The sequence below is a fragment of the Lepidochelys kempii genome, chromosome 3, assembly GCF_965140285.1.
Source record: "Lepidochelys kempii isolate rLepKem1 chromosome 3, rLepKem1.hap1, whole genome shotgun sequence".
Classification (NCBI taxonomy): Eukaryota; Metazoa; Chordata; order Testudines; family Cheloniidae; genus Lepidochelys; species Lepidochelys kempii.
The window spans coordinates 98,214,956-98,359,134 of NC_136382.1; the positions used below are offsets into that span (position 1 = coordinate 98,214,956).

The window sequence follows — 144,179 nt, forward strand, 5'->3', positions numbered from 1 at the left end:
GCCTTTGGGCCACAATCCTGCGACTCTGAAGCATGTGCTTCACTTTATGCAAGCGAGCTGTCCCATTGGCACCAATGGAACTATTCACCTGTGTAAAGTTAACCATGATCTTAAGTACTTGCGGGATCAGGGCCATGGTATGTAACTATAATCATTAACTTTCAAATTTTAAAAAAAGTGTATAGTTACTTTGCAAGTTGTGCTGCACATCACAATATCGGCCGATGAATGCTATTTCCCCTCACTGAATTTGTTAATTAAAGAGTAAGATATAACATACGGCGCAGCACTGCTGATTAATGCATGCCTCGGGTGCATAGCAAAATCCTATAATCTCAGAGGCAGTAACACCGTGAAGTTCATTATTCTGCACTATAGAGGAGTACCATCTGGAGTGACTCATTATGATTAGAAAATGGACATCAAAGCAGATAATGGCATATATTTTTAATTTTCAAAATTGTTCTTCTGTTAAGTATCTTGTACAATATAGTCCTTAAGGAATGCATTCATAAAAATTACAATTATAATATTTTAAATTGAGTTATGGAAGATTCTTTCAGGTTTTGTGAGGCCAACCCTGTCTTCCCTCCATACCCTGTGGGGAAAACACCAGAGAAGAAGTTAAAATGTATTTTTTTCCTCACTGACTTAAATTATTTTGCCTCACTGGTTTATGTATTTTATGATACACATGAGATTAAAATCTACTACTGCATGGCAGTGCTAATTATTGCATAGTTGTTAAATGCACTAAACCAATGGTCTGATGCAGCATTCCATGCACTCTGCAAAGTCTTCTGAACATAAAAACATCTGACCAATGGTCCATCTAGCCCAGTATCCTGTCTTCTGACAGTGGCCAATGCCAGGTGCTTCAGAGGGAATGAACAGAACAGGCAATCATAGAGTGATCCATCCCCTGTTGTCTACTCCCAGCTTCTGGCAACCAGGGGCTTGGGACTCCCAGAGCATGGTTGCATCCTTTATAAGCTTGGCTAATAGCCATTGATGAATCTAGCCTTCATGAACTCATCTAATTCTTTTTTGAACCCTGTTATTGTTTTGGCCTTCACAACATCCCCTGGCAACGAGTTCCACAGGTTGACCGTGCATTGTGTGAAGTATTTCCTTTTGTTTGTTTTAAACCTGCTGCCTATTAATTTCCTTGGGTGACCCCTGGTTCTTGTGTTATGTGCGGGGGTAAATAACGCTTCCTTATTCACTTTCTCCACACCAGTCATGATTTTATAGACCTCTATCATATCCCTCCTTAGTCGTCTCTTTTCCAAGCTGGAAAAGTCCCAGTCTTTTTAATCTCTTCTGATATGGAAGCTGTTCCACATCACTAATAATTTTTGTTGCCCTTTTCTGTACATTTTCCAATTCTAATGTATATTTTTTTGAGATGGGGTGACCACATCTACACACAGTATTCAAGGTGTGGGCATACAATGGATGTATGTAGTGGTATTATGATATTTCCTGTCATATTATCTATCCCTTTTCTAATAGTTCCTAACATTTTGTTAGCTTTTTAGACTGTCGCTGCACATTGAGTAGATGGTTTCAGCTGTCATGGATGTACCAGTGGGGAATTTGAGTGCACAAAGAATGAGGGACTAGACTCCAAGCTGGAGCATTTTTCTCTGGCCCAGCTCTCTTCTAAAACCCATGTGTTTGTTCCTCTTTCAAGGGACTCTGTCAGGTTACAAGCTATATATATTTTTAAGAAACAAATTTCCTCCACGTGTTACTAATTTTAAAACTGAAAGAATTTAAATAAAAACTCTGACATGTATTTATTTATTTTGCTCTTCACTGGGCTGTTCAATGGTTAAATCCCAAGGAGGGAGTACAGGCCTCTTACTCCCACGCAGGGGAGTGCCAATGTAGAGGTGATACAAAGTAGCTCTTCAGTCACTGTACAGTCTAGACCCAGGGAACCCAGCTCCCTGACCCCTGCAGCAGACTTCCGTGGGTCAGGCCCCTCTGTCTCAGGGACCACCTTTGAGTTGCAATAATCTGCGCAGAGCAAGCAGTGAAGGAGACACAGAAAGGTCTAGGGACTGAAGGAATTTACTCTGAACCTCCCTCAAACTGATGCTTGTGGACGGAGGGGAGGATTGATTTTCAATTTATCTTTTCCTTGCCATATGAGGACACTCTAATACAGTGTGTGTCCAAGTGTGCTCTCAATTACATGAATATTAAAGGTCTGATTCTATTTTCAGAATCCAGTGTAAATGTGAAGAAACTCCAGAGAAGTAAATAGAGCCCCAGTTTTACAAAACCAATGCAAGAGTAGACTTGATTCCCATATGTCTAACGAGGGAAATAATCTAGTGGTTGAGGCAAGAAACAGTGAGTTAGGAGACATGGGATTTATTCCTCACTCTGCCAGTGACCATGTGACATTAAGCAAATCACTCAATCTCTCTGTTCCTTAGTCCCCCCTTTCCTGTAAAATGGGGGTGCTGCCTTTGTAAGGGGTGTTGAGATCATCGGAAGAAAGGCACTATTTTAGTGCGAAGTATTATTATTTTATGACAAGAGATATTGGGCTAAATCCAGTGGTGTAAATAAACTGCACAGCATGTAACATCAGGAGTGGATGTGCAAAAGTTGCTTATAGCTCATTGTTACAATTGCCCGATTCTGGTGCAGTTCTTCATGAGTCTGATCTGCCTACACAGAGTTAAAGGAGGTTGAAGGCAGAGGGCTGCTCTAACTTACCCAAATACAATAGCCAGAGGGGCCAAAAATGCAGCCTCGGATGATGTGCAAATAGAGGCATCCCAGCAACGTCTCCTGTCCTCTGTCCTCACCTTATTTTTCCCTATTGTGTTTGCAGGGGATTGGGCCAGAGTGGCCTATTAGTCTCTACAGTGGCATTATACCACTGGAGCACCACCCTTGTACTGAAGGCATCATCCCTATGACTGTACACACACATAACCAAAAGATAGTCTTTGTCTCAATGAGTTTAGAATCTACGTACAAGACAAGAGACAAATGGATACAGCAAACAGATGGGGGAACACAAGGTAACAGTGAGCTAATTATGATTGGTACACTAAACAGCACTCACAAGGTACAGAGTATGGACTTGCATCTTCAATCCTTATTCATCTGAGTGGTCCTAGTGAAGCCAATGGAGCTGCTCACCTGAGTAAAGGCTGTAGGAATGAATAATCTGTGAGAACATGTGAACCATCCACAGATGTTTTAATCTTTAATTAAAACCTTTAAACTGAAACAACCTCATTATCATGGCTACATGCAGCACTATCATTAAAAAAAAGAGCCGTTTGAATGTTCAGCAAATGGAGCAGTGTGAAAATGTCCATAAATGCTTTATAAAATAACAACAAAACCATTTGACTCGTAAAACAAGAAGTTCAGAGGCTTCTCAGCTGGTTTGTTCTTTACCAAAGCACTTCTATGTCGGAAGGTTTTAATTTCACTTGTGTGGTGTTAACAAGAGCTCAGGAGAACAAGATTTTCTGGCACTCCCGGGTAGCCTTTTAAGAATTACTGTTTTTTAGAAACAAGATTGTTTTCCTTTTTTCTCAGTTGCTAGTCTGGTCTTAATTTCAGGATGGAAACATAGATTTTTTTTTAAAGCTTATTCGGTTCATTTCTTCTTTCTTTTTGTATGTTCCTCTCACTCTTTCTGCTTTTCATCTTCTCATTTTCCTTCCTAAAGTCATTGCATGGAGCTGCTACTGCAGTGATAGTGCAATAGCAGTGCTCAGAAATAACGTATCCTGGTAGTGTAAATACAAACAATGTGCATGGAAAGTAATATGGCTTTCACCCAGAACTGGTTAGAACACTAGGGCTATATTTCCACTACTGTCTCGTTAAGATCCAGAACTCTGTGGAAAGGTCACCAGCACACAGCTCTGGTGAGTGTGGTCTGATAGAAACCGTTTGAGCTCCTTGCAAACACCTCAGCAGTTAACTGTGTAGCTGGATTCTTACAGAAGTTTCAGTACCTTGTTCCAGTCTTAAATGGTCTGGAAGACTAAAATGCTGATCTGTATTTTCCTGGAAAATGCTAAAATGATGACGTAGATACGCCCTGTGAGTTCTAGGAGCAAAGCCTGGCTCCACAGAAGTTAAATGGGAGTTTTGCCATTAACTACAGTGGGGCTAGGGTGTCAACCTGAGGGTATGTCTACACTACGAAATTAGGTCAATTTTATAGAAGTTGATTTTTAGAAATCGATTTTAAACAGTTGATTGTGTGTGTCCCCACTAAGTGCATTAAGTTGGTGGAGTACATCCTCACTACCGTGGCTAGTATCGACTCAAGGAGCGGTGCACTGTGGGAAGCTATCCCACAGTTCCTGCAGTCTCCGCTGCCCATTGGGTTAAGCTCCCAATGCCTGATGGGGCAAAAACATTGTCGCGGGTGGTTTTGGGTACATGTCATCAGTCTCCACTCCCTCCGTGAAAGCAACTGCAGACAATCATTTCGCACCTTTTTTCCTGGGTTACCTGTGCAGACGCCATAGCACGGCAAGCATGGAGCCTGCTCAGCTCACCGCTGCTGTTGCGAGCATTGTAAACACCTCACACATTATACTGCAGTATGTGCAGAACTTGGCTAAGAGACGGCAGCACGAGGACAATTGTGATGAGGACATGGACACACACATTCCTGAAAGCATGGGCTGTGGCAATTGGGACATCATGGCAGAAGTGGGGCTGGTTGATACAGTTGAACACCAATTCCGGGCCCAGCAAACAAGCACAGACTGCTGGGATCGCATAGTCTTGCAAGTATGGGATGATTCCCAGTGGCTGCGAAACTTTCGCATGCATAAGGCCACTTTCCTGGAACTCTGTGAGTTGCTTTCCCCCCCCCTGAAGCGCAGGAATACCAGGATGAGAGCTGCCCTGACAGTTGAGAAGTGAGTGGCGATAACCCTGTGGAAGCTTGCAATGCCTGACTGCTACCGGTCAGTTGGGAATCAATTTGGAGTGGGCAAATATACTGTGGGGACTGATGTGATGCAAGTAGCCAATGCAATCACTGACGTTCTGCTATCAAGGGTAGTGACTCTGGGAAATGGGCAGGTCATAGTGGATGGCTTTGCTGCAGTGGATTTCCCTAACAGTGGTGGGGTGATAAACGCAACATATATCCCTATCTTGGCACCGGACCACCTTGCCAACCAGTACATAAACCACAAGGGGTACTTTTCAATGGTGCTGCAAGCACTGTGGATCACAAGGGACGTTTCACCGACATCAATGTGGGATGGCCGGGAAAGGTGCATGACGCTCGCATCTTTATGAACTCTAGGCTGTTTGAGCAGCTGCAAGAAGGGACTTACTTACCAGACCAGAAAATTATTGTTGGGGATGTTGAAATGCCAATAATTATCCTTGGAGACCCAGCCTTCCCCTTGCTCCCATGGCTCATGAAGCCATACACAGGCAGCCTAGACAGCAGTAAGGAGCAGTTCAACTATAAGCTGAGCAAGTGCAGAATGGTGGTAGAATGTGCCTTTGCACATTTAAAAGCTTGCTGGCACTGTTTGCTGACTAGGTTAGACCTCAGCGCAACCAATATTCCCACTGTTATTACTGCTTGCAGTGTGCTCCATAAGATCTGTGAGAGTAAGCGGGAGACATTTATGGTGGGGTGGGAGGTTGAGGCAAATCGCCCAGCTGCCAATTTTGAACAGCCAGACACCAGGGCGATTAGAAGAGCAAAGGTAGGTGCGCTGCGCATCAGAGAGGCTTTGAAAACCAGTTTCATGACTGGCAGGGCTACGGTTTGACAGATGTGTGTGTTTCTCCTTGATGCAAACCTGGCCCCTTTGTTGATTTTAATTCTCTGTAAGCCAACCACCCTCCCCCCTTTGATCACAACTGGCAAAGGAAATAAAGTCACTATGGTTTTGAAACTATGCGTTCTTTCTTTATTAATTAAAAAAAAAAGGGAGATAACTGATAAGGTAGCCCAGGTCGGGGAGGAGGGAAGGACAAGGGCACATTTCTTATTGTAGCCACACTACAAATCAAAACTGTTTGAATGCCAGCCTTCTGTTGCTTGGGCCATCCTCTGGAGTAGAGTGGCTGGGTGCCCGGAACCTCCCCCCCGCGTGTTCTTGGGCGTCTGGGAGAGGAGGGCAGGTGGTTGTACAGTGGATGCAGTGGCGGTCTGTGCTCTTGTTGGCTTTCCTGCAGCTCCACCAGACGCCTGAGCATGTCCGTTTGATTCCCCCATTAACCTCAGCATTGCATCCTGCCTCTTCTCATCGCACTCACTTAATGCTTTCCTGGACTCTGCCACTGAATGCTTCCCTGCATTCAACTGTGCCCTATCAGTGCAAGAGGACTGCATGAGCTCGGAAAACATGTCATTGCGAGTGCATTTTTTTCGCCTTCTAATCTGTGATAACCTCAGAGACGGAGATGATAGGGGGAGCATAGAAACATTTGCACCTGCAGGGGGATAAAAAGGGAGAGTAAAATTTAAGATGATACATTTCTGAGAACAAAAGGGAGACTCTTTCATAGTGAATCAAGCAATTCACAGCAGACAGCACATGTGCTTTAGGTACAAGGTCGCATTTTGCCTTTTATATTGAGCGCCTGCCGGTATGGTGACACATCACACACAGCTGGGCAACAGAATTCAGTTTCCAGGCAGCCATGGTAAACCAAAGGGTACGTGGGTTTGGCTTCTAACGCCTTCATAACATGTGGGGATGTTTTCAAACTGTAGGATCCTCCTTTCCCATAGCAAGCAATGCTGGTTAGGTTGCCATTTAAAAAGAGGGGCTGCGGTTTTTGGGTGGATGTGCAGCACACCTCTCCCTATACCTCTCCGCGTGGCTATTTGGGATGATCCCTTCACCGCTCCCCGTGCCACGTGGCTATGGGATGATCCCTTTTAGCCAAGCGCAAATAGCCCAGCATGAACGGGGTCCTTTCACTGTTCCCTTACAAAAATTCCCCTATTTCAACCAGGTGACCATGAATGATATCACTCTCCTGAGGCTAACACAGAAAGATAAAGACCGAATGTTGCTTGAATGCGACCAAAACCCAGGAACATTTGCTGCCATGCTTTGTACTGCAATGATTCCAGACTACTTGCTACTTGCTTGGCGTGGTAAAGTGTCCTACTGTGGAGATGAAATAAGGCAGCCCTCCCCAGAACCCTTCTGCAAAGGCTTTCAGAGTACCTCCACGAGAGCTTCATGGAGATGTTCCTGGAGGACTCCCGCTCCATCCCCAGACACATTAACAGACTTTTCCAGTAGCTGTACTTGCCGCGAATGCATCCGAAGTCTTCAGGGAAAAATCAAACATTAAACACAATTGCTTTTAAACCCTGTACTGTAGTTACAAATGTGCACTCACCAGAGGTGCCTTCTCCGCCTTCAGGGTCTGGGATCCTGCCTTGGGAGGGTGTTGGCTCCAGGGTGATGAAAAGGTCCTGGCTGCCGGAGAGAACGGATTCACCGCTTGCCTGCTGCGCATTCTCCTCCTCCTCCTCTTCCTCATACACAAAATCCTCCTCCATGTTGCGTGAGACTCCCCCTTTTCAGGTGTCCATGGACAGTGGTGGAATAGTGGTAGGGTTCCCCCCCCCCCGAGAATGCCATGCAGCTGATCATAGAAGCGGCATGTATGGGGCTCTGACCCAGAGCAACCGTTTGCCTCCTTTGTCTTTTGGTAGGCTTGCCTGAGCTTCTTGACTTTCACGCAGCACTGCTGTGTGTCCCTGTTGTAGCCTCTGTCCATCATGCCCTGTGCGATTTTGGCATATATATTAGCATTTCTTCTTTTTGATCGGAGTGCTGCCTGCAGAGATTCTTCTCCCCATACAGCAGTCAGATCCAGTGTCTCCTGTTCGCTACATGCTGGAGCTTGTTTGCGATTCTGGGGGGACTGCATGGTCACCTGTGCTGCTGAGCTCGCTACGCTGACCAAACAGGAAATTAAATTCAGAAGTTCCCGGGGCTTTTCCTGTGTACCTGATGTACCTAGTGCATCAGGGTTGAAAGTGCTGTCCAGAGAGATCACATTGGAGCACTCTGGGATAGCTCCCGGAGGCCAATAACGTTGATTTGCATCCGCACTACCCCAAATTCAACCCAGCAAGGTCGATTTTAGCGCTACTCTCCTCACCGGGGAGGAGTACAGAAATTGATCTTAAGAGCCTTTTAGGTCGACGGAACGAGGTTGCTTACGTAGCCGCATTAGTTATAAAATCGACCTAACGGGACTAAATTCGACCTAACCCTGTAGCGTAGACCAGGGCTGAGTCACTTCTAGTGGTAATTGTCAGGAACAATTTTGGATGGATTTCCTTTGCAGTTAAACACAAGTTAGGTGTGTCTGATCCAGGGCAATAAAGACAGATACTGTAGCATTGCCTAAATTCTAACTAGAGCTTCCTTGACAGCTCAGGTTCCTTACAGTGAGCTCATATACCATCTAGTGATCCAGCAAGGAACTGCAACTTGTAATGTTTGTGACACATGAAAATAAGAACAAACTAATTTTGATAATTTAGTGCCAATTCTTACTAAAATAAAGTGTAACCTCTGCTTTAATTTTAATATTGGATGTGTCCTCTGTCTGGGGACTAAAGAGTCACCAACTCTTATGATTTTATCATGAGCCTTGTGATATTTGGTGATTGTTTTCAGAGTCCCAGCTCCTGGAAACATGTGATTGAATTACAATCTCAGCTATTATTCAAATAAAAAAGTAAGTTAAATCACATTATCCTTCTCAATAAAAGTTGGCATCTCATTAGTGCTTGATCCAGGTCTTTTCCACTGCTGAGGGTTACAAGTGGTTTATGGTCTGTTATCAGTGTAAATGAATCCAATCCACACAGATATTTGTAAAAGTTCTCACAAGGGAAAGGGATGTGGTAAGTGATAAGCAACACGGGTTCATAAAACAAATATGTCAGATATACAATAAAATATAGCTTTGGGGCTAGCAAAAAACAACCAAGGATTCCCCCCCGATGCAGGGGAAACCTTGAGTGGTGCGTAGCCAGCTATACATCTCTTGCTCCCCCTCACTTCCATGTAGGGAGCATGTTGAAGGTGGCGAGGTATGGCCAAGAAGGAGTGGGGCAGAGTGCACAGTACTCACCCAATCTTGGGCAGGCACAGCATCTGGCTGCCGCTAGCGTAATTTAGAATAGTCCTTAAAGCAGCCACTTTGACACCCTAGGGGCCACTTTGACACCTAGCTGACCCAGAAACAGGGGAATGGGAAGGTGGCTTAAAGCTATTGCTACCCCTCATCCCACTCCTCAACTGTACCAAGTGTAAACTCAGTGCAGCTGAGGTCTTGCGCCCTGCTGAATAAAATTTTATTGTGTTATCAACAAAGCTTTTGATATAGTATCACATAAAGTTTAAGGAGCTGAAAAAAATGCTCTATGAATAGAAATACCATAATATGGGTTACTAGTTTGCCAACAGATAACTAGCAGCCAGTGATTATTGACAGGGTAGCATTACAAAAATTGGAGGAAGAAATGGTGTCCTTCAAAGATCAACCTGGTGGACTTTTACTTTTCAGTGTACTATACTCATTAATAGTCTGGTGGTAAACTTCAGACTGATAAATTCCTGATTGATTGATTTAAATTTGAGGAAGATACTATGCTAGGAAGACTAGTAAAGATCTGAGAGAATAGATCAGAATTGCAAAACAAGCTGAGAGAGACAGATATAAATGGAGGTGATTTCATATGCAGTAGATAGATGTAAACTAATACACTAGGAAAAAAATATAATCCAAATAGATATACAATGGGAGACTTCTTTTCAGAAGTAGGAATGCAGAAAAAGACATGGAAGATATAATGAACTATGAACACAATATAAGATTATTGGCAAAGGCAGATGCTATTTTAGGATGTATAATCTCTGGTCTTGGTCCTGCAATGAGCATCATGTGGGCACAGAGCACACTGAAGGATTGGGTCTAAATGAAACAATGCTGTTTTACACATTCTCAGCCAGTTTCCAGCTGAGAAGGGACACATGGATTTTAATGCAATGTTGCAGGTAAAAGCACAGGTAAAAGCTTTTTAACTTACATTTAACTGTTTTTACATTTTTGTTCACATCTACAATGTGTAAATGGACCGCTTTTTGATCAAATAAGGTGTTCAGCTTCAATATGAGCTACAATTTATAAAATAAATGAAAACTTAACAGTTAGGTTGTTGGTGTACAGAGACCCCTGCCTTTCATGGTGACAAATACTGTCTCATTGTCTTAAGCATAAGTAAAAATATTCTCCCTGGGGGCTGAGTAAAACCATCAGGCCCTGCTTTCCAGAGGATTGCTGTCTTTACTGCAGCACAGTGCAGAGGGCAGGCTCAGGGGAGGGGACAGCTGGGGAATGAGACTGCCACACACTCACCTGCAGAGGCAGCTTCTGTTCTCTGGGAATGGGCCTGGCTCCCCATTCTGGCCTATTGGCTCTCACCACTTGCATATTTGCTGTAGTGGGCTCCTCTGAATCGGGGGTGGGGGCTGGACGTGTCAGAGCTGAATCCCCAGGCCAGCACTTTGATTGCAGAAGGTGGGGGCCCGCAAGGATTTTAAAAATTAATACTTGCCACACCAGGCTTGTATTAACTCCCAAGGTTACAGCTTTTCTCTGACCTCGGGTTGGTAAACATTGCCACCACTCAAATGCAAAACCCCCCTTGGACTCAGGAAGGTGCACTTGGGAATTCCTCCCTGTGGGGTACCCTCAAGCCCTTTCACCCCCCACTCCAGGGAAGCGCTGAGAAAGAAAACAAAGAAAATTAGCTGTTGCCACCAGCTAGTTAAATAATATATGCACAAACCTCTTAGGGCACCAAAATTCCAATCCTGTTCTTAAAAAAGTTAAACTTAATTAAAAACACAAAGGAAGAAAATACATCTGGAGCTTAGGCTTTTAAAAGAGCAATTCCAAAAATTAAGTACCAAGAATAGCTTTCTTGGAGTCCAGCAAACAACAGCACCTGGGGATTAGCACAGAGGAGATCTACAAGCCTGATCATGTCTATTTAAACATTCCCTGTCCCAATGATTCCTTTTAGGTATGGAAGATAAATGTTCATACATGGTTCAAACCTTACACAGCATTCCTGATCATTGCATTGCTGCTCCATGTCTCCTTCTCTGGAGAACAACAGACAAAGGGAAAGTTTCTTTCCCAATTTTAGAAAGTTCTAGCCTTTCCATTGGCTCTTTTGGTCAGGTGCCTACTTCCTTTTCTTTTCGTGGGGGACTTTTTAACCCTTTACAGGTAAAGCAAGCAGAGAACAGCTACCAAGAGGGATTTTACAGCTAATTGGCTGGCTGGGTGTCCATAAAAGGGAAGTAAAAGCCTTCGTATCACCCCAAGAAGACAAGGAAGAGGAGGGGAGAGAAAAGGGAAAAAGTCACCAGCCCCACAGTAGGAGCTGGGGGCATTTGGGCTGATCTGTAGGGCAGATGGACTTGGGTGTTGAGAACAGGAGAGGGACCTTGGGGGGACCAAGCAGTGGTGGAGCACTGCAGCGGGCAGGGGTGAAGAGGGAGATGGTGTGGGAATTGGGAAAGTTTTAAGAGGTGGGTTACTGGGGGATTGGGCTTGGAGGGATGGTGAGCAGTGGCAGGGGAGGATTAGGGGTTGGGGAGGTGGGCTTTGGGGAGTGGAGGGAGGGTTTTATCAGGGTGTTCAGCTTCACCTGGGGGAGAGTTTATTTCGGGAGATGGGGGTTAGAGTGGCAGGAAGGTGGGGCCTGTGGCAGGAGGAGGTTTTGTGCACTTTGGTTCATTTGGGGAGTTGGGGTGTGTTTATTTGGGGACAGAGTAGCAGGGGGTTGGATAGGTTTAAGCGGTGGTTGGGGAGCTGGGGGCATTAGTTGGGAGTTGGGTGGAGGTGTGGGGATAGGTTATTGGGGGGGGGTCTATGGCATGGGGGGGAGTTGGAGTAGGGGCTGTGGAGGGGCTAGGAACGCAGGGAGCTTGCAGCAGTGCCAGTGGCCACAGGTGGTTGTATATGGCTCCCTCCTTCCCAGCCCATTCCCCGTCTCCTCCCTCTGTCTTGGTTGCTCTCCTCCCTCCCTTGCTGGCTCCAGCTACGGCTGCAGGCACTGGGGAGGGATGGACTTGCTATTGCTGTACCAGGGATGGAGTTCACTTGCTGGGTGCTGGCCACACTCGGCATGGACTCTGTCTGCAGCACCATGCTGAGGCCTTGTGGTTTAGCCTCACCACTGGGTTCCAGGGACTCTCTCTGCTCATCGTGCTGCTGGCCAGCCAAGCAACTCAGCACCGAGCTGGCCCCAGCATTGCCAGAGATGGGTCTTTGCCTGTGGAGCTGGGCTTTGCATGCAGGCAGCGGGATGGTTCAGGCTTGAGAGGGTTGAACCCCATCTAGCCCTAGCAACCCACTGCCTAGCCTCATTGTTTCCTTGTCCTCCCCCATAAATCTATCTGTTGCCTCATCTTAGATTGTAAGGTGTTTGGAGAAGGGACCATCTGCTGTACAGACCTAGCACTATGGGTTCCTGGTCTAGATCCAAGGTGCTGCTGCACTGGAGATAATACTAATAAATAGTGCTCCAACAGGTGAAAAAAAAAAAAGGCATGACCACAACATATGAACCAACCATAAGTGACAAAACACAAAAAAGAATAGCCTCAAGAGTGTATGAAACTGCTTTTTGTGGTGTTGTATAAGACCTATTTTACATCTTATACAAAATAAACAAAATTTGCTATTAGGAAAGTTTGTTGATACACTGGAAAAATCACCTTTCCATTCTCTTTTTCCTGTCTAACTATATATGGGCCTCATAAGGGTTTCTTCAGGTATGTTAGCAACAAGAAGAAAGTCAAGGAAAGTGTGGGCCCCTTACTGAATGAGGGAGGCAACCTAGTGATAGAGGATTGGAAAAAGCTATTGTACTCAATGCTTTTTTTGCCTCTGTCTTCACGAACAAGGTCAGCTCCCAGACTACTGCACTGGTCAGCACAGCATGGGGAGGAGATGACCAGCCCTCTGTGGAGAAAGAAGTGGTTCGGGACTATTTAGAAAAGCTGGACGAGCACAAGTCCATGGGGCCGGATGCGCTGCATCCGAGAGTGCTAAAGGAGTTGGCGGATGTGATTGCAGAGCCATTGGCCATTATCTTTGAAAACTCATGGCGACTGGGGGAAGTCCCAGACGACTGGAAAAAGACTAATGTAGTGCCCATCTTTAAAAAAGGGAAGAAGGAGGATCCTGGGAACTACAGGCCAGTCAGCCTCACCTGGTCCTCAAGGAATCAATTCTGAAGCACTTAGAGGAGAGGAAAGTGATCAGGAACAGTCAGCATGGATTCACCAAGGCCAAGTCATGCCTGACTAAACTAATTGCCTTCTATGATGAGATAACTGGCTCTGTGGATGAGGGGAGCGCAGTGGATATGTTGTTCCTTGACTTTAGCAAAGCTTTTGACACTGTCTCCCACAGTATTCTTGCCAGCAAGTTAAAGAAGGATGGGCTGGATGAATGGACTATAAGGTGGATAGAAAATTGGCAAGATTGTTGGGCTCAACGGGTAGTGATCAATGGCTCCATGTCTAGTTGGCAGCCGGTATCAAGTGGAGTGCCCCAAGGGATGGTCCTTGGGCCGGTTTTGTTCAATATTTTCATAAATGATCTGGAGGATGGTGTGGATTGCACCCTCAGCAAGTTTGCAGATGACACAAAACTGGGAGGAGAGGTAGATACGCTGGAGGGTAGGGATAGGATACAGAGGGCCCTAGACAAATTAGAGGATTGGGCCAAAAGAAATCTAATGAAAAAAGAAAAGGAGGACTTGTGGCACCTTAGAGACTAACCAATTTATAAATTGGTTAGTCTCTAAGGTGCCACAAGTCCTCCTTTTCTTTTTGCGAATACAGACTAACACGGCTGTTACTCTGAAAGAAATCTAATGAGTTTCAACAAGGACAAGTGCAGAGTCCTGCACTTAGGACGGAAGAATCCCATGCACCGCTACAGACTAGGGACCGAATGGCTCGGCAGCAGTTCTGCGGAAAAGGACCTGGGGTTACAGTGGACGAGAAGCTGGATATGAGTCAACAGTGTGCCCTTGTTGCCAAGACGGCCAATGGCATTTTGGGATGTATATGTAGGGGCACTGCCAGCAGATCGAGGGACGTGATCGTTCCCCTCTATTCGACATTGGTGAGGCCTCATCTGGAGTACTGTGTCTAATTTTGGGCCCCACACTACAAGAAGGATGTGGAAAAATTGGAAAGAGTCCAACGGAGGGCAACAAAAATGATTAGGGGATTGGAACACATGACTTATGAGGAGAGGCTGAGGGAACTGGGATTGTTTAGTCTGCGGAAGAGAAGAATGAGGGGGGATTTGATAGCTGCTTTCAACTACCTGAATGGGGGTTTCAAAGAGGATGGATGTAGACTGTTCTCAGTGGTAGCTGATGACAAAACAAGGAGTAATGGTCTCAAGTTGCAGTGGAGGAGGTTTAGGTTGGATATTAGGAAAAACTTCTTCACTAGGAGGGTGGTGAAACACTGGAATGCATTACCTAGGGAGGTGGTGGAATCTCCTTCCTTAGAAGTTTTTAAGGTCAGGCTTGACAAAGCCCTGGCTGGGATGATTTAGTTGGGGATTGGTCCTGCTTGGAGCAGGGGGTTGGACTAGATGACCTCCTGAGGTCCCTTCCAACCCTGATATTCTATGATTCTCATCCCTTTAGTCTATTTCCAGGCCAATGGTCCAGCGTAGTATTTTAGGTATCTAGTTTTGGTATAGTCTGGATATAGCATATAACCACAGGAATGTTTGTTTTGTAGTGGGGGTTGAGGTATATTTTGCATCTCACAGTGAGTCTTAAGGGTAGATCTATAGTGGGCATCGATTGTCATAGCTCCATTGAAGTAAATGGAACTATGATAATTTACACCACCTGAGGATCTTTCCCTTAATTTTCAATTTCAAATTTTCAGGTTTTTTTCCTATGAAGCTGTATGCATTCACAGTAATTTTGCTTTGATTAATTAGGTCCCTTAAGGGTCCAAACCTGCTATCCTTTTTTAGGTCAAAGTCCCATCAAGATCAATGGGAATTTGGCCTCATTACCAACTACAGTATCAGGTTCTGGTTGAACAAAGGATTAAGTCTGTTGTTGCTGAACAAGCCCATTACCAGTAAAAGTATTTATTTGTTTAATTTCCAACTATTATTTGGCTCAGACTGACAGGAAGCACTTTATATAGCAATACAGGCTGCCACATTAACATCTCCTTGGATAGAATTATGTCAAATTTTGTTGAATAGTGCTAACGATATGTACGACTTTCTCAAATCTTACAAGAGTTTGGTGATTTAAAAAAATCTTTGAATTTTTGTTTCAAACTCTTTAATATCCTTCAGTTATCTTTTTTGATGAAAGAGACGATACTGATTTTCTCCCAGTGCCCCCATTTTCTGGTGTAAACTGGGTGTTATCTTCATTACAGTGTTGCCCAAAAGATTTGTGGTCTATCAAGCTCCGACTGCAGATTCTGAAGTGTAATCCAAATATTCTTAGTTACATTACTTAAGCTTTTAGTTTTGCCAAGATTTCTTAAGTGAAGGGCAAATGATTCATGACCTACTGCAGACTATATGCTGTGTGAAGTTACACTTCCTTTCACTGGTTCAACTTTTACCAGCCTTTTGTTGCAGAGAGGATGTTTGTACAATAGACTTCTCGGTCCTATTTGACAACAGGAACTAAACACAGCAGCCTACATTTTTATTGTCTCATTGGTGTTAACAGAATCAACTGAATTTTACACCCATTTAAAGAAAGCGTGGCTGACCTTTGCATGAATTTCTCCACACTCACTAAATGGCTGTCACCCTCCACTCCAAAGATGGTAGTGCTTCAATGGTACTGTATGCGTAGAGTTTGGGGGACATATGGGTTGAAAGGTTCCATGTCTACACTGGAAAAACTAATCCCCAAATTCTCATTGCTTCTAACTTTTGGTTCAGGTGATGGGGTGTTAAAGCTGGTCTACACAGTCTACAAAAGGGCATTGGTGGCTGGAAGTTTTTGGCCACAAATTTAGTTAAATCTGTTGAAAAAATAGACTGGTTAAAAAAAAAAAAGAGGTTCAAGATGCTGGAGTCTTGCATACATTGGCTCCCACCATATTCACTAGTTCAGCTAAGCTAGAGTCAGACCTGATGGGAATTATTTTGATAAGTTTCTCCAGTGCAGGCAAGGCTTTAGAGCCACAAACAGAAGTGGGCTAAAAATTCAAAGTGTGGATCTGAACCTCTCCCAAGCAGAGAGTTGTTCAGATGTGGGGACAAATCATACTAAAGACTAAGTATGGTGGCTGAGAAGTTCAGATTCAGAACAGAATTTCTCAAAATTTTAGTTGTTTGGATCCCTGGTCTGGTCTGGAATCACAATTTCAGCATAAAAAAATCAGTTGCTACCTAGGAAATCTCCCATGGGAGCTGGGGCTGCCTTATGCATGCCAAAGCTGCTGAGAATTTCACAAAGTCAATGGGAACAGAACTTATTCCCGTCTGCTGCAAAAATGGTACTTAAGCTAAAGGCAAGTTCCATTTGTAGTCATCACTGCAGGGCAGTATGGTATTACTCATGGTAGGGTGCTCCTGAGCCCATCCTGCAGAGACAAGTAGAACAAACACACACACGTGCTTGCCAGTTCGGTAGGGTTATGATTTGTACAACCTCAGAAATCATGTGCTCCACTAATCCTGACTGTGGTTTAAAAATAATGAGATTTTTTAAAAAAAAATATTACAAATGGGTACTTTTTATTTGGTTGTGGGGCCATTATAGTGCTCCCAGGTTGTGTTTTGAAGCTCTTCTCTGCAACCTTAATGGCTAGAAATTTATCTCTTTTTAATAAAAACTGAGGTTATCACATAATCTCTTCAGTCCAGGAGCTGCGGCTTTTTGAAAGCCATCAAATACTGTGAAACTCAGAATAAAATTGTGAGTACTAGGATGCACATCGGGACTCAGCCCATGTAATTTATAGCGCTGCTGATTTTCATTATGCAGCATAATTGTTAATGATTATAATATAACATATAATAAATTGGTTAGTCTCTAAGGTGCCACTAGTACTCCTTTTCTTTTTGCGAATACAGACTAACACGCTGCTACTCTGAAACACAACATTTATACTGTGGCGGCACCTACAGCATTAACAAATAGTGGTGTGTATAAAGAGGAGAGGAGCGAGTAGACGAGGTGATTTTACCCCTGTACCTAGCACTAGGGAGGCCGACACTGGACCGCAGTGTACAATTCTGGTGCCCACGCTTTTAAAAGGATGCTGAAAAACTGGAGAGGCGCAGAGAAGAGGCACCAAAACGAGTCAAGGGCTGGAGAAAATGCCTTACAGCGAGAGACCTAAAGGGCTTGGCCGATCCAAAAGACCACAGCGCACAAGGAGAAAATACCGGGTCCACGGGGGCTCGCTAATCCAGCGGCAGGAAGCGTGACAAGAACCAGGGGCGGGCCGGGAGCTCAAGCCGGACACGTGCAACATTGGGTACAAAATACCACTGAAGGCGAGTCCCCATTGAAGCGAACTACGAGCGCCTCCACCTCTTGCTGTCCGCAGACCCAGGCTGGCTGCCCAGCTGGAAGACTGGCTTTGGCCAGACCCTGGCGCTGGGGCTCCCGGCAGGGCTGGCGGGTCACAGCCTGCGCCGCGCAAGAGGTCAGACTCCCGGAGCTGAAGGTCCCCGCTGGCCCGCGGAGCCGGCGCGCGAGGGCGGCTGGGCGAGGTGCTGTGGGGCCGCCGCAGGCCGCGCGGGGGAGCCGGGTCCGGGCTGCGGGGCACCAGGTCAGGCACGGGCCGCGCGCGCCGCGCGCCACCCGCCAGGGCCGAAGCAGGAAGAGGGAGCGCGCGGCGGACACGCGCAGCAGTAGGAAGGAAGCTGTGAGTATTGCGGGGGGGGCGGTCTCCCCAGAAAAACACCGCGGGGGGAGGGGCTACTTGGCCGCGCGCCAATCAGGGTCTGGTTCGTCGACACCCCCTCTCAGGCTTCCACCCCGGGAGCGTGTCTCTCAGCGCTCCCTCTTCCCCTTCGCCACGGCGCGTTCCCCCTCCCCTCTGCGCGCTGACGTTGTCGCGTCTCGCTCTCTCGGCGGCTGGAAGCGTCGGGGGCAGCTGACGGTGGCTCGGGCGGCTGTTTGCTCGCTCAGCGGTGCAGGGACGGAGCAGCGCGAGCCGGGCCCGCGGGTGAGTCCGTGCCGCCGCCGCGTTCTAGATCCCGCCGCTCGGGAGCCGGGGACCTGCGCGCGCGCCCGCGGGGGGAGGGGCGTGGGGTTCCGCTCCCCACCCCCACCCCCACCCCCACCCCGCGGGCTCCTCTCCCCACCCCCACCCCGCGGGCTCCGCTCCCCACCCCCACCCCGCGGGCTCCTCACAGCGGCTCCCGCCGGGGCCTCCCCGCCCCGGGGGCTGGAGCGGAGGCCGGGGCCGCCGTGCGCGGCCCTGGACAAAGCGCCACAGAGCCCCCGGGGCGGGGTGGGTGGTCGCTGCCTATGGAGAAGCAGGAGCGCGCCCGCCCCTCAGTCGCGGCAGGTCCCGGCGCGGGGCCCGCTCCGCTTTGCCGAGGGGGAGCGGGGCGGGCAGAGCCCCTGGCAACCACCCACCCGGGGGAATCGGGCTGCGTTGTTTGGCAACTGCGTAACCCCTCGGTCACGTGACGCCGGTGTCCCAGCGCGCCCCCCCCCCCCGCCGGGACTGTGCTAATTTATCCCCCTCACCCCCTTCCGAGCTCAGCCCACGGCCCGGACCAGCCGGGGGTGCGGGTGGGGGGGCAGCGGATCGGGGAAACGTCACCCCGCTCGACATTTTATTTAAAAAACAAACAGACAAACCTTACACCACCAAACTCGCAGTAGATTTATAATTCATCCACTCGCTGTGAAAACCCTCTGGGGAAGGGACCTGTGTCTCCTCCTGACAGGTGGGAAGCCCAGGGTGGGGTGTGATGTAACTAGGCTTAGAAGAATTTTTTTTTTTTTTAATGATTTGCAGGAATAATACCCAGGTCTATTTTTCTGCATTTTTTTAAATTAATTTAAATTTTCATGGTTGTGGGAAATTATAGGTGGTCAGACAGGTTCAGACAATTGTTTGATGACAGTAGACATTGAAATTCAAGAAGTTAAATTTTGATAACTCTGAAAACACAAATTGTCAACATCCTGTCACGTCAGAACATAAAACCTAAATGTCCTCAAATCAAGCTCTAATAAGTTCTCCAGCAGCATTTTTCTTATTTTGTCTCTGTAAATTTCAGTGGTGGTTGATGGAAATATTTTTATGGGTTTATGTGTATGGTGAAAATGATGTTGACCAATATTTACTGATAAAAATCTATTACTTCCAAGCTTAGATATAAGTAATATCCAGACATTTGAGAAATAGCTGCTCATCTGACGAAAGCTTATGCTCAAATAAATTGGTTAGTCTCTAAGGTGCCACAAGTACTCCTTTTCTTTTTGTGAATACAGACTAACACGGCTGCTACTCTGAAATCTGTCAGCCAAATCTTGCATTCGTATTTCTTTTGATGACTTCACACAGGATTATTTTGCTTTGTTTTAGGTATTTGTAGTGTTTTCCACAGTTTCTTCTGTGGTTGGGTATTTTGAACAGTTAGTGGAGGCAGAATTGACTTGCAAATATTAAAATATATCTAAGTTTCAAAACTTTAGACCAGAGGTCCCCAAACTGTGGGGCATGCCCCCATATGGAGGCACAGAGGAATGTTCCGGGGGGCATGGGCACGGCTGCTCCTCAAAGCAAAGGAACTGCATAAGTGTGCAGTATTAATTTTTAATATCTTTTTTAAATAATGCTGTGCAGTATTTTGTATATCCTCTTTTCAAAATGTCATCTCTGCAGCTTGTAACTTTCATTATTGTAATAAAAAATGTCAGGAAATTATATCAAAATGATGAAGGTACTTTAGGAGGTCTAAAAAGGGGGCACCCAAAAACTTTTAGTGAAACTTTTAGTTACCTTTTTTTGGTAACTAAGTTTGAGCCCTGGGATTTCCTTGCATCATTTTTAGCATGTTTAAATGGAAGATGAAAATAGATCTGTGGCCCAGTTTTTGGTACAATGAACAGATGACACAGCTTCTCTACTGAAACTAATAGACTATTAGGAATATCTGGTAAATATAATTTCTATCTAAGAGCAACAGATAGTAACCTATTTTGACATGATCTAAAAAATTGAAAGTGTTCCAGTTCACAATAAAAAGGATAAAATGTTTACTCTTTGACTGAATCTCATGGTAATCTTCCTATTTTGCAGACTGTAAATGTTGTAGTTTTAGTTGTTTTTCTGCTAAAACAAATTTCAGAATATTTAGTAATCGTTAGGAGGAATAAGGTACAGAATATATTTTTGTGTTTCTCATATTTGATATCTTAAAAGAAATGTTGCAGTCAAATACAAATTTGAAAACAAAAGCACAGAGGCAGCAATCAAGTGTTGACAGTTAGTTTAAAACTGGTCTTTGGAACTGCTCTTTAAAATGGATTATCAGAATGAAGCTTTTGTCAGATAGTATTGAATTAACAGTAAAATCTGAATCTTGATTTGGTCAAAATGAGAGTAAATCTGACTTATTTACTGATAAATTTGCAGCAATTTACTCTACAATCCATTGGACAGAACTAAATTGCTAACAATTACAGTAGTCTTTATAAGAAATTAAAAATAATACTTTGACTCTATTGATATGGTGCAGAATCTGTGCTAAAAGAAGGAAGGAAATTGTGCCCTCTTTTTACTAATGTGTAAATCAATTGATGAAATATGGTTTAACTTGCATCTTCAAATTATGTAGCATCAATTTAGCTGTAATTGAACTGTCAGTTACCAAGATGGAACTGCAGAATTTTCAAAGCATACAGGAACAATTGACTTCTAGAATTGGTGGTAGAAAGCCAGCTTAACAGAATCATACTCTTTCTCTGCTGTGCGTCTTAGTCAAAGTTATAAAGGTGCTGCTGTATCCAGCACCTGTCTCTACACAGCAGTGGTAATTTGGGGCCCAAACCTGCTTCCACAGACATCAGTGGCAAAATTCCTGTTGCAGTTAATGGATATTACATTGTTTGGTTATGACTGGTGAATCAAAGTTTAGATACTTTAGAAGTAAGTCATAGTAGGACTATTAAATTTGGCAGTTTATCCTTTATTAGAAATAATCTTCAACTATGTTAAGGGCTGTTCTAAAAAGGATTGTGATCAATTGTTCTTCATGTCCACTGAAGGTAGGACAAGAAGTAATGGGCTTAATCTGCAACAAGGCAAAATTAGATTAGATATTAGGAAAAATTTTCTACCTATAAGGGCAGTTAAGATCTGGAACAGGATTCCAAGGGAGGTTGTGGAATCCCCATTATTGGAGGTTTTCACAAACAGATTAGACAGATGCCTGTCAGGGTGGTCCAGGTTTACTTTGGTCCTGCCTGAGTACAGGGGCTAGACTTGATGACTTCTTGAGGACCCTTCCAGCTCTATGTTCCTGTGATTCTATGGAATTGAAACTTCTGTAACATATCTTTCCTAACATGGAAGGCATAAAAGGACTCTATCAACTTGAAATCTAATCACATCACTATATATATTTTTTAAATCTTTCCCGCTGCTTTGCGAAAGAGTTTACGGAAACATGGGAAAGTGACTGGTTATATGGGGGAGACAGTGCGCTGTCAAATGCAAAGAAGACAAACTAATTTCAGTTATAGTAATATCGTGTTAATTGTAACAATGGCAGGTAACAAACTTTCAGACGGAAGTATAATTTTCATTTTTTAAGTTGGAGTATCTTAAAAAAAAATCTGCAATTTTTATAACTCCTTCATGAGTATTAAGCAGAGGCACTAGTCAGACAGAGCTTTGTTTGACTTCTTTTGAGTCAGGGAGCCTAATGAAAAATTCTAAAATTGGATTTTGGTAGAGCCAGCTGTATTTACAGAAGAAAAGTTTTTATATATCTTAAATTACATTTATTGACAAGTTACTGAATGAGAATTTCACATCTTTTTAAGCATATAGGGTAAATCTTAATTTAATGAATTAATGCCTTAATTGCATTCATTATTTCAGAGTACTCTGTGCAGTGGTACAGTACTTGCAGGGTTGGTAGTACTGTTTAATACAAGGCTTTAAAAATCCACTAGCCTTTGGCAAGCAGGAAGCTTTCCTGCTATCTGCTTTTGCAGAATCTAAGCTTCTATCTGGAAATAAGTTTTTAGCCCTTGTGACTGTGAAGATCACCTTCCAAATACGAACAAAGTAGAAACTGAAAGCTCTGTTTTCCTAAATCTGCAGATTTTTAGTTCCTCTATTGCTGTTTGGCTCTCCAAAGCAGCATCCAAGCAAAAACTGACCAGAACCTTCGCAGTCTTCCCTGCTGTTATGAGAAAAGGAGTACTTGCGGCACCTTAGAGACTAACAAATTTATTTGAGCATAAGCTTTCGTGAGCTACAGCTTAATTCATCGGATGCATTCAGTGGAAAATATAGTGGAAAGATGTATATACACAGAGAACATGACACAATGGGTGTTACCATACACACTGTAAGGAGAGCGATCAGGTAAGGTGAGCTATTACCAGCAGGAGAGCGGGGGGTGGGGGGAACCTTTTGTAGTTATAATCACGGTGGGCCATTTCCAGCAGTTGAAAAGCATGTCTGAGGAACAGTTCCAGGGGGGAATAAACATGGGGAAATAGTTTTACTTTGTGTAATGACCCATCCATTCCCAGTTTTTATTCAAGCCTTTGTTAATTGCCACTTTTAGGTCCGTAATCGAGTAACCAACGAGATTGAAGTGTTCTCCGACTGGTTTTTGAATGTTATAATTCTTGACATCTGATTTGTGTCCATTTATTGATTTACATAGAGACTGTCCAGTTTGGCCAATGTACATGGCAGAGGGGCATTGCTGGCACATGATGGCATATATCACATTGGTAGATGTGCAGGTGAACGAGCCTCTGATAGTGTGGCTGATGTGATTAGGCCCTATGATGGTGTCCCCTGAGTAGATATGTGGACACAGTTGGCAACGGGCTTTGTTGCAAGGATAGGTTCCTGGGTTAGTGTTTTTGTTGTGTGGCTGCTGGTGAGTATTTGCTTCAGGTTGGGGGGCTGTCTGTAAGCAAGGACTGGCCTGTCTCCCAAGATCTGTGAGAGTGATGGGTCGTCCTTCAGGATAGGTTGTAGATCCCTGATGATGTGTTGGAGAGGTTTTAGTTGGGGGCTGAAGGTGATGGCTAGTGGCATTCTGTTATTTTCTTTGTTGGGCTTGTCCTGTAGTAGGTAACTTCTGGGTACTCTTCTGGCTCTGTCAATCTGGTTCTTCACTTCAGTAGGTGATACAGTAGTTGTAAGAATGCTTGATAGAGATCTTGTAGGTTTTGTCTCTGTCTGAGGGGTTGGAGCAGATGTGGTTGTATCGTAGTGCTTGGCTGTAGACAGTGGATCGTGTGGTGTGGTGTGGATGAAAGCTGGAGGCATGTAGGTAGGCATAGCGGTCAGTAGGTTTCCAGTATAGGGTGGTGTTTATGTGACTACGGTGCTAATAAGCGATGGTGTCCAGGAAGTGGAGCTCTTGTGTGGACTGGTCCAGGCTGAGGTTGATGGTAAGATGGAAATTGCTGAAATCATGGTGGAATTCCTCAAGGGCTTCTTTTCCATGGTTCCAGATGATGAAGATGTCATCAATGCAGCGCAAGTAGAGTAGGGGCGTTAGGGGACGAGAGCTGAGGAAGCGTTGTTCTAAGTCAGCCATAAAAATGTTGGCATACTGTGGGGCCATGCGGGTACCCATAGCAGTGCCGCTGATTTGAAGGTATACGTTGTTCCCAAATGTGAAATAGTTATGGGTGAGGACAAAGTCACAAAGTTCAGCCACCAAGTTTGCCGTGACATTATCGGGGATACTGTTCCTGACGGCTTGTAGTCCATCTTTGTGTGGAATGTTGGTGTAGAGGGCTTCTCCCTCCATAGTGGCTAGGATGGTGTTTTCAGGAAGATCACCTATGGATTGTAGTTTCCTCAGGAAGTCAGTGGTGTCTCGAAGATAGCTAGGAGTGCTGGTAGCATAGGGCCTGAGGAGGGAGTCTACATAGCCAGACAATCCTGCTGTCAGGGTGCCAATGCCTGGTATGATGGGGCGTCCAGGATTTCCAGGTTTATGGATCTTGGGTAGCAGATAGAATACCTCTGGTCGGGTTTCCAGGGGTGTGTCTGTGTGGATTCGTTCTTGTGCTTTTTTAGGGAGTTTCTTGAGCAAATGCTGTAGTTTCTTTTGGTAACCCTCAGTGGGATCAGAGGGTAATGGCTTGTAGAATATGGTGTTGGAGAACACTTCAGTCTCGTTGGTTACTCGATTACAGACCTAAAAGTGGCAATTCTTCAACAAAAAAACTTCAAAAACAGACTCCAACGAGAGACTGCTGAATTGGAATTAATTTGCAAACTGGATACAATTAACTTTTGGCTTGAATAAAAACTGGGAGTGGATGGGTCATTACACAAAGTAAAACTATTTCCCCATGTTTACTCCCCCCCTTCCCCCCCCCTCCCCGCACTGTTCCTCAGACGTGCTTGTCAACTGCTAGAAATGGCCCACTAGAAATGGCTCACCTTGATTATCACTACAAAAGGTTCCCACTCCCCCCCCCCCGCTCTCCTGTAGGTAATAGCTTACCTTACCTGATCGCTCTCGTTACAGTGTGTATGGTAATACCCATTGTGTCATGTTCTCTGTGTATATAAATCTCCCCACTGTATTTTCCACTGAATGCATCCGATGAAGTGAGCTGTAGCTCACAACAGCTTATGCTCAAATAAATTTGTTCATCTCTAAGGTGGCACAAGTACTCCTTTTCTTTTTGCGATTACCGACTAACACAGCTGCTACTCCTACTGCTGTTATAGAGTACTTTGTGGGTAGCAGTTAAACTGACAAGAATAATCAATTTCCTTCTGTTTCAAATTGGGAAAAGCTCTGGGCAGTAGAGGAGGGTGCCAAAATCAGATGCAGGGGGATGATGGTTTTGTTGGGAGAACCCCACCATCACTCTTGCAACAACCAGAGGGGCTTCGAAGGATGCAGGTGACACCTGCTAGCCAGACACTTCAAAAGATGGAACCCCTGAGTAGATTCCATGGACATCAGCTTGGTAGGAAACCCAGCACCTTTCACTTTCACAGCAGCTGGTGTGGGATGTGGCTCTCTCCTGTATGTTGCTCCTGGCCATTAGAGCTGCTCTTCTAGTTTAATAATTCGGCTGTTAGCTGTTGAATAAATGTTTCAGCCCCTGTGTGTGAGATGATAGGTGAATGAAATGAGGTTTTGTGTGTGTAATGGGAGAGCTGGGGGTGGTACAGTTGGGGAAGAGAACATTAGGTGCATAGAGTGAGCTATCACATTAAAACATCCTGAAATTCGTAGCAGGGCAGTTTGGGGAAGGGTGCATGTTTCAGCACAGGAATCTTTCATCTTGGCTAGGTAAAGTTTTCAAGTCCTGCTTAATGTAGAAATAACAATTTAATGAAATGTAGAGGTTACCTGAAGTTGGTTTCTGAACTAATTCACTTTAAAGGTACATAGCAGTTAAAAAGCTGCTTTACCGAAACTTATGCTCAAATAAATTGGTTAGTCTCTAAGGTGCCACAAGTACTCCTTTTCTTTTTACCTTAACATTATAGTTATATCCCTGACTGGATATTTAGGTGTAATTACCCTCCCATATAGTAGCACCTTGCTTGCTTTTTAAAAGGACTCATTCAGAATTGAAAGACCTGACTTATTTTCCTTCTCCCCACTCCACAGTTAACTAATTTGGGTTATGATGTGTATTACCTCTGACAGTGGATTCGGAAAAGGGTTAGACAAAAAGTTTCTTTAAATGAGATGCAGCAGCAGTAATTCAATGCCAGCTTCTGAAAGGTGATAGATCAAACACCACACCCAGGGTATTGAGCTTTGTTACAACTGCTTCTTTGGTCATACTAAACCCAATATCTTGTGTGGTGGACTGCTTAAGGAGGAGCTGGAGTTTTAACACTGCTGCAGCTCTTCTTTTTGGAAGCTAATGGGTGGTGGAGGAGGGGGATGACCAGAAAGACACTGAAAACAACCTTTGTCTTTAAAAGAGTGTAAGGACAAATGTCAAGGCCTGTTGATCTTGGCAGTATTCCTTAGGAATAATTTCTAAAATGTCCTATACTCAGCTGTAGCCAGAGAATAACTTTAGTATGGCGATTTATTACTCAAACATGTTAACTAGAAAGTCATCTAACATTTACAGTCTGCTGTTATCAATGATGTATGGTCTACAGATATGCTAAGTATTCAGCTCTCTGAGACCTATCACTTTTTAACTTTACTCTGTTGCATACATATGAGTCTGATCTGTGCACTAAAATTTCACTGAAATAGCTCTTTTCTTGAGTGAATGGAAACATTGCATATGACACTTCCTCACGTTTGCTTTAAAATGAATCTCAAATGTAACACATGATGCAGCAGTTGAAAGGTGTAGCGCAAATTGGTTAAGTAAATGTGATTTAATAGTGCTTTAAAAGCTGCAGCAGAGGAGGAATTTATAACTCATAGGTGTAGGTTTAGTCAGGGGTATTTTTAGTAAAAGTCATGGAGAGCTCACAGGCATTAAACAAAAATTCACAGCCCGTGACCTGTCCATAACTTATACTAAAAATACCTGTGATTAAATCTTGGCGGGGGTGGGGGGGAAACACCCATGGCTGGCTTCGGACTGCTTACCAGGGCTGTGGACTGCCAACCAGGGACCACTACCCAGGACCGCAGATGCTCCAGCTGGCTGCCATGGGACCACTACTGGGGTCGCTGGACCAGCAGCTGGTGTGGCTGTCCTGGAGGCCACCTGAGCAGCTGGCCCCAGAGGTCAACCATACTGGCCCTCACAGAGGTCGCAGAAAGTCACAGAATCTGTAACTTCAGTAAGCTCCGTGACAGACACAGACTACTCATAGGTCTAGTAATGCTTTACAGAACTAGTAAGGGTTACCAACCATTTCCATATTTCATCTCCCTTCTTTATAGTAGAACCTTGCTTGATCCCAGTTAGGGTCTGGGGACAGTGTGATCTTGACACCTTGGTATCATTTTGTGACCTCATGGGGGCTGCGAATCCCTGCTTTAGAGCTATTTGCCTATACCTTACTGCTTCAGTTCCAGCTTCTGTCATTAGTAAGACAGTTATTACCATCTGATGGCTATTTGGCTTGTGTGATGTGAATTAGTCTCAGTCTAGTTTCTGCTGAACAAATCACACACCGCAAAGTGTATCATGACTGGCATTAACTGGTACTCTTGGCACTTTGAAAGAGGCATTTGACCAAATAGTTATGGAAACTGAACTACCTTCTCATCCTCTCTCATAAAACGCACACATGCAATTTTATTATGAATGAATCCCAAAACGTTTTATGAATGTTAAAGCCCCTCTGTCTTCCCAGACTCCCTGAATTTAAGAAGGGACTTGTGATTGAGCATACAACTTCCTAGAATTACACAACGTATCAAAAGGCTTGGGAAGTAGAGAGAGAAGTGTTGGGTATGAACATAGTTGCTCTTGTTTCTCCACTGCTTGTCAGTACAGTAGTAAGCAACAGTCTTAAGAATGACTGTTCACCTGCAGATACCTAGTTCTTATATACCAATGTAATTGCCTTTATAAATACCTTAGAAAGAGAGGTAGGTTTGTTGAATTTTGATATCACAACAGTAGATGACAAAATGCAGGCAGAAATTGGGGATTTTAAAACAAGAAGACCACCTGTTTGAAAACTCTATTTCTAGATGTTGAAAATATCCTGCATAAAATGGTAAAAGAGGGTGGTATTCTTCTGTTTGCTGTAATGAGAACATAACACTGTATTTTGTTTGATATTAGACTGCTAAATGAAAGGGAACTCTGTTCAGTGTTGCTCTAATAATGTTGTTTTCTTTTCCTCAACTTGCAGAGAAGTTGAAACGCTAGTAGTGTTCCCTTGTGCAGCACAAAAGAATGAGCCAACAGTGGGAAAGAGTACACTATATCCTGATTGGATACATTTGAAGAGGACAGTTTTAATCTTGTGGCATGCTTCAGCAGGAACCATACTAAAAAAGAAGTAAGCTCAACATCATTGTTTTATTATGTTAATTGAATTGCATTTATCAATTATTTAAAGAGATACTGAGTTGAGGTTTAAAATCTGGCCTTTACTATTTAAAAAAAAAAATCCACTGGGACAAATTCAGTTTCTCTCTTTGAAGGAACCCACAATGCCTTATGGCTTTTTATCTAGATCTCCTGCATCACCTGTTCCAAATTTTGAGTGCCAAATGAGGACACTTCCAGACATACAATTTCACACATTCTTAGGATGTATGTATGATTTAATGATGATACATTCCTATAAAAATAGGGGATAACAGGGACAGATGTCTGGCAGAAGTGTGGGTTGCGTCCACCTTAAGTGGTTTTTTTGCATTTCAACATGCATTGTTTAACTGTGTGGTTCAAATGCCCAGTGTTCTTTGAGCATTCTTTTCACACCTGAATTGCTGGCTAAATGTTTCAGATAGTTCATTTCCAACACGTCTTTTAAAAATAAAGCTATGTATATTTTAGGCTGCTTTCTGCAACAATAGTAAGAAACATAATTCCTCCTGTTTATCAGCCATTTAAGTAGAGCTTAAGCAATTCAGGATAAAGGCAGTCCTACAGATTGACCCCAAAGAGTTGTTGATCAAACTTCAAAATAAAAAAAAATCACCATTGCAGAACAAACATGGGAAATTTCATCCCAGAGTAAGCTATTATTTACTTATATGAGCACCTGAAAATAAACTTGGAATGAAAGTGCTTCTGAACCATAACTTGACCATTGCTACTGTGGTCTCTAAATATTTTTTCCTCCTTTTGAAGTGCAATGTACTAATTTTAAAAACAAATGTGTTTTGTTTGTCCTACTGGATCTGATTAATCAAGTAAACCCGTAGACTATGATTATTAAAGAAAAAACATTAATGATCTTCTAAAAAGTACATGTTTAGATGGTGGTGGTTTTATTGAATTTAAATGTTTTGGGGCCTAATTGCCCTCTGGTTTGTGCATATGCAACTCCAGTTGACCTCAGCTGTTATAGGATGTACACAACTGAGAAACTGATTAGGCCTCTGGAGAAATGGATTAAACCTTCAGCCTTGATAATTTAAAAAAAAACAGTTTTTCATCACTCTAAGTTATGGAATAACAGTGCTTATATGAATTTTGAGATCAGATCGTCATGCCCTATCTACCTGAAATCATTCCTCCTCCAAATAATTGTCTTCCTCTCTTAGCTCAAGCCAAGTGAATAAGCAAAAAGTCTTAGATAAGCCAGTTCCACACTCGGAAGTCAAAATGCAGAATTTGATAAGTGTGGCGGTCTCTTCTAGAGACTATGCATATCTGTGTAAACTAGGAATGCCTCTGTTTCTCTCCTAAGAGCCAGCATTCCAAGACTGAAGGCAAATCTAGCTTCCCCCCCACTCCACCCCACATGCTTTCATGTGGCAAAGTGGAAGTAACGTAGATTTACTGTTAGTTATAAATTTAATTCATTTGAACCATTGATCAGAGTTTCTAAGTGCTAATGCTCTTTGCATTGCTATTACTAAATAGTGGGAACTTTGAATCTCCTGTCATTAGAGGTCACCAGTAAGTGAAATTTGTGGCACCCAGAATTTGTGATTTGCCAATACCAGCTGCATTTGTGCTTAGTGTTTGGATGTCTCACCTTTCTCTGAGGTGTTAATCAGGTGTGACATGAAACTTGTATAGAAAATTATTTGTACACAAAGTGTGTTTAACCACCTCCACTCCTCTAAAGAGATGACAATTTTAAAAAGAGCATTCAGAAGGGAGTCTCTTGTAAAACTAGTAGGGAAATAAGAATCTTTACCTAACTCTCTGGATAGTAATGCACCATTATGGAAGCTGCTGTTCCTGCTCTCCTCTTCAACGGTTGGCATATGGTAATCAGTACAAGGGTTTTTCTTTCAATTACTTCCCTGGGATATACTACCTCCATTACATCCTGTGGGTATTCTGAGAAATCAGTAGCTTGTGTCCCTCTATAATAAACTCTCAAGCACAAACACTAACTTAAATCTAAACAAATTCTATTCCAAAACATAACTTCAAAAGTCTGAGAAAGCTACAAAGCAAGTCAATTGGAGGAAAATCTGAAACACAACTGGTACAGTATTTTCTCAGATCCTTCTAGGGTGAATCACTCAATTTGGCATATATTACTGTGCAGAAAGACAATTGCCAGATGTAATTCTATTTCTGCATTCTGGCATGTTAATTCAGACACTATTACAAAGATTCCATTAATCTTTCCTCTTAGTTATTGATCTTGTCTAAGGGAGGGGGAAATTCTCAGATAAGAAACTGAAATATAGGTTGGCACAGTTATCCATATGATCTGCTAAGTGCTCAAGCTGTAGCGCTTTTAGCAAACATAAATTGATGACCAGGAAGTGGTTTGAATAGATTGGTGTCTGTCATTCAGAAGAAAATTAAGACGATAGCACCCAACTATGTTACCTAGCAGATAGGGAGGGAGTGCACTAAAATAAAAGGCCTGAGATGCTGCTACATTCCTAATCCTTTTTAAATCCCTGTCCATATCTGTGGGTTCTGCAGGGGTTGCATCATCCTCTGGGGAAGAAAAGAGTTTCTTGGCTCCTGAAGGAGCCGAGTCCCAGGTAGTTTGATAAATTTCCTCAAGATAAACAATCTTGCTGTATTTGGAGGAAGATTATGTAGAATTAGGATTCTCCCAAAGAGAGCACTTGGGATTCCACAACAGAATGAACAGGAAAGATCCATTTCTTAGTGTTCTCACCAAATATTATTATTATTGCTTCAGGTATCTCTTTTGGAGTCCTGGGAGCTATATGAAGGACCCTATCTAAATCTAGAAGGAGAGGTTTGATCTTCAGATTTGTATTGTCATATAGACCTGCTTTGCGTCCTTAGAGTTCCCCTTTTCCTTTGAATTCTGTAGGGGATAAATAATGCCTAACAGCCTAGGCAAAAGAGTTCTTTCCCCTTCTAACCTCACACAGCTTTCAAACTGGGTTCCCCCCATGAAAATTCCTTAATATTAACTTTCTGAAATTTTCACATCTTTGGGGTGTTTGGTTCTGAAAAAGATACATTGCTCCAAGAGAGAGAGGGTCTGGTAGGCAGCAGGCTGTATATGGTAAAGAGGACTAGTATCAACTCTGAGGCAGCTAATACCTTGTTTGGATGAGGGAAGATATTTTAAAGGACAGTTTTACTTTGAGAACACCTACCAAAGATGGTAGGCTGGAGAGGCAAAGGAGAAACTGACAGTTACCCACTTGGGAAGGGAGGGCGGTACCTCAGGCAAGAAGCAGCTGGAATGGTATCTGTTGCCAAGCCTAAATCTAGAGTTAATATGGTTGCCAACACATGTGCCACTGCTAGTTACAGCCATGTCTGGTAGGAGTTAGGATGCAGGTTCTCTCTGAGCACTCTACAACACTGGCTGTCAACCAGAGGTACGCATACCCATGGGGGCATGCCAGGGGTGGACAAACTTTTTGGCCCGAGGGCTACATTGGGGTTGCAAAACTGTATGGCGGGCCAGGTAGGGAAGGCTGTGCCTCCCCAAACAGCCTGGCCTCTGCCCCCTCTCAGCCCCCCTCAGTACCCCTGACCTATCCAACCTTCCCTGCTCCTTGTCCCCTAACTGTCCCCCCCACCCCAGGACCTCACCCCCTATCTAACCCTCCCCCCCGCGCCCTGTCCCCTGACCGCCCCCTCCTGGGATGCCCTGCCCCTAACTGCCCACTGGGACCCCACCCCCATCCTACCCCCCCATCCCCTGACTGCACCCCTTCCCCCCCACCGTCCTCCAGAACCTCCGCCCCATCCAACCGCTCCCTGTCCCCTGACTGCCTCCCGGGACCCCCTGCTCCTTATCCAACCCCCCGGCCCCCTTACCATGCCGATCCGAGCAGCATGTCTGGCAGCTGTGCCACTCAGCCAGAGCTAGTCATGCTGTCGCTCTGCCTCGCAGGAGCACGCAGCCCCGCCGCCCAGCATGCTGCCTGCTGCAGGGGAGGGGGAACAGCAGGGGAGGGGCCTCCCCGGCTGAGAGCTCAAGGGCCGGGCAGGATGGTCCCGCGGGCCGTAGTTTGCCCGCCTCTGGCAGAGGTCTTCCAGAGGGTACATCAACTCATCTAGATATTTGCCTAGTTTTACACTAGGCAACATAAAGAGCACTAGTGAAGTCAGTACTATGTAAAATTTCATATAGACAATGACTTGTTTATACTGCTCTATATACTATATGTTGAAATTTAAGTACAATATTTATATTCCAATTGATTTATTTTATAATTGTGTGATTAAAAATGAGAAAGTGAGCAATTTTTCAGTAATGGTGTGCTCTGACACGTTTGTATTTTTATGTCTTTTGTAAGCAAATAGTTTTTAAGTGCGGTGTAATTTGGGATTATGCAAGACAAATTTAACTCCTGAAAGGGGTACAGAAGTCTGAAAAGCTTGAACGCCACTGCTCTACAACACTCGCCATTCATCGCAAAGTTACTTCTTTTGCCTGGGTGCCTAGCTGACTCTTGAAGGCTATTAGATGAGTGGAAGGAAGGAAAGTCCCTCATGAGAGCATCCCATAGAGTGTGGTGAGGGGTGGGAGAAAGCTGCTGAATAGGCATTTCCATCTTCTAGACTCCTGAGCAGATGCTCACTAGCCTTATTAAGAGAAGCCCTATCTGTTTGCTTCATGTAGGTGCCTACAGGCAGAGCACTTCTTGAGGATTTTCTGTCATGAAAGCAAGATTTACAGTCTCACAGCTGCTGTTCATTTCTTGAGGAGGCATACAAACAGCTGACTGACTGGATGCACTTAAGCAGCTATTGCACCAGAGTATGCATGAAAGAAAATTCCTTATTGATTAGCTAACACCCTGCCTGGGAGCGCAGAAGGAACTGCATACCAATTAGTCTGAATTGGCATACTAAAACTGAAATAGACAACAAGGTTGGGATGCTGAACTTGGTATTTGGAAGCCATTGTTTTTGTTAATGTCACTGAAGTACGGAACAGAATGCCGTAATCTTTCCTAAAGGTATGCACCTATACAACTTTAAAATATTTAAGTGCTCAGTTTGTTTCATATCTGATTGTCCAAAAGTTTAACTTCATGGAAAGCTTTCATTTATTCTGTGATTGGTATGGTCTTAGGTGAGTTAAGGTACTGATTTCGCTTAATACTTATAACCTGACTTAAATCTATTTTTGATTCCTTGTAGGATGGCTGGCTGTGGTGAAATTGATCACTCGATCAACATGCTTCCCACTAATAGGAAGACAAATGAGTCCTGTTCCAATGCAACACCTTCCCTGACAGTCCCTGAATGTGCTATCTGTCTGCAAACGTGTGTCCACCCAGTGAGTCTGCCTTGTAAACATGTTTTCTGCTATCTGTGTGTGAAGGGAGCTTCCTGGCTTGGAAAACGATGTGCACTGTGTCGGCAGGAGATTCCTGAGGACTTTCTTGACAAGCCAACCTTACTATCCCCAGAGGAACTCAAAGTGGCGAGCAGGGGCAATGGGGAATATGCTTGGTACTATGAAGGTAGAAATGGTTGGTGGCAATATGATGAACGTACCAGTAGGGAGCTGGAAGATGCCTTTTCCAAAGGTAAAAAGAGTACTGAAATGTTAATTGCTGGGTTTTTGTATGTAGCAGATCTCGAAAACATGGTTCAGTATAGGAGAAATGAGCATGGACGTCGCAGGAAAATAAAACGGGACATAATAGATATACCAAAGAAGGGAGTGGCCGGGCTTAGGTTGGACTGTGATTCTAACACTGTCAATCTAGGAAGAGAGAGCTCTGCTGATGGTGCAGACAATACATCGGTTCTGGGGGCTGCTGCTGCGCAGCCTCTAGCATCCGTTTCTGCTAGACCCCTAACTTCACTAGATGGTCAGCTGACGAGTCCTGCAACGCCATCACCTGATGCAAGCACTTCTTTAGAGAACTCTTTTGCCCACTTACAAATAAACGGAGACAGCATGGCTGAAAGAAGTCATAGGGGAGAGGGAGAGGAAGACCAGGAGTCATCGTCTTCTGGTAGGGTGCCAGCCCCTGATACCTCCGTTGAGGAAACCGAATCGGATGATAGCAGCGATAGTGAGGATGTGTATGCTCAACTTCAGCAACACACGTCCCCTGCCCAGCAAAGACACTTGAATGCGAATGCAAACCAATCAGTAATAGAGAGACCAGTGGCAGGGGGTGGGATAGTAAGCACCAGTGTAAGATCTAGAAGACCTGATGGACAGTGCACGGTAACTGAAGTTTAAATTTAGAGCCATGTGTTTTAAAAACTCAGTTCAGTATCTGTAAATTTTCTGTCCATGCTGGCATTGCACTCAAACCTAGCAGTGTATTTGAAGTGGGATGGGGGGAAGGGGAGAAACAGATTTGGCCTGTTAACTTAAAAGTCTCAACATGTCTCAGCTGGAAGACTCTTTAAATGTAAGAAACTGGGGTGACTTGTTAATGGTTTGAAAGCTACTTAGCAATACCCAGTTTTCTTGAAAATGTCTTCTGTGTTTATTTTGTAGCATTTTACCCCATGGAGATACTCAGTCCCTTTTTGGCCAATGTATATCCACTGTACAATTCAGATTGTCTTCATTATCTGACTGTTGCATTAAGTGTCTTACTACTTTCTGCATGGATTGATATATGAAAAGAACACTAAAGCAATGTGGGAACAGACGAGATGTTGGGTATGAGCAGGATGCTTAATTTAATGTGAGAAAATATATGTGAGTTTGGAGTTAAGATGTGTTTTATTAGACAAAGCAATCGTTTTATCTTCATGCAGTGGAAATGTAAAAATGCTATTAACTTTTGTTGAAAATTCTTATCTGTACACACTTCATGGCGTTTTCATTGGCTTTGCTGTCTAGTCCTTGTAGTTTGTTTTTGAGGTCTTTGTTGATCTGTCTTGTTTTTGTTACAAAATTTATAATTTAATAAAAACTACACTTTAACAATCCGTGGTGTCTTTGCACTTTGATTGAATTGTACCAAGGGGCACTTAGACAAAGGTATCATGAAGCAGGCATGCTATGCTGCCAAAAAGGGAGGCTTGGGTTGGCTTTGAGGGATCTTGAAATTCTCGCTTCCCAGACCAGGTTATCATATCGTGTGCTCACTGGTATGAGCACATCCTTCTGGCTGACTGAATGTTAACTGTGGTGTCAGAAGCCATGCGTTCTGATTTCAAGTCTGCTCAGTTCATTTTGCTGTTGTGGTGGGGAAATAAAGTATTGCAGGAGAAAACTGCAGGTGATCTATACCTGTTACATCCAGTAGCGGAGTAAGTATGTTTATCTGTCAAACTGGACAGTCTCTACGTAAAAGAATAAATGGACACAAATCAGATATCAAGAATTATAACGTTCATAAACCACTCGGAGAACACTTCAATCTCTCTGGTCACGCGATTAAAGACATGAAAGTTGCAATATTACAACAAAAAAACTTCAAATCCAGACTCCAGCGAGAAACTGTTGAATTGGAATTCATTTGCAAATTGGATACAATTAACTTAGGCTTGAATAGAGACTGGGAGTGGCTAAGTTATTATGCAAGGTAACCTATTTCCCCTTGTTTTTTCCTACACCCCCCCTGCCCCCCCCACGTTCTTGTTAAACCCTGGATTTGTGCTGGAAATGGCCCATCTTGATTATCATACACATTGTAAGGAGAGTGATCACTTTAGATAAGCTGTTACCAGCAGGAGAGTGGGGTTGGGGGAGGTATTTTTTCATGCTTTGTGTGTATAAAAAGATCTTCTACACTTTCCACAGTATGCATCCGATGAAGTGAGCTGTAGCTCACGAAAGCTTATGCTCAAATAAATTGGTTAGTCTCTAAGGTGCCACAACTACTCCTTTTCTTTTTATGTTTATCTGGATGTATTTCATCTTAGACAAGCAGCTAGTTTAAATGTTTGGCTCTGGTTATGGGAAAGTTAAGGTTTGCAAATATTATGGAATACATTTCCACTTGTTTATATACCATTAGAAATCTAATTTCATGCTCTCAAAGGGTGGGACATGCTTCTCCTGAGGTTGTCGTAGGTCTGGTCTACACTACAGAGTTAGGTCGACGCAAGGCAGCTGACATCAACCTAACTATGGATGTATTTACACTTAAATTTCGCTTCCGCTGACATAACTGCCCCTTACGTCAACTTAATAACTCCTCCTCCACAAGCAGCTTGGAGTCAAGGTCAATGTAGTTGTGTTGACACAGTGTCAGTGTAGAAACTGTGTTGCTTATGTTGACTGTTACTGTCTTTCAGGAGCTGTCCCGCAGTGCCCCACACTGATAGTACAATCCATACAAGCACTCCTAGGGAGGACATGCACCGCTGACACAAGGAGCAAAGTGTAGACACATACATGCGATGTACTGTAACTACTCTGGCGGCTTTACACCAGTGTAAGTTAGGTTGACATAATTTTGTAGTGTAGACATGGCCTTAGTGGGAGATGTGGCTCTACTGCTGGCCTCAGTGTCAAAAGACAGGATAAGCCTTTCCCCCCCATGGCTTCAGAAAAGCTTACAATAATTTGAGCTGACTTGAGGTCATAAATACTGCATTTGCTTTTAATTTTCCAAATTCATTAAGAAACCACTTCAGTTAATTCGGTCCAGATTTTGGTCAGAGGGAAAGGATGTGGCCATATTTGCAATAAAAATGTACAGACTAAGACATTACAAGAAAGCATCTATTCACATGTGTCAGCTTCTTAATGTAAGTCATTGGAAAACAAACCGCACACTTCACAAACAGTTATGATAGAAATGATACCTGAATTGTACAGAAATTGGATACAATACTCAAATCCTCAGTTAAAAGGTGTTGTTTTTTTTCTCTAGGACTTCAGTTCTTTGAATGTAATGAGGTCCATTCTGATTTAGAATTGTTCTGTAAGATTGAAGCCCACATACTCAAATCCTCCTGTTTTTCTGTAAGCCATAATTGAAGTGCACACTTGTGAGGAAAAGAGCTCCAAAGACCATGCAGGTCTCTGTTGCATTGTCTGGCTTCTGTTTAGGAAACAGGGAGAACATGAAACAAAGGAGAATTTGACCTCCCATAGAAACTAATTTGCCTTCCATTTTTCTCCATACCAAAAATTGATGGATATGATTAAAATTACTATCTGAGCACACCAGTGAGTTGTTTCCAGAGACTGACAGAAGAGGAAGGAATTGCAAAAGGACACCTTTTGGCAGAGTGGACTGGGGAAGATGTGTATTTCCCCGCCCCCTAATTTGGGCCCCACAAAACAAGGTTCCTTGATTCTATTCTTTTAAGGGATATAGACTCCAAAGTTTCATCAGAGGAGACAGTAGGGAGGTTTCATTTTTTCGCTGGCTTATCAACTGATCCATTTTCAATTAAGGTTGATGAAGAGGGTGCTCTGTGACTCTTGGGCCAACTTCCAATCCCTTGTCCAATCATGCCTCCAGGCAGAGTCCCTCTGGATAGTGTCCATTGACACCTTAGACACCTTTGAGGAGTGATAGGCACTATCCAGAATGTTCTCTGCTCAGTGTCCCCTTCTGGATCCCTGATTTTTAACTGGTGACTCCTGTTTTCTGTTTACTTACTTGTCCCAAGAACTCATTTGTGATCTGGGCTCAGTGGGTCCTCCCCTGCAGTTGAGGGGGTGGATTTCCCGGCTACCACAACAAGTACACCTTTTGGGAAGGCTATTTTTCCTGCCAATTTTTGCTAAGCTGCAGCCACAATGCATCACTCTTTTCTCTAGCTGAGTGAATTAAGAGATTTTCACCTTGTAAGAAAAGATTGGAAAGATGCACATATGGCAATTTAGAGAAAAAGGGACTACAACTTATGTATGACATTGCTACCCTTAAATTTTATGTGGCAAAGTAAATCAGAAGGGAAGCTTGGGCTATGGGAAAGACTTGTGATACCTAAGATGATGGCTGTTACAATTCAGGACACCTGCACCTGTATTTCCTCTCAGTGGTCCCTTGGGGGCACGCACTCTAGGTTCCGGGCTCCCATCACCTCTCTTGGGCAGAGACCTGTGTCTCTCCCTTCTGACCAGGAATTGTCCAGGCTGCATAGTTCTTAGCCTATATTGTGATATTCCCAGCAAGCCACACAGCCTAATGAGACCACCAGCTGCACTTTGCTTTCTCGCCAGAGGCTATGAACAGCATACTGACCCACAGTTGTAAGTTATCACATAGCTCTTTATAAGAAAGCACATTTATTCTTAAGGTGAAAGCATTCTAGAAACATTAAAAAACCATAAAAGAACCCACATGCATGCTAAAAAGCTTACCAGAGGCCACCCCAACTTCACTCTCGGACTCTGATATGCGTCAGTCCTTCAAAACCCACAATCGTGTTTCCAGTGTGGTTACAAATTCATAACAATCTCAGGTTCAGAACCACCTGACGGCAGTAATCACTTTTGCAAGCCTACCCAGTGAAGCATCAAGCACTTAATTGCCCGTTTCTGCTGGCTGGTTATATACATCCCAATGGAAGAGGGGGAGGAATACCAAAATATAGATTGACAAAGGGCCTTAGGTGTTTCAATGTCTGATTGCTAGGTCACCAGTGCATCCTCGGGGATCCAGGCTCCTCATACTGTGCATGGGGAGAGTTAGGTGTCCAAGGAAGGGCTCCTCAGAAGCCGAGTGGGGCACTTCCTAAGCGAGTCAGGTATGAAATACAGAGCAAAGAGCTCTTAGGGCCAAGAATCTCAAAGGTATATAGGCACCGGACTGACAGGCCAGAGATAGGACCCTTCAGCTCCCTGGGATTCTCAGCAAGAACCTGCTCCTAGAGTTAGGCACTTAAGCCAGGTCAGCGACTTAGATAGCCTGTGCCTTTTCTTAGGAAAAACAAAAGAGAGCCCTCCTACACCCTATTAATAGGGTACTACACACCTGGCAGGGGAACAACCTGGCTTCAAATCACTGCTCTATCTGGAGGGGAACACAAGTCTCCCAAATCCCTGCAGCGTGCCCTCACCACCAAGCTATTGGCTAGGTTAGAGTTGGGCTTTCTCAAGCTTATCTGTTAGTGCTAGTCCATTGTTTATAAATAACTATTAATTGGCGCAAGGATGTGCACCTGAGTACCCTAACCAGTAGGCTAGAAAGGCTCTCTCTGGCTTTAGTGTAACAATTTCAACAGGAAAGCATGAAAGGGACCCATCCCCACCCCGTGATTAGGGCATTCACTGCTGAGAGGGGAGACCTGTGTTCAAGTCACTGTTTCAAAACAGGGGAGAACTCAAACCTGGGTCTCTAACCAGTGGGTAGTGTGGGACACAGCCACCGACCCCAGGGCACCCTTTGTGTGAGGTCCCATAGGTGCACTGTGAGACCTCGTTCAGGGACAGGCAGGGAAAGCCCTAGCCTGAGAAACTTGCTAGGGATCGGAGTAGCTGGTTAGGAGTGGGGCAGCAACAGCCCTTGAGTGGCTTTGTGCCTGTGTACTGGCAGAAAGGTAGGCCCCTGTTGGGTTAGACAGCAGCTGAACAGCGGCTTTGAAAATGTCAGTGGCACCTAAATGTTGGGCCTTAGGCATCTAAGTAGCTTTGTGAATCAACTCAAAGTGAATTTTACAGTCTGCCATAAGTACAAGGAACATGAAGGTGCCTATTGGCGCTTTTCATATAGCAAAGCAATACAGCTTCCCATGAGTAAGGCCCAGAGACACAAAGCGACTTAGGTTTGACACTCAGCATTGCAATGCCTGACATTTAGGCACTTAGCAAAAAAAAAATCACTGGACTCCACAAAGCCTTAGTAGGTGCCCAGGCTTCTGAGACAATGAATGGGGAGAGATATGTGAGCCACAAAAATCACTTTCCTACCTAAACTAGCCAAGAACTGATAATGATACCAGAGGTATTTCCTAAGCACCACTCCCATCTGGATGATAGAGAGAAGGGATTTGAAAAGGCATCTCCCACCTCCCAGAAGAGCGTGCTAACCCAGTGAGCTATGGGATAGTCTGATTGGGGTGAGCCTCTCTTGATATGTCCTCTTGACAATGTTCTACTTTGAATAAATGATTCATCATTGGAGCAGGGGCCTGGACCCTCAGTCTTCCATCTCCCTAACCACAAGGTTATAGAGGCATTCTCACTCTTCTCTGGCCTCTCTCTCAATGACCCTTTTATTTATCCTAAGTGTATCAGCTTCAACAGTAGACCTTGCGGCAGCACACCGCCCTCCCCCCATCAGACTGTCCCATAGCCCCCTGGTTATGGCAATCCCCTGAAATGTAAGATTTGAACAGGGTGTGATACTTTCTCAGGGTGCATAGGACTGTTTCATCTTGTTACCCCCCGCTGCAACAGGGAGTCTGCTGTAGCTAGATGAAAGCTCCCTGACACTAACAGACATTCAGCCACTCAGACACTCTCTTCTGAGTATATGCCAGTCCTAAAATTGCCTAGCAGGTTAACACTAGGTGATCCCTGTCCTTGAGCTCCACTGAAGCCTACCCCACTGCTGCAACATCCAGCTTTTAAGCACCGGGCAGTTACCATGTTTGCTGTACCTAAGGGAACAGTATACACATAGCTAGCTAGGGTTGCCAACCCTCCCAGATTGGCCAGGAGTTTCCCTGAATTGATCTTGATCTCCTGGAGGCTACTGAAGCCAATCCGAGAGATTTTAGGCCACTAAAAGTCCAGTGGCGCAGCAGAGCTAAGGCAGGCTCCCTACCTGCCCTAACTCTGCGCAGCTCCCAGAAGCGGCCAGCATGTCTGGCAGTGGCTTCTAGGCACAGGGGCATCCAGGGAGTCTTGGTGCACTGCTCCCACCCCAAGCGCCGACTCCGCAGCTCCCATTGGCTGGGATCTGCGGCCAATGGAAGCTGCGGGGGTGGTGCTTGCAGTCAGGGACAATGAGTGGAGCCACCTGGACACCCTTGAGTTTAGGAGCCAGACCTGCTGGCTGCTTCCTTGGAGCCACCCAAGGTAAGCACCATGGGCCCAGCCAGAGCCCGCACCTCTCACCCCCTCCTGCACACACCCCAACACCCTGCCCCCCCCCACACTCCAAACCCCCATCCCAAGACTGAGGCCCCCCGCAACCAAACTCCCTCCCAGAGCCTGCACCCTCTCCTGCTCCCCAACCTCCTGCCCCAGCACTGAGCCCCCCTGAACCCAAATTCCCTCCCAGAGCCCACATCCCAACCCCCTGCTCCAGCCTGGAGCCCCTTCCCACACTCTGAACCCCTCAACCCCACCTCCGAGCCCAGAGCCTGCACCTCAACCCACTGCTGCAGCCCAGTGAAAGTGAATGAGGGTGGGCGAAAGCGAGCAATGGAGGAAGGAGGGATGGAGCGAGTGGGGAGGGGCCTCATAAAATATCAGGGTTGGAAGGGACCTCAGGAGGTCATCTAGTCCAACCCCCTGCTCAAAGCAGGACCTAATCCCTAGCTAAATCATCCCAGCCAGGGCTTTGTCAAGCCTGACCTTAGAAACCTCTAAGGAAGGAGATTCCACCACCTTCCTAGGTAACCCATTCCAGTGCTTCACCACCCTCCTAGTGAAAAAGTTTTTCCTAATATCCAACCTAAACCTCCCCCACTGCAACTTGAGACCATTACTCCTTGTTCTGTCATCTGCTAAAACTGAGAACAGTCTAGATCCATCCTCTTTGGAACCCCCTTTCAGGTTAAAAGCTGAAAGCAGCTATCAAATCCCTCCTCATTCTTCTCTTTCGCAGACTAAATAATCCCAGTTCCCTCAGCCTCTCCTCATAAATCATGTGCTCCAGCCCCCTAATAATTTTTGTTGCTCTCTGTTGGACTCTTTCCAATTTTTCCACATCCTTCTTGTAGTGTGGGGCCCAAAACCCGACACAGTATTCCAGATGAGGCCTCAGCAATGCTGAATAGAGGGGAATGATCACATCCCTCAATCTGCTGGCAATGCTCCTACTTATACAGCCCAAAATGCCGTTAGCCTTCTTGACCACAAGGACTGAGAGGTCAGCTGTGGAGTGATCGTTCTGTGATAAGTTTTCACCCATGGGTGATATGGTGTTTTTGTCTGTTGTCATTTTACTGTGTGAGTTCATTCGAGAGCTTAGTGATTGTCTAATTTCACCCACATAGTTATTGAGGCATTCAGTGCAGTGGGTGTAGTGCACCACATGTTGTGATAAGCATATCTAGGATATATGGATCTGGTTGGGAGATATTGATTGCCATAGCAGTGGCGATATGTCTACAGATTTTGCATCAGTTGTTATGGCAGGGTCTGGTGCCACTTTGAGTTGGTGTGTCCTGGTCTCTGGGGAGTTTGCTGTAGCTGATGAGCTTGATGAGGTGAGGGAGTTGTTTGAAGGCCAGAAGAAAGAGTTTGGGAAAGATTTCTTTCAGAATGTGGTCCGCATTGAGTTTGGGTTGTAGTTCTTTAATAATATGCCCTGCAGGTTCCAGCGTGGGGTGGCAGGTGACAATTTGGGGTGTGTGGTCAGAAGTTTCCTTCCCCTCACATTGAAGCAGGTTCTTTTACGATATTTGGGTGTCTCATTCCATGATAAGATCTACTTCTCTGGTGATGTGTCCTTGTTCAGCGAAGGTGGTTTTTAAGTATGTGTATCCTGGACTTTCTCCTTGGAGCATATTCTGTAGTACCTGAGTATCTGGCTGTAGACCACAGATTTCTTGGTTTGTTTGGGGTGGTTACGGGCTCTGTGGTGATCTCTGGGTTTCTTGTATATAGTTTTCTGCAGGGATCTATTGTTGCTAATAAAATATGGGATCCTGGGATTCCATGTTTGTTTTTCAATTGCATCTGTATCTTATTTGCATCACTTCCGCATGAACTGTAACTGGTGGCCCTGCAACAACCTGAAAGTCAACAAGTCTGAAAATCAAAATAATTCTTTTTTTTTTTTTGTAAACCTAAATCAAAGAATGCCTGTCTGAAGGTCTAGGCAGTTTCACATTTATTTACTAATGCAAACCGCACATCAAAAATAAATCTAGTTGTCAGTCCTCACAGTAACAAGAATGAATTAACCATCCAACTATAAACAGAAAAGACTGAAAATACCCCAACCATCTGACATCCCATTGTTTCAAAAGCTTTAGTAGGGAGCAGGAAGAGATGTGATTTTCCAGCACGCTCTGCAGGTCAACACATTCATGCTATTTTCTATACCAATACACAGTGAATTACCCAACAGCCCCTCATGGATAATGCCATGCCAACAGTCACATCACACTTAAAATGAAGTGGGGCTTCAGCATCTGTGCTGATCCCTCTCCTCACCTTTTCACTTCTGTCTAGTTTAGGTGGCTCCCTGCTCAGCTTACTGGCTTTTGTGAATTCCTTTCTTAGACTGCTAACTCCCCCAGTACAATGCATGAGGAGCCTGGGCTCCTAACTTGGGGTGGGAGTTCCACTGGGCAGCAGGCCACCGAAAGTTAGGCACTGCAATACTCAGCACGGCAGTGCCTAAATTCCTCTGAGGATCTAGCTCATTGGGTCTTCAGGTCTTTCATCCTCACCATTACGCAAAAGCACCAATTTGGAGTAACCCAGTCTTGCAAACTGGGAAAAAGATATAATGTGGAAGAACTGTCTGAACAAGGGCATCATTTCCCACTTTGTCAAGGATGTGGGCTTTGCCTCTTTTCTAACACTAATGCAAAGCTATAACCTGACACCCTCAGCAGAGCGGCAGTATTTACAACAAAAACACTTGCTAACTACAGATTGGTCCAGATGCCCTAGGACTGTCAGAAGAATTGGGAATCTTGGAAATGTTTCATAAACTCCCCAGGCCCATGTCCACTATGTCTACTTTACTAATTAAGAGGAACTCGACTGGTTTGGGGTTATTTGTGAAAGAGTGAGAAGGTGGTTATCACAGGCCTTAAAATGATCCTAGTGGCAAGGCATATTACAGAATGTTTGCAAGATGCGGGCCTTGTCCTCTGATGTTGTTAGTGCTGTAAATAAGGAGAAAGGAACCTTGGTGCACATGCTATGGGACTGTCCAATAATCAGGGAAAAGAGGTGGACACAAGAGTGACAACAGTGCTTGGCTTCAGCAACCAAACCTCAGCTGAAAGTTATATCCTAGGTTATGTACCTGCTGTGCTGGGTTGAACTCCACCACAAACACTTTGGTTCTTGAGGACCGCAATGATTACGAAGCAGATGGTTTTATAAATATGTAGTAGGCTTATACCCAGATTAGAGCAGTGGTATTTTGACCTGGCTGAGTAGTGAAAGAAAGACTATAGGTGTATAAGAATAAGAAAGCTTACAGATGTAGAGAGTAATTATGTGAATTTGAAATTTGTCCCCCATTTCTAGATACATTTGGATAAAGAATACCGAGATAGCTCAAATAATATCAGACTTCCTTTCCACCTGACATCTCCACTGTTCCCCTCCCATTTCCCACCTCCCCATTCCTCCCTATTTATGTACATCTTTTATTATTATTATTATAACCTCCACCATAACATCTTACATCTGTGTAACATTGTCTGATTTTGTATTGCAGCTTTGACAAGTTGTGAAGTTGTGTAACTGCATAATTCTATTGGCAATCCCATGAAATGTGCAGTATTGGGTGATATAAATAAACTGTAAGTCATTTACTATTCTGTATTTTTTATTATTTGTTTCTTTACGAAAATTAATGAAAAATTAATCACAAAAAAGTTACGTACAGGGGCAAGTTAACAAACAATTTCCAAAAGCAAATGCTAGAATTCCAAAGAAAGGCAACAGAAAGCAAAAATTGCTGTCTTATTTGAAGTTATTTGTGCTAGTGGAGTCCTTCATCTCTAAAAACCATCACTACAATTAGCGTCCTGGTTTGCGTTCTCAGCAGAGAGGCCAAGAATTGATTGAAGACGGAAAACAAACTACCCTGTCACCTTAGTGGTTGTCCCACCAAAACTGATTTGAGGCACATTGGCAGCAAGTTCTGGGGAAGTGTACTTTCCTGCCTGGGATGCACTTGTTCAGTTGATGAATAGGCTTTATTTCTAGTACAGTCAACCCAGCACCTTCACAAACGAATAATTCAAAATGCAGCAAGAATATAGACTTCCACTTCATTCCGAGAGGGTAACAGTTCAATTCCCAGCACAGAATTTACCTTTAATTTCACTAATCTCCATTCTACCTGTGATTGGAACAGCAAAGGATCCACTGGGGATTTCTCTCTGTGGTAGTACACCAAATATGGTTCCATGATATGCAAGCTAGGAATGTGAGTGCAAGTTTAAATGAACAAATTCTTAAATGGTTCAAATAAACACCTGCTTTAGTGGAGGCTTTGTTTGCAAAAGATCAAAAACATTTTCCTTATGCATTGACAGTTAATCATTTGCGTTTTGTGCTTTGAGCCAAGGCCTGCAAATTGGCAGGCCCACCCCAAACGGTTCCAAAAATGTCCTTCTCCGCCCACAAGGCAGCTTCTAGTTGTAGCTCTCTTCCTGCTGTGACCACCTTTTTCACAGCCTGAATCACTTCGGCCGGAGCCTTTGTATATTGATTTAGCCATGCTTGGGCTTCTTCTAAAGATCTGGTTTCATCTGAAGAAGGCAAAGTTTCCTCAGCCAGCCCGAGATGCACTGCTCTCTCAGGATCCACTTTGAGAGCGCCACTTAGCAGCTTCAGGGCAACGCCACTGCCAACGATTTGTACTAGCCTGGCCGCTCCACCCCAGCCTGGTACTAAACCCATTTGCTTGTGGACAAATCTAATCTCGCTTCCTGGAGTCATTAACCTATCAATGAGAAAAAAATATTCAGTATTAACCTCTACACGTGATGTATATGACCCACATTAGAGTTGAGCAATGTTTACTATTTTTTACCCCAAAAGTAAAGTGCAACTGGATAGTGTGCTTATCACATATATTGTCCAGCTGCTTAAGCATCTTGTACCTGGAATCTCCTAATGCCAGACAGGAACCTATCTAAGCACCATGGGCTTGAGCTCCCACTGACTTCAGCTCGAGTTGTGAGGGCTCAGTAGGGCTGTCCTTAGACATACACGGCTGCGTAGGGCACCCGAAAATTTGGGGTGCACCTGGATCTTAGTGTCCACCCTCCTGCCTCTTCCTATCCCTGTTCTGACCCTTCCTGCAGGCTCCCACCACAGCTGGCTGCTGCAGCCTGGTAAGTCTTCCTCTGGAGGGGATCTAGTAACTTAAAAGTAAAAATGATTACTTTATGAAGGCTTAAGAGTACATTTAAAATATAAAAATCAGCTTAGAAATACTGATTAAGAAAATGTAAAACAAAGAAGAGCTGCATGATGTATTCTATAATATGTAATTGCTGACTTGCCCTTACTACAAAGTTTTTGCAAATAAATCTCTGACAAACTTCAGGATATATCAAAAAACCTGTGACTGACATTTTTTATTCCCAAATTTAGTGCTTTTAATTAGATACTTTCTGCATGTCCAGTCTTCACCATCTGGCATGCAATAGAAAGCATGCTCCATTTTCTTTACAAAGAAATTGCAGAAAAGCGTTTTTTTCAAATGTCATTTGCTTCATTTGGGTTCAGGGATTTGGCTGGAAGGGGAATGATCAGGGAGGGGGAGGGAAGAGAGGAGGGAGACAGTGGGGAGAGGGCAGGGCCAGAGTATGGGTGGGGCCACAGGCAGAAGAGGTGGGTTGGGGAGATAGCCTCCCCAAGCGGCAGCTTCACCCACCGCCCATGAGAGCAGGTAAGAGTGGGTCGGTTCCCACACACCCAGCACGCACTGAAATCTCCTTAGGCAGGGGCCGTATTCACAGATCCAAATGTGCTGGCGCAGTGCATTCTGTGTGAGGGAGAGGGTATGTGGGGAACTGTGACTCTCTGCCGCCATGAAACGGGCCAGATGGCTTGGTATCCTTTGCTGCCTCGTCCCTTCCCCTCCCCCTGGCTGTGAGCCCGGGCTGCCGTCAGTCATAGGGGCACCATTTTAATAATACTGCGTAGGGCCCCATAAATCCTAAGGACGGAACTGGCGCTCAGCACCTCTGAAAGTTGGAAATCAGACCCTATATCCTTCGGCTGCTATCACACAGCCCTGGTAAAACTCCCTTTGCTGGATACTAGCAAGACTATTGTGTTCCGGTCCCCACCATACTCGGCCCGTGTGCCCTTATGCTTCCCATGATCTGACTAGGCTGCACGACTGTCTCTTTTCTTGGCCTCTATGGCACACTTCCTAGTTACAGGCTCACTGTTACCCTTTCATAGAAATGGGACCACATGGCCCAATTACCCAAGGCCAGTGCTGATTCCCCAGACTCCCCAGTAGCTTGAGTTCGCCCTTTCCCAGAGCTCCAACCTCATGGGCACTCTGGGTTTATAGGTCACCTCTTCAGGGACACATGATAGCATTCTTCAGACTTAGTTGAGGGTCCTCAAAGGAGCAGCATCCCCACTCCTGTTCAAAGCTTCTCCTCTCTTCCCCTGCTCTGCAACCTGTTCCCTTCCTCCTCCGCTGGCCCCAGAGATAAAAAGACCGCATGCTGCTCTCTTCCTCTGTCCTGCCCAAGTGTCTGTGAGCCCCTCTGAGAATCTCAGGGCACGTCTATACTACAAATTTACATCAGCACAGATGCACTCGTACAGCTGTGCCGCGTCTGATGAAGCCACTCTAAACAGATGGGAGACAGCTCTCCCACAGAGGCACCGACTTTCTAATGTGCCAGGGGGTGCTCCCCTGGCTCCGCCCCAGGCTCTGCCTCAGTTCTGTGGCTTTTAAGAACCAGGGTTAACACCTGAATTCTTTGTTCTCTCATTTAGGGATTTCCCCCTTTCCAAATTTCAGCTTTGTGTAGAAACCTGGTTGGTCTAGTTTCCCTATGCTTCAGTCATCCCATTGTCCCAAGGTGCTTTCACTTGAATTGGAGCCATTGTTCCTGGTCTGGGAGATACCTGAGACAACCCTGACAGCAGGTCATAACCACAAAGGTTAATCCAATTTGGAAGTGGATTAAGCTAAAGCAAAAAGTTGCTTAATGATGAGGAATAAATGTGGCTACATGGAAAGCTCGTGTGGAATAGCTATTTCACTACAATTCCCTGTGAGGTTATGCCCTTATTGGAGTCAACATATCTTCCTTGCTGCAGGGGCACATGTCACACGTACAGGAGGGAAGAGGGCTGGAGTTGAAAACTTTCATACAAAGTCAGCCCTTTCCTCTACAGCGATGGCATTCCTCTTGCTGCTCTGAGCATTGGCCAATTGGATTGGGATTATTCAAGAGCTGTATGAGGTGTTTCTTTTGCCACAGACTGAGTATTTTTTCTGGAGTATTCCCAGCCCCTGCCCATCCAAAATGGGAGTAGTCCAGCTAAGGACTAAATCTGACTCCCCTGCGTCACAGCAAGATACTCTGAGGGCTGGTAATGCTTCCCTTGTCATATAGCTGGCCCAGGGAATGCTATACTCAGATTACTGGGGCCGTTTACTTACAAAAACAATTTAAAAACCCTCTGTGGTTACATTACCTAGAATGTTTTATATGAGATTTTACCTCAGGACAAGAAATTTATAATGCAGTGATTTTTGGAGTCTTTGATCAATTTTGACGTAGCGGTGTGCAGCGGGAAGCATGTCATACAGTAGAAATATGAAGTACTACACTAAAATAATTCATCTAGTCAGCAAAGCATTTGATCAGCAGCTTGCAACCCTCACTTTGATTTTAATGACAGAGGTCGAGATGCTGTTAGAATTCAATCCTCCAGGGTAAGAGTCTCCTCTAAAAAGCAAATTGGGACAAATTATCCTTTTACACCTGCATGTTGTTGTATTCCTTCAGTCTCTGTCTGCCCTACCTACACTTTCAATTCATTATCCTGGTATTCTGTAAAGAGATTATCCAATCATCCACAGATTTTTCTGAAATTTGACCATATAACCCTACACTCAATCTATCAAAATTGACCCTTCTTCTCACAACAGATAACCGCATGAGATTCATCCTAAAGAAAGTGAGTCACAATTTCACCTGCTTTTCAGTTTTAACTGAATAATTAGTTAGGTTTCTAAAGGGATACAGAAACCTTGATTATACATTCAAATTATACATTATACATTCAAATCAATCAACAGCTTCCAGTTATTAACATTTAGCAGGTTTTCAAACTATAGCAATACTATGGATGTCTGACAGACATGACTTCCCTGCTCTTTCCCACAAATGCTCAACTATATGAGTAAACCCCCTCCCTTTTCTGGACAGCCCTTTGTGTTTTTGCTCTGTGCAGAGAAGAAATAAGAAAATTATGCATTACAACTACTGCTGCTTCACCATTGGGGACGACAGGAAGCAAAGCAGGTCCATTTTACTTGTAACACCAAGTGAGAATTCTACTGTGAAAATATTGTAATGTTGATATACAAAAGGTTTCTCCTACAGAGTTTTGCTGATTATCTAAGGGGAAGGCTGGTATTATTAAACAAACAAAGCAAAACCAGTTTTGCTCTTCTTGAAAATCTTCTGGTCACAAATATTCATTTGGCTGAAAATGATAATGGTAACCACTCAAAATCAAACTATGCCAAAAGTTTAATTTACAGAGATATATATTTTTAAACGCTTTCAGCAAACCTCCCCCTCACGGAGGGATATTTTTAGCTGCAAGTTCCTCAAGCAGTTCTACAATCCCAAATTCTGGATCAATGAACAGAAGGTTCTGCAAAGTCAGGTTCTCTCCTGCTTGCAATACACAACTCACAAAGGTGAGCAGCTGAAATCTAGAGTCTTGAAAGAAAGGGACAGGTCTCAGCTACTATTTTAATAAACCAACAGGACAGTGCAGTCCTCATAAATTCTTTCAAGTGATTAAAATAATAGCCTCATTAGCAAGAGTTAAATAAGTTAAAATGATATCCAAGAACCCCCTCTCCCCCCAAAAAAAATGAAAAAAAGAAAAAAAAAAGAAAAAGAAAAAAGTTCTACCTGACAGTCCCTAGTACAGAATGTTTTGGGCACTTCTTCTAAACATCTGGGTCAAAGTAATAGGCTTACTGCCAATATGAGAAATCACATTCATGTTACACTTTAAGTTAAGTGTTCTTACAACTCCTTTCCCATGACCCTACAATGTTTCCAGTTGTTGAATTAATCCATAATATATTTTCTTTAAAGTCCCAAACAACATTTCAAGTTTAAAGTTTAACTTGAAATAATTTATATGAAATAAGCAATGGACTTGTTTCTCTCCCCGATCCCCCAGTAGGATCCTAATATGGAATGTGCAGATTAATAAGAATCAGGGACAAAATTTCCAGTGGCTCTTATTTAATGCCAAACTTAACAAAAGATGCCCAGTTTTCAGAGGTGAGCAAACAGAGTCCAAGTCCATGATGAGGCAGTTACAGACAAGATCATAGCTTAACAATAAGGATTATTTAGAAGATGATTCTCATAGAAGTTGATTGTATTTGGGGTGATGTGGTCACATTTCTTTGAACACGTGAGAAGGCAGTCAGCTGCATTCAGCACCTTCTGATGTCTGGAGAATTGGGGTTTGTGGGACAATAGAGAAGGGAGTTGCAGTAGCTGAAGTAGGAAGAGCTGAAGGCCTGGATGGAGGATTTCAGCGAAAGTGGAACTGAGGCAATGGTGTACACAACCAATATGGCAACTGCACTCATAGGCAGATTTTCAGACAAAGAAGATTATAGGAGGAGTCGGAGTTATGGATTTGTAGTCATTACAGCTGATTCATGCTGCCAAGTAGATCTCATTAGCTCCAACCTTGACTCTCTTTCTGAGGGAAAAGGAACTAGTACTAAGGTAAAGTCCTAGGAACAACCAAGCTTGGAAAGAAAATTTAGAATGAAGTTTATGTTTTGCTGTTATTTAAATCTTGATTAAAACCAAACTCTGAGAACTGAATATATTGGAATTCTAGACAATGTGTGTATAAATTGTTCCAAGCAAAATGGGCATTTAACCTGTTTACAACAAAATTAAATGAATACTGGTAGTTCAGGGAGAAAAAAATCCCATCCTTAACACTGCTGTGATTATTTAAGCAGCAGTCAAATGTACCAGACCAAGGAAAATAACAACATTTTCAGGGAAATGCTTCCTGGAACTCCGAAGAATCTGAAACTTCTAAAGCTATAAACTGGCTCTTTGATAATTTGTCAGAAAATTGTACTAAGAAACCTCCCAGGGTTTTTAACAAATGTGCTGTGATGCATGGATGTTCAGTGAAATTTTAAAATTGTGCACTGACTTTTTAGGAATATGTACATGGTTAAAATAAATCAGCTGACCTATGGAATATTAAACAAACAGCTAAAGTTACCAGAACCCATGCCTAGATTTAACCAACATTCCTTTTCCTGAAAACGTCCACTTTCGTGACTTTTTGGATATTTTTGGCCCCCAACCCTCCCCCAGGAAACGTACTGCATCTGGTTAAAAGTACTTTATCAGATTGGACTTCCAAAGAAGAGCTCATGAATATGCGAATGCCCTTTGTTAAATTCATGTCATGTTCTGCCTTGTGAAAAGAGCTACTATTTCAAATAAAAAGCATCTTGTTTACCTAAACACTGATTCTGATAGAAATACAAGCTGAAATCCTTACACAAAGCAAAAAGTTTTCAAAGAAGCTAATTTAGTGTGTTCTAACATTATGAAACCTACTCTTGGAAAAGCTTGCTTCAGAATACTAATGTCTTTATAGCTTTCTTGGGAGCAAAGAATTATGTTTTATGATTCACATTTTATACCATAAACAATAATACATTAAGCTACATATTTCACAAGAAATACAGAAATAAAAAACACCATATACATGGAACTTGGCTGATTTAACATTGTTAATAAGATATTAGCATTATATGTTTCCTGCTATGGGACAGATTCTACCACTATCTCTCTCACAGAAGAGAAGGATCACTCAGCAAGTAAGTCCCTCTTTAAATCAATGGTAACATTTATGAGGCAAGGTACTGCTCACCCAAAGTAATGATACGACAACTGGGTTCCTTGTAATTTTAATTGTGCAATATGAATGTTACATTTAACAATTGTTTTAATTGTTTAATTTCCTTTATTTCTTTTATAAAATGAATAGAATTGAGTGGTGCTTAGTTGATCCCAATTAGATTTTTACACCAAATTCAGGTCAATGTTATGAGGACGGGCAATTTCCCTCCTTTACTGTTGCTGTCATCTGGCTGAAGACAGTTTCTCTGAGGCTGGATTAACAGGGCACTGGCACATCTATCCACATTGTGACTGTATGATCTTTGGGGGCGTGTGTGTTAGGGAAGGAGATAAGACAGAGGGCAAAATTTTCAAAAATGCCTAAGCCCTGGTCTACACTGGAGGTGGAGGGGTCGACCTAAGATACGCAACTTCAGCTATGCAAATAGCGTAGCTGAAGTCGGCGTAGCTTAGGTTGACTTACCTGGCCGTGAGGACGGCGGCAAGTCGACCGCTGCCACTCCCCCGTCAACTCCGCTTCCGCCTCTCGCGAGCTGGAGTTCAGGAGTCGACGGGGAGCGCATTCGGGAATCAATTTATCGCGTCTAGTTGAGACGCGATAAATCGATCCCCGATAGATCGACCACTACCCGCCGATCCAGCGGGTAGTGAAGACCTGCTCTAAGTGACATAGGAACCCATTTTCAAAAGTGATTTAGGGCTAGATTTCCAAAGGTGTCTGGGTGCCTAAGGATGCAGATAGGTGGCAACTGGGATTTCCAAAAGTTCTTCAGCAGGTTAGACTCCTAACTCCCATTGAAGTCAATGAAAGACAGGCACTATGGTGCTTACAAATTGCTACTCGCTGTTGCTGCCTAAGGCAGCAGTTATGTTCCTTGAGACTACAAATTTGTGCAAATCATCATGTCTTTACTATTAGTTGTCCCTCACCTACCTCCATTTTGTCTGTTTATTCATCTGATGCATCGTGTCAATCATAGATCGTTAGCTTTCAAGGGCCCCAATCTTGTAAAGATTTATGTTGTGATTTACTTTATGAATAGGGCTTAAAAGAAGCATGTGCTTAAGTCTCTGCAGTCCTGGGGCAGGGAATTGTCTTCATTTTGCATATTTTTTGTAAAATGCATTGATCGGGGCTTTTAGGTGATTCGACAATAGATAATCATTCATGTTTTTCAATGAGTGCTACAATCTCATGTAAAATTGCAAATGCACAGTGACTCACGCAGGGTTTGGGAACAGCAACTTCCAGACCTGTCAAGTTGGCTGGGGAAAATGTGCAATAATGTCACAAAAAGTCAAGCTTCATTAGACTAAACTAAAAATCTTTGATGCCCAATGAGCACATGCATGCGCACACACACACATACACATATATATTTGAGGTAATTCAGTTTAAAACAGTAGTGAGGGGACACTAGAATTTTGTTTCTTATTACAGAGATAAAAGTATTTATTTTCCTCAGTTTCCATCACATAAAAAAGATGAAGGGATTTTGTTCAAACTTCAGAAACCAACTTCAAGCCTGGTCTACAAACTATTTTTATTTGAATTAACTATGTTGGTTAGGGGTATGATTTTTTTTTTTTAATTGAAACAGTTTTACCTGTACCAGCCCTAGTGTGGACATTGTTATACCACCATAATGGTGCCTTATACTGGCATAGCTTCTTCCTCTTCTCTGCTGGAATAGGATATAGCAGTGTAAGCACCTTTATAATGCTATAACTGCATCCACACTCGGGGGTTGTCCCACATTAACTATACGGGTATACTTAAAGTGGTACAACTTGTGTGTGTACACAAGGCCTCTGGATAGATAACATACAGAGAAAAATTTAGTTGAGTAGTGAATATTTCAGTAATTTTGAAAATGGAAACAGTTTTGCAACTTCCAATTTTAGCTTGTACAATTGCCAAGATCTATAACTTAAAAAAAAAAAAAGGAAGGAACAGATAGTTTACTTGAGAAAACGAATAAACCTCTTTGTTTTCAATGTCCTTAACCTCCTCTTTGACCCAGGTGTTGCCACGGACTTCAGTGAAGCCATTATTTCACCCCCAATATCACAGAATCATGGAAACATAGAAAAATACGGCTGGAAGGGACCTGAGAAGTCATCTGCAGTAGATTCTGTTTCTCTCTCGAACCCCCTATCCCAATCAAGATCTTGCCTTTGTTATTCATTAAAATCCCACCTAGTGCTTCTGCATAGCTGTTATTTAGTTGTACTGGATTGGGGTGTTGGAAAGTGATGGAAGATGGATCCACAGCTACAGCTATTAGGAAAATTATGGCAGAATATGAAAGGAATTCCAGCTGCCCACTTCCTACAAACTACTTGACAGTGATTATAATTGTACAGTGTATCAAAACTGCATTGCTGCAGTAAGACTAGAGAATATTAAATTGTTTTTAGAAAGCCAAAAGATGCATTCTGTACTACCAGATGGGACTTACTTATATTACATATTGTTCAGAGTGTCAAATTAAGGTTAAGGATATTTAAAGCAGGTACATTTATAGATCCATTGATATAAGGAAAAAACTTATCTTAGGTCCTCTTAAGTGTATGCTCCTGTCAATGCTTTATATGTCAAATATTTAGAACTGGGGTCTCATTTTTCTAAGAGCTCTATAGATACTTATAAAGACATGGTTTAGTCTAGTTTCAAGTGGCTTAAGTGAAATGGCTTCCACCTTTTCCTCTGGGAGGCTATTCTAAATTCTCATAGAACTGATTGCCAGGAGGTACTTTCTGATATCCAGCATATATTTTCCTTTGCTCATTTTTATACCATTACCTTTGCTTATAAGTGCCTCTCTGGACTGTCCTAAGCCCCTCCATTTAGGCATTTATGTTTTTCCTCCTTTAGATGCACATGGATAATTCCCACTGATTTCAGAGGGAGCCACCTGTGTTATCCCTTTGCTCCTTGTGCCAGCAAACTGTTTTCACATCCCTGTTAAACATCATTTAACTTAATGACAAATATACAGTTATTTTAGTCTCTTGGTCCCTACTCTGCCTTCAGCCTCTTAATAATTAAAGCCCTGTTCCTTCAGACCGCTTCATGCTGACAAACCCCTGCGCAGCTTGCAGGACTGGAGCCTCGTTTGCTATCCCCTGAATTCCAACTATTGGCATCTTTCCAATATTGATGCACCAAAAACTGTACGCAGTTCCCCAGTACTACAGTCCAGGAAACAAGTGCTTAAAAAACGATCCTTGATGTAACCTTTCATATAACGTTAAAAAGAAATGGGGACTTAGCAAATTTTTTTTACTTATGGCAACGGATTCCTCAGCTTGGGTACATTTTAAGGGTACAAAAATTCAGCTGCTAGGTAGGGACGTAAGGTGATATGCAATGTATCATACTTACATATCAGAGAGGGGAAGTTTGAACTAACCCTTCTGTAATGTAGAGAATTAATAGTTAAAGTCACTGCAGAGGCGTATCTGAGGGTATTCACTGAGTAACAGACATAAACCAGAGCCCAGAGTGCAGATGAGAGAGGTCACGTGGCAGAAGAAGCACTAAAGGCTGAGCTCTTTTTACCCTAAAATGAAGACCTGTTTAGTTTATTTGTGTTGTAGTCTGAATAACACTGAGGTAGCATCCTGTTCACAGATATCTGATCCCATCAAGTGAATGAAGAGGTGCTCCCTTGTTTGCCCAGTGTGGGGTGCTTGGCTTGGCTTCACTGGTGGTTATGTTCTTTCCCCCCCATCAGGAGCTGCAGTCTGGAACTACTAGGTAAAGTATCTCTCCTGTTTCTAATGTCAGGAAACCCAAACCTCTCTTCCACACATGGTATAGTTACACAGCAAGTGCGCAAAATTACAAATGTCCTGGGGTTCACGGATATGAGTCCTGGTGCATTCTAGGAATCCATATGCAGATGTCATGGATTTATTAATTCCTCAGATTTCTACAATAACTGGTGGTTTTAGCGTATTAGTAGAAAGCCATTTCCCTACAGGTTGTAAGACAGTGATCAGCAGTGGAATAGAATACCTTAAACATGACATGTCCCACAGAGACAACCATTCAGTCATTGTCACCTGTCTGGAGTCTATTCAACAAGATTTTAATCCTACCTGAAATCACATGCTGTGGTAAATTCTGCTCCACCTCCCAGAGCTTTTCCTTGAACTACTGCAACACTAATCAGAGGCAGCCTACACAAGAGAGAAAGACAGAGAGGATTTTTGTACCCAGAGTGTATATTTTTAATACCAATGTACAAATAATGAATGGACTCAAGCATTAAATTTCTGCAGTAAATGCTCAGTAAACAGAAGTCATATCATTCAAATGCCTTCGATCTCTTAATCTGTGCATGTAAACAGAACAAAACTGATCCCTGCAATATTTATACCATTCTGGAACACCAAGAGAACAAAGCATCTAACGGAATAACTGATTTTTTAGACAAAAGAAATGCAGTAGATCTAATCTACCTGGATTTCAGTAAGGCATTTGATACAGTGCCACATGGGAAATTATTAGTGTATTATTGGAGATGATGATGATTAATATGAGAACTGAAAGGTGGATAAGGAACTGGTTAAAGGGGAGACTACAACGGGTCATACTGAAAGGTGAACTGTCAAGCTGGAGGGAGTTTACTGGAGTGGAGTTCCTCCAGGATTGGTCTTGGGACCAATCTTATTTAACATTTTCACTCACCACCTTGGTGCAAAAAGTAGGAGTGTGCTGATAAAATCTACGGATGACACAACGTTGGGAGGTATTGCCAATAGTGAGGAGGACTGGAATATCATACAAGAAGAACTGGATGACCTTGTAAACTGGAGTAATAGAAATGGGATGATATTTAATATTTTATGCATTTAGGAACTAACAACAAGAATTTTTACTATAACCTGGGATGTATCAGTTGGAAGTGATAGAGGAGGAAAAAGACCTGCATGTATTGGTCGATCACAGGATGACTATGAGCTTGCAATGCAATGTGGACATGAAAAAGGATAAAGCAATCCTAGGATGCATCAGGTGAGGTATTTCCAGTAGAGACAGGAAAGTGTTAGTAGCATTATACAAGGCACTGGTAATACCTCAGCTGGAATACAGTGTGCAATTCTGGTCTCCTGTGTTTAAGAAAGTTGAATTCAAACTGGAACATCTGCAGAGAAAGGCTACAAGGGTGATCAGAAGAATGAAAAACCTATCTTACAAGAGGAGACTCAAGGAGCTTGGCTTGTTTACCATACCCAAAAGAAGGCTTAGGGAAGATATGACTGAACTATATAAATACATCAGAGGGATAAATACCAGGGAGGGAGAGAAGTTATTTAAATTAAGCGCCAGTGTTGACACAAGAACATATGGATATAAATTGGCCATCAACAAGTTTAGGCTTGAAATTAGATGAAGATTTCTAACCATCAGAGGGGTGAAGTTCTGGAACAGCCTTCCAAGGGAAGCAGTGCGGACAAAAAACCCAACTTGTTTTACAACTGAGCTTGGTAAGTTTATGGAGGGGATGGTATGATGAGATTTGCCTTCAGTGGCACAGGGCCTTCTACAACTGCTAGTAGCAAATATCCCCAGTGGCTGGTGATAGGACACTAGATAGGGAGGGCTCTGAGTTACTACAGAGAATACTTTCCCAGGTGTCTGGTTGGTGTGTCTTGCTGACATGCTCAGGGTCCAACTGATAGTCATATTTGGGGTTGGGAAGGAATTTTCCCTCAGGTCAGATTGGCAGAGATCTTGGGGGGATTTCGCCTTCCTCTGCAGCCTGGGGCATGGGTCATTTGCTGGCTTAAACTAAATACTCTGGAATCTGAAGTCTTTAAATCATGATTTGAGGACTTCAGTAACTCAGCCATAGGTTGTGGGTCTATTACAGGAGTGGGTGGGTGAGGTTCTGTGGCTTAGAATGTGCAGGAGGTCAAACTAGATGTTCATGACGGTCCCTTCTGGCTTTAAAGTCTATGAGTGTCACCTTCACTAGTGAAACAATCCACTGTGCTACTGTGAAACGTATCTGCTAATGAATGATACAAAATATTGTTAATTATTTATCTAGCCACGTAAGTGCGTATAGTGCCCTAGAGACAAATAAAAGACCTTCCAGTACCCCAATGCGCGTAAGTGGGGACCTAACATGCTCACAGATAGTTACAAGCATTGGAAGTGGTGGTAAGAGAAACAGAGGACGTGGGTTACAACAGAAAGGTCATTTTGGTTTTGTTGGAAAATAACACGCGCATCTGTCAAGGCTGATGCCCCACTCTGGCACTTCGAATGCAGAAGGTGGGGGCCCGCAAGGACTCTAAAAATTAATACTGGCCACTCCAGGCTTGTATTAAACTTCCAAGGTTACAGCTTTTCTTTGACCTTGAATTGGTAAATGCTGCCACGACCCAAGTGCAAAACCCCTTTGAGAACCTAGGAAGGCACACTTGGGAATTCCTTCCTGTGGGGTACCCTCAAGCCCTTTCCTGCCCCCCCTCCAGGGAAAAGCTGAGAAGAAAAACAAAGGAAATCAGCTGTTGCCACCAGCTAATAAAACAACATGTGCATAAACCTCTTAGGACACAAAAATCCAATTCTGTTCTTAAAAAAGGTAAACTTTATTAATAAAAAAAGAAGAAAATACATCTCGGACTTAGGCTTTTGCTAGATTAAAAAAAAACTAGAATAATTAAGCATCAAGAATATCTCTCTTGAGGTCCAGCTTAAAGGTTACAAGCAAAACAAAAGCACTTGGGGTTAGCACAGAGGAATCCACAAGCCATAAAGAAATAAAAGGGATAAACTTAATCGTGTCTTCCTAGACATTTCCTGATCTACTTACATATCTGGGGTTTCAGATTAGTAGTTTCTAGGTATGATACTAATAATTTTTCATACCTGGCCCAAGCTTTTCACAGCATAACTGCTCCCTGTCTGCCTCTCCCCAAGAACAACGACAGACAGACAAAAGGGGAGTCTTGTTTCAATTTTAAAAAGTTCTAGCCTTCCCACTGGCTCTTTTGGCCAGGTGCCCACTCGCTTCCTTTTATTTATGCATAGCAGTGAGACTTTTTAACCCTTTACAGGTAGAGCACTTAGAGAATAGCTACTAAGAGGGATTTTATAGCTACTAGCTGGCTGGGTGTTCATAAAAGGGAACTACCCCTCCCCCCCTTTCATTTATCACAACATCTTGAGGATTTCGGTTGAGAGTGCTTTACATGAAGGCTGGGATGACTTTTTTAAAATACTGAATTTGATGCACTTCCCTTTTCCACCTGAAGAAGCCTGGTCTATGGGGCCTCTGTGGCAAAAAGTCTGCCATTAAGAAATGGTGGTGGGGTCAGCAACAGTAGATTACTGGATGACTTCAGATCAGAGTATAGAAAGTGGGCAGGGCTGGATGAGGTGGAGTGTGGCTAGGAACCTAAAGAATGCTGTGATTCAGAATGGTTTCTAGGCAGCCTCTGCCTGCACGTCTCCTATAGAGTCTCATTTATAAATGAAACTGCCCTTCACTGGCAGAACTCCTGAAGGGCAGAAGCAGTTTGTAGCCTTTGTGACTGCTGTATCTGCCTGTACCCGCTGGGGGGAGTCTCGTCCCACTGTTACTTCAAGGTCAGTAATACTTTCATTAATCACACTAACCAACTTGAGGTCTACCAGGAAATTGAAGCAATTGGTCAATGCCAGTTTACATTTCTACACAGTAGGTTGTCTCTAATTGCCAGACTAAACGTAATTCAGTGAGTTAATGGACAGTTTATTGTGAGGTTAAACAAGAAACCTAGATGCAAAAATAAACTTCAGAATTCTCCATCATGGGTAGACAGGGAATAAAACCACAGGAGCAGGAACAATTTTCAGCCCCCAACTGTGCCTAAGAAACATCCCTTAGAGAAGCATTAATGCCTGTATGTCTCGTATTCACAGAGACGAGGCACCAGGAGCTTATTGGAGAAGAAGGATGGTCTTGTAGTTAATGCACTCAGATGGAAATCAGAAAATATGGGGTCAATTCCTAGGTCTACCACAAACTTCCTGTGAGATTTTAGGTAAATCACTTAATCTCTCTGTGCTTCAGTTAAATAATATCTTTATGCCACCATTTGTCTGTCCTGTCTATTCTGATGGTATTAGAATATGCAACATGCATAGAATCATAGAATATCAGGGTTGGAAGGGACCTCAGGAGGTCATCTAGTCCAACCCCCTGCTCAAAGCAGGGCCGATCCCCAATTAAATCATCCCAGCCAGGGCTTTGTTAAGCCTGACCTTAAAAACGTCTAAGGAAGGAGATTCCACCACCTCCCTAGGTAACGCATTCCAGTGTTTCACCACCCTCCTAGTGAAAAAGTTTTTCCTTATGGAGTCCCAGTTCTGCCTGAGACCTCTAAGCAGTGCTGTGATACAAATAACAGGTCTACGATCTCCTGGGGAAGGTTAGCGAAAGATGGGGAGCATGGCCGTTAACCCATCTCAATGCTCTCTCATATATCGTCTGGAAATATAGAACCCTTTTATCTTCCAAGTGCCCCCAACAGACATCTTGAAAAATGTGAATGACAAATAAAGGACAGAAACAATCCACAGCACAGACTCATTAGAAATACTATTTCTTGATTTCTAAAGGTATGCTACAAACAAAAGAGAACAAAAACCAAGTATGAAAAACTATCAGTGGTAAAAGTGAACTACTATACCCCTCATCTGCACGTGTTCCTTCCATAAAGTGGCTGACCTAAAAAAATAAAATAATGCACCTATATAGGCTGTGTAAGTTTTGCCTTCCCACTTTTGAAAGCTCACCAGCCTCCACTGAGTTAACTATAGAAAATGTGAAGACCCAGATTTTCAAAGTGACTTCAGCCTGCTCTCCGAATATAGGTCTGCAATTTTATCTGTGCAAATTTTTGCAAAACCTAAAACTCAGAGTTGTACGTGCAAATCAGATGTAGAGACACACATGTCACTACCCAATTTGTACACACAAATATGAGATTTTAGGCTCCAAAAGCTTGCACTATTATAAACTGTATATGTAAATTTAGAGACCACTTCTGAAAATGTAGCCAGAAATTCATTGCAGTCCTTGCATGATTTCTTCATGGAGAAGAAGAAAGAGAAAATATTACCTCTTGAGTCTGGTTAAGGTGCTTTGCATAAACATGCACATGTTCATTCCATCCTATAAAGAATTAAAAAAAAAAAAAAAAAGATTAAAACCACCCTAAAATACAGTAAAGGTATAGAAAATTCTTTTGCTCTCTTAAGGCCCTGATTCTGATCTCAAACTCGTTTATTCTTGTGTAACTCCACTGATATCAATGGAGTTGCTATTGATTTATATTGATGTGAGATTAAAATTAAGACCAGTGTTGAGAAGAGACTGCCAAAGTTAGTAGACTCAAAATATTTATCACAGTTGTAACAAAATATTTGTTAGTAGTTAGCTGACAAAATATTTGTCAAAGATAGTAGACTCAAAATATTTAGAGCTAGTCAAACAATGCCAAATTATCCTTCACAGGACATTTTTGATTTTATTTATTTTATGAAAAAAACAAAACAAACCCCAAGAAATTTTCAATTTTCAATTCAATGTTGAGTGTAAATTTTCAGTTCTCAGTATAAATTTTTGCTTTTCAAAAAACCAGAAAATTTAGACCAAGATGAAAATTTTCCATTGAAAATTTTATTTTTGTCAAAAAATGTTTCAATTAAAAAATTCTGACAACATCTACTAGTCTCCCCTTTTATTTCAGCTTGCAAAGTCTATTCACTGAATTGCACATATGTATTTCTAGAACAAATGTTTCAATTCTGCTTAAGAGAGAGTGAGCATGCTAGTTATTCCTGTAGCTGTGTGGATGAGACAGAACAAATCTGTGGATAAGGGAAACAGATTTTTGCTTCAGTCTTCCAAGTAAAACAAATTTTAATGTGATGAATAAACAACTCCATTTCACTTACATATGTATTTTTTGCAGACTAAGTTTTAGTGCTAGTTAAAGGTGCTGTGTTGACTGAAGTTTTCTACTCAGAGCAAGTATAGCACACGCAGGTCAAGCTTATTTCATACTGCCCTGCCAACATGTCTTAAGTAGTTACTAGAATGACCACCTGCTAGGTGCGAGAACATTTCAGCTACTCTGCCATTTATTTCTGGGCTTCTGAGAGCACAACATGACACCATTGCTCTGTATGAACTGCACGTGAATTAAACAACTGGCAGTTTAATATATGAGAGCAGATCTTTAGCTAGTGTAAACTGTCATGGCTCCATTTAAGTCCATTTAGTGTAAACTGTCATGGCTCCATTTAAGTCCATTTATGTGGCTCTGTCCCATAACAACTCAAAGGTTGCTTGGAAATGGCATTTCACAGTACATATGACTGTATTTTAAAATATCAGATTTTTATCCATTATTACAGGTCTGATCTCACACCTATTGAAGTCAATAGCAGCTCTCCCATTCCCATCTGGTGCAGGAGTAAGCCCCTATTTGATCATGTCTAGTATTATTGTGCAAGAAGAAAAAATTCAATATGATTGCAGATATTGATGTTACGACAATGTTCAGGCTCAGACCAGAGTGCTGCATTTTATATGCTATAATCAACAGGATGCAGCCAAACAAATTGTCCCTGACGAATTTGTTTATACTTTATCACACCACAGTGGAGTCCTTGCATTCAAACTGGCACTTTTGTACACTTTTAATTTCATGCTGAAAGTCAAAACGGAAACTAAAGATTAATCGGGTAGAACATTTTGATAAGCATGTCTGTTATTCAGTAGACAAAAACAAATCTCTTCCTACTAGAGCTTTTCAGAATAACTATCAGGCGGTAGAAAGATTTGTCCATTTCACATGGAAAGACTATGAGAAGAACTCTCAGAAACCTTAACTCAGCTCTGACCAATTATATTTACAGACTTTTCTGATAAGACAGAAAGAAAAGAAGAAGTAGGTTACCAGACACAGAACTTGATCAGAATAAGAAACATGTTCTTTGGAGACTACTGGAACAATCACACTTTTAGCTAAAAGAAAGGGAGTACTTGTGGCACCTTAGAGACTAACCAATTTATTTGAGCATAAGCTTTTGTGAGCTACAGCTCACTACTATCCTCAGAGTAAGAAGAAAACGAATCAAAGTGAACAAAGTAAATAAAAATATAGGAATGAACTATCTGTTGGTACAAAGACAAGTAAGTTTGTTGGGGGAAGGAAAACACCATTCACAGAGAAAATAGAATATGAAACCATATTGATGGTCTTAGAACATCACTGCTCCTGTAAGAGTCAAATAGCCTAGGTTACGCTCTCAGCTAAAGCAAGCTCCCCACAGACCACTGGTAGTCTACAAATCGCAGCTCAGGAATCACTGCCTTACAGCTTCTAGAGAGGGATCAAGAAAAGGTGCGAGTTTCCTCTATTCCTCTCACCTGTCCCCTCTAGACCAGTGGTTCCCAAACTTGTTCCGCTGCTTGTGCGGAGAAAGCCCCTGGAGGGCCGCGCCAGTTTGTTTATCTGCCATGTCCGCAGGTTCAGCTGATTGTGGCTCCCAGTGGCCGCAATTCGCTGCTCCAGGCCAATGGGAGCTGCTGGAAGCGGTGGCCAGTACATCCCTCAGCCTGCGCCACTTCCAGCAGCTCCCATTGGCCTGGAGCAGCGAACCGCGGCCACTGGGAGGCGCAATCGGCCAAACCTGCAGACGCGGCAGGTAAACAAAGCGGCCCGGCCTGCCAGGGGCTTTCCCTGCACAAGCGGCGGAACAAGTTTGGGAACCACTGTACTACAGCTTCCCCTCTGTTTCAGTTAGCTGTATCTCTGTGGTTTTCTGCAGAGTAAGGGTATTGCTGTTCTTAAGCTAGGGTCTGCTCCTGCAGGCAAAGTCACAGAAAAACAAGGTTTTTTTAAACGTGCCATTCCTGCTCATTTGTTTTCTGTAATTTGGTCAACAAGCCAATGACACCCATGCAGAAAGCACTTTGTCCCAGGAAAGAACAAGGGCTGCCTCCTAGCCAGCGTTACCTCTGTGCTATCATTTTTTATGTTCAGATTAGAAGAGATTAAATAGGCAGGGAGGAGGAGCCACTAGAGGGCATGAAAATCCTTCAATTTTCTGGGCCATCTTTCTGCCTCTGTACCAGAGGAAAAATGCAAGATTTGTGCTGGATCTACAAAAATCACAGAAAACAAATCAGAAAATTACTCAAATAAAAAATTGTTTTTCAATAATTGCATTAAAAAAAAAAGAAATGCCATGGAGAAAAGCCACCTTGCAAAAATGCAATGAAAAAAGTACTGGACCAGACACAAAAGCTATTCCCCCATCTTCACCATGCGGATGATCAAAAACCTAATGTTCCACCCTTCATTAATGAGTAGAGTTCTGCAAGATTGGATTAAAAGCAAATGTTATTCCTCATGCTATACAGTTTTAGCGTTTTCAGAGATATTCAATCCCAGTGGATGGATGTTTCAGGGATCGGCAATTTTAAACAATCTCTCACATCTGAAAAATTGGTTTGAATACAGCCACGGTCATTAAGCCAAAAGTGTATTTGAAGTGTTCTCAGGCCAGTTCTTGTGGCTTTTGTGGTTTTATTTTAGTTCTTGTATGTGATTTGGCTTCTTGGAGAGAAAGTACTTTCTTTGAACAAGATCGTATCAATACCTATCCATTCCATTCCTCTCAGTAAGTCTACTGAGGACCATTTTACATCAGCCTTCCCTCCTGTTGCAGTGGATCCAGTTTGTATAAACAGAATGCTGAATGTCAAAGAAACTTTATATGGAAATAGACACTTCGAGAATTATTAAATATGGAATGAAAGAGAAAGCTTAATCTGCAAACTACAAGAACAAGTTGGCACACATTTGGTTTGCAAAGACCTTTCAGCTACTTTTTACTTATTATAACAACCCTCGTGTGACATAAATGGAGATTTCTATGTATAATCGCAGTACGAGCACTGTGGAACATCCTTGCTTGAAAAAAAGAGTTCCTCAGAACATCAAAGATTGCACCTTCTACCAAAAATAAAATGTATATTAATCACTTGGCCACTAATGTGCTGATACTACCGCTGATCACGCTAATATTTTATCATTGTTTCTTTGCTTACCCACTTGTCTGTATCCATCTGTTGTGTCATCATATACTTAAATTATAAGCTCTTTGTGCCAGGGACCATTTTGTTGTTCTGTGTTTGTACAGTGCCTAGAACAATGAGGTGCTCTTCTATGAAAGAGGCTCCCACGTGCTATGGTAACACAAAGAAAATAATAGTAATACATAATAATAAACTTGCCTCTGAGCTGGACATTGCTCTGACAGCATTCAAATCAGATCCTGAGCAAAAGGTATTTTCTGCACCATGGATGATAAGACCTTTCCCATCCTTCCAATTTTCGAGTTCAGTTACCCTCTCCTGGAGTTCTAGCATCATAGTGCCTGTCATTAGGGGAGAAAAGCACAACTGTGTCAATAGGGACACAATCAGAGTGTAATCTTACTGTACTGCTTGATATTTCAATTGTGCACCACCAAGAATACCTTATACCAACAGAGAATTAGTAAATGATTGCTGGAAACATTTAAAGTAAAACAACACCTTGAGATATTGGGTCAACGTCTGGCATAGAACGTCAGAGACCTTAAGCACATGCTTAACTTTGAGTGGTGACTTGTAAGGCACTTCTATGAGATTAATATTAAGCATATGTTATAAATGACATCAAAGTACTACTCACTTCCCTAGAGAAGTAATGATATGCATAGCATTTTTGGTGGACAATTCAGTTTCTGACGTCCTGAGGAATTTTTAGTGAAGAAAGGATATTCCACAATGCTCATGCTGCATTTATAGAAAGAATAACTTGACTTCAGTGGAACTACTCAGGCTTAAAGTTAAGCTTTTAAGTGCTTTCCTGGACCAGAACCATAGTCAACAGATGAAAGAAGAAACACACAGTCAAAGTCAAGGAGATCATCAGGAAGGAAGCTAGTGATGGTGAACATGGACCCTCTCCTCCTCCCTAAAGAAATTAAAATGGGGGTACAAAAAGATCAGCACATATACACAACAAATATATGTTAACTGGTAAACGAACATCCAGAGGCCAGGTATAAGCAGAATTCATTGTTAATAACTCAAGTCTTGCCTTGGTGAACAGTTAGTGTGCAGTAAGTTGAGGTGTAAATCTACAGAGCACTAGCGTGTTGCACACTAACTGTGCATCTGGTCCCTGCTACTGTGCACTAAAGTCACCTGGTGAACACTGGCTTACTCCTGTTTTGCAGCAGAGTAGATCAATGTGCTAACTTTAAAAAAAAATTCAAATATGATACCATTTTTGGAGTCTAGACAGTTAAAAACTATCTCACTACCCTTACAGCTTGGCTCCTTTCCCTTTCAAATTTGGTCAAATTAGAATTCAACAAGATGTCTGGGCTGCTGAAATTGGTTTCATTAGGCTTAAGCTGATATTATGAACATTTGTTTCCAAAGACCATTTCAAACAGGAGGCTATCAGAATCTAACTAGAAAAAAAAATAGCAAGACTATATCCATATTGCCCATCAGCTATTTGCCAACATATTCTTGCTCAGCTTTCTGTTCCATGAGTTGTTCAAGCACAGAATAAACATTGTTCCTAAGAGACAAAACTTGCTGTATAAAGTAAATGTTTGGCAAACAGTTTTTATGCTACAGTTTGTTAGTGATATTTTTAAGCTTTCTAACAAAAGTATGCATTTTATATATATTACATACACACGTATGACTATTTAGAGAAGCCAGGTATCCAAGGATAGGCTCTTTCCGACAAGACCTTTCTGGGGCAAGGACTATAATTTACTATGTTTGTAGGCTGCTTAGCACAATGAGCACTGGTTTCTTGATGACTCTGCACTACCATAATATAAATAATTACAGACACACAAGAAAGGAATGAAATTTGGAAAAAATATGTGAGCATGTAATCAAAGACTGTATCATAATCCATACACAGAAGGGGGCCAAATTAAGGTTGCATAGACAAGCATAATTCTGGCATTTCCTAACTTTTCAGTGCTTGATTTCGCAACCTTAACAACATAGATGTGTACGTGTAATTTCCTAAGGTTTTAAAAAAGCAAACTGAAAAAAAAAACCCAGAAATTGTATCATGCTGGCATCATATTACCATTGATGTCAGTTATCAGTGGGGTTGGAACCTTTAGATCCATGACAGAGCTTCTGCTCTGTCCTCTCTAAGCAGCTCCTGTTCCAGCCTTCTCTCTTCTCCATCTCGGACTCCTCACTCTGGTCCGATTCTCCTCACCTAGGTAGGCCCATTTCCATTTGTCAGGCTTCTATTCCCAGTCCATTTGTCCAGCCATTCCCAATTCCCTCCACCATCCAGCCCGTCCCAGTCTCCCCCCAGCTCCTCAACTGATTTCAGTCTCCCCTCCCACATCTATCAGCTCCCAAACCCTATTTCCCTCCCTGGCTCCCAAGTCCTAGTCTCCTAGCCCAGCCAGTCCAAGCCTCCCACAACACCAACTCCAAGTCCTAGTTTTCCACACCCTTTCTCACCCCCAGCATCCAGTTCCAGTTTCCCTCCACAGCTCCTGTTCTTTGTCCCCGATTCCAAATCATGCAGCTTCTTCCCCCAAGCTGCCAAGGCAGAGCAGGGTCTCACAGAGTACCTGAGAGAAAGGCTCCCTTGCCCTCAGTTCAGATGCCCAGACCTGGCATGGCCTGCTACCCAGAGCTGAAATTGCATGGAAACTTCTGCTCATCTCAAGGCTGAAGCATGCCAAGAGTAGACAGAATCCTTGGGGAATTTAGCTGCTAAAATCAAAGAAATCCCTACTGAGCATGTGCAAACTGCATTTTTTTTTTTAAGGCTTATAACTCAGCCATATTTGGGTGGATTTTAATGTGGACACCAAAAGGCATATCCTGACACAAAGGCCGTCCTCCTCTATATTTCAAGTCCCTATTCAAAAGCATGGGGGCACGAGAGCTTTTCAAATAAAAAGTAAAAAAATTTTAATGTGCACAAAACAATATTTTTCCCTAGCTTCATTCTCTGAAACGGATGAATTGTTTTGACTGAAATTTTCAAAAATAAAATAAATAATAATAATAATTCAGCCTGAGGCTGACAAGCAAAATTACAAGCAACCAAAAACAGTCTAATAATGTGGAGTGTTGGACCAACTTAATAATAGTTAGAACAACCAGTCCTGCCTATTGTAATACATTGTAGTGATCAGCAAATAGCTAGTGAATTAAAGAGCTGCAATAACATATTCCACTCAGCTGAAGGCGAAGGACTGAATTAACACAGAGAATGAATTAACTGTCATCTCATCTCCTAGAGGGTCTTCCTTGAGGTGAGGATTTGGAGGCACACTGGTGGGGAAGCTTTCTAGCTGTGCCTGTTTCATGGATGAATACAAATTTCCAAGGCTGTCAGTCTAGAACCTTTCATGCATATTAAATTGGCTAAAAATAAACATAATGTGCCTACATTGATATATTACATAAAAAAATTAAGAGAACCAAACGTTAGGAAATGCCAGATTTGCGGGTATCCATACAACCTTAATTCAGCCCCCTTGTACGTCCTGGATGTACTGAATGAGGCAGGGATCCTGTGAAAAACACAGCATATGATTGTGTAATTAAAGTCTGTACTGTGATGTATATGCATAAGGGGGCTGAACTGTAAGGCTTAGCAAGTCTCAAAGCTAGGGCAACAGAGCTGTCGGCAGCAAACACCTCCACACTGCCACCCAGCAGCAGCAGTCACTGCTCGCTGCACTATCTATGACTATCTACATACACAAACCACAGGAAGTCCTGCCTCAAGGGGTCCGACAGGCAGTAGCTTCATGTCTCCGGATTGACTCCCCGCCTTATATAAACCCAGATGGTGTTCCAGGAAGTGTCCAGGCAACAGGGCAGATCTTCTGTAGCTGCCATGACCTTAACTTCTGCTTTCTGCTCTTAACTCCTGGTTTTGACCTTGGCTTAATTTGGACTTCACTTCCTGACCTAGACCCTGACACCTGACTTGGACTCTAACCTTTGATATCAACCTCGGCCTGGGACTTGACTTCTAACTCCTTCACCACTCTCAGGCTCGGGTTTGACACTGCTCTGACCATTAGCCCTGAAAGCCTTTGTCAGGATCCTGACATGAATTAAGGTTGCACAGACAACCTTAAAACTGGCATTTCATAACTTTCTCCTAATTTTCTAGTTCTATCACCTACTCCTGCTACTAGGGATCCTTCAGCAGCTCCCAGGCATTCCCAGGATTATGGCTGTTGTTACTGCTTCTGCAGTGATGTGGGCTGCCTTTAGAACGTTCATGTGATCATTATTATTTTTTTGGCATATTTTCCCCGGGGAATGCAAATGAGAGAAGAGATATGGTAAGTCTGTAAGGATTTATATCCTCATTTTAAAATGGGGAATTCAGACACAGAGGGTTAATGACGTGCCCATTGGACACACAGCAAGTCCATGACAGGGATTACAATAAAGTCCACAAGTCTTTAACCCAGTTCCCTGTATCATCCACTAGAGCAGCATCACTAGAATGTCCTGTTCTTAAATACGCTTAAATTGACACAGTAAATAGACATACAGCCCTGTTCATATGATGTCAGACATACTATGGGTATAATACCGTATATGTTGTAGGTACTGACTGATGTAGGCTGGAGATACTGAGAACCATAGGCTTTAGTCTGAAAACTCCCTTTATTAACTAATCTAAGAATAAAGAATATAATCTGCAATTAATTTGCCCAACTGGAAAGTTCCTCATGGGAGAATCCAGAATTCTACGATAAGAGTAGGGGCAGACAGACCATAAGGATATATGAAAACAACTCTTAGGATGTTTCTAACTGGGCTGAGAATGTTCATCCTTTAGTAAATAAGTTGGTATGTTACGTGTAAAACTGATGGAAGAAGAAAGGGTGGACAGGTTGGTATATGAGGTTGGAAAAGGCCAAACTATAAAGTGCTGGGTGATGGAGAGTAGAAAGCAAGTTGGAGAAACTACGTTCAAGTCCTCCTTGCACCTCAATTTCCCAATCTACAAAATGGGCATCATGATATCTGCCAACATTTGTCAAGTGTTTTGAGTTGAAAGACATAATTATTTTTATTTGCTTCTGTCAAGGTTCCTCCCCCACTCTGAACTCTAGGGTACAGATGTGGGGACCTGCATGAAAAACCTCCTAAGCTTATCTTTACCAGCTTAGGTCAAAACTTCCCCAAGGTACAAAATATTCCACCCTTTGTCCTTGGATTGGCCGCTACCACCACTAAACTAACACTGGTTACTGGGGAAGAGCTGTTTGGACACGTCTTTCCCCCCAAAATACTTCCCAAAACCTTGCACCCCACTTCCTGGACAAGGTTTGGTAAAAAGCCTCACCAATTTGCCTAGGTGACTACAGACCCAGACCCTTGGATCTTAAGAACAATGAACAATCCTCCCAACACTTGCACCCCCCCTTTCCTGGGAAATGTTGGATAAAAAGCCTCACCAATTTGCATAGGTGACCACAGACCCAAACCCTTGGATCTGAGAACAATGAAAAAGCATTCAGTTTTCTTACAAGAAGACTTTTAATAAAAATAGAAGTAAATAGAAATAAAGAAATCCCCCCTGTAAAATCAGGATGGTAGATACCTTACAGGGTAATTAGATTCAAAACATAGAGAACCCCTCTAGGCAAAACCTTAAGTTACAAAAAAGATACACAGACAGAAATAGTTATTCTATTCAGCACAGTTCTTTTCTCAGCCATTTAAAGAAATCATAATCTAACACATACCTAGCTAGATTACTTACTAAAAGTTCTAAGACTTCAATACTGGTCTATCCCCGCAAAGACAGAATATAGACAGACACACAGACCCTTTGTTTCTCTCCCTCCTCCCAGCTTTTGAAAGTATCTTGTCTCCTCATTGGTCATTTTGGTCAGGTGCCAGCGAGGTTACCTTTAGCTTCTTAACCCTTTACAGGTGAGAGGAGCTTTCCCCTGGCCAGGAGGGATTTCAAAGGGGTTTACCCTTCCCTTTATATTTATGACAGCTTCTAGAACAGCTGGGATGGATGGAAGGAACAAAATATAAAGAGAAAGAGCAGGAAGGAAGGATTGAGCTGACTGAAAAAAGGGCAAGCATGTTCTGACAGATGGCTTTGTCCAGTATCTAAAGTTTCTTGTGTTTTTATGTTTATTACGGAGTTATCATGCAGAACAGTAATCAGTTAATGCATCTCTTATCAAAAGACATGACCTCTTATTTCTAACTGTGACATAGTTATGGGCATAATTTTTCAGAGTCATATAGTTAAAGACCCAAAGGGACCACTAGACCATTTAGTCTGACCTCCTGTATATCACAAGCTACCAAGTCCCCCCAGCACCTGCATACTAAATCCAACAACAGAAACGAGATCAAAGTAAATGAGACAAGCAAAACTCTAGGGTAACTGTAAACAAAAACAAAAAAAAATCCTCATACATTGTCAGTACCTGTGAATGCATTCATTTGCTTTGGGTTGTTCAAGGTCAGGACTCTAATGCCATGGTCTTCCTTAGAAAGGTTGATGGATCCACCACCAAACTGCTGAAGTTTTTTCTTTATCGCTTCTTCTTCAAAGCCATGGACACCATTATAAAGTGACACACCTCTTTGCAGGAACAGTCTACTCTTTGTAGTTTGGAGTAAACTTTTCCAAAGAGAGACTGCCATTTCTGGAAGGAAACACACAGCAGAAAATGATCACACCTCAGCTATTTTCTCCCTTTCAGATCCAATCCAGTTCTTCAATAGAGAAATGGGATCTTGTAAGATTAACCTTTCAAGTCAAACAGTCACAGAAAAGCCACAGACCTGAAGCTGGATACTTAGGAGATTTGCAAAAGCACTCAGGTTTCATCTAATTCAGCTCCCACTGACTCAATGGGTTTTACCACAGATTTCAATGGGAGAAAAGTTAGGCCTACGCTGAGCATGTTTGGAAATTCCACCCTTAAAGTAATTTAAGAACCCTTAGATGAGACTGGAATGACCTGCTCAATAAACATAGTTAATTATTGAGGTTTTCTAGCTGTTTATTCTACACCAGTCTGAGGAAAAGGACTTCTCTTTCAGAACAACTAATAACCATATATACGTAATTATAGTGGCCGATATAATTATAGTGGCATACAAAAGTATCAGTATTGTTATGGATATATCAGGTCTTTCTATGATGAACCCTTCGTTTTACAGGTTTCCTATTGGTTGCAAGAGTCTTCTCCAGTTAATCTTGGTATACAGATTTTAGAGTGGTAGCCGTGTTAGCCTGTATCAGCCAAAAGAACGAGGAGTACTTGTGGCACCTTAGAGACTAACAAATTTATTTGAGCATAAGCTTCCGTGGGCTAAAGCCCACTTCATCAGATGCATGCAGTGAAAAATACAGTAGGAAGATAGATAGATATATACACACACACACACACACACACACACAGAGAACATGAAAAAATGAGAGGTGCCATACCAACTCTAACGAGACTAATCGATTAATGTGGGCTATTATCAGCAGGAGGAAAAAAAAACTTTTGTAGTGATAATCAGGATGGCCCATTTCAAACAGTTGACAAGAAGCTGTGAGTAACAGTAGAGGGGAAATTAGCATGGGGAAATAGTTTTTAGTTTGTTTCAGAGTAGCAGCTGTGTTAGTCTGTATCTGCAAAAAGAAAAGGAGTACTTGTGGCACCTTAGAGACGAACAAATTTATTTGAGCATAAGGTTTTGTGAGCTACAGCTCACTTCATCGGATGCATGATGAAGTGAGCTGTAGCTCATGAAAGCTTGTGCTCAAATAAATTCGTTAGTCTCTAAGGTGCCATAAAGACTCCTTTTCTTTTTAGTTTGTGTAACGACTCATCCATCGTTTGTGTAAACGACTCATCTTTATTCAAGCCTAATTTAATGGTGGCCAGTTTGCAAATTAATTCCAGTTCTGCAGTTTTTCATTGGAGTCTGTTTTTGAAGTTTTTTTGTTGAAGGATTGTGACTTTTAGGTCTGTAACTGAGTGTCCAAGGAGGTTGAAGTGTTCTCCGACTGGTTTTTGAGTGTTATAATTCTTGACATCTGATTTGTGTCCATTTATTCTTTTGTGTAGAGACTGTCCAGTTTGGCCAATGTACATGGCAGAGGGGCATTGCTGTCACATGATGGCATATATCACATTGGTAGATGTGCAGGTGAACAAGCCTCTGATAGTGTGGCTTTTGTGATTATGATGGTGTCCCTTGAATAGACATGTGAACAGAGTTGGCAATGGGCTTTGTTGCAAGGATAGGTTCCTGGGTCAGTGTTTTTGTTGTGTGGTTGCTGGTGAGTATTTGCTTCAGTTTGGGGGGGCTGTCTGTAAGCGAGGACTGGCTTCCTATCGTATTTTCCACTGCATGCATTTGATGAAGAGGGCTTTGGCCCACGAAAGATTATGCTCAAATAAATGTGTGAGTCTCTAAGGTGCAACAAGTATTCCTCGTTCTTTTGGTACATAGAGTGTCTCTTCCTGGGAGCTATACTTTGTTGTGTTCGTGTATGTGAAAAACAACCAGATAGTTACAACTGTAACTTTACAGCAACCCTGTATTTTTACTGACCAAGATCTAAATCTAAAAATTACAGAAAGTTCCTCCCCATGGAAAGAAGTTTCTAACAGGGTGTAATTGTCCACAAATGATTTCACAAGGACCTGGGGGGAAAGATCTGTGTTAGCTGGAGGCAGCTAACCTGAGGAAAAAGTCTGTTGGATACTGTCGAATGAGGTCAAGAAAACTGTTCCCAGGAGATCTATGGAAAGGGTTTGAGTATGATTATTGCTTTATAACTTCCTAGCTCAGTCCTGCCTTTGCCCAAGAAAACTCTGGAGTGTCCCGTTGCCACACAGAAGACATAACACATGTTTATACCATTTTCCTGCAAGTGCTTTTAAAACCACAGATGCCTGTTAGACAAGAACCAGTATAAAGGGAACAAGGAGAGGACCATAAGAGACTAAGGCTATGGCTACACTAGAGAGCTTACAGCAGCATAGGTGCACCAGTGCAGCTGCGCTGCTGTAATCTCTCACGTAGCTGCTTTAATGTGACGGGAGAGAGCTCTCCTCTTGACTTAATTAATCCAACCGCAACAGCAGTAGCTATGTGGGCGGGAGAAGCTCCCGCCGAGATAACGCTGTCCACATCGGCACTTAGGTTGATGTAACTTATGTCGCTCAGAGGGGTGGCTTCTTCACAGCCCTGAGCGACATAAGTGCTAGTGTAGACATAGCCTAAGAAAGACCATTGAGAGACGTGCTGCAATGTTTCTGTTCTCAGAATAGGACAAAAAGCCAAAGGAACTTTTTGTCAATCCTAAGGGTTCTTTCTGGGAAAGCAGCTCTGATCTGAACCCAAACCAAAGTTTATTCATAATAAAGAGAATTTTTAATAGCTGGCTTTTAAGTCGTGTATAGAGTGAATGGACATGTGTTTGTTAAAAATACAGCAAATTAATAATTATATATGCACATACTTTTCAGAACCTAAATAAAAAGAGTGAAGGGTGAACAATGCTGCTACTGACATGTTTGTCTTTCATAGCTTCACAGCTTCCAATGTCAGAAGTGACCATTGAGATCTCAACCAGTGGCTCTCAACCTTTTTGGGCTCATCTGTAAATGTTTATGACCTGTTGTGACCCAGTAAATAGTCTGGGGGAGGAGGCCCTGGGGCAGTTTCAGTCAGGTCCAGCATCTGGGGGGCGGGGTCCTGCCCAGCACTCACCCCACAGTGATGGTTCCTACAGCACCTGTGCTGTGCGTATGGCTGGGCTTGGCTCTCCATTCAAGGCATTGCAACCTCCAGGGTTGCAGCGCCACTCAGGTTTGGCCCCACTCTCCCTCACGGGACTAAATTTGTGAGAGTGGAATTGTGACCTGGCTAATGGGGTTGCACTGCCCCTCACTCAAATTTGGCCTATCCGGACTCCCGTCATCATGATGGCTGGGCCAGGCCTGAGTAGCAGTGGGACCACAGAGATTGCAGTGCCTGGAGTAGGGAGGCGAGCCCAGCCCGCCCTGTAGGGCAGGAGGCACGAGAGCTGCTACGCAGTGCTGTAACTAGGCATTTTAGTGCCCACGGTGAGCAAGCATATTTGTGCCCCCTACTAGCACCCTGCAAGGGACTATTTTTTTAATCCTGCTCCATCCCCACAGTACTCACTCCCACCTGCACCCTCGTTGTTTGTTGAATTTTTATCTCGCTCCCGCTATTATGACAGTGGGATAAAAATTCAACAAACAATGCAGGAGCGGGTGGGCATTGCATGGGTGGGGCAGGAGTGGGATTAAAACATTAGTCCACCTGCACCACAAACAACATGAACGCCCCAGCCAGCAGCCACCTCGCTCCGGCCACCCAGCTGTGAAGGCAACACTACCACTGCCAGCAGTAGTGCAGAAGTACGGGTGGCAATATCATACCCGCTGCAGGGCTCTACCCCCATTGCATTTTTTTTTTGGCATTCCTTCTCACTCCCTCAGCTTTGCGCCCTGGGTGGCTGCCCCACTTGCCCTACCCTGCTGTCATGCGACCCTTTGAAACATTTTGGCGGCCCAATTTTGGGTCCCGACACGTGGGTTGAGAAACCCTGATCTAGTCTAACCTCCTGTATAACACGGGTCATAGAACGTCCCCAAAATCATTCCTAGAGCAGATCTTTTAGAAAAACATCCCATCTTGATTTAAAAATTGCCATTGATGGAGAATCCATCACCACCGTTGGTAAATTGTTCCAATGATTAATTGGAATCACCATTATAAATTTACACTTTGTTTCCTGTCTGAATTTGTGTAGCTTCAACTTCCAGCCACTGGATTGTATTATACCTTTCTCTGCTAGAGTGAAGAGTTCATTATTATATATTTGTTCCCCATGTAGATATTTATAGACTGTAATCAAGTCACCCCTTAACGGTCTCTTTTTTAAGCTAGATTGATCTTCTTAAGTTTATCAATATAAGGCATTTTTAAAAATCCTTTAATCATTCTTGTGCCTCTTCCCTGAACCCTCTCCAGTAGATCAACATCCTTTTTGAATTGGGAACACCAGAACTGTACACTGTATTTCAGCAGATGTCATACCAATGCCAAATGCATAGGCAAAATAACCTCTCTACCCCTACTCGAGAATATCCTGTTTCCTGCATCCCAGGATCGCATTAGCTCTTTTAGCAACAAGGTCACATTGGGATCTTCTGTTCAGCTGATTATCCATCATGACCCCCAAATTTTTTCCAGAGTCACTGCTTCCCAGGACAGAGCCCCCAATCCTGTAAATATGGCCTGCATTCTTTGTTCCTAGATATGTACATCTACACATAGCTGTTTTAAAAAGCATATTGTTTGCCTGGGACCAGTTTACTAAGAAATCCAGATTGCCCTGTATCAGTGACCTATCCACTTCATCATTTACCACTCCCCCAATTTGTGTGTCATCTGCAATCTATATCAATGAAGATTTTACGTTTTACAGCCAGCAATGTCACCCTTTACTGAGTGGCCAACACCAGTTCACCTGTGAGCTCTCGGTCCATTTCTGACTTTTCATGGTATATTGAAAATAGCTTTGTTGTAAGACTTCTGAGGCCATAAACCTTGTGTTTGCTTCTTCTACCCTAAATAAATAAAAAAAGGTTTGTGTGTGTGTACGCATGTATATATATTCTACAATGACACACACACAGCAGCAGGGAAAGGGTTCATTTTACAGGGATAGCTATGGAAAACTTCTCCTAAAATACCTCCAGAGACAGAATTACTTGCTAAGTATAAGGTGTTATCTTCATCCATGACAGACTATTTCCATCTCACATTAGAATATAACAGAGAGAGACGGTTTAAAAAAAAAAAAAGCTACCCAGTTGGTGATGAGTTAATTTGTACTTCTTGTTCTGAGATCAATCTTTTATACTGTTCATAACTCCAACTCTATTTAAATCACACACCTCCTTCTGTCCATGACATTTCAATAATCACATTTTAGAATTGGTTCAATTGTTTTTGTGCTCCAAGTATAGACTTAACAAATTTCCAAAGCTGTTTTTTTTTTTTTTAATTAAGTTGCTTTTCTGTCTGCTCTTTTTGATAGATCTTCTGATTTCTGTTTGCACAGCACCTAGCATAACAGGCCTTTCAGGACTACCATAAGACAAAGAAGAAGAAGAATACATAACACAAACGTATGTAACAAAAAGAAAAGGAGTACTTGTGGCACCTTAGAGACTAACCAATTTATTTGAGCATGAGCTTTCGTGAGCTACAGCTCACTTCATCGGATGCATACCGTGGAAACTGCAGAAGACATTATATACACACAGAGACCATGAAACAATACCTCCTCCCACCCCACTGTCCTGCTGGTAATAGCTTATCTAAAGTGATCATCAAGTTGGGCAATTTCCAGCACAAATCCAGGTTTTCTCACCCTCCACCCCCCCACACACAAACTCACTCTCCTGCTGGTAATAGCCCATCCAAAGTGACCACTCTCTTCACAATGTGTATGATAATCGAGGTGGGCCATTTCCTGCACAAATCCAGGTTCTCTCACCCCCTCACCGCACTCCAAAAACCACACACACAAACTCACTCTCCTGCTGGTAATAGCTTATCCAAAGTGACCACTCTCCAAGTTTAAATCCAAGTTTAACTAGAACGTCGGGGGGGGGGGGTAGGAAAAAACAAGGGGAAATAGGCTACCTTGCATAATGACTTAGCCACTCCCAGTCTCTATTTAAGCCTAAATTAATAGTATCCAATTTGCAAATGAATTCCAATTCAGCAGTTTCTCGCTGGAGTCTGGATTTGAAGTTTTTTTGTTGTAAGATAGCAACCTTAATGTCTGTGATTGCGTGACCAGAGAGATTGAAGTGTTCTCCGATTGGTTTATGAATGTTATAATTCTTGACATCTGATTTGTGTCCATTTATTCTTTTACGTAGAGACTGTCCAGTTTGGACCAATGTAAATGGCAGAGGGGCATTGCTGGCACATGATGGCATATATCAAATTGGTGGATGTGCAGGTGAACGAGCCTCTGATAGTGTGGCTGATGTTATTAAGCCCTTTGATGGTGTCCCCTGAATAGATATGTGGGCACAGTTGGCAACGGGCTTTGTTGCAAGGATAGGTTCCTGGGTTAGTGGTTCTGTTGTGTGGCATGTGGTTGTTGGTATTTGCTTCAGGTTGCGGGACTGTCTGTAGGCAAGGACTGGCCTGTCTCCCAAGATTTGTGAGAGTGTTGGGTCATCCTTCAGGATAGGTTGTAGATCCTTAATAATGCGTTGGAGGGGTTTTACTTGGGGGCTGAAGGTGACGGCTAGTGGCGTTCTGTTATTTAATTTGTTAGGCCTGTCCTGTAGTAGGTGACTTCTGGGAACTCTTCTGGCTCTATCAATCTGTTTCTTCACTTCCGCAGGTGGGTATTGTAGTTGTAAGAAAGCTTGACAGAGATCTTGTAGGTGTTTGTCTCTGTCTGAGGGGTTGGAGCAAATGCGGTTGTATCGCAGAGCTTGGCTGTAGACGATGGATCGTGTGGTGTGGTCAGGGTGAAAGCTGGAGGCATGCAGGTAGGAATAGCGGTCAGTAGGTTTCCGGTATAGGGTGGTGTTTATGTGACCATTGTTTATTAGCACTGTAGTGTCCAGGAAGTGGATCTCTTGTGTGGACTGGACCAGGCTGAGGTTGATGGTGGGATGGAAATTGTTGAAATCATGATGGAATTCCTCAAGGGCTTCTTTTCCATGGGTCCAGATGATGAAGATGTCATCAATGCAGCGCAAGTAGAGTAGGGGCTTTAGGGGACGAGAGCTGAGGAAGCGTTGTTCTAAGTCAGCCATAAAAATGTTGGCATACTGTGGGGCCATGCGGGTACCCATAGCAGTGCCCCTGATCTGAAGGTATACATTGTCCCCAAATGTAAAATAGTTAAGGGTAAGGACAAAGTCAAAGATACACTAGATACACTTGTATTATACCCAGTTCATGTACCCCAGAGCTCCTCACCTTCTAATTGGATTTGAAATGTCTACAGCCTGCAAACACCTTAAAATCATTATCAAACCCTCCTTCTTCAAAAGATCTCTGTTTTGCAATTTAATGTGTATGTGAAGTAGCAATTCAGCAGGTGTTACAGGTATTATATTGTGGCAAGACCTCCTAACAGGGTGTTAATAACCAGCAAAGCTTAGCATTAAAAAGGAACAGTGTCTGAACACTATTAAGTAACATGCAGACAGAAAACAAGCAGCCTCATGAGGCTACAGACAGCTTCATACCAGAGAATCTCCTGGGGCAGGGAGAGCCAAGGAAAGGTCACCAGCATTTCAAAACTCACAACATTTGACCCACTCCAACAACTAAGATTAAAACCCCATCCTAACGCTAGGAAAATTTAAGATTGTCAAGGTGACTCTGACTGTGCCTTTGCATATATTTCTAGTGTTTGATTAGCAGTTTAACCTTAGCTTTGCATTTATTCAGGTAATATTCACTTTCTGTGAAAATTAGAGCTTCTCTTAAGGATTTTTCTCTCTTAAGTAACAAAGATATTTACTACCCTAGCTTCATTTTAACTGTCAGTTTGTAAAGATGCCAGAAGAGAAACAGAGAGATCTGTGGCAAGTCTTAGAATAATCACAGATTTATTTGAACCAAAATAATGGTTTGCTTTTAAATGGTGCCTGAAAGTGCCTAATTTTCTGTGAATATTGCACATTGCCATGTCACTATCAAATCACATGTCAGATTTCTATAAACTTTTACAACAGTCTTCCAAACAGCTTGTCAAAATAAACATTCAAAAAAACACCACCAACCAACCAACCAACCAACCCACGCTCACATTTTGTATCATCCTTTAGAGTTGCCTTTTTAATTATCAAAGGCAGGAAAAACAAACTGAAGCACTTTCGAAAACTCCACGGGGAAATATATATAAATATAGCCAAGGAGGGGAAAGAGAAAGCAAACTGACCAGCATTATCTGGTTGGGAGTTAAATATCAATTTGGGGGGACAGTATGATAATATGGGGGAGGAGGGGTTGGGGGGGAGGAGATGAGAACCAAACAAGTACTAACGTTACCTTGGCGCAAGGGGGAGCGAGACAGAGAGGAGACCCCGAATCCCAGGGGTTCACACTGGGGGAGGAGAAGAGACGCCAACCTGGAGGGGGTTAATATCAGGGATAGGGTGGGACAGATGAGAACCTACACTCCCAGGGTTAATTAATGATCCTGGGGCAGAGGAGAGAGATTGCAAGAGCCAGGGGTTAATTTGGGGGAAGCACGGAGAGGAGCCACCCCAGAGGAGAGGGCAAGCTGAGATTCCCCGCTCCGGGGTTAGCAGGGAGTTCATTAGCCCCCGCCCAGCGAGTCACTGACCTGCTCCGGCTTCAGGACAAGCAGCACCGCACAGGGTGCTGCGGGGAAAGAGGCCCGCCCAGGAAACTAGCACTGTGTGTAAAAGGGCCCGGGCAAGGCAGGAGAGAGGAGCTGGGACTCTGCGGATGTTGTGTGTGGCACCGTGACTAGGGCTGGGGCTCAGGGGAAGGCAAGCAGGCAGGCAGGCAGTGCCGCAGAGGCGGGAGGCTGTAACCCACTCATGATCTAGAGTGGAGAGGTGTTAAAATGCTGCCACCCAACTACAGGCAGCCTTGGGCTGATCACCTTGTCTCTGCTTGAGTGTCCCTCTCCTCCTCCTCCTTGCATGCTGCTAAACCATCCCTGCCAGAGAGAGTTTATCTCTGGGGCTCATCACACTACTTCTGGAGAGCAATAATTTTGCCTTTGGGATAGACCAGACTTATTTTCAAAGCCCTAATTGCTTAGTGAGAATATGCCTGGGGACACCCACTCCCCATCAGTGATGTCACCCCCGCTGTGTGTGGGGTACTCTCAATATGCTTGCAGTATTTTGTCAGGACCAAAGGTAAGTTTGTCAAAGTATGAAAATTCATGGCAAAATACGGCTTAGTAGAAATGACTCCCTCCTTAGTTTTGGTTATTCATTCATTCTGTTATTTAGTCCTTCAAATATATAACACTATCTGTAAGTAGTTTTGCTTAAATACATTTGCACATGTTTGTTGTGCACATATGTGACAGGGATATCAGTTTTCTTTGTGTTACCATCTTTCCCCCCTCCCCACCAGGATTTTGCTATATGTATTCACATCCCTGCTTGGGATTGAGGTTTGAGGGGCACTGAGGGGCATTTTGCTACATTTTTTACAGCGTCTTGCTAGGGAAAAGGAAATTTTTCTGTGTCTGATTTAATTGGACACTTACAGTCTCACACATCATTTTATTTTTAAATCTCCTTGCTCAATTATCTCTCACAGTGTGAGACTGTACCCTGAGGAGTCATAGCAACTAACATGATGCTAAATGTAATTTGTCACTCGGTATAAAGAGGAACTCCTGTGCTCACCATTATATCAAGGTTGTGGTTCAAGGTGGGAATACAATGTTAAACATGACAGTCCTTGTTTACACAGAGACCGTGTCTACATAAGGAGGTTACATTGGATAGCTCTAAAGTGCAATTTAACTTTATAGAGCTGAATAATACCTAGCTCTTGGATAGCACTTTTCCTCAGTAGATCTCAAAGTGCTTTACAAAAGAGATCACTATAATTAACCCCATTTTACAGATAGAGAACCTCATTTTACAGATGAGGTAGACGGGAGAAGTGATTTACCCAAGGCCATCTAAGGGTATGTCGACACAGAAATTAAATACCTGTGGCACCTGACTCGAACTTGCGAGGCTGGAGGGCCCTAGAGCCCGGGCTTCAGTAAAAGCCCAAATGTCTGTACCACAATTAAACAGCCGGAGCCAGCTGACATGGACCAGTCGCGAGTGTTTAATTCCTGCGTAGACCCACTCTAACAGGCCAGTGACAGACCAAGGATAGAACCCTTGCAGAACTCTATCCACTAGGCTATGCTGCTATTATACCAGTTTAAAATACTGTACTTTCCTTGTTAATCATCGCATCCACACAGCTCTGCTTTTTAAAATTAACCACTCAGCATCCTGGACAGATATCCCCTGGTGCAATTGTAACCCACTTGTGAATGTGTGCTACAGGGCCTCCTCTGTGCCAATCTGCAAAGAATGTGCATTGTTATAGAGATTTGACTCTTTAGTTCAAGCTTTAGCAGTTTATGCATTTATCTCTCAAGGTCACTGGTTGAATTTACGGTGTCACTTCGCTCTATGCTCTGTGATTTTTCATGTAGTGGATTTTCAGAATGCCTACTGGGAATTACAGGAATTCTGCAACTAGGGAACAGACTAACAAACTCCCATGATTCCTCTCCTGGCAGCTATTAATTTTGCCATTACCATTTTCAAACTGCTTTCAGCACTGGATCCTCCATGCTGCCTGAGCGCTCTGATCATGACAGTCATTAATACAAACAGGATGATGCACACACATTTCCAGTCAGACTGATGGATGGATGCAGCTTAGTGGTTTCATAGGGCTGTTGGTGCTATGGGTGTGGCTAATAGAGGAGGAGGAGGAAATTGTGCAGTCAGTTCTGCAGGCTATTTATCTGGAACATCTTTACTTAGCAGAGCACGGCTTCTGGGTTCAATCAACTAGAAGTGACTGGTGTGACAGTGTAGTGATTCAAAACTGTACTGACTAGCAGTTGTATCAGCACTTCAGGATGACAAAGGACACTTTCCTGGAAACCTGCACAGAGCTCTCCCTGGAGCTTCAGCACCAGAACACCAACATGAGAGCTCCTTTCAGCATGGAGCAGCATGTTGCCATCCCCAGGCGGAAGTTACCAGTCAGTAGCTAACCAATTTGGTGGTAGAAGATGAACTGTCGGGGCTGTCGTCATGGAGGATTGTAATGCTATGAGGAGAGTGCCATCGTGTCAAAAAGTGCAGTGATGCACAGGAGGTTACCAATGGCTTGCCAAGGATGCGATTCCCAAACTGCATAGCGACTAATGACAGAGGATGCATGCCTATTTTCTGCCCCCCACACCAGGCCAAAGACTTTATCAACAGGAAGATGCATTTCCCATTAGTGTCGCAAGGTTGATCACTGTGGAAGATTAATCTTGATGAATGTACAGTGGTCTGGAAAGGTCCATAATGTCATGTACGGTTGCCAGGTGTCTGGTTTTCGACCAAAATGCACGCTCAAAAGGGACCCTGGCGGATCCGGTCAGCACCACTGACTGGGCTGTTAAAAGTCCGATCGGCGGTGCAGCAGGACCAGGCAGACTCCCTTCCTGCAGTGGCTTTGCGCGGCTCCCGGAAGCAACAGCATGTCCCCCCTCCAGCTCCTATGTGTAGGGGCAGCCAGGGGGCTCTGCACGCTGTCCCCGCTGCAAGAGCCGGCTCTGCAGCTCCCATTGGCCGGGAACCACAGCCAATGGGAGTTACGGGGGCGGCACCTGAGGATGGGGCAACACGCAGAGCTGCCTGGCCAAGCCTCCATGTAGGAACCGGAGAGGGGACATGCCGCTGCTTCTGGGAGCTGCTTGAGATAACTGCCACCTGCAGCCTGAACCCCTGACTCCCTCCCGCGTCTCAACCCCCTGCCCCAACCCTGATCCCCCTCCAGCACTCCGAAGCCCTCAGTCCCAGCCCAGAGCACCCTCCTGCACCCCAAACCCCTCATCCCCAGCCCCACCCCAGAGTCTGCACCCCCAGCCAGAACCCTCACATCCCCCCTCACCCCTGCCCCAGCCCAGAGCCCCCTCCTGCACTCCGAACCCCTCAGCCCTAGCTTGGAGCCCTCTCCTGTACCCCAAATCCCTCATCCCTGGCTCCACTCCCTAGCCTGCACCCCCAGCCAGAGCCCTCACCACCACCCCCACCCCAGCCTGGTGAAAATGAGCAACTGAGTGAGGGTTGGGAGAGCGAGCAACAGAGGGAAGGGGGATGGAGTTAGCGGGGGTGGGGCTTCAGAGGAGGGGTGGGGCCTCAGAGGAGGGGCAGGGCAAGGGTGTTCGGTTTTGTGTGAGTAGAAAGTTGGCAATCCTAATGTGAGGATATTTAGAAATTCACACCTGTTTGCTTGATGAGCAAGGGAGTGTGTGCTCCCCAGACTTCTATGGCTGTTAATGGAGTTATGATTCCTCGTTAGTCTGGGAGACCCCGCTTACTTTCTGCTTCCCTGATTTATGAAGCCTTTCACTGGCTGCTTGTACAAGAGAAAGGAGCAGTTACCTTTTTCCTGAGTTGTTGCAGAATGTTAGGGGAATCTTTTGGCAGACCTAAGGGAAGCTGGTGGCAGAGACCATGGAGAATGGATGGGAGCAGATGGTGAAGTAGAGAGACTTCTTGAACATTATGGACACCCAGAGATGGTGCCTCTGGAAAATGTCTCAAGTAGTCAAAGAAACAGGGTCAGGGATGTATTGTGCTGGAACCAGGGGGGTAGTTATGGAAATAAATTTTCCATACTGTACTGTAATCAAGGAAATGTGTTGGTTTGATTTTTATGGGGAATTGCGGGGGGGAGAGGGAGGGAGAAAGGAATTTGTTGTCATTTATGGTATTTCAGGGTATGAATACACTGCAGTTAGACACTCACAACTGGCCTGTGCCAGCTGACTTGGGCTCACGGGGCTTGGGCTAAGGGACTGTTTAATTGCAATGTAGGCTTCCAGGCTTGGGTTGGAGTACCCTGCAAATACTGGGGTCTAGTACCCTGCAAGGTGGGAGGGTCCCAGAGCTCAGACTGCAGCCCACTGCAATTGCGTCTACACTGCAATGAAACAGCCGCACATCCAGACTTGAGTCAACTGGCATGATCTGGCCACAGGTTTTTATTTGCAGTGTAGACATATCCTGGATGACATATTTCAATAGAGTTGTACCAGAATGAATGTACTGAGTTAACAAAAAACATAGGTAACGCATTTTTTCTTGGATAAAAACAAAAGTAATTTAAATAAGAATGTGGAGCACACATAAGACCAATGGAACTCCAGCATACCCATCTTAAGGAGTGCTCACAAACTCCTGCAGGTGATACAGTTGAAAGGGTTCTCCTTCCTCTCCTGGAGGGCTGATTGTTGTGGGAAGGGCTTGTAATTAGAGTCACTGAAACGGTAGTCGGTGTGGTGTTTTCTCTACAATTTGCAGAATATCAGGAGGCGTGCCCTTTGTAACACAACGTGCTCTATCACAGCTGTTTGCTTCTGAGTTGTCTGCATTGTGTTCCTTTCCAGAGCCAGGCACTCCATTTCAGTCTTTTGAGACTGCTCCAGGAAACCATCCCTCCACACTTCTGCCTTAATGGCTGTCTTTTGGGATGAGTTCACTAGCTCCTGGAACATATCCTCTCTTGCCTTTTGATTGTTTAATCGGAGAGCTTTCAGCCTTTTCTTTGCTCAGGGGGTAAGGCGTTACAATTGCTAAGAGAAATCAAAAAAAGCACAAATACTTATTGTCCCAAAACCAGTCTCCATGCCAAGAATATGTTTCTTTTCCCACCGTTTTGGCGTACCATTCCCATCTTCTCTTCCCACTCTGGGACTCCTGTTGCAATGGTAAGATGTTTTCCAAAATAGTTCCCCTTTGCATAGGGTCCCTGCAGCAAAGGATGGGTGTTTGGGTAGCTATGCTGGTTGCAGATGGATGAGGGCTGAGAGTGGGTGGACATTTGGGTGGCTGTCTTGGTTTTAGGTGGGTGGGGGGCAGCTGTCTGCAGGGTAGTAATTGCATGTGGCCCCCTGCAATCTGCCTTTTCATTGGATGGTGTTACCCAAAGGCAAGTCCCCTGGAGCAGAGGGGTCTTGTTTAAAAAGGCAATGGGCAAGCCAGCAAGATATGCAGTGCTGCTGGGTGGTGCAGGAGTGAAAGGGAATCACTAGCTATATGGGCAGTCCCAAGACAGTCTCTTTATCTTCCAGTGCATGTGCCAAAAAGACACCACTATCTTTGCTTTAAATTCCCTTTTATGCTGTAGATCAATATAAAGTTCACTGGAAAATTAATACAATTCTGCAGTAACTGCTCTAAACCCAAATAGCTTAAGATCTCTATGCATCTTGAAATGTCTCTGTAGCCTCATTTGGGCCATTTGCCTAATGAAATTTCAACTGTACTAAAAGCTGAGTGCCTTAATGAAACCATTAGACAAGGTAACTTTTCTATTACCTATTGCGTTTTCTCTTTCTGTATCTGCTGCTACGCATTTGCCGAGCAGCACATTTGACTTTTTAATCCCCATGGTGCTGACATCTGGAGTGAGGTGGGGGAAGGCCATGGAAGAGGAAGAGGAGGGGGAGAGAGTGAGCAGGCAGCAGTTTGGGCTGGGGAAGAATGGAGGTGGCAAGTGTACCCAGTGACTGTATATGACATTCCAGGGTGCAATCCAGACCAATGAGGGACTCTGTCACGACCTGCCCTGCAACCTGAGGTGCCTCGCAATTCTCTGCTGCCATGGCCTCCAATGTGGGCCCTTCACAAACAACCAAATGGCATGCTTGTCACACTAAGACTGTCTGTATAGCCACAGCCCTGGTCCAGCACTTCTGATGCCAGCAACCCGTTAGCAAACAGTCCAGTAGCTAGTGGCCACACTCCAGTGGCTTCCAGTAGCCTTGGTTACCACATGCAGGGTGACCACAACACACTCCCAGTCCCAAAGTTTTCTCTCCCCCAACTCCCCAATACATATGTTCTGCACTGTCCAGCACTCTCCTAGGTCTGTTGCCCCTCTAAGGGGATTAAGATACAACAGTTTGCCACCACAGATGGAGTGACCCACAAAGTCCAACACCAGATTGATTAAAGAATAAAACATTTATTTAACTATAAAGGGATGGGTTTTAAGTGAGTGCAAGTATAAGGCATTAAAGTCATAAATAGTTACAGGAAAAATAAAGATAAAACACTTTCTAAACTTAACCAGTTAGACTTGGTTCAAGGTGAAGTCTCTTGCCACATGTTCAAGTAACATTGCTGACAAAACTCTCAGGCCAGGATGTGCTCCCAAGGTCCAATAGCTGCATCTTTTGGCCACTTACGTGAAAAAGAGATATGGATAGAGAACTTGGGGTGTTTTTGCCCATCATTTTTATGGTCTGGCCCGCCTTTAAAATGCATTTTCCTGAGAGTGACCCCTAGATAAAGTTCTTTCCAGCTGAGAGCAAAGAAACAGGGAATCTGGTGGAGGAAATTCCATGCTGTTTCTTTTCACCTTTGCATGCAGAAATGCCGACCTCCCTTGTCGCTTGCCTTACCGCCTGTCCAGGCCAAAGAATGTCCACTTGATAGGTGACGTCATCAAAGTTGATAGGTCATCCGATGAAGTGAGCTGTAGCTCACGAAAGCTTATGCTCAAATAAATTTGTTAGTCTCTAAGGTGCCACAAGTACTCCTTTTCTTTTTGCAGATATAGACTAACACGGCTGCTACTCTGAAACAAACTAAAAACTATTTCCCCATGCTAATTTCCCCTCTACTGTTACTCACAGCTTCTTGTCAACTGTTTGAAATGGGCCATCCTGATTATCACTACACACAATGTAGTTTCCCAGTATAAATAAGCCTTCTGCCTTGTTAATGCTACCTCCCTCTCCCCTATCTTCTCACTGACTTGTGCACATCTGATTTGACATAATGCTTTCTTAAATAACTTTTGGGGTGAAATCCTGTCTGCTTTGAAGTTAATAGCAAATCTAATAGTTTAATTGTTCCGTTTCTCAGTTCATGTTTGCTGGGGAGAGACTAAAAGTATTTTTTTCAGTAAAAATACTTCTAACCCCCCCCCCCCTACGTTTTCAAAGTGCAATACAGAAGTATACACACGTACAAGACAAACAGATGGCAAGAACATCAACAAGAGAAATTGATATTGCTCAGGCTATGTAATCCCAATAATGGTATCTGCATACAGATACCCACAGGCATTATAAAATCAGCCTAGAATAAAACATTTCAGCAAGAGCAGACATTTATCAGATCCCAGATTGATAAGAATTTAGATTGGACATACTTTTTGCAGCTCTAGCAATCTGGGTTACTAAATATAGCCATATTTCACTACAAAGTCAATTAATTAAAGGGGTTAATCTCTCTTTCATTCTACAACAATAGTGCAACTAGTTCAGAATATGATGCTTAGTTCAGCCTAGAGAACACAGCCCAGAAGTGGAACAACTGTTCATTAGTCACTACAATATTGTTCCATTGGGATGTTAGGGTTTCATTCTCATTCTGATGTTTATACCCGTGTTGCTCCATTCACTTCAATTCACATGATTTACACATAGTGTGAAGAGACAATCTAGTTGTTTTGTATTCAGATATGTGTGTGTTGGAGACGAAAATACATATACTTAGTTCTTACATAGTACTTTACATTTTCAAAGTGTTGAGCAAACATGAACTAATTCTCCCAACGGCGCTTTATATCCATGCTAGTACACACTACCAATAGTTCCCTGCCGTTCTCCTTATAATTTTAATGTGTTTGTTGTAGTGGAGGGATTGCATCTACTTTATCTTTACATTTTTTAACACTGTTTTTCAGTCGAGGTGTCAAATACAAATGTTTCCTGACATTGGTCTTGTTGATTAAATATGATGATTTAAAACAAATATGTAGGAGATATTTTGGCATTGTGTATTACCTAAATGTTGATTTTAGGTGTATAAAGTTTGAATGGATGTTGCAGAGAAGAGACACAAAATAGCCAAATCATAAGGGATTTCAGTGAAAATGTGCATTTTGAATTCATTTTGGGTAGAATTTTTTCTCATCTGAATAGATACCCCCAAATCTTTTGTATTGTTAAAAAAATCACTGGTTAGGTTTGGTGAGAACACTATCGAATTCCCTTAGGAAATTTTAAAGAGAACACTACTATAGAATCATGGAATCAATAGCCTAGTCTCAAGTTGTAATAGCCTCCACAACCAAAGGGTTAATTCCTATTAATTCTGGTAGTAGAAAGGGAAAAACTGCAGTGATGGGCCTATGACCCCTTCTTTGTTTTAAGGGAGTGTTTCCCCTTCTATTCTGAGGGTATTTCCCCCCGTTAATAGATACTTGGCTATAGCATTTAGTTCTATATCTCTTTCTGTAAAACAGTGAACCTAATTTAGAAATCTCCTGAGTGGGATGTGGCTTTCTGTAGGTCCTGCTAAGAGAAACAAATCCCTCCTTGGGAAAGGGAATAAATAAATAGGACAGGATCTATGGCAAAGTGACAGCTACGCCTTAAACTGCAAATCTCATGGTTTTCTAGGTAGCATATTGCCACCTAGCAGCAGTTAGGGTAAGTAGCACAAACCTGACCATTGCTTCATAAACAATACTCTGTGGTAGTCTGGTAGGTCCTGGTATTGTTTTGTCACATACAGAACTATGTGGCAGATAATGGACTTAGGAATAGAGGAACATGTGTAGAGATTAATGGCACTCCTGTTTTTGGAATTTAAGATATTGATGTACTTCAGGTTTAGAGTCTCTTGAACAGGTTTTGAATCTATTTTCTGTACATTGCATTATGACAAGAGAAAGACTCAAACAATAAAATCATCAGATAGGTTAGTAAAGGATGTGGGTCTGATCCAGCAAACCTTAGTGTGTGTAGCTCTTCACTCATGCAAGTAGTCCCATTAATTTCAATACTCCCATCTTCTCCTTTTCAAACTGCAAAACCAATATAATTATGGGAGTGAGGTCATCCTCTCAATTAACTGAATTCCAACTGCAGGGCCAAATTCACCATCACTTACACCTGAGCATCGCCATTATTACTGCTGATGTCATACCAGCCAGAAAGAACAAAGCTCGACTTTCAGATCCCAGGTGAAGTTTGCAAGGCTGCCAGTTAGAAACATTATTGAAATACAAAACACATGGAACTTTGTAATGCTATTCTTTGTAGTCACTTTTCAGAATAGAACACTATTGTACGTAGCAAGACAGTGGTAGATTCGGGTTTAGCTTCATAGATTCCAAGGCCAGAAGGGACCATTTAGTCTGTGATCATTTAGTCTGACTTATACTAAGTCTAGTATAACACAGGCCATGGAATTCCTCCAAATCATTCCTAGAGCAGATCTTTTAGACATCCAATCTTGATTTAAAAATTGTCAGTGATGGAGAATCCACCACAGTCCTTGGTAAATTGTTTCAATGGTTAATTACTCTCACTGTCAAAAATGGATGCTTTATTTCCAGTCTGAATTTGTCTAGATTCAACTTCCAGTCATTGGATCATGTTTCACCTTTCTTTGCTTGATTGAAGAGCCCAATATTAAATATTTGTTCCTCATGTAGATACCGATAGACTAATCAGGTCCGTAACCTTCTCTTTATTAATCTAAATAGACTGAGTTCTTTGAGTTTATCACTATTTGCATGTTTTCTAACCCTTTCATCATTCTCGTGCCTCTTCTCTGAATCCTGTCCAATTTATCAACACCCTTCTTGAATTGTAGGCACTGGTACTGGATACAGTATTCCAGCAGTGGCTGCACAAGTGCCAAATACAGAGGTAAAATAACCTCTCTACTCCTACTTGTGATTCCCGTTTATACATCTCAGGATCCCATTTGCCCTTTTGACCACAGTGTCATATTTGGAGCTCATGTTCAGCTGATTATCCACCACAATTCTCAAATCTTTTTCAGAGTCACTGCTTCCCAGGATAGAGTCCCCCATGCTGTAAGTATGGCCTACATTCTTTGTTCCTAGATGTACACATTTACATTTAGCCATATTAAAATACATATTGTTTGCTTGTGCCCAGTTTACCAAGCAATCCAGATTGCTCTCAGTGACCTGTCCTCCTTGTTATTTTCCACTCCTCCAATTTCTGTGTCATCTGCAAACTTTCAGTGATGATCTCATATTTTCCAACTCATAATGTTCAATAGTGTAGGACAAAGAACCAATCCCTGCAGGAGCCCACTGTAAATACACCCACTCGATGAGGATTCACCATTTAGAATGACATTTTAAGACATATTAGATCTCAAGAATTTCTGGGTTCCAGTCACATTACCATATTTGGTTCACTAGGGAGGCTACTGACTGTCATCAACTCTGTATGGAAATATATTGAGCACATTAAAATACATACAGACATACACACCAAGTTTGTGTCTCTTGCATCTCACTCCTCCTTCCTCACTTCTCCTTCTATGTTCTACAAAACTTTCAGAAAAAAAGTGCACCCCACCTTTTTCTTCAAGAGCATTAGAACCACACAGAAATAGGCCAAGTGATAATCATGCATCACTTTGCTCCATTGCATAAATGTCACTTTTTAATCAAAAGCATTCCCTGAAAATAGGCCATTAATTAGGGCAAGTACAGATTCTCTTTATGCATTCTGGCAAACCAGTAAATGAGATTATAACTGCAGACATTCCTGCATTAATAACAGGGTGTTGATTCATTTGCTATTTTTGATTTGTCTGGTTTTTTTTCCCCAAATTGCACATAAAAAACACAATTGAAAAAAGCTAACACATTTTGTAACTCACCAAAGACATTGTTCTGTCATTTAATGGTAAAAGGTATTTAAAATAAATAAGTTACCATGGAAATATAAAAAACATAATTACAATAGAGAACGCTTTAATATCAGATCCAGATGTTTATAGAAATTATATAACCTTCATAAAAATAAACAAACACGACATGTTACAAAATACAGCCCTGATCCAGCAAACACTTAATGAAGTGTGTAACTTTACATACAAGTAGCTCCACTCAAGATAATAGGACTATTTTTGTGAGTAATATAGCCCATAGACTTAAGGGACAAAGAGTACAAAATGCTCTCCCTTCGAAATCTTCATGAGCCTCAATTAATTATTAAGGGATGCACATGCATTGACAGAAGATCCAGATGTTGCAGACTATGGTTATATAATGCTCCTACCACCTACCCATCCTAACTTGCTCTCTTTGATCCTGATTCAGCAAAGCACTTAAGCACATAAATAGTCTCATTGATTCTGGTGGAATTTAAGCATATGCTTAAGTGCTTTTAGAATCAGGACCCTTCTTCCTGCTAAACTACCTTCCTTCATTCCTCATTCTATTCCTGGTAGTTTATTAAATATTTTTAAAGAGCAGTTATTACAGTTATCTGTATGTTAAGTTTTAGGTCCCAATCCTCAATGGGGTCCATCTGGGGTAGGTGGGGCTTTAGTGATCTGGATCTCTACAAAACACCACCAGTGCTATAGCATTACATGAGCAATATTAAAACACATGAACAAAAACAAAGTGTATTTTACAATAAGAGCTCTTAGCATATGGATCTCATCTACTACGACTAATTCTGAGCGAACCCTTAAAAAGTTTTGTATCAGCTGTTGCAGAGAAGAACATCTCGGACATTCTCATGTCAACACCTTCAAAAGACGACCACGGGAGTTTAAATTCATAACTTTGTTAGATACAAAAAATCATGGGCTTAATAAAGACATTGGATTTATATTTTATTACAACAATCTGTAATCCTCTAGTCCTCATTTTTTGTGTGATGACTGCAGACGTGTGAATGGGCACTTCACCTTGAATGGTCTCTTATAATATGTTAAGTACTTATGCTAAACCAGTGGTTCTCAAACTTTTGTACTGGTGACCCCTTTCACATAGCAAGCCTCTGAGTGCCTCATAAATTAAAAGCACTTTTTTATATATTTAACACTACTATAAATGCTGGAGGCAAAGCGGGGCTTGGGGTAGAGGCTGACAGCTTGCGACCCCCCCATGTAATAACCTCACAACCCCCTGAGGGGTCCCGACCCCCAGTTTGAGAACCCCTGTGCTAAACAATCTGTTCCACCTTGTAGGTAGCTGTGACTCTCTGAGTGCCTTTCCCTGACCTGAAGAAGAGCTCTGTGTAGTTCAAGAAGCTTCTCTCGCTCACCAGGGGAAGTTGGTCCAATAAAAGGTATTACCTCATCCACCTTGTCACTCTAATATCTGGGGACCCATATGGCTACAACATGTCTAATGTAGGCGTTTTTAATAAATGATATGCTGTAACTTCTAGAAAGGTCACTAGATGGCAGATGACTGAATGAAATGAAAGTACTAGTTGCTTTGGGTGCAGCAGGAAAGTGTTTACATTAATACTAAGAACTGAGGCATTTTCATACAGCTTTATTGTGCTAGCCTACTCCCCTGCCGTGTTCAGAGATTCCAGGTGAAATGGTAAAAGAAAAAATTCTGTGATACTGAGATGGTCACTGACAGTGACAAAACTGAAAAATCCCTTAACATATCCCCTTCTTTTTCTACTCTTTGTTGTTCTATGTTCCTTCCTTTTCTGCTCACTGTTATTTTGTTTCTATTATCTCCATAGTTCAAATTTTATAAAAAGGAAACAATCTCAACAGGCAGTTATGAACCAAGTAACAACGTTAGCTTCATCGCTCTTCTTTTTGGACCCAGCAATTGAACAAGGTGTTTTCATGGTATACAGACATGCCAACTCTCATGAATTAATCACGAGAGATGCGATTTCTAAGATCAATGAAGCTTGACTCATGGTCGCACGACAGAACTCTCACATGTCAGGATTTTTTTTTTTCAGATGCACCTGACTCTGGGGCTGACAGCGGGAGCCACAGCTACCTGGGGCTGACCTTGGAGCCCCTCCTTGTGTGGTGGGCTGACAGTGGGAGCCCTGGTGCAATGAATAGACTCCCACTGTCAGCCAGTCCCAATTGGCTGGAATTCCCGCTGTCAGCCCCAGCTCCGGGGCAGCCAGAGCTCTTGCTGTCAGCCTGGGAAGTGGGAGAGAGGACCCCATTGCAGTCCCTCCAGGCCTGCAGAGGGTGAAGAACCCTCAGAAGCAGAGGTGAGGCTGGGAGGGCTGAACTATGGTCTGGGAGCTGCAGTGGGGGCTGACGTGAGTATGGTGGGAGCTGATGGGGTTTGGGGGGCTGTATTGATGGTGGGTTCTGAGCAGATGGGGTTAGTGCTGGGAGGGTGAAGTTAAGGCAGTGGGGGTTGATGGAATAGGGGGGCTGAACTGATGGGGTGGTGATGTTGGGGGCTGGGGGACTGAACTGATGGGAGGCTGAATTGAGGGGAGTTGGGTGGGGACAGAAATGATGGGGAGCCTGGGGACAGGATTCATTGCTGGGCAGGAGACGGGCAGATGTGGGGGTGAGAGCTCCTGCAGCAGGGGTCAAAATCACCTTACCTAGTACATGTGGGAGAGTGGGTAGGGGGAGTTCAGCAATCAAGAGACTGACCTAAAAAACACAATATCATCCTTTTAAAAAAATCTCATGATCTTTGATCTCCTGAAGTTGGCAATAAGGTATATATAATTTAATATACACGTAACTTCAATTTTTAAAAAGAAGCAGGCCTCGATCCTCATCTGGTGTAAATCGGCATTGCTCCATGGACTGGTGTAGCCCTCTCTTTGTGACCTCAATGGAGTGACATCAGTTTACACCAGCTGAGGATCTGGCTCCAAGCTTATCATGCAGTAGTTTTGATGTAGAAGCCCAGTGTTTGGAAATGTTGTAATATTAAAAGGAGCATGCTGTTAATAGTAATAGGTTTAACTGTCCCTATGGTATAGAGCAGGGGTCTCAAACACGCGGCCCGCAGGCCGCATGTGGCCCGCGGAGCTATTTGCTGTGGCCCGCCAAGCTCCCTGCACCCCCCCACAGTTATTTCCTGCAGCCGCCAAGCTCCCTTCCCCCGCCGCCCCCCAGTGCACCTCGTCCCCGCTTCTCTACCTATATCCAGGCGCTTCCCGCCACCAAACAGCTGTTTGGCGGTACTTAGCGGTTTCCAGGAGGGAGGGGGAAGGAGCGGGGAGCCACATGCTCAGGGGAGGAGGCGGAGAAGAGGCGGGGCAGGGGCGGGGATTTGGGGAAGGGGTTGGAAGGGGGCAGGGAAGGGGTGGGAAGAGGCGGGGCCTCATGGAAGGGGTGGAGTGGGGTGGCAGTGTCAGTGATGCGGCCCTCGGGCCAATGTATTAGTCTTCGTGAGGCCCTCGTAATTTGAGTTTGAGATCCCTGGTATAGAGTTAAAAAATGTTTTAAATACTATTAAAGAATTGCTGACATTCCAGGAAATACATTCTAAAAGGTTTTATTTAGAGACAAATCAGTGTAGGCAGATTTTCTGTATTTTCCTACCCTGTTGTTGGTTTTACATGAGCAAACAAATTGTTTATTAATTATCCTGGTTATTCAGATTAAAACTCAATAACATTTACATTAAAATATTTTTGGTTAGAACTTAATCTGCTCCTGCAATTTGTTCCTCAAGTGAAATTATAATCCTATAGGTCTGTGACTTCCAAACTGGTTACTATGACTATGGTGTCACAATTTTCGGTGTCTGTAGCTGTGAAATAAAACCAAGAGCAGAAGGTCTTTGTAGCTGGAACAAACCTGTTTTCCTGTAAGTGCCATTCATATATAAGTTGATTATACTTTTATTTCTTTTGCTGTCCTGTGTCTTATTGTTGTGTGAAGGATAACAAATGGATGACTGATCTACAAAAATCAAATGGAACTTTTGGAGGTAGATGTTCCAAGATGAAATAGTAGGTAAACAAGATTAGAAGTAGATCCTATACCTGTGGGATTTTTCTGGGCATTCTGATTCTGTTTGATAACAACAGTCCAAGCATATTTAATCTAATTGTGGTATATGTAACTGGTTGGTCCTCCCTATCACTGCCACAAAATCACTGCTGTGTCAACTAAATAATACACGCTGTGGGCCAAAGTCAGCCCTAGCATAAGCAGGTGCCACACAGAGGGTTGCTCTTACTTATGTCAAGGATGATTTTGGCTCTACAATTGAATGGCCTTTTCCAGGACTTCATTGTGGACTCTATCTGAAAACACTACTGGCCTAGAGAGAGCAGCTGTCAGCACAGCAGACAGATATAGCATAAAAATATTTGTGCAGATTACCATGTTGCTGTAACACATCTAGCCATAAGTTCTCAAAACATACATAAACAAAATAAAATTTAACAGGGTCATTTAAGATATGCATCCGGACTCACTGTGCAACATCTCTCTGACTCTAAGGTAACACTTATTTCACGTTATCAAACTGAGAAAGCAATTTTCACAAGCTTCTTACAACTCTGCAGAGGTGAACAAATAATTCACACTGAATAATGCATCCAATTAATTTAACTTATTTTTGTATTCATGGAAAATCTGTGAGCAGATTGCAATTTCCATTAATTTATTCATCATTTTAGAGTACTTGATGGAAGGGGTTTGGGCAAAGTTTTCTCTACAAGTATTTCTTTTTTATCCAACTTGTGTTGGTTCATTGTGGTTGGTCAGATAAATTATAGTGTTGTTGCCGCTGCTTGATTGCATGAGCACACTAGGGATTCTGACATGAGTGCTTATGATCGCAAATTCAAAGTTTGCGGGGCAGATCCTTGTTTGGTGTAAATCCACATGAAGCCAGTGGGGCTATGCCAGTTTACACCAGCTGAGGATCTGGTCCTGAGCTTCTGATAACGTTTACACCAATAAAAGTAGAATACACAAATGTTCACAGAGAATGAATAGAAGGGTTCTTCCCAAGGGGAGAGCACAGCTAAATCAAATGCATTTAAAATGTGTTTTATTTTCTCCTGTAATATGGTGATAATGCTACTGACCTCCTTTGTAAAGTGCTTTGAAGTATACTGAGGAAAAGTACCATATAAGAGCTAGGTATTGTTATAACTAAAATCAGAGTAGATATTCATGGAATATATTTGCATTGCTACAGCTCTGTTAGGCATGCCACGCTGTGCTGAACTCATTCTTTTCTTGTTCAAGCAGGAATAGATAGGTGGGAGCTTAATCAAATTTTCCATAAGAAAACTGCAAATTAAAACAAGCTTAAATGCATCTTAATCCAAACCATGTGCAGATACACAGCTTGGGTTACACTGATGGAAGCTAGGCTGTGGCCCCCTAGGGGTAGAAATCTGCCCAGAATCTGGAACACCAACAGCCTGAACATCCTGCTTGGCCAAGAACTTCAAAGGAGCCTACAAAGTGGCAGAGACTGAATGGGACACTTGGGAGGCAATATGAATCAGCCTATTTCACATCAGCATCCACTAGCAGGGCTCCTATCCATGAGCACGAGGTAGCTGCATGACTGGAAGCCGGTGGACAGTTTAGCTGCATGACTGGAAGCCGGTGGACAGTTTCACCAGCCAGGGATTGGAAATAAAGCTCCAAGCCTCAGTACTTTTAAGGCCCTTTCCCCAGGGCTTGTTTAGTATCTACCAAACAACTACAAAAAACAAAACCAAATCAACTGAAAAACCACCAGGCAATGCTTCGCCACAGGCTTTCCTTGCTCCAACCACTCCTTAGCCTCTCTTTGAGCCAGCTTCCCCTTCCTTTTATACTCTGCCTCCAAGCAGCCCTGAGACCAGTTGGGGCCTGTTAACCCTTTATAGGCTGCAGTGCCTTTATCTTGTCACACTGGCCTTGAAGGGAGATTAGAATGGTGATTAATAACGTTCCCATTCACACTGAACTGTAATGTTTAATTGAGGCTTTATAGCGGACTAGGCGAGAAAAAGGTTTTGTAACCCTGGCTGGCACAACAGTTCAGAAATCAGGGGGTAGGCCCCCAGATCAGGAGATTAACTTAAAAATCATGAAATTATGTTAGCATAATAAATCTTGAGTGTTTGTTTTTTATTTCTCGTCTGGTTTTTGAGCCCATAGGTCATACTCAGGTCATTTTCAAGCCTTTCTCTGCAACCATGAGGGTTAGAAACTTATTTTTTAAAATGAAAGCTGAGATTTTCACATGACAATTAGATGGCAGAAGCTGGGGCTTTCAGGCAAAGCAAAAGTAAATATTAGGAGCCATGTGACAAATTTGCAAAAAGTGTCAACTCTGCATGGTAGTAAACCTGTAAGAAATACACTTATAAGTTCAAGAGAGGGTGCAAAAGGGAGGTTTCACTAAGCCTCGCTGAAGTAGAAGCTGGCGTTCCTGCTCACTTCTGCCTGGAACAACTATTATTACTATTTTTTACACTAGCTCCTCCATCAGACAGCTTATTCCATTGCTTATGGAGTTTACAGGTGTTCTCCATACAGGTATATGGCCAGCCAGGGTTACAAACAAAATCTTCTTCTTTCCTGGTCTGTTAAAGAAACATAGCAGTTTAAAAACAACAGCATTTTAAGAACTATTACTGAGAAAACATATTAAAGGGGGAAACCTAAACTAACACAAAGCCAATCTCTTTCACATATTAAGGGACAGTTTCTGCCCCATGAGTTCCCTGGTGTGGCAATGTGTTCTGGAGGGGCTCGTTCACATCCCCGGGCACTTTGGGATTCATTTCCACATCCAATCTTTGTGGCTTAGAGACATCTGTAGCTTACAGCTGTTTGTGTCCGGAGCTTTTGCAAGACTTTTTGCTACAAAGCCATTTCTATACTGTACTGTGACTCGTACCATTTCTGGAATAAGCAGCTCCTTTTAGCATTGATCCACCACACAGAAGACCAGCATACAGTTGTTGCATAGCCGTTGCCTGTGAGCAGAATGTGCTGGCGGGGGAGTTTTATTGTTGTAACGTCAGGCATTTGTCCAAGATAGTCAGAACCGTCTCTCTGAACTTCTGCCACACTTTAGCAGCTTTTATGGATCACATGAGATGCCTACACTTGAGCTCTCTTTTTGACCCTCTCAGCCACTCGATGGCTGCCTGGGAAGTACAGATGCACTGTTCGGGCTCCAACATGGAAGCAGTGAGTTTTTCATCCCTGAACAGTAATAACATTTATTTTTTTTCCAAGGGGCTCTTTCTTTGTTCTTTCCATATATAGTAAAGCCAAGGAAGAATGGGAGCAAGAAACATTAATAATAATGGCAAGTTTATGTAGTGAAGGCAGAAGGTAAGTGTCAGAAGAGTAAAAAAAAAAGAAGGAGAAGAAGGGAGGGAGGGGGAGGGGGAATCGGATTGCTGTGGTGTGCAGACAGCGCTTGTTTCAGCCTGGCAAAATGAGAGATTCCAATCCATTTGCCAGTTGTTTATGATAAATCATCAGTTTGGATCCATGGCAATAAAAGGAATCCTAAGGTTTGCAGCGGCTGAATCTGTGTGCCTAAGAAAACGTTTACAGCTTAATAATATCATCATCATCTATCAATGCCAATTTCGACATGGGGATGGCTATTTGAATTAGGTCAGAAATTAAGAAGATGGTTAAGTAAGAAAACCAAAATGAACCTACCTAGCATGTCACGTTTCTTCTCAAAATGGTGACCTGCCTAGAGGGCACAGTAGGATGTGATCACTGATAAAAATATAACAGAAATATGGACCAGCTGCTCCTTTGTATGTTTCTTTCTGAGAGTGAGACATTTTGATAGTGGTGAGTCCCCTGTTCCATTTAGCCCAGCCCCAGGATAGAACTGAAAGTCAGACTTACACTGTTCAAGAATCATCTTAGATTTAGTTATAGATATACTTAAAAAGCAGCCACTTAGTTAATGTTACTGATTATGTCCTTTATGTGCCATCCTGCAGTGCTAAGGAAAATGAGTTGAGAAGGCTCAGTTTAGTGCCAGAGCCTCTCAGAGCATATAAACAAGATGATTCATTGCTAAATGCACCAGGTAGTCTGGTCTTAGACACAGCCTAAATCTGATCTGGCATGGAGATTGAATTACCCCTCAGCTTCACAGAGAGACATCTCTACAGCGGTTGTCGACAGTGTGGGAAAGCTACCAGTGCAACTGCCCGCACTTTAGCTAGGCAAGAAACAGAGAGAACCTCAGATTCCACTAGTTTCAGTAGTTGAACCATTGTGATAATAAATATTTGGTTACTTTTTTAAAAAATGGAGGAATGGCCTGGCGGCTCAATATTTCTTGCGGAACAATAATAATGATTAGTAAATAATAATAAATGTTAATGTATGGCACCTGAAAGTCTCTGATCAACGCCTTAACAAATCATAACGGAAACATAAATTACATATAGCAACAAGCCCAAACATATGTCCAAAGGGGAAATAAAGAAACCGGAAAACCAAGTATCCATACAACAATAAATGTACTAAGTAAAATATTACATTAGGCCATACCCTCAGATGGTGTATATTGATATAACTGAAGCCCATGGAGTTATGCTGATATACACCAGAATCTAGGCCAGCACACACAAAACAGACACACTGTAAGAGGGAAACAACAAAGTCTTACATGGAAAGAAGCCACAGGTTTACTTCAGGCTATACACTTCAAGAGACACAGGCCCTTGATGGAAAAGGCTCTGCCCCCCCATCCTCTTCTCTCCAGATTATACTGTGGGATTCCACTGAGTTCAGTTGTCAGGACAGTTAGGGTAACAGGAATTTCCTCAGAGAGACTAGTTCTATGCTACTTAAGGCTTAAATACTAGTTAAAAAGCCTTATTGAAAACATATGCAGCCAGGTTGTGAAGCTTGGGCAGCGCTGACTCTTGTGGGTGAAATCCCTTGAAAAGTTGCACTGTTGTGGTCGGCACTAGTCACAATCTACAAGTGACTTGACTTGATTATGGGGTATCAGTATCTTCATGGGGAGAAAATATTGGGGCAATAAAAGGTTCTTCAGTCTACCAGAGAAAGTCAGAACAAGAACCTATGGCTGAAAGCTGAAGCCAGACAAAAATCAATTTAGAAATAAGGCATATATTTTTAACAGTGAGAGTGATTAACCATTGGAACAAACTCCCAAGGAAGTAGTGGATTCTCCATCTCTTGATGTCTTCAGGGCAAGGCTGGATACGTTTCTGGAAGATATGCTTTAGCCAAACACAAGTTATTGGGCTCAATACAGTGCTGGCTAGATGAAATTCTGTGGTAATATGCAGGAGCTCAGACAAGATGATTTAATGGTCTCTTCTGGCCTTAAAATCTATAAATGTAAGAGTGCTTTCCGAGCGCAATCCCAAATAGAGCACATTACAGTAGTCCAGTCTAGAGGCCAAAAAGCACATATCACTGTAACAAATTCTGAGTCTAGGAGAAAAAAGCAGGTACTTCTGAACATTTTGGTGCGTGTGTGTGTGCGTGCGTAAGCACGTGTGAATAGAGTTACTTTTAATGAAACCTAAATCAGTCAGCATTGTCCCAAGTTGGCCAGGGCAAATCCCATCAACAGATAAAGCAGCCACCAAACAAGTGAGAATCTTCAGATATTTCTCCACAGTCAACAGTAGCACAGAATAGTATCTCTGACCCGTCCAATCTGAATTTTAGTTAGCTGTTCCTGATTCACTTCTGCATTCGTAGTCAGGCAGTTGGACAGCAAAGCATTATATCAGCATAATTGGATTGGGCTGGGTATAATCATCAGACTGGTGATAGCTCAGTCCATACTCAGAGTGATCTCAGATGCCATCCAACAGAAGATCCATTAAATGTCCTTTATTTCTGTTTTGGGAGAATGTTTCTTGTCTATTATTCCAACAGTGCCCAAAAAATTAGTTCGTGGCCAGTTATTTCCAGTATGCACTATGCTGGAAAGGGGATCAACCCATTAAATAACCTGGGGGTACAAAGGTGCTGTAGACTTACATAATATAGCAACGGCTACTTTGAGTCTCCAGGTGAAGGGGAGTCATAGAGACAATTCAAAAAGTATCTGATAGTTTTAAGATGAGTTTGCTCTAAGATTAGCCTTTCCCCAGCACACTTCTTGTGCAGGTGTTTTGGAATACCTTGTGGGAGGGGAGATAAATAGGAAGCTAATATGTCTGTAAAGCTCACAATGCCAAACTATAATATGTACTAAGTGCTTATAACAGTGCTTTACTTTTCCAAAGTACTGTTCGTGGGAGGTAAATGAAAGATATTTGGACAGGAGGAGGAGTATAAATTTGAAGTTAACAACCACAATAGTATTTTCTTGATGCACCGTTACTTTGGACATATAGTTAACTCCGAGTTTGATTTGTCTTGCATTTGGTGTTGAGTAGGATGATATTATGCAGCAATACCTGTGACAGGGCTAAGCAACAAAGTTCAGGTCCAGATACAAACACTGCTAAAATTCAGGGGTGTTCAGAGGGTTGTGCACAGACCCATATCGACAAATAGCTTCTGAATTGGAGCCCTGCTGTGCACATGATGGAACGTTTGTATTTTCCTTTCTGGTGTTCTGTAAAACCAATATGGAATCTATATTAACAACTGTTGTGGTACTCATGATGCCTGCAGTTACACAAAGCAGATTGTCTCTGTCCATCGTACTATTGTGTATTGTGGTCACTTTAGATAAGCTATTATCAGCAGGAGAGTGGGTTTGTGTGTGGTGGGGGGGTGAGAAAACCTGGATTTGTGCTGGAAATGGCCCAACTTGATTGTCATACACATTGTAAGGAGAGTGATCACTTTACATAAGCTATTACCAGCAGGAGAGTGGGGTGGGAGGAGGTATTGTTTCATGCTTTGTGTGTATATAAAAAGATCTTCTAAACGTTCCACAGTATGCATCTGATGAAGCGAACTGTAGCTCATGAAAGCTTATGCTCAGATAAATTGGTTAGTCTCTAAGGTGCCACAAGTCCTCCTTTTCTTTTTGCAAATACAGACTAACACGGCTGTTACTCTGAAACCTGTAACAATAATCTTTTCCTTCTCAGCACTGGTAACCCCAAACGTCCATAGCTCATGACTGAGGCCTCAAAAATCATGAGATTGGCTTAAAAATAATAAATGCCAGGTTCTTTGTGTTTGCCTTCTGGTTCTTGAGCCTTTAGAGTTCATGTTTTCAAGCTTTTGTCTGCAACCCTACGGGCTAGAAAATTATTTTAAAAAAATCTGAGCTTCTGACTTTAATCACATGAGTGCAGGAGCTGGGGTTTTATGGAAAACACCAAATATCACAAGCCAGGATAAAATTGCAACAGTTGGCAATGTGGCCTTCTTGGAAGACAAGAAAGGGAAAAAAGCTACAAATCAGCACAAGCCCATTAGATGCTGTTTAGATGTTTACTGTTAGAATGAGAACTGGAATTCAGGGAAACCACCACTCTTTATTGAAATAAAATAATGAACGTAACAGACACAGGTAAGGGACAGAAAGAAGGTGTACGGTTCTTTCCATGATTGGAATTATCAACCCCTTAATGTCTCAGAATTTGCTTAATAATTTACTTGTATAATATTTACTTTATCTTGATTAACCTCCATGCCCAGAAGTTACACATACATGACATTTTGACACAATATGATACCCAGGTAACTTATAGGCAAAGCGCTATAAATCAATTCTGAAGAACTTGGCAATCAATTCAAGGAGGCCAAATCAAGCATTCTTTGAGCATCCAAATCTTGCAAAGAAGTCAGTGGGAATTTTGGGTACATAAGGATTGGGCCCAAGATGGGCAATGTCCAGCATTCCAATGCTGATATATTCATGTTCGCAAACAGACTGAAGGCTTTTTACCTGCCAAGATCTGAGTTCAAGGTTCTGTTGATTATTTCACTCATAACCTAAAACTGTGTAAGAAGGTGGGATCACTGTAACTGCTTCAGATGCTATGTGCTATTATGGCTGGAGAAACACAGATCTCTGAATTCTGGTCTTTTGGCTGGAAAATGAATGAAAATCTTAATTTCAAACATTAAAAATCTATTTATTTGTAATTTTAGGCTGAGAATCATCCAAGATGTCTAATGCAGTGCCCCCCGCCCCTACCAGTAATTGAATCTATCCGTGCTCTGCAGGGAGTTGAGGGCCGAGCAGCGTCCACAGCCAGGAGCCAAGCCGTGGTCAATACCCGGGGCTGGGAAAGGAGCTGCGGTCAGGGCCGGGAGCTGGGGGCCCAGACTGGGGCAGCAGCTGAGCTGGGGGCAGAGTGGGGCTGAGTGGTGCTGAATGTTCCTCTATGCCCCAGGGCATCCAAACCCAAGCGTCAAAGTCTACAGGTATATTCCGTTTGGGACTTGATCCTTCAGCAATGCAAAGCTGCTGTAAACTAAGCCTAGGGTTTATAGCTGCTGTGTGTGTGTGGTGCAGTGCCAAGTGACTGCAAGCATGCTGGTGAATCTGAACAAAGAATTAATCAAATATTCTAGGGGAATCTGAGGAAAGAGTGAAAAAAGTCCCACTGTGGGAAAGGATCTGTGGGAGAGCTTCAGTGGCAGAGATTGCAGGGAGTTTGCTCAGCATAAAGTCAGCTGTTGCTATTATCACTGTACCTATATAGGGGAATATTTATTCCCTCCCATACAGTCAATGTGAAAATCAAATGTGAAGCTGCTACCCTTCTCCCTTTGAAGGCCCAGAGTGAAAAACAAAGGTGCTGGTTTGGTGCAGTAGAGTCAGCTTGCATGGAGGCTCGGGGGCCAGCCTATGGAACAGACTGCAAAGAGCTGTTGAAGCCCTTTTCTTATTATTAGGAGCAGACTTGATTCTGGGGCCTTATTCCTTAAAACGGGAGGAAATGAGGTGGGACGTACATGGCCTGGGGACCTGTTCCCTGCCATGCTAACAATATGGAGTAAAAGCTGCATAGTGGGCAGACACCAGCTCATCAGAGCATCACTCTGGCTACGTAAAGGTGTCACAAAGACATTAAAGAGAGGATGAGTGCTTTTCTTTTCAGTGCAAAGTGTTAAATAACTGGTATGTCTATTGTGTACCACCTCTGATGGCTATTATGCCACCATGACAGCTGCACGCTGATATGACAAGATCACCGAAGTGTCACTGAATACCACTCATGGGGCTTGGAGAAGTGCTGGGCGTGAAATAAGAACCAGAACTGCCAAACAGAACCGCTGCAACATGATACAAGAACATTCCCTCCCCGGTCCGGGAAGTCTGTTTCCATTTTGATCAGCGACCCAAAAAAGCTCAAACAAATATAGAAAGGGTATGATGTGAGACTCTGATATTAAACAGTGATGATAAATACAGAGAAATAAAATTGTGTGTGGTACCGATTTATTATGTCAGGCCACCACAGGGAAAAAAAGGTGGCAAGAAAAACCTTTTTCAGAATTGTGTTTGGGTAACCACATAAAATGAACTACACCAAATTGCAAACTGAAAGCACTTGCCGAGCCTCTGAAATCACAATCTCCCTAATCTTTCCAGGCTCTCTGTAATGACCCATGAATAACGCAGCCATTGTCACTACAGGCGCAAGTTAGAAGGATGAACAAACTCCCGCCAGGCATTCTATCTTCATTTCATTGACAGCATATCAAATGTCAGAGCCCCAACTGAGCCACACTGAAGCCACTTAAATGAATGACATGGGAACTGGGTATAACAGGATGTTAAAAAGAGTGCATCTACCCTAAGGGACAAATTGCAGCAGTTATTTGCTACGCTCACTGGGGGCTGAGTGAAACTAAATGGCCTCTGTGGGAGCACGAGGAGGCGAGGTGTCTCAGAAAACCAAAATGGTCGCTGGGAACCCTGTAACAGGTAAGGGGGAGACCCTGCTGCACCACCACTTTGGAGCCACAAGTCCTAGGGCTTGCTAGTACACATTGGGGTTTTGGCCATTGGCATAGCTACACCATGGAGCTTCATTTTACAGGCTTCACCAGGGCGCCCCCCCCATTGTAGATGCTCTGCCGTGGGTGTAAAAAAATGATTTGCACCATTTTCAAACTCCAGTGTAGCTACGCTGATATAAACCCACCCTCAGGGTATACAAGCAGCCCACTATGATAGCATGTCATTCCAGAAAGGAGGACTACACAAAAATGAGGAAGTTAGTTAAACAGAAATTAAAAGGTACAGAGTCAAAAGTGAAATCCCTGCAAGCTACACATAAACTTTTTAAAGATACCATAAAAGAGGCTCAACTTAAATGTATACCCAAATTAAAAAACACAGTAAGAGAACCAAAAAAGTGCCACTGTGACTAAACAACAAAGTAAAAGAAGCTGTGAGTGGCAAAAAGGCATCCTTTAAAAAGTGGAAGTTAAATCCTAGTGAAGAAAATAGAAAGGCACATGAACTCTGGCAAATGAAGTGTAAAAACATAATTAGGAAGGCCAAAAAAATTTTTTTTTAAGAACAGCTAGCCAAAGACTCAAAAAGTAATAGCAATTTTTTTTTAAGTACATCAGAAGCAAGAAGCCTGCTAAACAACCAGTGGAGCCACTGGCTGATCGAGATGCTACAGGAGCGTTCAAGGACGATAAGGCCATTGCGGAGAAACTAAATGAATTCTTTGCATCAGTCTTCATGGTTGAGGATGTGAGGGAGATTCCCAAACCTGAGCCGTTCTTTTTAGGTGACAAATCTGAGGAACTGTCCCAGATTGAGGTGTGTTTAGAGGAAATTTTGGAACAAATTAATAAACTAAACAGTAACATGTCACCGGGACCAGATGGCATTTACCCAAGAGTTCTGAAGGAACTCAAATGTGAAATTGCAGAACTACTAATTGCGGTATGTAACCTATCATTTAAATCAGCTTCTGTACCAGCTGACTGGAGGATAGCTAATGTGACGCCACATTTTAAAAAAGGCTCCAGAGGTGATCCTGGCAATTACAGGCCGGTTAGCTTAACTTCAGTAAAGGGCAAACTGATTGAAATTATAGTAGAGAACAGAATTATCAGACACATGGACCAACATGATTTGTTGGAGAAAAGTCAACATGGTTTTTGTGAAGGGAAATTGTGCCTCACCAATCTACTAGAATTCTTTGAGGGGGTCAACAAGCATGTGGAAAAGGGTGATCCAGTCGATGTAGTGTACTTGGATTTTCAGAAAGCCTTTGACAACATATTCATAAATGATCTGGAAAAAGGGGGAAACAGTGAGGTGGCAAAATTTGCAGATGATACAAAACTACACAAGACAGTTAAGTTCAAAGCAAATTATGAAGAGTAACAAAGGGATAAAACTGAGTGACTGGGCAACAAATTGGTAGATGAAATTCAATGTTGATAAATGCAAAGTAATGCACATTGGAAAACATAATCCCAACTATACATATAAAATGATGGGGTCTAAATTAGCTGTTACCACTCAAGAAAGATCTTGAACTCATTGTGAATAGTTCTCTGAAAACATCCACTCAGTGTGCAGCAACAGTCAAAAAAGCGAACAGAATGTTGGGGATCATTAAGAAAGGGATAGATAATAAAACAGAAAATATCATATTGCCTCTATATAAATCAATGGTACACCCACATCTTGAATACTTCATGTAGATGTGGTCGCCCCATCTCAAAAAAGGTATATTGGAATTGGAAAAGGTACAGAAAAGGACAACAAAAACTATTAGGGATATGGAACAGCTTCCATATGAGGAGAGATTAAAAAGACTGGGACTTTTCAGCTGGAAAAAGAGACGACTAAGGGGGAATATGATAGAGGTCTATAAAATCATAACGGGTGTGAAGAAAGTAAGTAAGGAAGTGTTATTTACTCCTTCTCATAACACAAGAACTAGGGGTCATCAAATGAAATGAATAGGCAGCATTTTAAAACAAGCAAAAGGAAGTATTTCTGCACTCAACGCACAGTCAACCTGTGGAACTCTTTGCCAGAGGATGTTGTGAAGGCCAAGACCATAACAGAGTTTAAAAAATAACTAGATAAATTCATGAAGGATAGTTCCATCAATGGCTATTAGCCAAGATGGGCAGGGATGGTGATCCTAGCCTCTGTTTGCCAGAAGCTGGGAATGGGCGACAGGGGATGGATCACTTGATGATTACCTGTTATCTTCATTCCTTCTGGGGCATCTGGCATTGGCCAATGTTGGAAGACAGGATACTAGGCTAGATGGACCTTTGATCTGACCCAGTATGGCCGTTCCTATGTTCTAAACATCCGTGTTCTGCCTCCAGGGCTACATGCATGCAGTTTATAGTAGCTGAAGATCATTACATCTGTATATGTAACAAGTCAATTTGTATGTTCAGGAATCTCAAAACATGGATGCTGCAGGTATCATAATCATGATTTTGCTGGAGATGCCATGACAGAGGAGAAACAGATTACTTGCATTAGGGCATTCCTATACTACCATTTTGTTTGTTAAAATTCAGTCAGATCAAGATGCTATTGCTCAGTGTATTCCTTGACCAGAAATGGGATTGGGGAGGAAGGGAAAGACTGAGATAAGGGCCTTGTTTGGATCAAAGGAAAAGTCATTCCGATTCTCACGTTTCACAGAGTTTTGTATCAAGATGAAGGAAATTGACAATTTTTGTGTGATTTGGTGCAAAACCATAAATCTACCTGGGTCCACTCGAAAAAGAGGCTCAGGCCTAGGTTTACTCTTTGAGAACTGATCTGAGTTTAGAGTTTGTGCCAATACATAGAACCACCTAGGTTTGTGCTACGTTTTTGTACAGCTCCAGTTTTGACAAGTATTCCATTGATTTCGATGGCATATCAGTGTAAAGAGACAGAACAGGGGTGACATGGGGGTCTAATGACAAAATCTTAGTAAAGGTTTCCACAGTCTCCTAGGGACTGATTCTCATTTAAATTAATGTCCCTTTACACTTCTGTAGCAGTGTAAAGGGCCCTGGTGTAAATGAGCACTGGACTCACAAATTTCAAGATCACTAAAAAAAAATGGGTAACAGAGTTTGGTTATTAAAGAAAGCTTTTCTGAGTCCTAGCATAAAATTCAGCAGTAAAATATTAATGCTGTGATGATTTACTTTTTAAAAAAGTTCATCTACCAAATCCAAGACCACATAATAGTGTAGCTTGAATATCAACCATGCAATCCATCTACAAATGCTGTGTATGCTTTTGTTATTATGTTGTTCGTTTGATAAAAATATGTATTTTCATGAAACTGTAATTTGGGTGCTCTTGGATAGCTGAGCAGTTCAATTTAGTCAAAGTAATGAAATGTTGTGAGCAAATTACTTTGAAATAACCCAATACATTCCCGAACTCCTGTGAGATGCTGATAGAATGGTTTGAGTGCACTGGCAGAAAAAATAAGCAGCACTGAATTTAAGATGCTAGGAAATGAATAGGCTATTGGAGCCTAAATGGGCAAGACAGTCTGAAGTGTTCCTCATCTCAGTAAGTAACTAGAGTCGAGTTAATACTGCAAAAAATATCCATGAGTATTTCCTTGAATTAAAAAATGAATTAACTCCAACCATGCTTCTGCCACTTTAGGGTTCACTTTCCAAGAGCATTCAACTGATGGAGTTTTACTTGCAAGAATACTTATGAAAAGAGAATGTGAAGCTTTTGCCCTTTAGTGTATCACTGGAAGTGATATATGGGATGGGAGTTGGCTTGGCACAACACTGGGACAAGGCTCCCAAAAGCCCCACCAGAATCGTGAAACGGAGGCAATTAAACAAGCTGTACAAAGATCTGACCACTTTCCTCATGAAATTCAGGCAGAAATTCAGCAGTGTAGGCTATGGCTTCCCCTGTCTGAAAAAGAGGTGTAGCCTGTGGGCTGGATCCCCATGCCTGTCAGAGCAGCACTTTCTACTACCTTCCCCTCCCCATGATCCTGAGGGCTGTGGGAGGAGCTCCCGGCACTGGTCAGAGCAGCTTCAGGGCTGCTCTAACTTGTACTAAGAATCTTCAGTGAGCCACTCCACCAATCAGAACAGTTGTGAAGCACATTGTGCTCTGGTCCCACCATCTCCCATTCTTAACATACCTCCTCCTCTCACCCCATCCCATCACACCCTCAATGCCAGCCAAGGATTCTCCCACACTAGGAGGACCAAAGACAATAGCTAATTAAAGATGGAACAATTTACAGCTATCGCTGCACCAGGACCGGTCACCTAGGGCGCCAAGTGGTTGGGGGCAGCCAAAAGCGCGCTCTGGGGAGGCGGTGGAGCAGAGATGAGCTGGGGTAAGGGGGCCAGGGCCGGTGCAAGGATGTTTCGCACCCTAGGCAAAACTTCCATCTTGCGTCTGCCCCCCCCACCCTGTGGCAGGTCCCCACCCACCCCTTGCCCTTAGGCGCCCCCTGTGCGGCAGCTCCGTGCCCCCCATCCCTTGGCCCGGGGAGCAGTGCTGCAACTCCCCACCCCAGCTCACCTCTGCTCCGCCTCCACCCCGAGCACACTGCCACTTCTCCCGCCTCCCAGGCTTGGGGCGCCAGTCCGCTGTTTGGCACGCAAGCCTGGGAGGGAGAGAAGCAGAGCAGGGCGGTGCTCGGGGAGGAGGCGGAGCAGAGGTGAGCTGGGGTGGGGAGCGGTTAGCGGTTCTCCTGTGAGCCACCTTCTCCCCCCCCCGTTACTTGCTGCAGGCGGCCCTCCCCATGCCCCAGCTCACCTCCGCTCCACCGCCTCCCCAGAGCGCGCTTTTGGCCGCCCCCAACCACTTGGCGCCCTAGGCGACTGCCTAGTTTGTCTAGTGATTGCACCAGCCCTAAGGAGGGTGCGGGGAGGGCTGCCCGCAGCAAGTAACGGGGGGGGCAGCACACAGGAGAACTGCTCCCCGCCCCAGCTCACCTCTGCTCCGCCTCCTCCCCTGAGCACCACCCCGCTCTGCTTCTCTCCCTCTGAGGCTTGCGTGCCAAACAGCTGATTGGCACCGCAAGCCTGGGAAGCGGGAGAAGTGGTGCCGTGCTCGGGGAGGAGGTGGAGCAGAGGTGAGCTGGGGTGGGGAGTTGCAGCACTGCTCCCCGGGCCAAGGGAGGGGGGGCACAGAGCTGCCGCACAGGGGGCGCCTAAGGGCGAGGGGGGGCAGGGAGCTGCCACGGGGCTGGGGCGGGCACAAGGTGGACGTTTTGCCTAGGGCGCGAAACATCCTTGCACTGGCCCTGGGCTGCACCTTGGTTTTAAAGTTGATGCATGCCTGGGGCTACATTTTAGGACTTCACAAACATCTGACACACAGACCACATTTCTCTGCCCTGTAGGTTGCAGTCATGGATTGCTGTATGGATATACCTGCTGCTGTATGTGTTAGTAAAACAAAAATGTCTCCATCTTACCACACAAAAGGGTGTATTTTTGAGACTAACTAAGTTTCCTTGCATCCAAGATTCCTAAAAGAGTTGGCTAAGGAGACCTTTGGCTTTCCAATGTTAATTTTTAATAAATCTTAAAATACTGAGGAAATTTGAGTAGACTGGAAGAGTGTTAATGTTGTGCCAATATTCAGAAAGGGCAAGAACCATGACCCAGGTAACTACAGGATGGTTAACTTGACATCAGTGTCAGGCAAAATAGTGGACAAGCTGCTATACAATCAACTGATAAAGAATTAAAAGGGCAGGAATATAATTAATACCAGAAAACATAGCTTTATGGAAAATAGGTCTTGTCAAATAGGTCTGGTTTAATTCTTTCATGATATTATAAATTTGGTTGATAAAGGTAACTGTGTAGTTATAATATACTTAGACTTTTGTAAGGCATTTGATTTAGTACCACCTGACATTCTGATTAGAAAATTAACACTATAGAATGTAAATAAAGCATATGTTAAATGGATTAAGAATTGGCTGATTTACAGATCTCAAAAAGTTGTGGGTCAATGGAGAATAGTCACTGAATGGGGAGTGGAGCGGTTTCTAGTAGGATCCTGCAGGGATCAGTCTTAGGCCAAAAGCTATTCAACATTTTCTTCAATGATCTGGAAATAAATATTAAAATCACTACTGATAATACAAAGATTAGCAGAGTAGTAAATAATGATTGGGATCACTTGGTAAGCTGAGTTTAATACAGCCAAATACAAAGTTACACATGGAGGCACAAGGAATGCAGGCCATGCCTACAGAATGAAAAGCAGTAACTCTGAAAAGGATTTAGAGATCATAGTGGACAAACAATTGAGCTCCCATCGCATAGTGCGATACTGCGGCAAAAAGACCTAATGGGATCCTTGGATATAAACGTCAGAATAGTGAGTAGGAGTACAGAGGTGATTTTACCTATGTATATGACATTGGTGAGACCAATACTGCAATATTGCCTCCAGTTCTGGTGTGCACATTTTAAGAAGGATGTTGAAAAATTGGAGTGAGTGCAGAAAAGAGACAGAAGTGATGAAAGACTAGAGAAAATACCTTACAATGAGAGACATAAGGAGTTCAATCTTTTTCACTCATTCAAAAAGATTAAGAGGTGACTTGATCATAGGGTGTATGTACCTTCATAAAGAGAAAATGCTGAATACTAAAGGGATCTTTAATCTAGCAGAGAGAGGCATAACAACCAGTGGTTAGAGCCCGACAAACACAAGTTAGAATTAAGGCACAATTTTTAACAGTGAGGGTGATTAATTATTGGAACAAACTATCAAGTGACTTTCTCTTGATATCTTCAGATCAAGACTTGATGCCACACTGGAAGATATGCTTTAGCCAAAATGCTACTTACTGGGCTCAATACTGAGGAAACTGGGTGAAATTTAATGGCCTGTGTTTTGATTATCTAAAGGCCTCTTCTGGCCTTAAACTCTATGAATCTATTAAATAAGTCTCAGGACTGTTACCAATAGTATTAGCAATAGTTGCACAGGAATCAGGTCCTGGGACAAATATGCAATCAGAACAAATGCTTTTCTTTGGCCTGTTTCAGTGCATACAAAGTCATATATGGACACATGTGGGGGGATATGTTCTGGGAACGAAATGAAAGTTGTGGCCATACTTGCATGTTCATAGAAGCTGACTTGCTTGCCCTATGCTCAGCATGGGAAGGCTATGAAGACTCTCCTCACTTTCAGCCATCAGTCCTTAAATATGAGTTATGAAATGGCTTTCGGCCTTAGGACACAATTGGTGCTGGCTGACCGTCTTCCAGTTCCACAGCAAAAGGCTACACTCGACTCAGTAAAAACATCTGCTTCTAACATTATTATTCATATATACTGACATGACAAAGGGTATCCCAAGAAACCCCCTATTATGTACTTTTTTGGAATTTAAATAAATTTACCATATAGATTGTCAGGAATCTGAAATGTGTGAGGGAGGCAAAGAATGGGGAAAGAGACAAGAGAGGAAGGGGAGGAAGAAAAAAAGACATAAATTAAAGATATGGTATTTTTTAAAGCAAGTGTTAGCTCCAAAATACACAAGGATTCTACTCAGGGGTCCTTGGGACATTGCATCATGGCTTGTTATATCACCATCACTCCCTGATGGATTTACAGCCTTATAAGGTATACCTAGAAGGAGAGAGTGCACCTTATGTGATGTATTTATATTTTTGTATGTCATAATATCACTAATACACCCAAGACAATTTGTTTCAGGGAACTATTGTACTCTGAGTGGTTATTGCTACTTGGCATTTATCTGTGTGCTGTATAATACCAAATCACAGAGTGCTATAATCACCCAGAAATGCACTTAACTGTCATGTCTGACTGGATAAGTCACCTGATTTTAAGTACAGATGTCATTTATTGTAGAGGGGTTACATCTGTAAACTTTGTGTCTTTGTCTTTGCTGAGCTTTCGGTAGAGGGAAGGCAGAGGCTGCAGAGTGATCTCATCCCTAAGTGAGATAAAAGCACACAGAGAATGGCCTGAACAAGACTTAAGTAAAAGTGCCAGAAAATCTCAGGTGTGACCACCATGTACCTGGCTAGCAGGTATTGTCAGATACTGATGTTGCCAGGTGACCAGCAGAAAACGGCCTTCATCATACTGCTGGGAGTTGGGAATCCTGGGAGGGTGGTGCCCAGACTTACCCCAACCATCAAATCCTCTCTTATGGGGGGGAGCGAATGGGGGAAAGCCTCTGCACTGCCCCACACACAGGTAAAGAGAAGGGGCCAGATCCCTTAGTTGGTGTAAGTCATCAACTTCAAGGGAGATGCACCAATTTATACCAGCTGAGACTCTGGGCAGAGATATGCTGTGATGGCTTTAGGGGTCTTTAGCTATTTGCTGAATGTTGTTTCGGTTTGGCAGAGCTAGAGATGAATGAATGAATGAATGAATGAATGAATGAATGAATGAATGAATGAACCTTAAGGTGTAGTATCAGCATGCCATAGAAAGGTCCAGCATATTAGAGGAGAAAATTAGTGTGGCAAACAGAGGGGGCATCTGGCTTATGGGGCAAGGGAGTAAAACATGGCATGAAGAGTGCTAAGGTGATTATGGAGCATGTGATTGTTTTGTGGAATGCCCATTGTAATATACATGTTACCAAGAAAACAACGATGTAGCCATTAAGAGGAGAAAGGAGCAGTTTCAGGTGTGAGGGAACACAGACACGCAGTAAAACTCTCAGAGTGCCTCCAAGCTAGTCCCATATCCACTTCCCACAGGTGAGGTCTGTTTTTATACATTTGCCCAGCAGAGCACACAAACCTCTGTCCCGCTATCTGGAGGGCCTCATGACCCTGAGTGCCAGTCTCAGGGCAGACTGTCAAAAAAGCAGGGCAGAGACCCCAAACTGGGGATATGTTCTATAACTAGATTTCACCAACCCAGTAACAAAAGTTGTTGTATACGGTGAAGCACTGTAACAGTCTTACCATGGAGTCACAGACAGTCCCCTTGGACATTCCAGACTATCTTGCCATCCACGAAAGCTGGACTCGGTGATAGTTGGTTGCCACACACCAAGATTACAAAAGATTCAGGTTGCTTCCAGTCCCAAGGGACCAGTCACTTATCCTAGGTCAATTTGTACCTCAGATCTCACACCAAAGACAACACTTGTAGCCAATCCTATAGTAAACCAACTAAGGATATATTAACTAGGAAAAAGAAATGGGTTATTTACAGGTTAAAGCAGGCAAACATGCATACACAAATGAGTTACATTCTGTGATTCCAAAATGTCACAGAGTTGTAGCAATCTGGCAGCACTGAATATCTTTTAGGGCTACCCCAGTTAGACCCTAGGGATCTCTGCTTCTGTTTCCTTGCTCCAACCCTGAGAGAGTCCAAGTAACAAAGAGATGAAAATTTTTCATGTCAGCTATCTTTATTTCCTTCTTCCAGAATTCAAGCTGATGGGACAAGCCCTTTGCTAATTGCTCCTGCAAAGGCTACTTGCAAAAGGCTTTGTAATGTGACATTCCACAATGGCCCATTCTGTTTTGATAGTCCTTCCTGATGGGCAGGAGAAAATACCATTCATAAGGATTTAGCATTTAGCACTAGGCAAAGTTTTTTCTTGTTTGGTGAGTTACATATAGGGCCCTACCAAATTCATGGCCATGAAAAATGAATCACAGGCCATGAAATCTTACTTCTGCGCTGCCTTCAGAGCTGGGTGGTGGGAGAGCAGCGGCAGTTGGCCAGGCGCCCAGCTCTGAAGGCAGCACCCTGCCAGCAGCAGCGCAGAAGTAAGGGGCAATACCATCCCACGCCATCCTTATTTCGGCTCTGCTGCCTTCAGAGCTCGGCAGCCAGATAGTGGCAGCTGCTGACTGAGGGCCCAGCGCTGCAGGCAGCAGTGCAGACGGGTGGCAATCCCATACCATGCCAACCTTACATCTGCGCTGCTGCTGGCCGTAGCTCTGCTTTCCAGCTGCCCAGATTGGAAGGCAGCCGCCACCAGCAGCAGCAGTGCAGTAATAGGGGTAGCAGTACCTTGCAACCCCCCCCCCCCACACACACACAACTCCTTTTTGGGTCCGGACTCCTACAATTACAACACTGGAATTTTAGATTGAAATAGCTGAAATCATGAAATTTACAATTTTTAAAATCCTATGACCGTGAAATTGACCAAAATGGACCATGAATTTGGTAGAGCCCTATGTATATAGTTCAGAACAAACTTTTACAGTTATATAGCAAACACTTTCGTGTTATCTTATAGCATGAGATACAGATCTTATAAGTAGGATTAATACATGTAGCAATTAAAAAATATTTCACAAAGTCTAAACATATTGTTATAATTCTAATACCCATCTTAACCATCCTAACACACAGGAGAGCTGGATTGGTTTCCAGGAATGAATTTGCCAGTGCTCGGCTTAGGTCTAAAGCCTTGGCAAGAGCTGGCACCCGGTCTGCCATGGTCACACCTCCCTCTTCAGGATAACTCTTTTTTTCAAGGTCATTTTCTTTAGACAAATTAAATGTCAGCTGCCACTGGTCTATATTAGAGAGACAAGGTGGGTGAAATAATATCTTTCAAGCTCCACAGAGAGGTCTTCTTCAGGTCTAGGAAAGATACCAGGAGTGTCACAGCTAAAAACAAGATCAAACAGATACTTTAGCATGAACAGGGACCATTCAAGGCCAGTGGCCTGTTGTCATAGGACAAAAAGGGATCTTAGTGGGTTGCCCACTATCCAATCTGTTTCGGTCTAATCTATACTTGTTTGGCATTTTTCCCCCAGAATTTTTTCCATGCCCCAAACAAATATGTTTACAGTCTTCCTGTTAACTGCAGGAGTGAACCACAGTAATATTCCCAGAGGTGTAATGAAAAACAAGCTAACATGGAAACTGATTTTATCAGCGTCCTGCCCCCCATCCCACACTTCCTTCCATCACCCTTTTAACCATATTCCCATTGCCTGTTCTTCCCAAGGTGTATTACTCCCAGCTCTAAAAAGTATGCAATGATAGTTCTGTTATAATTTTGCATGCCTAGCAAAGCAATATCGTATATACTGGCTGGGACGGCAAAGTTCGGGACAGATTTTGGTACTTAACCTGCAACAGAACTGTATTTGTGATGGGACGTGTTCTGTCCTGCTCAAGAAAGTTTGTCTTTCCTCCTACCTAATCCAGGAGGTGATAGAAGGAAATCCCCTGTTCTCTCTTATCAACAATGTGATACTAACAACATGTAACACAGCTAAAAATCTAACCAGGAATAATGAGATGAAATTAAGAAAAGAGAAATTCAGGCTGAAAGTTAAGAAAAACTTCCAGACAGTCAGATCTGTCATTCCATAGAACAATCTTCCAAGTAAAGCCCATCCTGGAATTTTGATCTAAAAATGTTTACTTTGGGGGGGTTGGGATCAGAAACACCAGATCCATCTTCCAGGTTTAACGAGAACCAATTAAAAAACCTGGAAAAGGACATGTTTCACCTCCAGAATTCAGAAACAGAAAAAGACCACACTCACTCAGGCCCCTCTCTCACCATTGCTCTCATCTTCATTCACCATTTTTATCTTCTAAGACGGGGCACCCAGACCAACCTGGGAAAAGCTGGGCATGCAACTCTGATACCGCTTATCTCCAGAACTATCCAGCGGTCCCAGCTGCCTGCTGCTTTAAGAGGTTCTAGCCCAGGCCAGGACTGTCCAATCACATAGGGAGCTTCTGGGATCTAGTAGCTTACTTCACACACATACCTGTTTTCACCCTGCCCGCCTTCACACCCTCCCACAGGGCAGGAATCATTACAGTTGCTGCCTGTTGGAAATACAAGTTCCAGAAGCCCTTGTACAATTTCTAGGGAATACTTCATTTTCATTCTGTTGCCAAAATTCAAATCCACTCTGCTGTTGGGATTCAGATAAAAATTCCTGCCCTAAATCCTAGCTTTTGCCACATACGGATCCAAATCTGGATTCAGCTGGGTCAGTTCGTCTCAACTTGTAAAGGGCATGGTGGAAGTTCAGTGGCCTGAAATGTAAAACCGAAGCACCGGAGAGCTAGAATATACCTCATTGCCAGCAGGATGGAGTAAGTGACTTCACTGGTATTTTCTCTCTCTAATATGCTAGAAGCATGCAAGGAAAATAACTGGTACAGCTATCTCATAATATTTTCGAGAAAACAAAATTGAACAAAGCTTTATAATCTCTACCGACAGTGGCTCCTTTTTTAATAGATATACATTTCTAAAGAAACAGTATTCTTTTCACTGCGTGATGTTTGTCAGACAGAATATACAGGAGTCTTTCCCCCCTCATCTCAAATGTCTAAGATTTTCTGAACTAAGAGGTACGATGAATAAGACTGGAGGGTTTCAGTGTCCCCCACACCAAGCTGCTACCTGGTCTATTTTTGTTTTACTGATGTGTTCAGCTGTTCTTTTTGCACTTGGCCTGCTTTGTGCTCAGATCACAACTTCTCAGCTCTGCGTACAAAAATCAAGGACAAAGATTCTACGACAGAAGGGCAATAAAATGAAAAATAGTTTCACATGCACTTCAAGCTCATGAGGGCAAAGTCCTTTAAAAGAACACTGTCATGTACTTTTAGAAGGAAAATTGAAGGGTTTTTTTCTTTCCACTGTTTCTAATTCCCCTTTAGGGATCCTAATCCAAAGCCCATGGAAGTCAGTGACTGCCATAAGCTTTGGATGTGACCCTTTGGGCCCAAAACTTGAAGTCTATTCTATCAATTGTGGCCTTTTCTATGTTCTCTCCTCTCTCCTCATGCCCACAGCTCTGACTCCCCCTCCCCCCACTCACCAGCCAGCAATTCATCTGCCCATCCCTGAGGGAAGTAGAGAGAAGAGATCATCACTCCCCAGGACAGTCCCAAGCTCCCATCCTCATACCCTAGCAGAGGTAGTATTCCTGTGGTTAAGAGACAGAACTAGGATTCAGGAGATCTGGATTGTATTCACCACTGCCAGAGGCTTTCTATGGGACCTTGGATAAATCACATAGCCTCTCTGCACCCATTTCCCTATCTTTAATATGGGAATAATAATATTTACCTTCCTCATGGGTTGTTATAAGTCTTAATTCATTAATATCTCTAAAGTGCTTTGAGATCCTTGGATGACAGCCACTGTGAAATTACACAGTATTATGTTTTTTCTTCTTCATCACCAACTTTAACTACTTCTCTCCCATCCTTTGGTTCATCTTCACTCCCCTTCCTCGTCCTATTTCCTGGCTGCTTCTCAGCTTTCTTCCCCATCCCTCCTTAATTCCTGATTACTTCCCACTCTTAATGTCTGTTCCACTTTCCCTCTGATCTCACACACACACACACTTTCCCCCTGCTCAAATATTCTACTTCCAGCTGCTCCACTTCCCTAACCACCCCCATCCCCGCCACATGCTGCTCTATGTGAACTAGCAGAACAGAGTTTGGGGAAAAGCAAAGAAGACAGAAGTGAAATTAAAGAATTACCACAACTTAGAATGTATTTATTGCTCTTTCAGCTGCTGCACTCTGAGCTGTTATCCTGCAGCTTGCAGGGACAGATTGTAACCAAGAAAAAAAACAACATTAGTACATCACACACAAAAGTAATGCCCAATCCAGCCCCCTTGTTTGTGCATGAAAGTGTGTCTCCACACTCCAGAATTACCTTAATGGTACTTAAATTGTGCTAGTTAGCAGTCATTGCATACATATATAGTATTCACACTATATGTTCTGCCCCAGGTTCTGCTCCATTCAATTGTTTAAGCAGGAATGCCTTCTGGGCATGCATCCCAGAGTTCCTAGCACTGCTCCAAACTGGAGTATTGCAGATGATTTTTGCACATCCCTTGCATGCTCCCAGGGATTGCGGGAGGAGAGGTCAAATTCTTAACTCTCCCACAATCCCTCCTGCAAAGTCCCATAATTCCTCCAGCATCCAGAAACCTATTACTATTATTATTTCTCAGCACACCAATGTACCCAATGATGTCAGCATAGCACTGGGGCTAATACTGGTTAATTAAATATTGCAGAACCAAGAAAGAGCGCTCACACACAATTACATTTTGTGGGTCCTGAAAAGCTGTTTGCCATTTAAAATTTTTTCTCAGAAATGATTTAAAGATGGGCTTTTAATCAGAAAAACAAAAACAAAACAAAAATTTAGAATGCAGAAAAAAAATCTTCACCAAGTTAATGATTTTCAGATTGTCAAATAAATCTAAAATCTGAACTATTAATCCATTTAGGCTGCATGCTCCTCTTTCCCATGGATGAACTATAGAATCCAAACATACTTTTGAAATATATAAGACCATATGTGTTACAATCAGCTTTGGTTGGGAATGATTGGGGTCACATTGTTCGCATCTGTTTCAGACATCCCAGCGTGTTGATGACAGTTAACATACTTATGCGCACAGTTCCATAATAATCCAAGAAAGGAAGCCAGTAATATCGAACTCCAAATATTTTTGCTACACTATCCCTTCTTATTTCTTTAACCTATGAAAGTTTGTTGTGATTCAATAAGAAAGCCAATACGAGCGTCAATTGCCTCATTAAAAAATTTCTGCTTCACTCCACCATTTTTGCCAGTTTTACTAGTGTGCTTGCAACTAGGGAAGTGAAGTTCATCTTACCTCTCTAGCTTTATTTGTTCTCTTGCTCACATTGAACATTTAGCTAACATGATGATGAACAATTTGTTCTTGTCCAAACTTACCACTGCACCAAGTTTGGCCCCCATTCAGCTAAAAGACTGCTGGTCCATGATCCAACATGGTTCAATTTCACAGTGTCTGTGTGTTATCAGTGTAGTTTGCCTACTTCATGCCAGCAAACGGGCTCAAGTATGCTATGGGCCAAATGCTCTCATGTCCTGTGCAAAAACAGGAGCAATAAAAGCCTAGGGAGGAGGGAATGTGGCAATGGCAGACCCGAGCCCCAATCCAGCAAAGCACTTAAGCACATTGTGACTTATAGGTAGCCCCATTCTAGTGCAAGGCTGCAGAATGGCATAAGTGGGCATGAGAAGTATTGAAATAGGGCAAATTCCACAGCAGCCCAATACAAATAGTCAATAAATACGTGACAACCAGACTAGCACAGATACCTCAGAGCAGGAAAATGCATGTCTTTGCTGTACTGAGTGGGTTCAAATTCTGAACTCATCACCTAAGTAAAGGCCTATGGAAGGCCCATGTAATCTGAAAGTGGGTGTTGGTCAGGTGAGAGCTACTTTTGCTAGGTTGACTGATTTTTCAGTGCATCACATTATTGCCCTGATTTTCAGAAGTTCTGAAACCTCAGAAGTCCTACTGAGGTCAAGGGGCGTTGTTTATGCTCAGGACCTCGAGGAATCATCCCCTATGGCTTTCATTCTTTACTTGTGTGCACATGAGTGTGTACGCATCTACACATGTGCATACGTGTGCATGCATCCACTGTCAGCATCAGGGCCTCTGCTAGGAGACAGCATCTGCATGTTCATGTATGGGCGTGTGAATAAGTGTGCATTTGTGTGTGAGCGCACATGACTGCGTGTGCACGTACTTCACTGTGAGGATCTGAGGATAGCAGACAGCACGAGTACAATAAGCTTTTTTTACAGTCAGGAGACAGTCAGGCGAGTTTTATTTTTAATGTAGTGCTGTAGCCCAGATGGTTTATTAATGTTGCTGACATCATTAAAGAAAGATCCAGAAGACCAGGATGAAATCTTGTGGTGGGTTAATTTTAAGGCCCAATAACCTTGTCAGTGTTATTAAGTGAACAAAGCTATTTCTGAGTCAGTAAACAGAGGTGATGCTGAGGATCCAAACATACCCAGATGACATCATCAAAGGGTACAGTTCTTCCCTCCTGCCTCCCCTTTTTTTAACCTTGCTCCTTTGCTATTCCTGTTCTTTTCCCATTCGTCCCTTTATCTCAGCTATAATTCACTTAGTACAGTTTATATGCTGGGAAGTGGCTTAACGTTACACCTTCAAGGAAGCGATATTGTTTCTGGAAATTTTTTCAAGGCGCTCAGCACACTGACCACAGATTTCACATTGGGAGGTGCGAGGTGCGAAGACCATTTGAAAATCTGGCCCTTGAACGATAACTTTATTACTTGAGTTCTGACCTTTCTTTTAACAGAGCTTCCTACCAGCTGGAGCTTCCCCATGCTAGAGATGGAGGCAGGTTGGGTTTCTCAACAGCAGCAAAAGTGCCTCACCATCTCTTAAAGGGGTAGCTGCCGTTCCCACACTTCCATTCAGTGGGCGAAATTTTTCAACTGAAACTTTCTCAGTGAGTGGATACATTTTGCAAATTCAGGTTAAATTCACTGAATTGTTTCATTAAAAAAAACAAATTCTGAAAAATAAAATCGAAACATTTTGTTTTGACATTTTCAAAGTGAACCCTTTTTATTTTTCAATTCAAGCCAATTTTTTGTTTCAAAATGTCCTTCCTTTTTATTTAAAAAAAATGTAAATAAAGCTTGAAATCAAAAGCAAATATTTCATATTGGGTGTAACAAAATGTTTAGTTCAATCCAAAACTAATTTTTCTGACATTTCGGTTTACCAAAAAGGTTTTAAAAAATATTTCAGGTCAACCCAAAGTGACACACTCCCCCCCGCAGTTTTTTGGAACTATTGATAGAAAAAAAAACAAAAAAACAATCCGGGTATTCACATAGCCCTGAATTACACAAAACTTGATACTAGAACTTGTTGAAAACTGCTGGAAAACAAAAAATTGGAACTCCTCCCTCCAAAAAATTTTGGCTAACCGTCATCCGATGAAGTGAGCTGTAGCTCATGAAAGCTTATGCTCAAATAAATTAGTTAGTCTCTAAGGTGCCACAAGTCCTCCTTTTCTTTTTGCAGATACAGGCTAACACGGCTGCTACTCTGAAACCCATCAAAAAGAGGTCAGCCCTACACCAAAAAAAGCTTTTGAAAAATTCAGCTTTTCTGGTTTTCAGTTTTCCATTTAAACTTTTTTTTCAAGGAAATCAGAGACTTTCTGTGAAAGTGTTCATTTAATCAAACACAGAAACAAAAGTTCTGAGAGAAAATTTTCAGCCAGCCAACTTGCTACATCTGTTACCAAATGTACACCCACTACAAGTACAACCACGAACACACATTCAAATAAGATTGAAAAGTGATTGCTAAATGCAGCATTTTACCATATAAAACCCTTTCTACAACGATACTTATCTCAGGGTCCTCATGCTAGCGTTATTCTAGCTGCACCGCTTTCCTTTTGGAAAGTGGATTCTAACTACTGCCTCTGTGAATGTTTTCATCATATATATTCTCTTGTACAGCGTATGTCATATTGATTTATATATTTCTTCAAATAGGCAAATGAAGTTCAGAAGTGACATTAAAATATGAATCTCTATACAGTAGCTGCAACATAAAGTAAACAACACTCTAAATACTGAAGAGTAATTATCTATAAAATTTGCTAGTACTTATTAAAGCTATCATTTCAACACACTGAACATAAAGTAATTCCATAGCAGTATAACTCCATTCAATGGAGAAGTGCCTTTGAGCAATTTGTGCCTAGTAGTATAAGTCAGCTGACGGTACCATCTGTTGACTTCATTCATTCCAGGCATCATAAACAGCCTGTGCTCAGAAGTCCTAAAGTATGATTGGTGGTGTTGGCAATATGCCTGTTTGTAGCCATTAGGAAAAACACAATACAATGATTATGAAAAATGGTTATGGATCAATTGTGTGGTACCATGACTGGGAGTTTTTTCTGCAAAGTAATCACTCAGATAAGCTTGTCATCTCATCTCTCTCTCTCTCTCTCTCACACACACACACACACGGACACACACAGAGCTATTCTCTATTTCTTTGCAAGATTTTTCCAATAGAATTTCAGCTGAGTATTTCTGTAGATAGTGTCTGAAGAACTGAACCAATCCTCCATAGAAATTGCCACAAACATTTGTCTTTTATGTGATCTTTTTTCCCACACTCTATTCATAGGGTAAATTATGAATTAAACATTTGAAGATCACTCAGTGCTTTAAAGCATATTCAAGATTAAAACCAATGCTAAATTAGCATTTAGGGAACTTGTAAAACTCACAAAGCGGGACATTCAAAGCTGCCCCATGGTGATTAGTTTCTTACAGGACTACTGATATACACAGGTTGTGTTCTCTGAGACTCTGGCAATATCTCAGCAGGGGACAGGGGAAATTGGGGGCCTTTAATTCTGATTTCCCTTACTTTTTTCAGACTTTTGAAATGGGAGAAGCCAAATAGGAACCTTACTCTTCTGGAAACTAGTTAATTTCCAGGTGGATGTCACTTGGGAACAAGCTAATTTATTCACAGATTGGAGATTGCCTGGCCTTGTGGAAGGGGTGAAATGGAAGGAGGACTTCTAGTGACTGTGATGCAAAGCAGGTGAAGACTTTAACGAAGACAAGACAAGAGTCATCTTGTTCCAGTTTTCCCCCTTCTCAGAACTCCCTCTTTCCCCAGCCTGTCCTCTCATGTTCACTTACAGTAGGTGGGTGGGTTGGAGTGGCAGGTTGGTCTGGGGCAGAGAAGTAAGTTTTGTTGGAAACATTCTAAATTTGACATTTCTCAGCCAGACCCACTGCCAACATGATCCTCCACTTCAGGTCCTCAGTGGAGCACATCGAGAATGGACATATGCCTCTTGACTCTTCTATGCATTCATTTAGAAAATGCCTAAACTTGTCTGGCTCCCTGACTTACAGTAATTTGTCTGCAAACTGAATCCTTTCCATGTCTTGTTTCACATATGCCTCAACTCTCTCCTACTCGCAGTCCCCCACCTGGCCTGTTAGATTGGTCAACTGCTATTTCTAATCCACTGTGCCTGCCCATTGTATTCATAACATAACCCTATACTTGCTCTTCTAGAGGGTGCCCTGAAAACAGTTATTTTTGATTCAAACTGACTCACAGGCCCAGCCTACAAAGTAAAAGTATTTGTAACTAAGTTTCTGACAAAACAAATTTGCTTCTCCACCCTGTAATACATTGCAATGTACATTTTTAGATCACATTGCTTTGTTGGGTTTTAACTTTGATGTCACAGTGTAATAAGCCCATTTAGGTACTTAGTAGCTATCAGTGCATTGCATAGCATGGGCACTTGGAATGTCAGTGTGCAAAGATAGAAATCAGATACTCCAACTCAGGACTTGGTCCAAAATGACTTCAATAGCAGGCTTTGGATTAGGTCCTTGATGCACAGACCTGTATACTACATGAAGTAAAGAAAAATCTCAATTTGCTATTCACAGTATAAGGCCTATGACACAAATGAGCAGTTGTAACTCCACACAGTAGAGGCCAGTGGTACAAATACACACCATCCAGTTCATTACAGTAATAAATTCCTTTTCCTTCCCAGTGACAGTTAAAACGACAAATACTAGAATAATTTTTAAAATGCCTTTGACTACTGTATGAACATGTGGTTATAATGATTGTATTTACAGAAGAATCTGTTGTTCTCCTTTCTTCCTATCTCCTGTGTCTCCCAGGAAATATGCCAATTTGCAGGCATTTTGCTCCATATTAGAGGAAACTTTCCTACACACAGGGCTCATCTGTCATAGAGCACCAGAGTGCTAGGAGTAGAAAATTAATAGCCTGAGAGCCATCTGTAAAAAAATGGGCAGGAATGAATATGTAACTGTTGGAAAGTTGCCTGTGTTCCCTTGATCTTTCCAGTTCATTCTTTATTCCATTTTCTTTAATCCTCCACTTTATCTTTAATTCTCCATTTTCTCTCCTTCCATTTCCCCTCTCCTGTTTTTCCCATTTTCTCTTCTCCCCCTTCCGTCTTTCTTCATCCTCTATGCTTCTCCTCCCATTACTCTATCTATAACCCTGTTTCTCTTCTGCCCATCCATTTCCATGTGATCCCCCCACCCCAATATCTTTAAGCCTATGATGCAATTTCCTCAATGAGTTTGTTTCCCCATTTTTTGCTGTCTGACCCCCATTCTCTCTTCCTTCCCAACCCATTTCCCTCCCTCTCTGTACCTATAATATCCTTCCCTTGAGTCCAATAATTTTCTCTCCCTATTTCCCCCCCACCCCCTTTTCCTTCTTAGGTCAGACCTCCTTCCCATCCATTTCTCAAATCCTTTCCTCTTCTCTCCACTTCCATATGCCCCATTTTCTATCTCTCCCTTCCCAACACCCCACCCCACTCTGCCATTACAACTCTCTCCCTTCCCCCCACTCAACCCCATTCTAACAACCCCCGTTCTTCCTTGTTTGTTCCTTTCCTCTGGCTGTTCCTTTCCCTGGTCACTTATCCAGCTCCCCTTCCCCTGTTATACCGGCCCAAATTCCTCTGTTTCCTTGAGTCAGTGGTATGACCAGGAATCTAACCCAGCAGTCATGATTTGCAGTCCCATCATGTTAACCACTAACTCTCACTAACACAACACTTGTAATGATGTGGCACTGTGTTTGTGTAGATGTCATTTGGCACTAATGCGATATACGTAGAATTGCTATAGTATTGAAATCCTGAAGCTCTGGAGCAAAATGAAATTTTCTCATTTTTATATTTGTATTATTTCCACCTTCCTATTGCACTGTGCAGAAGCTTTCAGAGCCAACAGGCGCAAAGCAGAGCAAGCTGCAGTGTTGTTCTTGGAAGGCAGTTCATAATGAAAACAATACTGCTGGACTGGGGGAAGTCGCCTCTTCCAACACATACATCAGATCCAATATCAGATCTGGAAGAATGGCAAATGTTACACACCCACTGGAATCTTTTTTGAACTTCTTAGCTGTTAGCCCAACACTAGAGGGCAGAGCATTCCATTCAACCATTGATCCAGCCAGGCTTTTCTTTGGCAGCATTTTGAAACAGGCTGCTGAGAGGAATGTAGTGAGTATAATAATAGTACTTTGTATTTCTGTTGTGCCTTCTATCGGAGTAGCTCAAAGGGCTGTAGAGACACTAATGAATTAATCCTCAGCACACTCCTGTGAGCTGGGTAGTGTCATCTTCTTTTCACATCAGGTAACATCTAATGCACAGAGTGGAGAATTGACCTTCCCGAAGTCACACATCAGCCTTACTTAAGTCTTTTCCACACAGGAGACAGTGCCCTGCAACTCAGAATGAGGCTTGGTGAGCAAAGAGGCAGGACACAGGGGAGTAGGGGGAGCTGCTCACAAAATGTATTTTCCACAACAGATTTTGGAGGTTTATTATGACAAAAAGCTGAAACCTGAAAACTTTTTGTATTAAGGTTTTCAGCTTTCAAAAACTGACTCTAAAAGCAAAAATCTATAAGCTGAATTGTTCTGAGAGGTCTGCCCTTAACAGTAAGCCTGTCTCCTTCCACTCCATGGGGGTGTGTGCGCGTGCACATGCAGACGTCAGATTTCACTCTCTGAAGACCTGCACCCTCCATATTCCAGAAGGATCAGAATGACTAGCTGCTTCACAGACAAGCAATAAACGATTTGTTGAAATTACTCATTAGGTGCCTAAATGCTAAGTGAGGGACCCTTTACAAATGCCTGAGGGACAGAAGCAGAGAGCCTCAGGCACTAGACAGAAAAATTAAAATAATGGAAAAGCAAACTAATCAAAAGCTTTCAAATATCAAGAGTTCTTTTTCTTATAAAGTATTATTAAAAGCTGTTGGCTCAGAGTCCATTTGAGTTTTGGGGAAAGATTTTGGTCAGTACCCCTCATTACCGGCAATTTAACATCAGCCAATCTGTTGCCTTCTTCCACTGGAATCCATTATGAATTCCTTGAAAGCAGCTTGTCCTTATGCACAGGACCACTAACAAAGTTAATTTGGTAATAAAGGGGAAGAGGAGCTGTGTGTTCAGTTAGGGAAAGTACAAATACAAATGAGATAAATGTTTCCAGCAGACAAAAAAAAAAAAAAAGATAGTAACCCATAAACAAACAATAAAAAGAAACATTTAACATAAGAGAGAAAAAACAGTGAACAATTAGACAAACACGTACAACATAAGATAGAAGAGGGGAGCCAGAGATGGGCTATGTTTGGGGTGCCTAGCATCTGGCTATGGAGGTGAGCAGCCTTAAATAAGAAGCATGTACAAGTCCAAAAGCTGATACAAGTACACAGGATTAAGGGCAACATCTGCTGTTGCAGACAGACATTTAGGCCCAGATCCTCAACAGGAGTTTTTGGAACAGTTAGGAGCCTAAATAATTGAGCCCTAGAGCCATGCTTAGATCTGGGATTTATTCCACTGGTGCTGTCTCTAGATCCATTTGGGAATACAAATCCTAAAGTACTCATCAATATTTTGACATTTATTTTCAGAGGAATCAGGCTAATCCTTGGAAAATGTATTGGTAGGATGAAAGGTACTAGGGAGTTTTGGAGCCAAAGATAATCACAGATTAAAAACCACTGGGAGAAACACTCCCCAGGAGTACCCATGATTGTGAGGCCCTCACCACCACTTGCCCTTAGTAGGAGGAAGTCTTGTCGGTGCCTGTCGGGGGTCAGCTCCCTCATATAACCTGTCACTGGCAAGACAAGCATTTCCCTCCAGGCCTCATCCTCTGTACACATTAGTGATAAACATACACCAAACTCCGTGTCCTTGAAGCATTCTCTGTAGTGTCCAGTCCCTTATCCGCTGAACACTTACAGAATTAGCAGACCTGCTGTTCCCAAAGGAACCCTACACACCAGCAGATTAGTCTTGTTTTTCACTGTAAACTAAGCTAAGTTACAAAATAAAAAACCCAATAGATATTCAAGTGATAGTGAGTATGAGCATTGGAAACCAATGGTTACATATAAAATAAAAATCATAAACACTTTCTAGAGCAGTAGTAGGCAACCTGCGGCCCATCAGGGTAATCCGCTGGCAGGCCACCAGACAGTTTGTTTACATTTGCAAGGCTGCCGGCAGTTCCCCATGGCTGCGGTTTACCATTCCTGGCCAATGGTAGCTGCAGGAAGCTGTGCGGACCACAGGGACGTGCTGGCCGCCCCTTCCCACAGCTCCCATTGGCCGGGAACGGTGAACTGATGCCACTGGGAAATGCTGGCAGCCGTGCAAATGTAAACAAACTGTCTGGCAGCCTGCCAGCAGATTATCCTGATGGGCCGCAGGTTGCCCACCACTGTTATAAAGGCTAAACTTAACTAACAAGTTATCCTCCTGTCTAAAAGAAAAGGAGTACTTGTGGCACCTTAGAGACTAACCAATTTATTTGAGCATAAGCTTTCGTGAGCTACAGCTCACTTCATCGGATGCATACTGTGGAAAGTGTAGAAGATCTTTTTATACACACAAAGCATGAAAAAATACCTCCCCACACCCACTCTACTGCTGGTAATAGCTTATCTAAAGTGATCATTCTCCTTACAATGTGTATGATAATCAAGTTGGCCCATTTCCAGCACAAATCCAGGTTTTCTCACGCCCCCCTGCAACAAAGCCCGTTGCCAACTGTGCCCACATATCTATTCAGGGGACACCATCACAGGGTCTAATAACATCAGCCACACTATCAGAGGCTCGTTCACCTGCATATCCACCAATGTGATATATGCCATCATGTGCCAGCAATGCCCCTCTGCCATGTACATTGGTCAAACTGGACAGTCTCAACATAAAAGAATAAATGGACACAAATCAGATGTCAAGAATTATAACATTCATAAACCAGTTGGAGAACACTTCAATCTCTCTGGTCACGTGATTACAGACATGAAAGTTGTGATATTACAACAAAAAAACTTCAAATCCAGACTCCAGTGAGAGACTGCTGAATTGGAATTCATTTGCAAATTGGATACAATTAACTTAGGCTTGAATAGAGACTGGGAGTGGCTAAGTTATTATGCAAGGTAACCTATTTCCCCTCGTTTTTTCCTACCCCCTCTCCCCCCCCCCCCGAGACGTTCTTGTTAAACCCTGGATTTGTGCTGGAAATGGCCCACCTTGATTATCATACACATTGTAAGGAGAGTGATCACTTTAGATAAGCTATTACCAGGGGGAGGTATTTTTTCATGCCTTGTGTGTATAAAAAGATCTTCTACACTTTCCACAATATGCATCCGATGAAGTGAGCTGTAGCTCACGAAAGCTTATGCTCAAATAAATTGGTTAGTCTCTAAGGTGCCACAAGTACTCCTTTTCTTTTTGCGAATACAGACTAACAAGGCTGTTACTCTGAAACCTCCTGTCTAAAGAAGCTTGTGTCACCCAAAGTTCTCACCAGCATTTTCAACCAAGCCTGGAGGAGACCCCTCTTTCATGAAGAAAACTTGCTGGCCATTTACTTCCTCGGTTGTCTTCTTCATCCCCTAAATATACCAGAACAAACCTTTCATATGCACTTCAAGATAGAGTCCTCCCCATTCCTCCCCTCCCCTCCTCCTCCACTGTTTAATTCTTCCTCTTACCTAACTTTGAAAAGAGATTCACAATCCATCAGCATTTGTTTCAGACTGGTGACTGGAGGCCAATTGTAAGCCATACAATACTTAATTTACATGTAAACAGCCCAATGAACATTTCTTGCTCGTTTTTCACCTTTCCTGGTGACCAGTGCCTAGACACAGACCTTAAGAATGTGATTTTCAGTGTATATACTTAACTTCTTGCACAACATCCTTACGTGTGTTTTGAGTTACTACTGCTGATCAGTGTGATACAGTTCACCAAAAGAGTGTCTTGTGAATACCAGACACAGAAGATCTTTGTGATCCCTGTACATCCTTTCTGTACCCCCTTGCCAGCTGGCATGAAGATGTTTCTGGAACATAGGGTGTGCCAAACTCTTGCTGGCTCAACAGAAATAGCATGAAGCCCAATTACATAGTAGAAGCAGCTTCAGACAATGGAAGTGCTCCCCTTCCCCGCCCCCAAGGCAATAGGCTACATGGCAGGTCAGCGCTAAACTGTGTGGACAGAGGGATTTCCTGATTGCAGGCATAGGGGCTAGGATATCAAGAGCAGGCTGTGTGTGCTGGACGAGTTCTGAGTGTGGTCCTGAGAGGAAGTCGAGGGATAGGATTTGCTGGACACAGACCTCATTGGAGTGACAGACTTGGGAATTTCTGAGCAAGGAAACTGCCTGCTGTTTGTTTCTACCTAGGGAGGATGACCATATTTTCCCAAAGCGAAACTAGGACTCTGCATAGGGCTGGCCAAAGGTCCCCCGCTCCCCCCATGTGGGGCCAGCCCGAGGCCCCTTGTACCCATTGTGCACAGGGCTGGCCCAGCCCCTCTCCCAAGCCCTTCCTCCCGCATAGGGCTGGCGTTGCTGCTCTGCCCACCGCCCCCTTCATGTTCTTCTGTGCCCTCCTAGGGGTCACACCCCACTTTTTTGGCAAAACTGCATTTGTCCTGTTTGCTCTTGCCAACAGATCATCAGTTAGCAAGAGCAAATGGGACAAATGCAGAGAGTTTTGCCAAAAAAGTCGGGACGGCCAGGACAGGGCTTAAAAAAGGGACTGTCCTGGCCAAAATGGGATGGACGGTCACCCTATTTCTACCCTGTTCAGGGAACCAGGACTGTGTGTACATTTTTTATAAATAAAAGATTACATTAAAGATTATACCTGACCCATGTAGCTGATTTCTCATCCGAAGAGAAGCAGCCCAGCAAGACATTAAAGTTTGGCTAACTGCTCTGGCCAGGGAAGAGGGACCTTTTATTCAACGCCACGGTCACCCCCCTGCACCTACAAATGAAGGTAAACAGCTCAATGTTATACTGACCGGAAGTGAAAAAATCTTAAGTATTCTATCTAAAATTCATTGAAAAATATCCCTAAGGTTTTAGTTAAAATGAGAAAGCTTAAAGTCTATTTTTAAACTGCTTTACTTAGACAACAATGTATAATTTAAGAAATGGAAGCTTATATTGTAGCAGAGTGAAGTAGACCACAACTTGCTCCAGTGAATCATAGCTTTTGGGCTGACCCAGAAGTCTGGGATCCTAGATTATTAGGGGATCTATAAAAGGTACTTCCTGATTATTGCTTACTTCTCTAGTCTAGTCTGAAGTGAATATCTAAATAAACAGCCTTCTTCTCACCAACTGCCAACCTGGTAAAGCTACAACTGTCAGAAAGGGGCCAAATTCTTCTCTCAGTTAAACCAGCATGAATCCAGAGTAACCCATCTGAGGTTTATGGCGTTTAATCCAGATTTACAGTAGTGCTAATGAGACCAGCATCTTGCTCTGGGCATTTGGACATATGGATTTCCTTTCTTGAAGGCATAATGTAGCTTCATCTACATAGGAAAGAAACTACAAAGCAAATTAGCTCATACACATTATTTTTGTCCTAACTTGGCAATGCTTCCTCCTGTTGCTGCCACTATTGGTTTTTTTCTCTTTCACTGGTCCAGTATTGGAAGGCACCCTTAGCTCCTCATGGATATGTCTGGCAGCTGCAGGGATTCATATGCCAGCTGGAATGCACTTGATATCAGCGGCAGCATATGGAACTGTGTCTGTCCCTTTGGCTGCCTTCCTGGGTGATCTTTTCCTTTACTCAACTGCTGGATGCCGCTAGTGCTCGTGGCAGCTTGCTGGGGTGTCACGGAATTACTAGTAAAACTGAGACATTCTGTTCTCCTGTCTTGCTAGCAAATACAGATTTCCTCCTCCCTCCCCCCCACCATTTTTCCATGAGTTTGGGCCCAGAGAGGAGTTTGCTGGCTAGCAAGGACCCAGTCACGCTCCCACTAAATCCAATAGATGTTTTGCCATTGACTCCAGTTGCTGCAGGCTCGGATCCAATGGAAGATTCCTGTTGCTGCTCAACACCAACCTGCCCTGTCCTTATTTGGGGCCTGTCAAGGTTCCTTCCCCACTTTGAACTCTAGGGTACAGATGTGAGGACTTGCATGAAAGACCCCCTAAGCTTATTCTTACCAGCTTAGGTTAAAAACTTCCCCAAGGTACAAACTTTGCCTTGTCCTTGAACAGTATACTGCCACCACTAAGCGTTTCAAACAAAGAACAGGGAAAGAGACCACTTGGAGACGTCTTTCCCCAAAATATCCCCCCAAGCCCTACACCCCCTTTCCTGGAGAAGGCTTGATAAGAATCCTCACCAATTTATACAGGTGAACACAGACCCAAACCCTTGGATCTTAAGAACAATGAAAAATCAATCAGGTTCTTAAAAGAAGAATTTTAATTAAAGAAAAAGTAAAAGAATCACCTCTGTAAAATCAGGATGGAAAATACTTTACAGGGTATTCAGATTCAAAACACAGAGGATCCCCCTCTGGGCAAAACCTTCAAGTTACAGAAAACAGGAATAAACCTCCCTCTTAACACAGCGAAAATTCACATAAAACAAAAACAAAACATAAAACAAAAGTTAAACTAATCTGCCTTGCCTGATTTACCTATACTGGTTGCAATATTGGAGACTTGGATTAGGATGGGTTGGAGAAGATGGATTTCTGCCTGGCCTCTCTCAGTCCCAAGAGATAACAACCACTTAAACAAAGAGCACAAACAAAAGCCCCAACCCCAAGATCTGAAAGTATCTTGTCCCCTTATTGGTCCTTTGGGTCAGGTGCCAGCCAGGTTAGCTGAGCTTCTTAACCCTTTACAGGTAATGGGATGTTGCCTCTGGCCAGGAGGGATTTTATAGCACTGTATACAGAAGGGTGGTTACCCTTCCCTTTATATTTATGACAGGGCCAGATTGCCCTTGGCACCAGGAGTAATTGCAGTTCCTGTAGATTGGAGAGGACAGGAACTGCTCCCTTGACGTACCTCACGAGCGCATGTTGCCTCAAATGAGGCAGGAAGTAGGTGTGACCGTGTCTTCATCTCTCCTACATCAACCCACAGAGTGAGTTAAGTGAATTAGCCAGAGTAGAGTGCGCCATCCTGAGGCACAATCCTTCCTTGGGTTCTTCCTGGAGCAGGGCAAGTCCATGCTTGCTCTCTACACAGGGGCAGTGCCTGTGCGCTAACCCTTGATAAGAAGCAAGGCATGTGTGATGTGGGAACGTGTACATTCGCTCTCCCCCCTCTCGCCCTGCCCCCAGCATCCATAGAAAGCAATCCTGCTGTGTGTCCCATTTCTCTCTGTGAATCAGGAATGACATCCATTCTCTTATCTGAAAATGTCTGGTTCCTTCACCCTGGAGCTATCTTAACCAGAAGCTCAAAACACAACACGATCATTAAAACATACAGCATAGACAGTGCACATCAGGGACTGGCCCTGCTCACAAATATGAGACAGGACACTGGGAAATAAGGAGTCTATCAGACAAAGCCATGCTGAGAAATGTGACTGACCACCTGTGGACATTGACACCAACAGTCCAATTCTCATTTAAACTCTGGCAGTATAAAAAGGCCTTGAAGTAGATGTATATTTATGTCAAATTTAAGGCCCTTTTACTGCCAGATGACTGTTCTAGTGTAAATGAGAACTAGGCCCAAAATGTCCAACTATATTTCATATAAATATAATGTACAACACCATGAATGGCCAAATGAAGGGCCTGATCCTGAAAACATTTACTACCAAGTGGCATGCTGCTTCCCACCCTGTCTAAACTCCCAGTACTACTCACAACAGAGAGCCCTGTGCTCCAACTGGGCTTTAATATAGTAGAAGGACGTAAAACCTGGAGCAAGTTTAATTTCTTTAGCATGTGACTTTACTTGTCGTTCAGTGTCGCATATCCTCTGCTGTTGTCCACTAGTCATCTGATAAATTCAGATCCGTCTGAAAAATAGATTGTGACTTTAAATCATCATCAGCATCATAAGTTGCCCCAAACTCTTACATAGCCCCTCTTATCAAATGTAGACACCTGTCAGGTGAGTCACAATTGCTTAATAGGGAACAGCTATGCTATAGGACAGAACGGTAAGAAAAAAGCTTTATCTAAGCTTAGGAACTGTGAAGGGTTTTCTTAACTGTATCCAGTAATGTATAACAATGTTTTAGCTGAGTGCTCTGCTGACATCTATTTGGCTCCAGTTCAGCTAAGCCCTTTAAACAGCTAGTCATGTGCGTAAGTGCTTTGCTGAACTGGGGCCTTAACCCTTTACTCTCCCAACATCACTAGAAAGGGCTTTCTCTGCATTATACTCACTGTCTCTCTAGCCCTCCCTCTGGAACCCGTTAGAACTACTCTAAGCATTCCCCAAAAGGGATTTGCTAGAGAGCATTACACATTGCTCTTTCCCCTTAGGTACCATGCACGCTGCCATGGCAGCATCCCTGGCTGATTCATGCACTTGGAGGCATGAACCATCAGTCTCAGGAACTGAGCTTCACAATCCCTCCATGCTGGATCTAAATCACTGGCATAGCATTGCCACTGGACTACCATGCTGCCCCAGCTGAGGGTGCTTTAAAAATGGAACCCTTGATAGCACTTGAATTGAGGCATGGGGAAATTAGCTTAGAGGACATGAATTGGTCAATAGTCGGACTGCATTAGCCTAAAGGTACTTAGCTGTTATGCATTGTTACTATAAACACAATAGTCAACCAATATTTATTTCCATATTTCCTAGTTAGAGTTAAATATGTAACAGATATGGGAAAGCACAAGTCTGTTGTTTCTGCTGCAATCATATTTCAGAAATATTTCCCTTGTGACTGCAGGTTCATCAAGTTGCTGTAGGGAAAACTGCTGAGCTTGGCAAAGAGTCATTTCTGCAAGGCGAAGAGATTCACTGAGGGCCATCTGCCCTAAAAATGTCTTTGTCAATATAAATTCATATACCATATGGTAAGAGCAAAAACCTCACAGAAAACCTAACCTCAGAACTTACCACAGCAAACCCTAACCTTATAATGTACCACAGCAAACCTTATAGCACAGCAAACCACAATCACCCTGTAGGCTCAGTTAACATACCTGAAGGAATCTCTTTCCTAATGAGTGTTTTTACTCCCTGCCATTTAGAGGCCGGCATTAGTGTACTTACTGGAATGTGTTTCTAATGCTTTGTTCACGGTGGTGTAACTGGGCTGGAAAAGCTTTATAGACCGTCACATGATAGAGACCCTATAAATAGATATAAAAAGGATGCTTTCTAATGTAATGCATTCTTATCAGACTGTCTCTGATTACATTTATTATGTCAGACAGAGGAGTCTTTGTATTTCAGAACTGGTTCTATTCGTAGCAATGTTTCAGTTAGGGATCTAATTCATTTAATAATATTTCATACTAATGGCTACTGTTTTTAAAGGCCTGCCTTTGTGCACGGACGTGGCAGCAGAAACAGTGAATGGCACTATAAGTAGGTGCCTGTCTTCAAAGCTACTTGCGTAGTTTACAAGGTTTGCTGGCTTCCCTAGGAAATGTTTGAGGTCTTTGCACGAAGTGGGTGCACAACTACATGCATATACATTCCTCATTATTAATTTGTATGGTAGAGCCTAGAGACCCCTGCTAAAAGCAGCACCCGATTGTTTTAGGCAGTGTGTAAAGCCTCTGCCCTGAAGAGTTTATACTTGAAAAAGACAAGACAGACAAGAGGTGGGAGGGGAAACAGAAGCACACAGGTCAAGTAATTTGCCCAAAGTTGTACAGTCAAGTCAGTGGCAGAGCTGTGATGAGACCCCAGGTCTCTGGATTCCCAGTGCAGTGAGCTAGTCACTAGATCAGTCTGATGCAATTAATGCATCTATTTTTAAATATGCTCTTGTAGACTTGAGGAAATCTGCAGTACATGCTCAGTGTGCAGTTTTCAAATGCTCATCACTTTGCTATAGCAAAGCCGAACAAGGGCACTAGTCCTTATTGAGGTCCATGCCCACATTAAAGTTGTTTCAAACTGCAGCCAGTTTTGCTGCATTCCTCTTCAGAAATGCCTGTTGAGAATTATTTAACATTGGGAAACGTGTATTTTTTTGTTTTGCTCCCAAAACAGCTTAAAGGAGTTTGCTCAAACTTACCAAAAAAAAATTCACCTTCATGAAGAGATAGGTACAAGTTGGAAACATGAGTTGTAGTTCAGTGAGTATGAATGATTATTATGATTGTGTAATTTCTGTATATTTGCATAGCACCACTTATGTATGTGGTTCTTAAAGACCACATTGCTCTGGCAATCGCCTGTTGCGGGGTGGGGGAAGCAGCGAGTAAAGCTGGTTGGAAAATTTTAGTTGACTGTTTTCTGTCAACATTGAAATTAAATGTTTCAGTTGAGCCCAAATTAATTTTTTTAAAGAATTTAATTTAGTGAAAATTTTAAAAATGTTGCCTGTGTCGTGAATTGGGACAACTCTTTTTTGAGATCTCAAAATTTATTTTGTGAGACAGAAAATCTGTTTTCTGATCAACTGTAATAAGGAGACAGGATGTACTGGATGTTACAGGAAAGCCTGGCCAGCTATAAGATGGTTGCTATGGTAACTAATGGTACATGAAAACAAAAGAAATAATGTTGCAAATCCCAAGACAGTTCTTGTGCCCTCATTTCTTTGTCTACTACAAGGTAAAGACAAAGAAAGGAAAAGAGAGAAAGAAGGTAGTGTCATGCTGTCTGATGTGACTCATGACAGAGAGTGCCAACTTCAGGGAAGAATATCAAAAAGCAGGACAGAAACCCCAGATTGATTGTATGTTCTATACTTAGGTTTCACCAACTAAGTAACAAGCGTGAACTCTTAAAGCCCTATAACAGTCTTACCATGGTTCATAGATTCATAGATATTTAGGTCAGAAGGGACCATTATGATCATCTAGTCTGACCTCCTGCACAATGCAGGCCACAGAATTTCACCCACCACTCCTAAAAAAGACCTCACACCTATATCTGTGCTATTGAAGTCCTCAAATTGTAGTTTGAAGACCTCAAGGAGCAGAGAATCCTCCAGCAAGTGACCCGTGCCCCATGCTACAGAGGAAGGCGAAAAACCTCCAGGGCCTTCCAATCTGCCCTGGAGGAAAATTCCTTCCCGACCCCAAATATGGCGATCAGCTAAACCCTGAGCATATGGGCAAGATTCATCAGCCAGATACTACAGAAAATTCTTTCCCGGGTAACTTGGATCTTACCCCATCTAAAAACCCATCACAGGCCATTGGGACTTGACTTATGAGTAGACCTAAAATCATTTGGAAATTTAAATGAAAGTTGTTTGTGTTTTGTTGTTTTTCATTTTTTTTAAATCAACACATTGTTACTCATCTTGGATCCTTAACTGTTTTTTCCATTGAGTATTTTAATTCAAATTTAGTAAATCTGTCAACTGTTTATAAATGTTAGTTTTGGAAATGAGAAATTGAGCTGTTAGTAACTTTTAGTGGGTCTGGGGTAACACACTTTTGACGTTGTCAGAAGATTGGAAATGTTTTATGGTGTCACAGATAGTCCTCTGGGGCATTCCAGTCTATCTTGCAAGCTGGACTATGATAGATGGTTACTTTACACCAAAGCCACAACACTATTCAGGTTACTCCCAGTCCCAAAGAGCCAGTCACTTACCCCAGGTCAGTTGTCTTTGTTTCGAGATCTGAGCACAACACCTGTAGCCAATCTACAATGGCCCATTTGAATTCCATGGTCCTTCCTGATGGACAGGAGATACCACCTCTTGGGGTAAACTAATATTTCTCACTTGGTAACGCTTCTCCCCTGAGTGCAGGGAATTTACAAACAGTTTTATAGTTACAGAGCAAACATGTAAACATTACCTTATTCCAGGGGATACTGATATTGTAAGTAGAACATGCAGTATCCTACAAGTGTTCCATAAACACTAAACACACTGTTATAACTCTAAAAATCTATTTTGAGAACATTCACACGCAGGTAAGCAAGACTGGTTTCCAGCTATACATTTGTAAATGTTCAGTGAGGCCCAGGGACCTTGGCATGAGCAGGCACCTGGGCTGCCTGCATCACAGGTGGATTCTGGGCACAAGATGAGAGGTAGAATCAAGATGAAAGTACAAGAAAGAGGTCATTTGTCTCCTAGGCATTGTTAGCCTATGGATAAAAGTAGATCAAGTAAGGCAGTGAACTATAACCATCGTAAGACAGGGGATTGGCAGGTTAGTCCATGCCTGAGAATGCAGGATATGTGTGGGAGCTGTGGCTCTGTGTTCCATGTTAGCCTAGGGTGTGGCCAACACCCAGAGCCTGAATGCCACAGCTCAGATATATTTTTGGCTCCTCAATCAGACTTATATTAGCAGAAACTTTCACTTTTTGCTGCAGAGAACTCTTAGTAGTAGTTACTAAGTTACATAGTTATGAAAGCTACATATTGCGTGTCGAACAGTGGAGATTTTCACATTAAAAGTTAATTAACATTAGCTAATCTACATTCGTTCAGTGTATTAAGAGATCTAAAATGCCATGTAAGTGCCAGGTACTATAAAGTATCAATGCCATTAAATGATGGCACATAATATGTTTGAGCCATAAACTTGGGTTGCACATGCAGGACCTGTGCCTACATAGGTACTCTGGGGACAGAACATCCACGGCTATGGAAACCGTATCCCCAAGGTAAATATGTAAATCCAGGAGGATATAAGGTGATCACACCTGACACTCTCAATACATCTGCTGTTGTCAGTAGCTACCGGTGTGGTGCTCCACTCTTGTTCGATGATAACAGTCGGCTGCGTGCGTGTTCCATCTGTGTGCTGTCCCAGCTCTGCGCAGATAGCTAATATAGCAGACCCTGAGAGAACCCCCCAAAACCACAGACTCTAGTAAGGCACGAAGGAACCCAAGCCAGGTTTATTATCAAACGAAGCACAGTAATAGTTCCCTATAGACTTTACAGGGCATACTACGAATTTGTGCTCCCTGGCAATGGACACAGCTCAGTCAGTGGTGGGACACTCCACTGCCCCCTAGGCTGAACAAAGATGTGTGCTCCGGGACCTACTTTTATACTGTTGCAGGACAGATTACTCATCATAGTTCAAACGAATCTATCCATCATGTTGTCCTTTTGACCCTGTCTTTAAGATGCACCTGCCTGTTCTTTGTTATGTCTATGGAGTGTCTTGCCGCCGTCTTGGCACAAGTTCCTCTCATTAGCACTTGTGTGTGTGTGTGTGCACACGTGCCTCTAACAACCTTTTCTTGCCAACTTCTGTAAGTGGGACCTGCCTCTGGCTCACAGCCCAGCTTTGCATATCACTGCCTGGAAGTACTTTGGTTCAGGCTTTACTTTGGCTCAGACTTCAGGCCTCAGACTGGGACTCTGATACAAGAATTTATGTTTCAGGGCTTCCTCTTACTACATCTGCTATTACTTAGTCATCCCAAAATGGGATATTGTTGATCTCTTGAATTTAAATCAAGTCTGAGCTAATTTGGAAGAAAGTTGATCTCACTTTGCATCAAAGTGTTTTACAATTATGAAAACAAAATATTAAGAGGAGCACGATACAAGATTCCTTTTGGTCTGATCATATGTTATGGCACTGGTAGAAGTGTTAGGTATACATATTGTAGTTTTATATTTTCAGATCTAAACTTTCACAGAGATAGCTTCCATCAAATTCTACCCAGAATGAAAACCTTCAGCATCAGAACAAGACCATCCCTCTCTCCCTCCATTTTATTGCTCTATATTGTTCATGTCTATAAGATCTGCTTCTGGGAAGTGCTGAATATGCTCAACTCCTATTAATTAACTGTGATATAGCAGAAAATACTTAACTGAACTGTATATACACACACGTATATACTGGGCTAGATTCTCAGATGCTGTAAATCAGCGTAGCATCATTGACTTATATCTGTCTTTCTGACAATCTGTCATATTAAATATGGGATGTGGCCCATGGGCTGTAGTTTGCCCACCTCTGTTCTAGAGAAACAAAATACAAAAGCTAAGTGGTCTATAATGAGACTTGTACAACAGAGAAACCATCCCTCAGTGCTGACTAGCTCTGCAAGACCTCTAGGGCTTGTTAACAAGGTCTCAGGTGCTGATCACATGATTAAGTAGTGTTGAAATGAGATGGACATCAACAAAATTATATTAGACTGCCTAACATCTTTTGTTCAACAGATCTGTTAGTTCTGCTAATATATGCTTTTTGAGTCCTGTTGTAAATGCCTAATCTTCAAGAAAGCTATAGTTTAAATTCCAGGCCCCAAACAGCAAGGGTGGGGGTTGGATGGGTCAGGGGGTGGGGGCCAGGCTGTTTGGAGAGGCACAGCCTTCCCTACCCGGCCCTACATATAGTTTCGGAACCCCGATGTGGCCCTCACGCCAAAAAGTTTGCCCTCTCCTGTGCTAGACCCTTATTGTGACATTATCCTGGGTACAATCTGAATTGTTGAACAGCTGTGTTGCCTCCATTCTCCAACTGGAGGGCCTTTTACACTGCTTTGCTATCAGGGCAACCACTCCTGGTCTGCTCACACACAGCCTCCAACATGTAAATTACTCCCAGTTATACTGTATGAGTGAGATAGCCAGCCACCCATGAATTACACTGCAGGGCAACACCAGCAAACACCAGTCCCAAAACTTCCCCCCAGAAATGTGTGTTTTGTACTGCCCAGTCCTTTACTGGACAACACAAGCTCATGTAAATTCCATCATTTATTAAAGAAAATGCTCTGCACCAATCTTATCTCAAATGGAGTTTCCCAAACACATTGGTTTAAATAAAACAAGTTTATTAGCTACAGAAAGATAGATTTTAAGTGATTACAAGTAATGAGACCTAAAAGTCAGAATTGGTTACAAAGAAATAAAAGGTAAAATGCAACTAATACCTAACTTAACAAGTTAAGTGAATACAAAGCAAAAGTCTCTCTCTCATCACATATTGCAGCAGTCTTACCAGCTGAATTCCTTTCAGACAGTTGAAAGCTGTTTCTTTGTTCCTCAGGTCTTGTGGCTGCCGTGGGTAGAGAAAAAGGGAGGAATAACTTGGAGGTATCTGTTCCCCATTCTTTTTACTTTTCCCCCTCTTCTTTGAGAATCATCTCCAGCTAGGGTTCAGGAGACAGAAAATGTGTGGGGATGGGAACCTCCAGCTGTTTCTTTGCCAAAACATACATTTCTCACTCACATCCTCTTTCCTGCCAAAGAATGGCCACTTAATCCGGTGATAGTCCATTTGATTTTGTTGACACCTAGCTGAGACAGCTAACCTCTTGTCTCTGGGGTTCTGGTTTGTGATTCTTCCTCCAGACTCAGAACATGTCTTTAGTAAAATAATACAGTAGAATCCTATAACATTACATACAATGTTGCCACACATTTTACCAGAACAATAATGATCAGCAAATTATGAGTTTTCAAGTGATACCTCACCAGGCATACTTTGATCAAAATGTATCCTAGTCTTGAAAAATGGGTGAATATAAGGATTCAGTCTGTCACACTTATGTACATACTATACTTGCAACTGCCCTGCAAATGTATATCCAGACAAGGTAGAACCTTGCCTTTCAGATTGTGAAAGTGTTTAACAGACTCAGAGCACTCTAGATATTAGCTGATGCTGACCCATTCTGATCCCATTTCACAAGTTGGACAATCCCTTCCTCCCCTCTTTCTACCCTTATTTTACATATTTAATAGAAAATCTGATCTCTTTTGTCATGTGTGTATGTGTAGGATAATGGAGAGTCTTCAAGTGCTAATATACCATGATGGATTTAAATTAACAGTATCAACTTAGGGAAAACACCTGGGCATCACTGTAGATAGCTCAATGAAAACCTCTGCCTCAATGTGCAGCAGTGGTCAAAAGAGCAAACAAAATGGTAGGACACATTAAACTAGGATGGAAAATAAAACTGAATATATTATGTTATTATACAAATCAGTGGTACATACCCCCCGGGAATACTTTATTCATTTCTATTCTGGCCACTCCATTTAAAAGAGGATAGAGTAGAGTTAGGGAGGATTCAGAGAATTATTAAAGGCATGGAAAAGCTCTCATGTGAAGAGAAATTGAAAAGATTGGGGCCTGTTTACCTTAGAGATGAGATGTAACAAAAGCATATAAAATAAATAATGAGTGGGACAGAGAAGGTAGATCAGGAAATTTATGGATTCCAAGGCCAGAAGGGATCATTGTGATCAGTCTGACCTCCAGTATAATACAGGCCATAGAACTTCCCCAACTTGATTGAGCTCTTTGAGCCTATACTTTGATACATGTTTTCTAATCCTTTAGTTATTCTCATGGCTCTTCTCTGAACCCTCTCCAATTTACCAACATCCTTCTCCAATTGTTGACACCAGAACTGGCCACAGTAGTCTAGTAGTGGTCACAGTGCCAAATACAGAAATAAAATAACCTCTACTCCTACTCCAGATCCCATGTTTATGCATCCAAGAATTGCATTAGCTCTTTGACCACAGTGTTGCTTTGGAAACTCATTTTCACCTGATTAGTCACCAACCGCATCCCAAATCTATTTCAGAGTCCCTGCTTCCCAGGATAGGGTTTCCCAGCCTGTAAGTATGGCCTGTGCTCTTTCTTCCTAGATCTATACATTTACATTTAACCATACCACACAACCAAACCAAAACACATACTGTTTGCTTGCATCCTGTCACAGGGTGCTCACTCACTGCAGGTGGCACTTCCTCCTGGCTGTTCTGGGGAGTAGCTTTCTTCCTGGTCTGATGCCTCTCCATTCAGTCTCTCAGTTACAGTCTTCCATCTTACTCTGTAGCCTCTCTCTCAGTCCAGGAGCTGCAGCTTCCTTTTTCTGGCCAGGTCACTACGTGGTTTCCCTCCAGGGTATATATTCTCACTGAACCCACTGTCCAGACAATACCATTCCATCAGTGGCTGATATGGGAACTCAGGCCAGCCCACTGCTCCAAGTTCCAGCTGAGGGACTCTACGCCATGCAGCAAAGGTCTGCTCAGTCCCCAACCTTGCTGCTCTCTCCTCCAACCTTCCTCTCACAGGCTTTCTTCTCCACCCTTCTCTCTTCTAGGTGCATCCCAAGGTCCTACTTTTTCCCTGGGTTCCTTCCCGCTATAATGCACACAGAACAACTGCAGACATCTTTACAACCATTTCTGCAGCCAGCTTCTTGGTTTTATACTAGCCCAGCCCATACCTGCTCAGTTGAGCTCCATCTTCCAATCAGGGGTTGCTTCTCCATCCTAAGCCCTCATGTGTGGCCTATCACACTAATTTGCCCTTTCTCAGCTTCCTTAACCCTTTCAGAGCTGGTGTGGAGTGAACACCCATCACGCACCCACTCACCAAGCAATCCAGATCACTCTTTATCAGTGACCTTTGCTCTTCATTATTTAGCACTCCCCCAATTTTTGTGTCATTTGCATACTTTATCAGTGATAA

At 42.9% G+C, this 144,179-nt stretch overlaps 3 protein-coding genes across 6 annotated transcripts; 1 reads left to right on the forward strand and 2 right to left on the reverse strand.

Annotated features, from left to right (window-relative positions):
• Window positions 1-5,938: 5,938 nt before the first annotated feature.
• LOC144930416 (uncharacterized) lies at window positions 5,939-9,394 on the reverse strand. Its single transcript, XM_078852186.1, has 2 exons — window positions 7,390-9,394; window positions 5,939-6,465 (listed from the first exon to the last, which is right to left on the reverse strand). The coding sequence occupies exons 1-2, from the start codon at window positions 7,550-7,552 to the stop codon at window positions 6,032-6,034; spliced, it is 597 nt and encodes a 198-aa protein (XP_078708312.1). The 5' UTR covers window positions 7,553-9,394; the 3' UTR covers window positions 5,939-6,031.
• An 8,463-nt stretch (window positions 9,395-17,857) lies between these two features.
• On the forward strand, window positions 17,858-35,248 carry RNF146 (ring finger protein 146). Of its 3 annotated transcripts, XM_073337245.1 has the most exons (4): window positions 18,168-18,290; window positions 28,107-28,256; window positions 32,961-33,300; window positions 33,485-35,248. In XM_073337245.1, exon 4 carries the CDS (start codon window positions 33,486-33,488, stop codon window positions 34,542-34,544), a length of 1,059 nt encoding a protein of 352 aa, XP_073193346.1. In that variant the 5' UTR covers window positions 18,168-18,290; window positions 28,107-28,256; window positions 32,961-33,300; window position 33,485; the 3' UTR covers window positions 34,545-35,248. The 3 variants fall into 3 exon arrangements, with proteins under 3 accessions (XP_073193347.1, XP_073193346.1, XP_073193345.1); XM_073337246.1 differs by lacking the exons at window positions 18,168-18,290; window positions 32,961-33,300 and adding an exon at window positions 17,858-17,987; XM_073337244.1 differs by lacking the exon at window positions 32,961-33,300 and having other exon boundaries at window positions 18,169-18,290.
• Window positions 35,249-44,923: 9,675 nt separating this feature from the next.
• ECHDC1 (ethylmalonyl-CoA decarboxylase 1) lies at window positions 44,924-80,843 on the reverse strand. 2 transcript variants are annotated; one of them, XM_073337247.2, is made up of 6 exons: window positions 80,762-80,843; window positions 71,808-72,029; window positions 65,563-65,705; window positions 61,373-61,425; window positions 56,351-56,431; window positions 44,924-46,041 (listed from the first exon to the last, which is right to left on the reverse strand). In XM_073337247.2, the coding sequence occupies exons 2-6, from the start codon at window positions 72,025-72,027 to the stop codon at window positions 45,636-45,638; spliced, it is 903 nt and encodes a 300-aa protein (XP_073193348.1). In that variant the 5' UTR covers window positions 72,028-72,029; window positions 80,762-80,843; the 3' UTR covers window positions 44,924-45,635. The 2 variants fall into 2 exon arrangements, with proteins under 2 accessions (XP_073193348.1, XP_073193349.1); XM_073337248.2 differs by lacking the exon at window positions 80,762-80,843 and adding an exon at window positions 80,464-80,755.
• Between the last annotated feature and the right edge of the window lie 63,336 nt (window positions 80,844-144,179).

Coding starts and splice junctions, on each gene's coding strand:
- LOC144930416 (XM_078852186.1), bottom strand. CDS start 7,552: ATGGAGGAGGATTTTGTGTATGAGGAAGAGGAGGAGGAGGAGAATGCG. Junction 6,466..7,389: donor AGGCGGAGAAGGCACCTCTG/GTGAGTGCACAT, acceptor ATCCCCCTGCAG/GTGCAAATGTTTCTATGCTC.
- ECHDC1 (XM_073337247.2), bottom strand. CDS start 72,027: ATGGCAGTCTCTCTTTGGAAAAGTTTACTCCAAACTACAAAGAGTAGA. Junction 61,426..65,562: donor GAGCAATGTCCAGCTCAGAG/GCAAGTTTATTA, acceptor AATTCTTTATAG/GATGGAATGAACATGTGCAT. Junction 56,432..61,372: donor ACCTTAACCAGACTCAAGAG/GTAATATTTTCT, acceptor TCTCTTGTGTAG/GCTGCCTCTGATTAGTGTTG.
- RNF146 (XM_073337246.1), top strand. CDS start 33,486: ATGGCTGGCTGTGGTGAAATTGATCACTCGATCAACATGCTTCCCACT.